General features: G+C 36.4%; 2 protein-coding genes and 1 pseudogene across 7 annotated transcripts; 1 reads left to right on the top strand and 2 right to left on the bottom strand.

The window, feature by feature from the left end:
- Positions 1–23,266: 23,266 nt before the first annotated feature.
- Positions 23,267–24,559, bottom strand: LOC120528765 (annotated as a pseudogene).
- An 8,016-nt stretch (positions 24,560–32,575) lies between these two features.
- On the top strand, positions 32,576–68,844 carry LOC120527789 (von Willebrand factor A domain-containing protein 2-like). Its single transcript, XM_039751612.1, has 14 exons — positions 32,576–32,655; positions 33,632–33,696; positions 36,445–36,514; positions 37,333–37,407; positions 42,507–42,640; positions 45,233–45,342; positions 48,869–49,060; positions 50,605–50,738; positions 52,334–52,472; positions 56,131–56,186; positions 60,469–60,576; positions 61,361–61,378; positions 61,485–62,054; positions 64,883–68,844. Exons 3-14 carry the CDS (start codon positions 36,448–36,450, stop codon positions 65,476–65,478), a joined length of 2,199 nt encoding a protein of 732 aa, XP_039607546.1. The 5' UTR covers positions 32,576–32,655; positions 33,632–33,696; positions 36,445–36,447; the 3' UTR covers positions 65,479–68,844.
- A 5,511-nt stretch (positions 68,845–74,355) lies between these two features.
- LOC120527788 (SH3 domain and tetratricopeptide repeat-containing protein 1) lies at positions 74,356–143,388 on the bottom strand. Of its 6 annotated transcripts, none has more exons than XM_039751605.1 (17): positions 143,031–143,384; positions 122,677–122,745; positions 119,967–120,094; positions 115,240–115,345; positions 112,871–113,014; positions 109,655–109,847; positions 106,758–106,834; positions 105,254–105,449; positions 102,206–102,333; positions 100,548–100,589; positions 96,790–98,463; positions 91,731–91,911; positions 91,448–91,598; positions 91,223–91,345; positions 85,954–86,104; positions 81,614–81,810; positions 74,356–74,926 (listed from the first exon to the last, which is right to left on the bottom strand). In XM_039751605.1, the coding sequence occupies exons 1-17, from the start codon at positions 143,347–143,349 to the stop codon at positions 74,675–74,677; spliced, it is 4,131 nt and encodes a 1,376-aa protein (XP_039607539.1). In that variant the 5' UTR covers positions 143,350–143,384; the 3' UTR covers positions 74,356–74,674. The 6 variants fall into 6 exon arrangements, with proteins under 6 accessions (XP_039607539.1, XP_039607540.1, XP_039607541.1 ...); XM_039751606.1 differs by having other exon boundaries at positions 109,655–109,823; XM_039751607.1 differs by lacking the exon at positions 143,031–143,384 and adding an exon at positions 142,868–142,962.
- Positions 143,389–144,179: the final 791 nt, after the last annotated feature.

The following is a 144,179-nucleotide window of genomic DNA, read 5'->3' as shown; positions in this document are numbered from 1 at the left end:
CAAGTATTCCTTGCTAGCTGACTAGTATGCTATGAGTATGTAACTTGTGCTATCTGTTGATGGGCTTGTGCAGCAAGCAGCTGTTCAAAGCAGTGCATAATGATCATGTCTATACCTATTGAGAGAATATGAGTGTTTAATAAAGCATGTAGTATCAGGACCACAGAAAATACTGCTCACTGCTATAAATGAGAAAGTTCAGTTGCTCTTTACAGATCTTTCTGACTTCAAAAAATAATAGAAAGAGCTATAGAATGCATTACTTTTGTATGTTTATTTATTGCAGGCTACATGTGAATGCAAGAAACACAAAATTAATAAATGGTTGTGAACAAAATTAATAAATATTTTCAGGCTGTATCCAAAAGGCTAACAATGAAGTACTTCTCTTCATTTTCTTTTATCAAGTGGAATTAGAATAGCTGTAAACAGTCTTTACTTGGGTTTTAATGCTTGTGATGCAAACTTCCTTTCACTGACTTATCTTCCTAAAATCATTTCAGTCTACTTGTATGCTTTGTCTTCATGCTTTACCTATTAAAGGAATCTGAAATGTGTGCAGTGCATCACAGTAAAAGTATGAAAACAATTTGCAATTCTATAGATTTCATCTTCTTTAAAAGAAAACATATTTTGCTTATATTAAGGTCCCTATTTATATTATTATGTTATAACTTTAAACATGTTACTGATAAAGCCACAATAATCTCTAAAACAGAGACTATCTGGAATTCACATAAACAATTTTGTGAGAAATGAAAATAAATGAAAACCTTACAGTAATGATTATCTACACACATGTACTGTTAAACATTATGCTTTTACTATGTGCACAGGTTTATTTAGTTTATAATCTGAAGCCACTTAATGGAATTTGATCATTAAAAGAGACATAACAATGATTTGGCCCTAACCTATTGACTAAATTTGCATTTAAAGTAATGTGGTATTAGAATTAAATTTCATAGTTCAATAAAGACTAAGATTTACTTCTGTAATATATTCTAGATAGTAGGTTATATTTTCCACAAATAAAAATATTCTGCACAATATTATTGCTAAAAGCTTGAGTGTAATACATTCATAATCCAGGCTTTACTAAACTGACCTCCTCACCATTTCAGAATCATTTTCAAACCTGTACTGCTGATTCTTTCAAAAGCTCTGGTCATTCCCCTGCTCCTGAACCTTTATGATTCTCTCTTGCACTCCCTCTCCCTCTGTCTTTCTCTGTCTCTCTCTGCATGCTTATGTTCCATTGTTTGTATGCAATGTTTATTTGCTGTATTACATTTAAAAATCATATCACACCTTTGTACATTTTAGCCACTCATACTTGGCCACTATGCTGTTATTGTGCTTTTAACACTAATTTCTTTTCAAAGGATATGTTTCAGAATGTTAGTTGTTTGCTTTTAAATAGAAATATTTAACTTTTTAGATAAAGATTGGAATGAAAGGTGCCATTTAAAATAAATCTAAACTAATAGATCAACAGCACTATTTCCTTATGAAATAATTTAATTATATTCAGTGGTGTCTAATCATTAAATGTTAAGTTTTCATTTACCTCTGCAAAGATTATTTTCACAAATATAGATTTTTTAAAAAGTGAGGGTTTGTGTATTTTTGCATTTATAACAGCAATCACTGAATGCATCAGATTGTATTGTCAATAAGAGTATTTTAGTAAGACACTTATATGAGCTTAAGCTTTTCTTTTCACTATTCTGAATTTGTGTAACATAAATAAATGACTTTGCCCATCATTTATGGAAAGACAACAAATAAAGTATTGTTTGCAAAAGCACCAGCTATTTTAATGCCAATGGAGATTAACAGTAGCGCCACTGAGAACCAACACTTCATTCTGAGCTATTTCTGATTTTTGTTGGCTAACTCAGTGTTTATTTAGCACATTCAGGGCCACGTTCACATACGGTTATTGCATGAGTGAATTTTTCATATTATTACAGTCACTGTAGAGGCTGTGAGTGAAATGACCACAATGAATGGTTTGTGTTATCAATCTGAAATTACATTAAGATAAACTATGAATGACTGAGAACTTGTTTTTGATGTGAGATGAATCCTGTGGAAAAACCAAGTCAACTGTAGCCTTCAATGCGATTATAAATTCTGCAAAAAATCTCACTAAAGTAAACAGAGTATAGCAGTCACACATAATATTGTAGATATCAAACAATGGCTAGCCAATTCACCCTGCTATAATTCCCTTTAGCATTCAATTCATAGCAGGAAACAAGTTGTTTCAGATACATTAACCTTGAAGACAAAGCTTTATTCTATAGAAGAAGATCTTAATATGTGAATATGGCATGCAGACCTAAAGAAACTAACTAATTGTCTAGTCTAGAGTTCTGCAGTACTAAAAGAGTTAAAGGAATCTAAACACAAATCCATGCAACTCTATGTTTTTTGAAATTGCAAATGACTGGATCACTTCAGGCAAATCACCACCTACTCTAAATGCAGCAATAAATCAAAGCATTAAAAACATTTTTTTTTAACTTAATGCTAGCTTAGTACTTTTAACCAATACAAAACCCTTAATATTGGGCTGGCCTAGGCCAGAGAAGGCAGTGTAGGCAGTTGGCATTTAGATGGGTACCAATGTGCAAAACAAAATATCACTTCAAAACAAGTTAAACAATAAAAAATAATAAAACAATAATATAAATGTACAGCATACATAAATACATACATAAATACATAAATAATATGTGATAATAACCAATGGAGCCTATCCTTTTTAATGTCGAAATGCTAAATGTTCATCACCACCATGTCCTCCTTGACCCTGAGACATACTACTAAGTCAATGCTTATGCAAAGATGCACCATGAGAGGTAAAAAGTGAACTGTTAAATTATCTCTTCCTATCTGAGGTTATAATTATGGTGCTTTCCTTTAATTTTTTGTGCCTTCCCTGTGGTGTTTTCTGAAAAAAATATGCAAGTAGTTAGGGTTTTTTAACCTAAGGATTTTGAATTTGATTAGTTTCCATCCAAAAAGTGCTGTTAAAAAGTTCTATTAGTTTACTCTCAATTCCAGGATTCAATTTTGTTTATTCTGGGCATCACCACTTTGTATAGCATTTGACAGGTAAACAACCCAAAATAACAGGTTGTCATTTCATGGAGTTGTGAGTATAAAAGTCATGACAAACATTTCCTATTCATCCAAGTTCGTGGAAAAAAACAAAAACACAATTAGTGAGTGAGTATTTTGTTTCCTTGGTTAACATTTCTAATGCTGCAACTTTTGACTATACTTTAGGGTTCAGTCTTTGGCTTTGACGATTGAGTTACTGACTTCCTTGCTACAAATCCTGCCTGCCCCTCGATCCAGTCTGATCTCCAGGGTATAAACATGCATACGAATGTTTCCGCTTGGTTGTGCAAACTGGGGGCACACAGCGTCAAAGCAGTGCTACAGTTCCAGTGTGGTTTCCCTTTCTTTTATAGTTCCACATCCCTGGCATGGCTTTATAAATACACTGAAATTAACCGCATACTGTTTATTAGTTTAATGCATCTGATTGTAATTAACCTGTAACAATATAATGGTCCACAGAATGGTCAAACTATTCTAAATACCATAGCTGCTTTAGCGTTGTTACTCTCACTGCACCTTTTTTTTCTTCTTCTTTCAGCTGCTTCCGTTAGGGGTTGCCACAGCGGATCATCTTCTTCCATATTACTCTCACTGCATCACTCAGAGTATTTATATCACTGTATCTGAGTAGGGAATCATAGCTCTACAGCAGCTGACTGGAAAGAGAATTATTGGTATACAGCATCTAGCACATACTGCCTCAGCCATTCTGTCTATTGAACTGCTCTCATACGGCAAACGGTTCAGAGCCTTTCCTTGCGGTTCAGAAACAGTTTCATCCCAAGAACTATAAACGCACTCAATCAGTCCATCAAGTGCTCCTTGTACAACGCTTTGTACTTATAAGTACAATTACCTCATTGTAAACTTGTGATACAGTTATAATATTGCACAACCAGAGCCACTTTATAAAGCGTGTATTTACATATGATGACAATATAATTTTTAAGATGAAATGCAACAAAATATGTTTATTATATTATACAGATAAAACTTTAACTTAATTTAAATAATCTATATTGTTAATAATTAAACATGTGAGGACACAGTGCTGTTCACGGATTGTTCCTGCCTCGCGCTGTATTCTTGCTGGGGCTTGCGCGACAAGGGAAGGATAGATGGATGGAATAATTACGCATGTACTACAAAGAAATTTCAATGTTCCTTAAAAGTTTTGAAGAATCAGCGTTCTAAGCTTACAGATGGCTTAACGTCTATTACAGAACTTATTGTGTGGCGATTGGGTATTTGGAGAAAGGGGTTAGTACATTTGAAAGAGACAGTACTGCTGCAATAAATTATTTCATTGAAGTGATCTTGCGTGAGGCATGAACAATCACTGTGCCACCGTGTTCCCATGTTTAATAACATGCTTTAACTCCTATCATCATGAAAATGATATCAAGTATACATCTCAGTATTTTAATTATTCACAGAGCTGTAATATCACAAATGTAATGGATTCTGTGTCCTGTTGGAGGAAGAGAGCCAGTTTAAGAAGCAGTAGTGATTCACACACATAGAGCATATAGAAGATCAAATACAAAACAAAGCATTTAACTTGCTACTTTAATTACGATGTGATTTGAGAAACTAGTAAATTAAATGATTTTAAGATGAAGTTTATGATGTTCTGCTTTAATGACAAAATAAACTACATGATTAAAGTGAAAATTTTGAGATTAAAGTTGACATTTTGTGTTTTTTTCCCCACTTTGTGCCTATTTTTTTTTCTCTGTACCCTAATAAGCTTTCATATGACACTCATACAGTGGGCTACGACTCGCCTTTTCAAGGCGACTTTGATATCTGACAACTTCTTTTTTATTTCAGGCACTGTGTGACTTTGTGAACTTGAGCTTTCAAATTTCTCTGACACTCCATGTCACTCGATCAACTTCCTTCTGTTTTTGGTTTTGTCTTTGTAATTTTGTAATTTGGTGATTTTCTTTTTCTATTGTTTCTGTGTAGTGTTGTTTGTTTTCTGCTCTACCTCTTCTATGTAGAGTCTAAAGGAGCCCGGCCTCTGGCCCCAGCAGTACCTTCGGCATAGTAGTGGTTATTGTGGTTTGTTTTTGTTTCACTTTCTTTTTGTTCAATTGGTTCATTTGCTTTAAGGTGCTGTTTCTGGTTGGTCTTTATTAAATTTATTGAATTTCTGTTTCTTCTTGAATTGCCTACTGTTTTTTGTGATCCTGTGGAATCTCCTTAATACAGCTTTAGATATAAACTATTTTAATATAAATAAAAACTTGCTTTGTTTTTTGTTAGACTAGATATTTCACAGTTTATCTCTTCTCCCTTTTTGTGAGACTTTTATTATTTAAGAGTCTTAGCCCCATTTTATGGTTGTACAGGCTGGAAAGCTGGCCTTTTGATCTTGGGGTCAGGCTGCATGGGATGAGGCCAATCTAGTGGGCCCAAGACCTTTATTAAAGGCAAGCCTGGCTTGGAGTTCTTGGAGGCCTGCTCCCCTTGTTTTGCTTTGGGTGTTAGGATTGCACAATATTGTTTTGCTGAAGACTTTTTGATTAAAGGACACATTACATAACATATGATTGTCTTACAAATGTGGGTGTAAAGTGTGTAATACAGTAGCTGTACTTTTTTTTCTTGCCTATTTAGATAAAGCCATTAGACTTGTAGTATATCAAGGTAATTGCAACACACTTATTTTAAGAAACATAAAAATACAATGTAATGATATAGCCAATGGCTGCACAAATGGAATATTTGTTTACTAATGCTGATAACTGCAGTGTGGCCTGGACAGTCAATGCCAGCAATGGTGAATCTTCTTTTGCCCTGGCCAGAAACTGCAAACAGACTGGAAACAAACTGTGAGCAAAATTGTTTGTTTTACACGCACTTATTTTCCCACTAAGTATATTTTAAAAAATGTTTCATGCCTGAAAGAGAGTATAGGTCTTGGACACGGGGCAATGCAAGTGTGTAACTTTACTTATTTATCCAGTGATGATTTTTCACTTTGACCTCTGCAAGGTTATTAGGCTATTCAAAGGCCAAACATTAGTAATCACTAGAGGGTGGGGCACTGACGCTTTGGTCAGTTATTTTACTGAGCCAGTTTGTTTATTTAAAGTACTTTACAGGAACACAGCCAGACTTGGCACATTTTAACTACACTATAAAACACACCTGAAATCCTACAGAGTGTACTAGGGTGAACAAATGTGAAATGTGCCTAAGGGAAAGTGTAGAAACACTGGTGCAGCTGTAAAAACACAACTTTTACACGGCTTGCTTTTCTTTTTAGTATGTGTAGAAATATATGGACCCTCAATTAGTGGGATGCATTTTAATTTGCCATCAACAGTGGGGGTCAAACACCATACACAAAAGAGTATAATACCATTTTTACTAAGCCAGAATTTTAATGAATGATTAAAATCATTTGGATTCACCAGTTACTGAGGATTTTAACCTTAAACATTCAGTGGCATTCAATTAGACAATAAGTTTAAGACTTGTATCAGTGATTTCACACTCAGTCATGCTATCATAGAACATTGCCTCTCACTGGTTCTGAAACTGTTCATCCATCCATGCACTTTCTAACATGCTTAATCCAGTAATGGGGTTTTAGGGATCTGGAGCTCACCCCACCAACATTAGGTGAAAAGCAGCAATCGGCCATGGATATGGACCCTATTCTGTCATAAGGCACATTCATGCATGCACTTAATATTATTTAGTCAAGAGCAGCTTAGAGTCACCATTTAACTTACCATTCATGTCTTTGTAATGTGTAAAGAAAACCAGGGTATCCAAAGGAACATCTTCACATCTTCTCCAGAATGTGAATATGGAAGGAACATTTGTTGAATCAATCTTTGCACCTTGTTTCTCTAAATATTAAAGGAATAGTATAATGCTATTACCTTTGCCAGAGGTGCATTAGCGAACAGTATGAACCACTCCTTGCGCAACAAACACTATATGACACACAGCTGTTTTTTGTTGCTGTTTTTTTAATTCATTAATGTAAGTGTCTACATAATCTTGTTGTTAAGAACATTTCATCCTTGGCATGGTTAACTAGAAGTGTCCTGTTAACTGTGAACAACAGGTTATTCTGCATTTCTCTCCATTTTTGGAAAAGTGTATCTATCTTCTTTGACTGAAAGGTCTTCTGTGATTTTCAAAAGACAGACCGAACATTGAGGGCACTTATCTCTCAAATATAGTCAGTCATCCTATGGGACTCAGTAGGGTGTATCCTTGTAGTTTACATGAGACGGAAAATTAAATATTTACTAATATGTGTAAAATGCTTATTATTTTAAAAGGATTGTATTTTCAAAAATATCACCTTTACTAACATATACAGATCATCGCTGAAGTAGATGTTATTACTCCCTGTTTTCTCAATTACTTTGCATTAAGTATTTCTTAGTGTTTTCATCCTGAGGTCACAGGGCGATATAGAACATTTGAAATGGTCATCAATCCTTGGAGTAATTCATAAGGTAAATTGCTTCTTAAGCAATAACTCACATGTACTGAACCTAATAAGGGTCATCATTAATCACAATCTTAAGACAACCAACTTAACAACATACATGCTGCTACAAGTACTTGGGGGTCCCCATCAATGGTAGACTTGACTAATTATAACATTAGAACACTCTAGACTAGAACAGGCCATTCAGCCCAACAAAGCTCACCATTCCTATCCATTGAATGTATTCAAAATTATATCGAGTTCTGAAGGGTCCTAAAGTCTTACTGTCTATCAAACTACTTGGTAACTTATTACAAGTGTCTATGGTTGTCTGTTTAAAGAAAAAATTCCTATTGTTTTTGCAGAATTTACCCTTAACAAGTTTCTAACTGTGTCGCCACATTCTTGAAGGACTTACTAGACTGACAGCTGAATTGATTCTTTTTTCTTTAAACGGCACCTAAACATAAATTTGATGTGAAGTGAGCCAACAGATGACCAACTAAGGTGGGGCCTCAAACTCCAACCAACTTCATTCACTTTCTTAATTTGAAGCCAATTCTCATTGCTAATTAAACCCGTTATTTAATTCCATGGCGCTGATTCTGCTATGGCAGACATTTCCAAAACTGTTGATTTTCTTTTTTAAGAGCGCTGTCAAAATGTTTTGTGGACCTGAGCAGATCAATATTACTGAGACCTTCACCTTTCTTTATTTTCAGTTATTGTGTGATGGATGCAGGTTGTTGTTTATGTGTTGGTGCATTTTGTGTCTTAATATTGTTTGGTTGCTAATTAAGGAAAAAAGAAATAATTAAGGGGCCTGAATCTTAAGTTGTGCATCAATTAAAAATAAGGCAAAGAGTTAATTAGCAGCAAAATCTGGTCACTGATTAAGAAAAGGGTTAGAATGAAAACCTGCAGCCACAGTAGCTCTCCAGGACTGGAGTTGGAGACTCCGATATACAGTATATTGTCACATACTTGCGAGTAGGAGTCAACTAAAGGGCCTGAATAATGGCAATTCCACGTCTGACCAGGGGGTGGTGGGGTGCACTAACTGTCCCTCTCAATCTCTTGCAGACCATTCTTGGGAAATCCCACAGGGTTCCAGTGTGTCTGATGACGTCACCTCCGGTTTTGGCACCTCAGATGACGTCATTCTCTGTTCCAGCGCATTTGACAACGTCACTTCCCCTTCAAGGCCCGACAATGTCATTTTCTACCCTGGCCCTTAAAGCCTTCATCTTGACTTCATATAATCAGTTCTGTTTTGGACTCTGTCTTGTAAACATCTCTTGAAAAATACCTTTTTGCTGCCAGTATATATTATACGGGTGGTTGCCCCAAACCTTTATAATGTCTTTTCATCATTCTTGTGACAATATATACATATATATATATATATAATGATTATACTGACACTATGGTCTGAACACACATCAAAATGACTAAAATGGCAGAAACATGTAAAAATAAAGAAAAGAAAATGTCTGACTTAGCAGTCCTGGTCACAGTGAGGTGTTATAGAGGCCTTTGGTATAAAGATGCCCCAGAAGCGTTTCTTGGCACACTTCAGCTGAATTATGCATTAGTAGAAAATGCTCAGTGTTATATTTCACTGACCATCTCTAAAAATCCATATTGTATATTTGTTGTACATGATCTCTTATATTTGATGCGATTCTCTCCAAACCTAACCATGAATGTAGAAATAATAATATCTAATATTTAAATAAATGGAAACAGCATTGCTTGCGCAACCATTCAACTTTATGATAAGTAATGTAAGTCATCTACCTATAAAATACACACCGTATGTAAAGAATGGTCTAATTTGACTTAGATCTGCACATCTTTTTTGACTCTGACAATCCAATGCTTATAAAATGTTAGGTTATATAGCATAATAGGTAGAATACGGGGGAGGTTATTCTAACGTTATATAACACACTAGTGAGACCTCACCTGGAGTACTGTGTACTGTATTCTTGACCTCCATATTAAAAAAAATGTACTAGTGAAAGTCAAGAAGAGAGCTGATTCCAGAAATTACAAGTATGAGCTTCGGGGAAAGACTGAATGAAGGAAATAAACCTTTTAGGGCTGGTTTATACTTCACGTTTAGAATGCATACACACACACATCATGGCTGGCATGTGTTCCCAGCGTTCATTGGACGCATCCTATGAGCACATCCTCAGAAATTAACATGACACATGTGCAAGTTGCAGTACCAGCAAAAAACTGGGGGGCACAGTGTGATCAAATCAGAACGTGATGTCAAAGACTCTGTTTACTATCAAAATGTGACAGAAAGCCACTTTGCGGATCCTACAGAATCGAAATGCATGCTTCGATGTTTGATGAATGGTTCAATGTGGTGAAGCATAATTCAACATAAAAATGCATTTGTGGTGCTTTTATATTCAAACATTGCATATTCCCCAACGTAATGACACGATACATTTTAAAAGTCTCATATACCATTTTCTGTGTCCTCTTTTTTTTCTCGCAACTTCACAAAAGCATCAGAATGTACAGTAGCGTATTTGGGCCACAGAGGAGAAAAATTAGGGACACAGTAAAAAAAGGTCTATTTTTTGATTAAAGTGGAAATTTTGTTCTTAATCCTGAAATTTCCACTTTAATCTCATAGTTTATTTTATAATTACAGTAGACTGTCATAAATGTTATCTTAAAACTGACCCAGTTGTTAATTGCTGTGTGCTTCTGTAGTTTCCTCCTGAACTGACAGCAGCGGCAAGCAGCAATCGCCACACAAAAAACATTACATTCATGATATTTCACCACTCTGCACATTTAGAATCCTTAAATTTATACTGGATTCTTCATAATGAAATGCATTAAAGTATGTATATTACATTTTACAGATAAATCGTTAATTCCATTTAAATAATGAATACCATTAATAATTGCATGTGTGGGGGTGACACAGTGGCAGAGCAGTAGCACTGGTGCCTCACAGGGATTCATGTCCCTGATGGTCTCTGCCTGGAGTTTGCAAGTTTTCCTGATGGGTTCCCACGGTGTGCTCCAGTTTCCTTCCAGACATGCAGGTTTAGGGATTTGGTAATGCTAAAATGACACTAGTGTATGTGTGTGCTTGTATTCATTTCATGAGCTGATGTTCCGGCCAGGGATTGTTTCTGCCTCGTGCCTGATACTTGCTGGAAAGTGCTCATGTAATCATTAAACATCCATCCTTTTCAGAGATATTGTGGCAAGGTGTTCTCAGACAATTCAGGCAATTTCATAACACAGCGAAGCTGAATGTTTTCTCACCATGATGATATCTCTCACTAGCACCTGGTGGAATCTTCCAGATTTACATAAAGTATGCGCGCAAGTATAAACAGTACACCGCTTGTGTAGCTGTACTGTCCACAGGCGCACGCATCACGTGAAGTATAAACCCAGCCTTAGAGGTAATACGATTGAAGCATTCACAGATATGTAAGTAATTAGTGCACGCAATGAATTCTTTATTAAGAACTCAGGAACATATGTGGAAACTTATTAAGAGTAAATTTTGTAATTTTTCTTCACACCAAGAGTCACAAAAATATTGAATTAAGTTTCTTTACTTAAATTTTATTGGAATTACATTTTCATTTATTTTTAAGACATTCTTAGATTTAAACTAATTTCTAATCACCTAACAGCATTATTTGAGTATATTCTTTTGGGACTACCACTTAATAACCAACCTATTGTAGTAATTTACAATACACCGCTAGAACATCACCTTATCCTGAAGTATCCTAAACCTTGCATCAAGTGGAAGAATTCACTTGAAGAGGAATTATCCAAAGCTTCCTGAAAGTTTGACAGAATTGTTTTAATGTTGCCTGTTTTTAATTAAGCCCACTTATCCACTGCTAACCTTCTTGATGCCTCAGTATCACATATTGATTACTTCATAATAAAATCTGCTTTCTTTGCTCTCTAGATATGTAGGAACAGAATATATGATTGGAATACAACATGTATTATTTCATGCCAAACTGATCTGTATCATACTCATCACAATTAATCTAAAAATTCAATTAAACTTAAAATAAAAAGTACAGTAAAATTTCTTCTTCAAATGCTCCACCCAGTTTAGCTCATAAATGACATCTCACTGCAAAAGCTCAAACACACCATCAGTCCAGCCCCTCCCAGTAACCAAATGCTTTCTGTCTTTTAGGTGTGGCCATTTCCATTGGTGTTTTTTTTTTTTTTACAGGTGACATTGTGGAGGTGGTTTGGGTGCTAAGAATTCATCACTGACTTGTGCCGTTAGAAAATTTTATTTCTATTTCCATTACTATATATGCAATTTTCTAGCATATCATCAGGGCAATGCACAGTCCCAAAAGGAAAAAAGTGACATGTTTACATAATAATGGCTGCTTGGTTATGAGAAGCTGTTTCAAATTTAGGCTGAGGCCACTTTTTTAGAGCTTGGATGTTACTGGGTAGGTTGTATTTGTCATCTTCCAATTAACTGACATGATAGCCTTTAGCTCCATGCACACCTTAGGGCATGGCATCCCCTGGAGATGATAACTGATTCCTCGGACTGGTTTTCTGACAATTGATTACTCAGATTCTTCTAACAATGCACATCTGTAGAAACAGACTTATGTCTCTCAGGTACTAGAAAGTAGATCTGAAATTTGACAAGTGAGGATCTACATTTTCCCAATATTCTATATATATACTTTTTAGAGAAAATACATTTTTGTGGAAAACAACTGTTTACAATCAGTAACAAGGCAAGGATTTGAATCCAAAACTCATGATACATGAGGCAGCCTTAACCATTTCACTTTAATAGCTTTCATAATTTTAGCATAAAGTTGTCTTGAACAGTAACATGGACCATTATACCCTCTTCTTCAACAATATTAATATCAAACATGTCTGTTGCAGGCCTTGTTTGGCTGGCCAGCATGGCTGAGCTGCTGGTGTTTTATTTTTTAATCTTTTATTTGCCTTTTGATGTTCTTTATGTTCTTTACTTCAAATCCTCTTTTACTTTCCAAATTCCATACTTGAGGATTTTTTCTTCTGTCATTACACTCTGCAGCCACCCACACCTCAGTATGGTTTGTCTTTCATTTTAGAGTTCCCTGAACTTTTAATCTTCCTTTGCACAAGGTTAATACACCTTCTCATCTGGTAAAACTTAAACTTCCATCTTGCCTAGCCTCTCAATTTGGATTCTCAGTCAGTAATATCCTGCCAGTTTGTGGTATATTGTGAATTAAGTTTTTAAGTAAAGTTGTTATAAACCAGATAACCAATGAATAAATAAATGGGAGTGGTTAATAACAGAGAGTAATGGAGACGGGCGTCTTTGGTAAAGTTCTGTTTCATGTGCTCTAATAAACTAAATGCCTTTTCTGAGTTGACCATCTGCCTCGCACTGAATCATTTACGGAAGCTTCCAGAACGAATAAAGAATATTACACAGTTGATCTCACTTTTTCTAATTACAGTGTTTCTTCCTCTCTGGTTGTCCTTTAGCCTTCTGGTGTGTCTCACACTATTTTTACTTATAGAAAATAATTTCCGCTTGATATTTTTCTGATCTCATATCCTCTTCTCAACCTGGTGAACTGTACAGAATGTGTTTTTCACATCTACAATAAGACTAAAAAACTATATTTGTTTTTAAGTAGTTTTTCGGATACTTAGAGACAAATTACAAAGAAAACAAAAGAGTTAAAAACGAAAAGTATAAAAACTAAATGAGCAATTAATACATTTATTGGAATGTATATTCATCAATGTAAATGTTAAATTCTATGTTGACAAAAAGAGCTTTTATTAGCTCTTTGAAGGTGTAGTAGTTGACAGCTGCTCTTAACTCTTAGGTCCAAAGGGCATAGATTTGGTGTCTAAAGGCTCTGGAAACACAAGTCTCATCCCAAGACCTGAAATTCAGAAGAAAGAGACTGGAGGCAAGCCAAAACTCTACTGTCAAACTTTATGACTGTTAAGATGTGGTTGGACCCAGTAAGTTAAATTTGTATGTGTGAGTGACTTTGCTTTGTGACTAGTGCTTCTTTTCATGACAGTCTCCGATTTTCAACGAAAGACTTCAGGAAAGGCACTGATCCTTTAGAACCTGAATTATTTATGTTCAGAAAGTAGATGAATGGATGCTTTGATAGATGGATGGCTAGATAAGCAGTGAAATTGAAAACATTTAGGATTATAATAAAATGGTCAGGCCTACTTAAAATGCTTATTATGTTTGCAGATGATACCAAGATAGGTGGATTAGCAGATAATTTGGAATCCGTTATATCATTACAGAAGGACTTGGACAGCATACAGGCTTGGGCAGATTTGTGGCAGATGAAATTTAACGTCAATAAAAGTAAAGTATTACATATTGGAAGAAAAAATGTTAGGTTTGAACACACAATGGGCAGTCTGAAAATCAAGAGTACACCTTATGAGAAGGATTTAGGAGTCATAATGGACTCTTAAGAATCAACTTCCCGACAGTGTTCAGAAGCCATTAAGAAGGAAAAGAGAATGTTAGATTATATAACATGATGCATGGAGTAAAGATCCATGGAGGTTCTGCTCAAGCTTTACAATGCACCGGTGAGGCCCCGTTTGGAGTACTGTGTGCAGTTTTAGTCTCCAGGCTACATGAAGGACATGGCAGTGTTAGAAAAAGGTCCAGAGAAGAGCGACTAGGATGATTACAGGGCTACAGGGGATGAATTATGATGAACAATTAAAACAGCTGAGCCTTTTCACTTTAAGCAAAAGAAGATTAAGAGGTGACATGATTGAAGTGTTTAAAATTATGAAGGAAATTAGTACAGTGGCTCGAGGCTGTTATTTTAAAATGAGTTCATCAAAAACACGGGGACACAGTTGGAAACTTGTTAAGGGTAAATTTCGCACAAACATTAGGAAGTTTTTCTTTACACAAAGAACAATAGACACTTGGAATAAGTGATCAGGTAGTGTAGTACACAGTAAGATTTTAGGGTCTTTCAAAACTCGACTTGATGTTTTTTTGGAAGAAATAAGTGGATAAGACTGGTGAGCTTTGTTGTACTGAATGGCCTGTTCTCGTCTAGAGTGTTCTAATATTCTAAAAACTAGAGGCAGTATAACTGATAAAATCCAGAGTGAATCCATAATTACACAAGAAAAAAACATGTTTTGGGTAAAATTACAGCAATTTATTATTATCAGAAAGTTATTAGTTAAGTTAATAAAATCAGTATGGTAGGTATAGTTTGAAATCTATAAGAAGCAATACAAATTTAATTGTAGCATGTCATGAATGTGGCCTTTCCTCTGAGTTTATATGATGTCGGCATACTGACAGTAAGTCATCCTGAAAAGATGGGGATACCACCTTGGTAAACCCTATATAATGGTGGACAGTAGGCAAATGAAAGTATTGAGCATAACAAGGGGTGCAAGCTGACAGTGTCTGCTGTAGAGGAAAAAAGGTGCCAAAAGAATTAGCACTTCTGAGTAGGATGAAGGACTGAACTGAACGCCTACTCCCGGTGAGCTTTGTTTAAGTGAGAGCACTTATCTTCTGGCCGATGTTCTTCTGAACTGCAGATGGTAAATGCGATCGGGTTAGCAGCAGCACCCCCTCTTGGTTCAGGGTGGTATTACTTACCTGGTTAGATCCCTGAAGATGGCCCCTGCACACACATGATTGACAACAGATAGGTTTGAACAAGGTGAATAAGAAGGATGTAGGTGGTACTCAAAGTAAGTCATGTCTATCTATTTCTCCGCAGTCTAATCCAGATGAAATCCTGTGACCTTAACCTTTCTTCACCCAACAGGTCTTTATCAAGGCTTCTGAACCGTCTTGGAAATTGAATGGAAGCGTCTGAAAACTCAATATGACAGCCACGGCCTGAGGTGATGTAAATGTGTACATTAAAGAAAAAGAACCATGTTGTAATAAACAGCGATTTCAAACTGCTTTCTTTTAAAGGCAAATGCTGTTCATAGTGAGTGACAATTTATACAAAGTATCAGCATATTGCAAGGACAGATCAAAGTCAAGGCCAAGATAAAGCAATATTCAAAGTCAGGATTCTAACATTAAAGGAATTTTTGTTTCTTTTATTGGTTTGAGCACTGAGTCTCTTGCTAATGTCTTCTTTTAATGTAGTCTAGGTTCTAATGTTTTCTCAGAGAAAATTGATGCCAAAGACCAATAGGAGGAAACAGATAAGTCTTGAGTAATGTGTTTGTTGTATGTTTATTTCATGTATTATGGCAATGCCACCATCATGGTTTTTTTGATATGGTTCAACCATACACATAGCTATCAGAAGTGAATAAATTCAGGATAGTACAATTCTGTGACTTTAAGTAGTAAAGGAATATTTACTTCAGAAATAATCATTTTTAAATCTGTTAGTCATACCATGTTGATTGTAGTGATGGCTGAGAAATATTTTAACTGCATGTTGTCATTGGAACATGAAGATGAGAATACATTGGGCTTGAGTGGATACCCAGCTTTAAAAAGAATAATCAAATTTCAAAATGTATATAAAACAAAATCTCAAATGACCTGTTTTGTATAATCCAATTGTTGTTATATTTCTGCCAATTCCAAGACTCTAAAAAGGCATCAGGCCTCAAATAGCAAAACCCAGACCTGCACTGCCACATAGGTCTGGACTAAAACAGCAGGCATCGCCTCCTCAGGCAGCCTATTGCCAAACTCTAGTTGCAGGCTTCCATCCTACACAGGTCCAAAATTGGGCAAACGCTTTAAAATGTAAACGATTACAAAAAATGAGAAAAGACAGAACTATAAAAACCTGTGACACACAATACACAGCAAACATTCTTTTACAGTATTTAAAGATGTATTGAGGTTTTAAAAAATAGAAAAAAAGAAAGCAAAGACACAACAAACCAAAATGTGGAAACAAAAAGGTTTGCCTAAAAAGATCAACGTGACAGTAAACATAATCTATCCAAAAGCCAAAAAACAGTATCTAAAGTAAAGATAAAAGTTAAAAAAACAGAAAATCCAAACACAAATGTGAAAATTCACAGAAGAAAAATACAGGTACAATGCCAAAGCTGCCTTTGTAATGGCTGCTTATTTTTAAATAATTCTGGAAGTATATCCCCATTAGGTGGTCCCCATCCCTTGAAACTAAATCTTAAGGGGACAAGGAAGAAAACAAATAACTATAATAAATATATTCTTAAAAACAAAGCAAAATGGAAACAAATATCATATAAGTAAAAAGCATAATATGAGATAAATCCAAACACAAAACAAAACCGAAAACAGAATTATTAACAGAATAAGAAAATTTTATATTTAAATAAAAAACAAAAAGTTAGCCAGGGGAACAATCCTAGCTGTACTAGAATAAATGTCAAGTATCTAGTTGTATGCTCACAATGTCTAAAGTATGTCTATTTTTCTAAAATATTGTTATATAATAATGTTCTCCCTCTCTTTCTTTCTGTCTCCATATCTCTCACAGCCTTAGCCTGTATTTATTCCACACAACAGCCTTCATCCCAAAATCTTTTCCAACCATACACCTAACATTTGTCTGGCCTGAGATGACTTTTAACACCCCAGGGCTGGGGAATGCTACTGGTACAGCAGTATAGTGGTCCCCAACACAGTGTATAGTTTCACAAATTATGTGCTGTCTGGCCTCCGATTAGCCTTTTTTGTCCATATTCTATTTATTGACTCCTAACAGTTTACTCTTGGGGCACCTGTCCTGGAGATAAACTGTCTTTCCATTCTGTTCTGTAAAGGTGCACTGTTGCTGTCAATGTGGTGCTTTTCCTTATATTGCAGTTTCCTTGGTACTGCACTCTGAACTACAGTATGTAGTCACCAATAGCAACACCTTACTTTTGTTTTTTACACTCTAAAATCTTGGAGGACAATTACATACTTCCTATCTGAACATATCCCTGTCTTTTTCCCGAGGTGCTCCTGTCTGTAGCCCTTCACAAGGCATCTGCTGCACTTTAATGCCATGCTCCATGCTCAGTTACTGCTACTGCATGTTTCTACATTTGTCCTTGGGTCTTGTTTCCTTCCTGACATGCTATTGTCCAGTAGGCCACCCATAATTACACACATGAAGTAAATACACACTGAATCCCAAAAATAATGAAAGATCAGCAAAAAGGAATTTAAAAAGCTTTAATGGCATAGCTTAAATTTAAAAATTACCTTAACCCTGAACCTTTAACAAAATACTATTTGAGCAAGTACAACTTGAATTTCCTAAAAGGTAAGTTGAAATGAAGGCAACAAGAAAACAAGGGCAAAGTACTATAAGCACCTATAAAAGTAATAACAAAAAAATCTTGTGTTAATTCTCAAATTGGCATAGTATATAAAACACAGACAATTGAAATGAATGTGCCTCTGCTGCTAATTTCTTGCTTTTTACATTAAAAAGGACTGTGCACAGATTGCTTGTAGGCTTGCATGCTGTTTTAATGCCTGATCTGGACAGGAAACATGCTGTATTTTTTGATACCCCTTGATGATAAGGAAGTGTATGCCAGGCTGGAGTCTGATAATGATTTCTGGTAGGAGTCGAAAGCTTAGGAGCAAAAACTACTTTAAGATACATGATTCATTTTCTCCCCTTCTGGATTTCTAGCCACAAATATATAAACTCCAGACACAACCACACAGGCAGAATTTTTCCACAGAAGAAATCGTTTTATTGTGTAAAACTCTTGCACAATGAAAGGTTTCCCACCACCACAACTGTAATTCTCACCTTCTTCAATTTCTTTCACTTTCCTCCACAACTCCCAGACTAGTTTTGCCTGACTCCACTTTCAGCATGGACTCACCTGCATGTGTCAGGGTGGTTCCTTTTATCTTGGACCCAGGATTTCAGTGCTAGGACATTCGTAAATCTTACAAAGTATGGATTACCTATCCGAACAGCTCCCCCTGATGGCCCCCATGGAACCCAACCAGGCTGCAACACAAGACTACAACTCCCATTATGTCCTGCAGGTATTTGTGTAGTAATCCTATTCTGGGTGGCGGAAGTGCTGGGGGGAAGAAGACAGGGGACACCCGGAGGGTTTCCGGGTGCACAGCGGCCCTTCCGCCACACTGGGGCGTGTCTGCGGAGGAATGCCGGGAAGCAGCTGGAGCCCATCCGGGGTGTGATAAAAGGAGTCGCCTCCCTTCATTCGAGAGCGGAAGTCAGGTGGAAGAGGACGGAGCTGGAGAGAGGACTGGAGGCGGCCAGAAGAAAGGCAAGAAAGACTGTGAGAGGCCCGGATTTTGGGGAAATTGGTGCTGGAGGCACTGGGACGTGCACTGAACTGTTTGTATTGTATATAGTGTGGTGAATAAATGAGTGTGCTGGGTGATAAACCGTTGTCTGTCTTGTCTGTGTCCGGGTCCCGTTCACAATATATATAAATATATATATAAGTATTTGTATTAAAAAGTGAGGAAACACCATCTGGCTGAAGAGCATTGGTTTTCATGACTGGTACGATTCAAAAGACTTCATGATTTACTACGTTATTTAAAATTTTTGCATATATACTAACATCAGAAATCTAGATTGTTAATTTAAAGACTTCTTCCTCTATATTTGAATATGTCCAAACATGTCATACATTTGAAAATTATCATTTGATTGTTCTTCAAGGCATCATGTGAAAAACTTGGAAAAAAGTAAGCAATGACTAATCAAAGTTGACGACCTCTGAAAAAATTGTTTATCTGTTGACTATAAACAAACAAATAAAGAAAGCCAATCCCCAATTCAATTTAGTATTTTTATGTAGCGCTCTTCATTGAGACACTTGAGTGGTGAAATAGGTTAAGTTTAAATATAAAATCCAAATTTAACAAAATGAGAAATGTATGCAATAAAAATATAGATTTGGTTAAACACACAGTAAGACAATGCAATTTTAAACTGGTTAACATAAATGGATCCTAACAGTATATGTCTATTCATATTATAAGTGAAATAGGAAGTCAAAAACTCCAGTTGCAGCAACAGTGCAGAAAGTAAACACAGACAGTTAAAACAGAAAAGGTCAAATACGTAGTTGGCCACATTCTAAGCTCTGAAGGCCTTGACTGTCCATCCTCAGTTGGCCGTTCTATAGCATTACATAAATTTGTGAAGGGATGTCTAGTAAGAAGAGATAAACCATTTGTCCTCAGATTCCAAGGCTGTCAGATATTTTTGATGTTCTTCACATGGGTAGGATAACAACTTGGCAATCCAGTAGTGGGATACCAATAAGAATAACATAGTTGAGAAGGATCAGTAACAGTTTATATTTTTTGTACATAAAAACATAAGCTTGAGGGCAAATGATAAAAATTCTAATATATGGCCAATAGCAAGAAATGAAGCAAGACTTTGCAGGCCTGTGTCTCCATCTTGTGGCAGAAAGTGAGATAGAGGGAATTTTATTTTTTTGCATTTGTGTGACTCTTCCAGCAAGTGCTGTTAACTGCAAGAAAAATGATTCACTTATATAAATGAAGAGAACATTTCTGAAGCTATCTTATTTTGTTTTTAGTAAATCTGTTCTTACAATATATGTTAGACGAGTATATCATTAAGAGGACCAAAGGCTTTTTTAGTATTTACAGAAAAAAAGAAAAGAAAAAACAGAAAAACTCCAAAAGAATTTGTTGTGGCACGATGTTTGCAGTGGTAGCGCAGCTGCCTCACAGTAAAGAGACTAGGATTCGCGTCCCAGGTCCTTCCTGCATGGAGTTTGCATGTTCTCCCTGTGTTAGTTTCCTTCCACAGTCCAAGACATGCAAGTAAGGTGTATTGGCAATACTGAATTAGCCTTAGTGCATGGTTGGTGTGTGTATGTTTGCCCTGTAATGGACTGGCACCCTGTCCAGGTTTTGTTCCTGCCTTGTGATCCATGCTAGCTGGGATGGGCTCCAGCACCCCGCACAATCCTGTTCAGTACTAAACAAATTAGAAAATTCCATGACAAACAAAAAAATGCTTGATTTGCCAAATGGGAAAAAATCCTATTGAGTGGAGAATGAATCGTGTAAGTGCACTAAGACACCACAGTTTGCAAAGTATATAAAGTCAAGTTTGGATGTACATGTGATCATATCACAGAGGCCTCTCTTGAGCCAGGCAGAATACTTTTAAGAGGAACGGGGTGAAAGTGGCAGGTGGAGAGGAAGATTGAGGCTGGCAGTCATAGGTCTTAGTCCACATATTTGTCTTTGAAGCTGTGAAGGTAAAGACAAATATCTGAGTTTCCTGATGTCTCCTACAATAATATGCTTTGATTCTTTTTACTTGGTGCTGTTAGAGAAATGCAAAAAATAAAGTCCTTAGAATAACATACACTCTCTGCAAAGAACAGGCATCCTCTCTCTTCTTGCATTGCACCCAACTACAGCAGAATGGGGCCTGGGCATCAGGCATGGATCTGAAGTAATGGAGATGTGATTTTGGAAAAAACGTATGCTTCTTCTAGAATATATTGTTGTGGTGTGATTACTACTGACTAACTGTTGTGAGCTGTTCTCATTGGCGCCAGCAGCCAGGTTGGCTTAATGCAAATTCATCTTTGCAAACTGACATTCACTTCAGTGCATATACATGTACTGTATAATACATTCACTCAAACAGAGTCAGCTCTACCTGAATACATATGTTGAGGCATGATCGAGATACAATGTGAGCAAGGCACACCAAGCAGTGGTAAGCTAGCACATTGAAAACATGTAGAATCTGACTGATGTGGAGGTACCAGACATACTTACTTACTGAGCTAGTAGAATTCTAGCATAAAGGAATAGATTTTTGAATTTTTTAAATAGCACCCCTGGGGACCACAACTGTTGAATGCTGTTTCTGATATAGAGGTGCCAGATATACTACTTACTTTCCTACCTACCTAGTAAAGCTGTTTTGTAAAGGAATAGATGTGTACACTGGAACGATCACATTTGCACAAGAGCACTGAAAAAACTGAAATACCCGGAAAAAACAGACATCAGGAAGTTATTTAAAGTCCACATTGAAAATGATGGGCATGAGCTTCAAACCTAGCATGATGAATATATGAAGCTATGGCATAATTACTGTGCCACTCTGCCACCCCTTCTGTATTTATTTATTGCTTAATTTATAATAACTTCCAAAAACAAAAATTGATTTACTTTTTCAAAATTTATTGAACTTGTTTTATTAGTTACTAGTCTTGAGTAACACTGGATTTGACCTGGCATTTGTCTTGTTACTGATAATAGTCACTAGACATCTGATAAATGGATTTTGGATGGATTTTAAATTTAACAACTATCTGCAAACCCAGGTGCTGGTTCATCTCAACTGCACTTCAAACAGTCTATAAACTTGGGAGTGGTCACAAAGTGTACCAGGAGGTTACCTTATGTCTACAACACCTGGAAATGTAAGAAAGAAAAGTAACATCATCCTTATTAATATTTATTTCATCCCTCTACAAATTGGAACTCAGCAATGGAATCATTCACTTCATCACCAACACTTTAATGATGACTTACTCCAGTCCTGCAGTTATAATACAGTATGTGGTGTCTTAAACCAAATGACTGGGCATTCTACCTAACATAATTGGTCTAAATCAGTCCACTTGGTTTGCTGGGTTCACATAGAAGAATGTGATGATGATGTGGAAATCTGGGACATCTGACATGCAATCTATAAATGCAGGGTGCAGCATTGTTCCTTGGTAAGGTGGTGATGGCACAGATTGCAACCAAAGAAGAACCAGAAAAGACAGCAGAGAATTGTACAGAATAGTGTGGAATTGCAGAGCCCAGAGGAATAGGTTAATTAAATGCCCATATAGACTAATAGGGATACAATGAAAATATATCTACAAAATAGCCATTTTAAAATAATGGGTGTTTAGCAGTTGTCACACACAAGCGCATAGGAGGCAGTCAATAGACTTGACTAAAAGTGATATGCTGGACTAAGGACTGACTAGGCCCTGTTCACTCAACAATGAGAAAGTAAGTCTCCACATCAACATTTTCTAAAAGTGGCACTAGTAATTTGGGAGGAAGTCTGCATTTGATCCTGCTGAACTGTGAAACAAGTCTTGCTCCGTGCTTCTGACTCTGCTACTTGCACCTACAGGCACTGGAGTTCTGTTTGGTCAAGAGGGTATTTAGGTCCTACTCTTCAAACATCTTGGAAGCTGATCCTGCTGATTGTGCCAATGTAACAAGGACACAAGAAACAAAAAAAAAGATTTGGTGTTCCACCCTGTACATTCAGTTTCCTGGGAAAACAAGTTAAACAAGGTTAGCACGCTAGAGAAGCAGATTAGTCACTAAGGACTGTGTCCAAAACAGGACTGACTGGCAAAGGTGAGGTGGCTGGGACTTAGCCACTCAACAGGAAGGGATGTGTCCATTGGGTGGAACAGGAAGTGAAGCCCGGAATACATTGGGGTCTGGAACTGGAAGTAGAGACTGAATTAAGGCAGGCTTCTGTTCAGAGGACGTGGTGAGAGAGAGAGGAGGTATTAGTGCACCCAGTCAACCCTTAGTGTGGCGTATCACTTTTAGTAAAGCCCATTGACTGCCTCCCATGCACTCGTGTGCTTTTAAAATTACTCTACAGTATTAGTCTGGCGAATTTCTATTGGTGAAGTACAGGTACTCCTCACTTTACGACCGAGTTCCGTTCCTACGACTACGTCGTTAAGCGAATTGGTCGATAAGCGAGGAGGTTGTGCCAGGAATATAGGATCGAAACGTTTTATGCATTTATTCCATATGCTTTGCATGCACTTATCTGTCACTTCATCCCAAGCTGATTTAATGTTTTTAATGCAATCTAAAATACTGTACGATTTCCAAAAATCACGAGGGGTTACTACATCATTTTCTGTTGCTGCTACAGCTTGGGAAAAAGTCGTGCGCAAATAAAACGCTTTGAACGTAGCTATAGCGCCCTGATCCATTGGCTGTAGGACAGCAGTTGTGTTTTTAGGAAGATACACTACATTTACATCTGGGTGTAGATCATCAAGATGCTGGGGGTGGCCTGGAGCATTATCAAGCAGGAGAACAATTTTAAAAGGAACTCTCATTTCCAAACAATAATGCTGGACTGAGGGTATGAAGCAGTTCAAAAACCAACCTTAAAATAAAGTTTGCGTCATCCATGCCTTTTTGTTTGCACGATAGTAAACGGGCAGACTGTTTTTACTAACATTCTTTAATGCACGTAGGTTTTCGGAGCGATAGACCAGGAAAGGCTTTAACTTGAACCCAGAGGCATTCCCTCCCAACAACAACATGATCCTGTCTTTAAAAGCCTTGAAACTGGGCATTGCCTTAGCTTCTTTGTGCATATAGGACCTTTCAGGCATTTTTTTCCACCAAAGCCCAGTTTCATCCACATTGAATATCTGTTTCTGGCAGTAGCTGCCTTTTTTAATTATTCCATCCAATTTGTCAACAAATGTTTCTGCTGCTTCTACATCCGCGCTTGCCTCTTCACCGCTGATTCTCCAATTATGCAGGTTGAATCTCTTCCTAAACCGTTGAAACCATCCATGACTTGCTGTAAATGATTCTGTCGATTTTTTGCATTCATGTGCCTTCAAAGTCTTAAAGATACTGCGTGCCTTAGCTTGAATTATTAAAAGGCTTATCGGCATATTATTTTGCATCTGGTTGTCAAACCAGATCGCCAATAATTTCTCCATCTCTTTAATAAGACGTTTCCACTGCCTAGTTATTATGGCTTTAACTCCTGTTGATGATTTCACCGCCTCTTTCACTCTAACTTTATCCTTTAAAATTGTTGAAATTGTCGAATGTGCCAATTTCAAGTCACATGCTATTTCTTTAACTGTTTTACCAGCTTTGTAATCTTGTACGATTTTTATTTTCATTTCTAGGTCGATAGCTTTCTTTTGTTTCTTAACAATTTGTCCAGATTATGCCATACATTTTCTTTTCATCAACATCTGTACTATTTTGGGGTTATAAATATGTAAAAAAAAAACGAGGTTACACAGTGACTGCTTGTAGGAATGAAACTGACTTAAAAAACGCATAGCAAGCCTATAGTACACTCGGTGCACATGTCACCATTCGCCACTGACTGACACTCAAGCTGAGAAAGGGGATTCCCCGAATTGCAGGTCGAAACTCGATTGGTCGTAAGTGCGAGTGGTCATTAAGCAAACAGGTCATAAAGTGAGGAGTAACTGTATTCAAAATTTTAGATGGATAACAACAAAAGGCACTGCTTCTTTTTAGGCTGGCTTTTTGGAATTATAAACAGACCTTCGTTTGAAGATCTGAGGTTATGACTTGGAGAGAAAGGCGACAGACATTCCAAAAATATATATATATATATATTATTAACTAGCAAAATACCCGCGCTTCGCAGCGGAGAAGTAGTGTGTTAAAGAAGCAATGAAAAGAAAAGGAAACATTTTGAAAATAACGTAACCTGATTGTCAATGTAATTGTTTTGTCACTGTTGTGAGTGATGAGTGTTGTTGTCATATATATATATATATATATATATATATATATATATATATTTACACACACACACATAAACATATATATATATATATACATATCTATACATATACACATATATACATACATATATATATCTACATATATACACACACATACATACATACACACAAATACATATATATATATACATACATACACACACACATATATAAACATATATATACATATACATACATATATACATATCATACACACACAGCTATTTCATATCAGTGCAATACGCTGTTTGTTAAAACGGTTGACTCCCGCTCTTATGTGCAATAACAAATCAAATCATTCAGTTGTCTTTGTTCATATGTCATTTTAGAGCTGGACGCCTGGCATCTTTTTTTGGCCACAAGTTCGTTTCTGTTTGGTGTGAGGTTCTGTGTTGTGGAGATTCTCAGGATGGATTGCAGGTGCTCATCAGTGAGGCGACTTCTGTAGACTTCTGTAAGGTAGACTTGATTAACGCGGTTAGTGTTCGGCAAGGCAGCTGAAGCGCTGCATTATGGGTTCTGTAGTTTATTGTGTTACCAGCGCTTCATATACCCGGGCCATTAATAACAATAATACAGTATATAAAATGATCTCGCGCGGATATAATTACACACCTGGCGGATGTGGCCCGCGCCCTTGAGTTTGACACATATGGACTAAATAGAACTTGAAAAGATATATTTTTTCAAATGTGATCGCGCAATTCAGATAGAGTTGACGCGCACTACAGCCTGCATGCCTCAATGAGTCATCCTCCCCTCGCTCTTACTTTTTTACCGTTCATCTAATGAATACACTGAGTATGGCTTTACCAAAACAATCATTGATGGCGAATAAAGTATCCATTATTCGAGTATGTAGAGATCGGTATATACGGTATATATATATATATATATATATACCGCGTATCGCAGCGAGAAGTAGTGTGTTAAAAAGCTAGAAAAGAAAAGGGAACATTTTAAAAATAACGTAACATGACTGTCAATATACAGTATTTGTTTTGTGAGTGTTACTGAGTGTTGCTGTCATCAAGGATTTGATTATCATTATTTCTTTCAATCAGGTTCGTATTTGTAGGATGTGTTGTGTTCAAGTTACATTCCGTGTTTGTCAATCGTTGTAAAGATGACAGGTTTCATTCATCGATTCGTTTCTTACTGCATCAATAAACAGCTCGTCTTCTTCTTTATCTGAGACCTGACACACTGCATGCACGGGTTTTTTACACTGTCTTCCTTTAGCGGACATTGACTTTTTCCACCGTGTGCTTTGTTTCCGCAGTAGCTGGATTTATGAATATGCTTATCAGACGCTTCATATTTTTTGCTGCCTTTTCAATTGTGTAATTCGGTTTTGTTCAGCTCTTTGGAACTGTTGCTTTTATCTGTGCACTGCGTCAGTTCACGTGAGCCACTCAGTGTACATGCATCGAAGGTTCCCAGCTGTGCTGGTGCCATCTCGTGCTATGTCCATAGCTTTATTTAATGTTACCTTAGTCCTGGCACTTAAAACTTTCTCTCGCAGTTTCGCTGAGTTTGTGTCAAACACCACCCTGACCATCTCATCTTCCTCTGCATAAGCACAGTCCTTCACCCGTGAATATTTACCCGTGGCAGTTTGCTATTGGATTGCCGCTGACGGACAGCCTTATATGGGTGGGCACTAAATTACAAACGCCAGCGGCAGCCTGTCTATGAACTTAATTTAAAGTGTAGGTTTACATCGTGCTTTGTTTCCGAAGTAGCAGAACTCATGAATATGGTTGTATATGTCACTCGCTCGCTTCTTATTGTTTCGCTGCCTTCTCAATTATATAATGCATGCTTTCTTAAGCGCTTTTTTGAGGTCTTCCTGGTTTTCTATGTACTGCGTGATTACGTGGGAGGCGTGATGATGTCACACGAAACTCCGCCCCCACGGCGTTGAAGCTCATCTCCATTACAGTAAATGGAGAAAAACTGCTTCCAGTTATGACCATTACGCGTAGAATTTCGATATAAAACCTGCCCAACTTTTGTAAGGAAGCTGTAAGGAATGAACCTGCCAAATGTCAGCCTTCCACCCACACGGGAAGTTGGAGAATTAGTGATGAGTCAGTGAGTGAGTGAGTGAGTGAGTGAGTGAGTGAATGAGTGAGTGAGTGAGTGAGTGAGTGAGTGAGGGCTTTGCCTTTTATTAGTATAGATATATATATTAAGGCTTTGTAAACCATTAGTAGTATTTTAAAGTCAATGCCTTTAAGGTGTCTTTAAGTGTAAACTACTGCCACCTTTGGGCAGATCTGACCAAAACTTAATTCATCTGATTCCCAGCTACAAGCCTATTATTAGATGTCCGTCTGTTGCCACTAGGATAGTGAGGAAGTGGAGCCTGAAGGCTGAAATGGCTCTGAATGACTGCTTCTAAATTACAGGCTGGAAAATGATATGCAAGTCACATAGAGATGAAATCAAGGGACTCAGGCAGAGTATCATAGACTATATATACTTTTGTATTGACACGTGGCACCCTCAAAGACAAGCCATGTATTACTAAGGAGCTAAAACATTTCCTGAATGATAGAAAGAGAGCATTCAAAACTGGTGACAAAAGGACTCTGAGGGATGCACAGTGTGTGCTAAGAAAAAGCTAAGTGAAGGAGAGGATGCTTACAAAGGTAAAACAGAAGACAAATTCACTTAGCATAACATAAAAGATGTCAGGAATAGATTGGGCATAATTACTGATCTCAACCAATCCAGGGCTAAGGTTCTAGAAGGGATGTGAACAAAGCTAACACCTTGAACCATTTTTAAACAGCTTTTCCCATCCACTAGTAACTTCTTCCAATTACCCCTCCCCCAACACCATTTCTATTACTTTAACAGCTCCTATCACTTCAACTGGAATGGCCAGTGACAAATTCACTCTGATCATCGGCATGAGCCATCCATAACTGAAGACCAAGTTAGGAGACAACTGAGGAAGTTACACACAGGGAAAGATGTGGGACCAGATGGAGTCAGTCCTCAAGTTCTTAAGACCTTTTCTGATCAACTTTGTGGTCTCCTTTGTCATCTGTTCAGTCTGTCCCTAAGGCTTCAGAAGGTACAGCTGCTGTGGCAAACATACCCCATTGTTCCTGTTCTAAAGAAGGTAGGGTCACTCTCCCCCATCATATATCCTTACTAGACATGAGATGGTACACTTAATTCACAAACCATATCTGTTACAGTATAGACTTTATGGTTCAGTACTGCTGCAATGCAGTGAATCATCAGGACAAAATAATATCTAAATTATTGAAAATGATTAATAAACAGTACATTATTTTTGGGGAAAAAAAATCAAGTTTTAAACAATAAACACAGAAAAATTAGTATTAATAATAATAAGTAAATTCTTCACCATTTCTTTTTGACCCCCCACACCTCACAAAAGATATTTTTTTTGAGTTTTGCCATTCTGAAATTGAAACAAAACTCAGATGTTCCTCTCATCTTGCTTTCTTCTCCAAATATATTGTTAATTTTAAAACTTGCCCTTTTAAATTAAATACACGAAGTGCAAAATTTAAGAAACATCTAATAGATATTGTAACTGTGACTTATATCTTAGTAATGTTCCAGGATCTAACAGAATTTTACAAAATGACATAATCAAGTCATACTCCATATGATATATAAAAAGTAGGAAAATGAACACCAATATTATGCACTGACATGTGTCAAACTGTACATGCGCCATTTTGCTTCTCTGAAACTTGTGGTGGGGCAACACATTGCAAACTGCATTATGCAAAATTTGATGCATTAAAATTGAAAGTATCCCTCAATATTTTTAAAAGTTAACATATAAATAAAGCAATGGGTGTGTACATAATTCTCTGGGTTCATACTAAACTCTTATTTTTTATATTATTATTTTGTGATGTTATAAAATAATTGCTACAATTACCAAAGTGAAGGCGGAGGTGATTGCTTTGTCTCCTCAACCCACATGCCGGCATTAACTTTCTGCTCAAGAGTTAAGTCTCCTGCAGAGAATCCTGGGAAGTGTAATATTTAAAGGAATCACTGTAATTGTCGAGTTGACCAAAAAGTGCCTTGGAGAAGCTAGGCTGGCAATGGAAGTGGTCCCATATAGGAACCACCAACTCCTCAGTCAGGTAACTTAGGAGTTAAGATGAAAGACCATCAAGTGTTAAATTCACAGGAGAAAGAGAGGCCAGAGAGAGTGGAAAGAAGGTATTGGAGGGGAAAAGGGAATGTGCTTTAAGGTGTTTGAGATGGGTAAGTGCAACAGTTATCCTATCTGACAGGAAAGCAAAGAGAAATATCTAGAAATGGCAAAGAGGGCCATTAGGCTTATTGTTCTCTTTTGTTGATGCTTTGTCTTGTCCCCAATTTTATTTACCATTATTTAATAAAACATTTTGGTTTGGGCCTGCTTTGGGTGTCCTTGGAGTCATTCTCAGTTCAGGAACGGCTGCTGTATTCCACTATTGACATTTAATTGCAAACTATTGCTGATTCTGAAACACATTACAGGCGGCTATTATGTCCTTTATAACCCAGCTTTTAACTTTTGAAACATTCAGATATTTTCTGATAAAGTTACATTGCATTTCAGGATGCTGAAGAGATGGCATGCTGTCAATGAAATTCAAGAAAGCTTCCTGTTAGAATACTGCTAGACCCCCAACCAAAGAAGCCAAAGAAAGAATGTTAAAATGAGACAAAAAGAGCTCAGAGGCATGCAGGCCATTTTTTTCCATTGTGTTTCTTTGCTTATTTTAGGGATTATTAAAGGGTCACTTCCAATATTCCGTGACATGTAAGTGTTTCTGTCTTTCAAGGTACAGATCTCATTCAGAGCTAGTTAACCTTTGGGTTGACTGATTGCAAATCTTGATTTGCTTCAGTGTTTCTGTTCATGTCAGTCTCTGTTGACAGGCTTCAGTATTGTTATGAAGGCACTCTTTTCACATATGCATACACTTAACAGTTCACTTTGTGGGGCTCCATTATCATGCATTAGAACTCAGTTGATCTCAGATAAGTAAACCTGAATATGTCCTCAGTGCCCATGGGACTCTGTGTGTGTGTGTGTTTCTAGTCTGACAGTGTTGGCTTTGTAAAAAGAAAGGAGAGATAGGAGGTTAAATCAACCAGCTAAATAATTTGTTCCAGTCATTTCAAAGAAAGGAGTGTAAAATAGTACATAGAGTAGATCTTGGAGTGTTAATGATTGGATTCTTCAATTATTTAGTATCTTATGTAAGAACAAAGAAGGAATAAATCAGCGCTAAGAAGAAAGACAAGCAATAAAAATAAGGAAGAAGAATAAAGTTATGTGAGAGACTTTTAGAAGAAAGAAGATAGTCATCCATATCTCATGTGTTAAAAGCATCACCATGGTCACTTAGGAACATTTGCTTACTAAAGTCCTCCAGGCGGTCAATCATATCAAAACTTCAAGCAGAAGGACTAGAAGGACTACCAGTAAAAAACAAGTTCAAGTTTATAGGCTGTCACAAATAAACACACCAGACATCATGTAGGTTTGGGGCAGCCACCCGTATAATGTATTCTGGCTGCAAATGTAGACATTTTTAAAAAGTTGTTGACAAGATCGAGTCCAAAACAGAACTGATCACATATAGTAAAGATGGCGGATTTGAAGGCCCATTCAAGAAGTGACATCATCTTTAGGGCCAAAACCAGAAGCGATGTTATCTCTGGGACCGGAAGTGGCCTCATCAAGAGTGTCAAAACCTGGTGGGATTTCTCGGGAATGTTCTGCAAGTAACTGAGAAAGACAGTCAGTACAGTCTGCCACCCCTTGGTTGGTGGTGGTATTACAACTACTCAAGCCCTTTAGCTGTCTCCTACTCGCACATGTACTCAATATAATGAAATTCTTACTTGCATGTCTTCTCAGAACGTGGCTGACATATCTGCAGGAAATGAGTGATGCTATCAAGTCTTTATAAAGCAACACCTCCAAAAAATCTTTCCAGAAACATGAAGATTTCAGGCTGTTCTGGTAAAAATGGTCCTACCCCAGACTAGGTAGGTATACCTAATAAAATGCCCATGGAGTGTATAAACATCACTTTAAAAAATTTATTTATTTAGGATATTAATAGTTACAATGTAAGTAAGCAGTAATTTAAAGTACATTAAACCAATGTTAAATTAATCATGTCCTGTCTGATTATGTAATTATTAATGATTAAAAATATCTTGTACAGAGATTATCAACAAAAACTCTTGTTTCAACTATGTTACCAGGGGAAAAAGTCTCCTTTGAAAAATAGCAAGCCAATGGTTCAGATTTATTTTAAAAGTGTTTTGACTTAAAGATCAAAATGCCCCCAGGCAGGTTATCAACATGTCTTAATCCCAGCCTTTTTAAATACTCAAATGTCGATTCTGCAGGCTTTGACTTGGTTAAACAGGGGAAAATCCTGCCTGAAGACACACATTTTAAATTAATGTCACTTGGATGCTGAATTATTACTAGTGAACATGCCTTACTTTAAAATAAAAATGCTTGTTGAAATAGCAGGAAAAAGAGGACAGAAATGGGCAGACATTACTAAATACAAGATAGATTGTTATAAACAATGGTTGCTACATTTATGATTTTATTTTGTAAGTTTTATTAGAATGCAGCACACAATGCTAATGCCACAGAGGAATTTAAAAATCATCTGCCACATTGGGCTTATAGATCAGTAACTGGGGATTTGAGAACTGGGCTGAGATGACACCAACATGTCAGATATGAGCAGTTAAATATTTCTCCAGTTATTTAAGTGACATCCTAGGATATACAGTAACCTCGTACTGCACATTGGCAAGATTGACTGGCAGTAGTAAGACAATAAAATGTAAGATAAAATGCGGTAAAGAAAAGACAACAGCAAAGAGTAATCTGATAGTTACACAAATAATAATACAAAAATTCACACATATGCAGCAAGAGCATTAGCAGCATTTTGCATGACAACAGCAATTTTTATCCAATTATAGTTACAGTATAAATACAGCAACTACATCAGTATAACTGATTACCATGACAAGCCTATATTTGAATATTTTCTGTGTATAATCTAATTAACATTTTATACTTCAAACAGACTCTAGCCTAAAACACAAATAATCCAAAATATGTTACTAGGGAATATTTATTTTGAAGTATAATTCTTACAAAATACATGCAAAGAATGTTAAATATTAATGCCTGTATTAAATGCAAGATCTATGCACGTGTGTGTGTGTGCGTGTGTGTGTGTCTTAGAAGGTGCAGTGAGTGACGATGTCAGATCGTCAGTGTCAGGGTGGAGACGATGGCTGAGAGGTGGAAAGTGCTTCAGACTACAATGCGGGAGGCAAAGGAAAATGCCAGGAGCAACTGCTTGAAATTTTTAATGGGTGTGGATTTAAATGAAAAACTTCAAAAAAAGGTAAGATTACATACATTTTTCATTGTATTGTTTTGCATGCTTCTGAAATAAAAAAAGATTGCCCCCCAAAAAAAAGAAATATAGACTTTATGTTTAGATTGCATCTTTTGGATTGCCAACTACTGGCAAAGTACTGAGGCACGTGGTGAAAGAACAACTTGATTTGGAGTGGAGACGGCTAGATAAATAGATGTACATAACAGATAGATAGATGTGAAAGGCACTATATTATAGATAGATAGATAGATAGATAGATAGATAGATAGATAGATAGATGCAGTATATAATAGATGGGTAGGAAATTGATTAAAAACAAAGTTATAATTTTACCATTTACTCACAGTATAATATGAAATTGGTCTTCTCAGTCCATCCACAAAGAAAATAATAAAAAGGCTACGCAAAGACAGTAAGAGGTAAACATATATTTTACAAATACTTTTTTTAACATTTAAAAATTACCTTCAAGAATGAAAAACACAACATAAAAATAGGTACCTGTGACATTTAATAATATAGGTGGGTGTTGTTCAGACATGTGAAAGTCATCAGATATAGTAATAGATGCATTGACTTATTGGAAATTCAAAACTCAACACTCCTCTTAGAATATAATTTAAAATAAATTATTTGCCAATACAAGATTACAATAAGTGCACAGAAAAGCTATATTAAATAGAAGCTCAGTTTACTGCAAGTACACACTGCTGCCATGAGCCACATTCTGACATTCATGAATGCACCTCACCTAAACACATTTTTTTCTTACAGTACTTTAAAGATCTAAATGTGACTAAAGTAATTCAAGCTACATACACTTCTTTCTAAGCAGTAGGTATAACACTTTAGCATTCGTATACATGCTTCCTTTATCTTAGATTTGTATGGTTTACAGGTCTGAAATATGAGCCACACAACCTTGAATATCCTGAGACCCTTCAAAGCACCTCATTTATTTTGTTCTCCCTCTCTACAGTGAGTGAAATTCCTGAAGAGGTTGTTGTCCCCTGCTAATCAGGTCCAAACCTGTACAGCACAAAGGTATGAATAGTTAGTATTATTATTCAAATTACATTTGGTCACTTTCACTAATACACTATAGTTTATAGCAGTGCTTTATGAGTAATGTGCCCTAATCACATCATTTTTTGTGTGTTAATTGAAATTTAAGGCTCTTCTTTCACTTTAATTTTGTATCAGTTTTTTTTTTTTGTTTTTTAAGGTTTGTACTCCCATGCACTGCCAGTGCTAGTTTAGCACTTTGTCTTCAGTGGCCCTAGGTGTTTCAGTTTTTGTGAATATCTCAGTAACATATTATTGTATTAAAAAAATGTAATGACCTCTTGGGCACAGCCATCGCCAGTGTCTGTCTATGGAGAGAGTGTCAACCTTGTTGAGAGGTTTGCTTACCTTGGTAGTGACATTCATGTCTCTGGTGGCTCTTCCTGTGAATTCAGTAGATGGATTGGGAGATAAGGGGGGTTGCTGGAAAGGGGAGTGTGCTGCTCCCAATATCTCTGCAAAAGGATGAAGGTCCAAGTCTTGAGTCCTGGTGCTTCCTGTTTTACTATGTGGTTGCGAGACATGGATGTTATCCAGTGACCTGAGACGAAGACTGGACTCCTTTGTTACTGTGTCTCTTCGGAGAATCCTTGGCTACCGCTGGTTTGACTTTGTGTCGAATGGGCAGTTGCTCTTGAAGTCCCGATTTATTACCTCATATATGAGGCATATTACCTCATTAGCATCAGTTGCAGCACCATGGCCATGTGCCATGATTCCGATTCACAGGATCCTCATTGCTGAGTGCAGTGTATTTTTGACTGCTGAAGAAGAGAAAATGTGCAAACACTAAATTTGTCTTATTTGTTTGGCTTTTGAGGGCAAACTAATGTTATGAGCATAACCTCTAAAATGTCAAGAACATAGTAAAAGCACTTATGTCATATATAATGTATATTTTGGTAAAATATTATAGCAGCATAGCTAAGGCATGTTGATGACCAGAAAACTGTGATGACAAACCAGAGCTGCAATTATCTGACCAAGATCTTTTGGAGTTAATACTTTCTTTTTTTTTTTTATTTATTTTTATTTTTTTTTAAATTAAGTTTATTATAATCCATACAAAGCAATCGAGTTTTTACAAAAAGAAAAATTGAGTTAAGAACAGATCGATTAGTAGTAAATACTTTCTATACGTACTCTTCATTTAATGTTCAATACCTGTGGTTTGGCTCATTAGTGTACAGGTTAGTACAGTAGTTTAGAGGTGCAGTATAATTCTGTGCATATTCATGTGTTAAATGAGACATCCATCTGATTTTGGCCGTAGGACTAATTTATTTTTTAGTTGACTAAAACCAATTTACTTTTTCTCAACTAAAATGAATGTATTTTTTGCTGACTAAAACTAACAACAATTAAAGGACTTAAATGTGTCTTAAGCTAAAATGCAATTTAGTCAGAAGACACTGGTTGGCCACCAGTTTGTTGTAGCGCATATTTACTCACACATCAACACGTGTAATTATTAATGGCATCCAAGCAGTAAAATTTAACAAAGGATAGACAGAGGTCCTTATTGATAGTCAGGGGTGAAGAAAAGCAGCAGCTTCAATGTCATCATACTATCATTAAGACTTGTTGACTCCTGATGTCAACTTTGATTTCTGTTTGTCATGTATTCTGTTTCTTATGTCTTCTATATGACTCAGTATGTACCTACTGGTTGATTTTCTATAGGACTGCGTAGTAATAATATCCAACAGCATAACATTCTCAAACTCCTTGACCTCAATTCTGGGCCATGGAGCTGCAGACTATTACGGCACATGACAGAAGACAGACCTAGTCTGGGTGCAAGTTCATCACAGGGTCCACTCACGCATGTAGTCACACAAGAGTTTGAATCCTCCACTTAATTTAAACAACACAGCTCATGTGAAAAGAAATCCAAAGCACCCAGATGAAAACCCACACAGACATAGTGGGAACATCTGTGTGGCAACAGTTCTACCAAGTTGTCTTCATTGGAGACCACCTAATGTAACCAGAACTGAAGTCAACCCGTGCTAGTTTGAACATAACAGCCCATGATTTGTATTAAACAGTTTTTATGATATTCATTACCTATGCTTTCTCAGGAGGAAGGAAATGTATGGCATGTTCTGTTGCTTCTGAACCACTGCTGGTGTGATTTAGATTTGCTTGAGGTCTATCGACAGATGTTTTTGTATCATTTTAGACACTTTCTTGATCCCAGTTTAAATTTCTTACATTTCATTTTTTTAGACCTTTTTCCTCTTTAAGGATGCCATATATTATCACTGGGTAGTGTGATGTTTAGCAAAGCTGCTTCATGGCTCCAGTGTCATTTAATGAGTTTCCATTCCCGGTCATTTTCTTTCTGGAGTTTATACATTCATCCTTCATCTTTGTGTGTAACTATTAAAAACTGTTCCTGTATATGTATGAGTAAATGGTAATAGCAAAGAAAGAGGACTGGGGGATTAGTGGGGTTGGGAGTCTGTAGTAACGTAAAAAAAATTAAAAATGAAAACTTTTATGTACCATGCCAGAAATAATAAGAAAAAAAATTACAAAGTGTGCTGTTTTTGTTAAAACACTTGGATTTTTTCAGAGGTTTTCAGAGTTCTATTGTGTATTTTAATAAAGTGAACACAGTGGTAAATACCAGCCATAGGTCTGTTCCTCGTATTTCAATTGTATTATACTGTGGAGCGTTCATATGGATTGCTGTGTAAATACCTTTTCACTGACTTTTAGGAGATGATGGACTCAATCATGAAAGCTGGATTAGTAGAATCACTCTTTCTTTTTTGTGTTGCAAATTTAGGTAAGTTTTTTAGTAATTCCACACAATTTATCTATAACGGTTTTTTCCACAGATGAACAAGAAGAACTGCTAGGGTAGAATTTTTCACATTTGATATGTGCTATTTATTTTTATGCCCTTTAACAAGTTAAATTTATATTGATCTTGTTGGTAATTTCCAGTAGAATGTTAGGGGGTGGGATTTTAAAGAAGAAAAAGGAAGTTTTTCAAAAATGTTTTTTTTCCTGTTATATTAAAAGAACACACTGAGAATTTCATATGCTTTTATAGTTATTAAAAAACTAGTTAAGAACCACTTCTCAACGTCTGTCTGTCTTCAATCATTTTTTTTTAATTTGTTAGTCAATTTAGAATTCATATTGTTTTTAACATAACATACAGTTAATAAATCGCAGGACTGCGCTGCATTGTGGCACTGCGTCAAGCATAGAGCGCTCACAAGAGCTCAGAAGTTGTTCACAGTTCACATCATCTTGGTGATCAACATCCACTTCTTGACACTGGATTTTGCCAGTTTCTTTGTAGGCTGGTAACCATAATACTACAAATGTTACTTCAGGTGCATGATGACCAAACACCTTTCTAGTAGGTTGCCATGAAATCATGACGATAAATTTAACAAACTGAGATTTTGCATGAGAGTTGCATGGTAACTTGATTTCATGATATTTTTGGAAAATTTATGTTGCTAGGCAAGCTATGTTGGGTTGAATATCTTCTTTTGGTACATTTTTAGGAATTATCAATAAAATAATTACGTTGTAACAAACAATGGCATACCAAATCATTATGTTTTACCTTCTGTCTCTGTTCTTCAGTTTTCTATGGATATGGATTGCAACAACTTCTGGCTGATAAAGAAACCATTGTGAAGATATCAACTTCTGGAAAATGTATGTATCTTTCTAAAGAGTAATTATAACAAACCTCTTCTGAAATAAACATTTTTAAAGACTCTGTGGATAAAGCTGAATCTAGTTTTATGTTAAACATGCTTAAATGATTTATAGCAAAACAAATCTAATAATCTATATATATAAAATTATTTTCGCATTTGAAACGGAAATTACATATGACCACGCGAAACTGAAATTACATATGACCAGAGAACATATTATAATACAGGAACTAATCACTTCATTTGTGGACGACATTTTTATATCGTCTTTATGAATTGTTAGTAATTTGTGTGAGAGTTATTTTACTGATATTGAAAAGAAGTAAACACAAACATGCCATAGACTTGCACCCCATGTCGCCCTCTCCCAGCCCTTCTCTCTGGACTCCAGCGCTGAGCTGTCCGCCGCCAGGCACATTCTGACAGAGAAGTTTTATTTATTCGTCCACGTGACTATTGCAGAAACTGCCACATTATTTTATTTTTTTTTTAATTGTCAGTATTTGATAGTAGAAGAGAAGAGGAAAACAGCTTTGCGTCTTTCTACTTTTTAACTGCGCCGAGCTGTAAACAATGTGAAGACGACGCCGCCCTCAGAGGTGCAGAATGTTGGGCTGCTCCGCCGGGTCGAGAGCTTCACAGTTTCGGGCAGCGTCCCCTCTTCTCGCACTGTTTCTGGCACTCTGAGTGCCCCGTCGGCTCCTGGGAGAGTGGAAATCTTTGCGAATGAGTGTGATTGGTGCAATCGAAGCAAGACTCTCTTTGTAAATTGTGCTGCATGACTACTTACTGCCCTTAAGGTGAGTTCAGGTCACTAAAACCCCGCAACATTCAAGGTTGCTTTTGTGATTAATTCTTTTAAAGAAGATGGAGGGTTTTGTGATGATGCAGGTTCGTTCCATGCTCCCAACCATCTTCATGGGAGCCTTTAAACCCTACACCGTCAGTAATATTACCGATGAGCTTAGCAGTGAGGCACACCAAAGCAAGGGCATGGTGAAAAAGTGTCAAGTGCTTTTATTTAAAAACAACAACAAAAACAAGGTGTTCAAAATAAGTGCAGTGCATTCAAAAGTCATTAAATAAATAATCCATTAAAATAAGTGTTACTGTGGAGGTTAAAATTAAACAGAACAAATCTTCAAAAAACAACAAGGTTAAAATAATGCAGGAAGCAATCCTTTAAAACAACAAAGCCCAGTGTCTTCTTTACTGCAGCAACTCCCCTACTCCCATCTGGGCTTCTCAACAATGGAGTCGCCCAACCTGCTGCTGGCCCTCTGTCCACTCTCCTGCTGGTTGGTCGCCTTACTGATCCCTGGCTCCAGTAGGCTCTACAAAGAGCGACTTGGGATTCCCCAACAACCAAGGCTCTCACGTAGGGGACACCAAGTCCCAAATCCCGACTCCCGCTGCCTTCCGCAGAGAATCATCCGCTTTCCGGTCACTCCCATCCTTCATAAAAACAAACTCTGCGGGAACAACCACAACTACTATGCCCCGGGTGTCGGCCAAACACCCAGGCTGCCTGCACAGCTGCATGCAAACCTTCACTCGCTCACTCTCCCGCATCGGCTTTCTCTCTCTCCTCACTGCTTCCTGCTTTTTCCTCCTGCAACCTCCCGTTCGTTCTTTCTTTCCTTTCCCTTCCTTCCCCTCTATACGACTCGCGCTTCTGTTTATCAAGACGGCATGGCAGCTGTGGCAAATCTGCGGCCCCAGGAAGGGTGAGAAACGGCCACACCGCGAATCACCCCAAGAACCGCCTCAGCCACACTACCACGCCCCCTCGCTAAGCCGTGAGCGCAGTGATTATTTATTTAAAAATTGACCTTTTGTCGTGCGCTGTGGACACGCTACACCACAGGTTTACATCTAAAAACATGTACCGACCTCTTCATGTTAATGTTTGGACCTTCTGCCATTAAGCATGGAAGGGCGGCGTCCACATTTCTCAGAATCATTTTTCTCTTAAATCACACGCACGTAGTGCAAGGTTGTCAGGCAGAAATTTGCAGGATTAAATAGAAGACGTAATTTCTATAACACTGCGGTCGTGTAGCATCTTTCACAAGGGATCTGCTACCGAGAGATGATCCAAATACATTTAAGCTGCTGATAGTGCAAATTACCTGTTGTGTTATTGCGCCTTTAAAATGTACTTTACCCAAAAGCACTCCAGTATTGCTCAATATATCTTTACTTCTTACATGTTAATGTTTTACTGTTTAATAATTTATATACTACATTTTATTTTTGTCCCTTGCACTCAGTGAGCAATGCCACTGGGTAATCAGCTAGTATAAAAATACAATAATGTAGGCAACCTGAAATTTTAAAATACTGGTATTCTAAGTTTACACATCCTCCTTACTGAAATCAATTTCTGTGTAAGTGTGACACCACTGGTACACACATAATTAACGTAAATAAATTAGATAAAACTGCACTTTTCATGCTGTGGACCATTAAATCATTATTAACTCTGAAACTTTTTAAGAAAAATAATACTTTTGTCAGGGCAAATTTAACAGTTTCTAGGGTGACCTGATAATGTAGAGTGAAAGGGCAGACCATCAGACAAAACTTATGTTAGGCCCACTACAATGAGCATATTTTCAATTGTGTAATTTTTCATAAACATCAACTTGTCATACAATATTCTTAGGTAGAAGGAAAGAAAAGTGTTACATACAACATAATGATAATTCAGTCTGGGTGCAGGCAGTCAGTATCAAAAGATTCAGCAGCAGAGAACTGTGAAAATGAGGTTATTAAATAAATAGTTAAAAACTCATCGATGTGCAGTGGAGCAAAGGTTTTGAACACTTGTTGAAAGTCATTGTAGACTACACTGGGAACTTTTTTTATTGCTTATTCGGAATATTTAAACAAGTTGGAGTAACAACAAGATCAATTGAAATTATTTGCTTAAAACATGTGTTTGCAGTGATTCATTTTTCATAAAACAAAATCTACAGCAACAGTAATAATAATACTCCAGATGGAGTAGGTATAGGAGACACACAGACATAGCAAAATAAAACTAAACGGTCAATGTGGCAACAAGCCTGTAACGCTAGGCTTCAGATGCATTGTTAAAGGATCACTTAATTCAAAGTCAAAATATAAAAGTCACCCAAATGGACTTAAATTAAAACTTAGAAAATATCATCCTCTGTTGCTTACTAGATAAATAAAATGTATTATTATTATTATTGTTATTACTATAATCTTTCAACTGGCTGAGAAAATTGACTCGGTCGCTCATGGCCAGATAAATAGCTGGCTTCCCATTTGAAAAACTCTCTGATATTGTGCATTGAGTGGATGGTGGTTCTGGATTCTTTGCATATGCTGGCACGGACACATTAAACAGGAGCTATGATTTGTGTTTAAAGCTGATTACTTCAATTGCATCAGATGTTTTGATTATATTGGTCTAATCAGTTTATTTTAGGGTCCTAAATCAAAGAAAAAAAAAGGCCTTTTCGAGATTAATCTTGAAACTGACTTTTGTTTCTCACTGTGTCTCTATTTTTTTTTCTTCCCTGTGGCCCATATGTATGCTGTATGTTTTTGATTCTTATTTTCTCTGTGTCAGAGGCTCTTAGCCATAATTGCTCCATGGCCCAGCATGTGTGCCACTTGTGTTAGGGCTGTAATATTTACCCTTGTACGTTTGCTACAGTCTTCACAAAGGTGTTTGATTTTGAATATTTATTAACAAATTTGTATTTGCTGCTAGTGTTATTACAATGCATGCATTTTTAAAGTAATATAAAAAATTAAGAAGCAATTTAAAAAATGGCCTGTGTGCTTTTATTAAATAAAAGCATTTTTTTTCTAGTACCTGAATTTCTTAGTCATACCATAAAACAAGTTTTTATTTTTAGAGATGAATAATAAATAGTAATTGACAAAATACTGAATTTGTCACTGCAGATATTTTTCAGTACTCACTTGGCTTAAGTTTATTACTTTAAACATAAAATGATCACGTAAAAATCATTTTTAAAGTGCAGAATTAGTCGCTGCAGAGATTTTTTTATAACTTAACTACAGAAGCTATTTCAATATTCAGTAATGGAACATATCCATGAGAGATAGCACAAATAACATGAGTGGAAATGTAAAGATGGTATCTCACACTGTACAAAATTCAAGTCAATAAAGGGGAAAAGACAAAAGCATCGTGTAGGGCTATGATAAGAGGGCGGGAAGGTGGCCTGGCCTGACACGTGATCTGCTTTAAAAAATAAGCGGAGTGGCAACAGCGGTGTAAGTCGAGCTGTTCTGCATAATTCTAAAACACAACATGTCTTTATGGATGTGTGGCATGTCATCTTCTTTTCATTTTTTCTTTTTTAGGCCCGTTCCCATACAAGTTAGTAGCTGCGGTGGACTGTGATTAACGTAAGCGGGCACAAGAGACAATTTAATCCCTTGGTGCCACCGTAAGAGTTAATAAAATATCTTGGATATTGCCAAAGCTTGAAAAAATAGATTTAAATTCGCTGCTCTAGTTTTATTTTTAGCAATCCAAGCTTTTAATCTGCTTATTTTGACATAATAATGAATTTGAAGTAACCGGAACACCCCTGGAATATAATTTTAATACTGCAGTAGCCCTGAATATGAACAAATATTTTACTGTTTTCCCATATACTTGACCATACATTCCTAGGCAATATGACTGTATTTTGAAGAAAGGTTGCGAAAAAAAATATTTTGTCAGAACAACATAGTGTATTATCTGATACTACACAGGTAGTCTCTTGCCCCATGACCTTATAACCTGAAATAAAATGACAGGTGATAGAAGAATTATTCTCAACAAAAAAAGGTAAATACATATTTTTTTAATTTACACTCAGATGTTTCTTCCTTTAAAATGTTCAGTTTTAAATTCCAGTTTATTGTGTCTATGATTTGTTATGTCACAACAAAAATTGTTGACAAGACCAGACAGCGTCAAACTTCTTTCTAATTAGTGTTCTTCACTTCTATTTCAATTATGATTTTAAACCACATACTGTATATATTATGACTAATGCAGTATACAGTATATTTTAATGTAATCTTCTCTTACAGTAATTCAGTGTTCTGCAGCAATCGATATACTCCTGGTTATGGATGGCTCCTACAGTATTGGAAAAGGTAGCTTTGAAAGATCAAAGCACTTTGCAGCTAAGCTGTTTGATGTGCTTGACATAAATCCAGATCGGGTGAGTAGCGATACATAAAAAAGGCAAAAATGCACTGAATAATTCAAATATGAAACACCTGTATCTTTCATTTGTTATGTTTGGTTAAATACCGAAAACCAGAATCTATCCAAGTAACACCTGGTGCAAAGAAAGAACCAACCATAGGCAGGGCAAACTTAACAAATACATCCACACATACTCGTGTTGGGGCCCTTCAGAGTTAATAATTTGTGCATCATACACATCTTTGAAGTATGGGAGTAAACTGAGAAACCCAATGAAAAGACACCATAAAAATACAGAGCCAATGTGTCTTGTATAGCAATTCTATTGAATATAAGAAAATGTAGGCTCTCTCTCCTCTGTTTGTTACAGTATTGTAAATTTCTTCATTGTTTGCAAGCAGGCCTGGGTCAGAGTTTCTATGAGGCACACCCCACTGATGGGATTACAGTTGGAGTCAGTTACTGAGCAGTTATCCGAGTATTTCCTTGCTGCTGTAAAATGAAACTGAAATGATCCTGAAGTTGTGAGGAAGCAGTATTGACCACCTTAGTTTTATCACTATAATAAATTCAGATTCTTTACAAATATGCAAAGACCTGTCAACTTTTGAGACACTCAGGAATACAATGGCTTATGTTATATTGTCTTGCTTTCTTTGCTATATCAGACTATGAATGTGGGGCATTTACAAGATCTTTTCCATTCCCTAGTTGGATCAGCTCTTTAGACCACCACAGATTATGTAATTGCCTTATTCAAGCAGCTGTTTCGTCCATTTTGGATCATCTTTTTTATTGCTTTCATATACACTTTAATTTAGAAAACAGATTGATGTTTAGGAGGCATACTCATTAACACATTGTACTATAAGTTCACTTTACTAGAGCTATTTGGTTTTTTTTAAATACAATTACCATCTTTAGAATTTTTTTTCAGAGTATGACGCACAGTTTGAACAATACTAAGTGATTGCTGACCATCAGCAAAGAATTACATAGCCCAGGGATAAAGCTTTTTTTCTTTTTTTTAATTCTACAAGGGTAAGTCAAGAATTATCCACACTTTTGTGAAAATTTTGTTAGGGTTGACTGTACAGCGTTTCCTCTGTACATGTGGAAACACGGTATGTCTGTTGTCACGGTGGTAAACTTTCAACCTTGACCAGTCAGTTTCTCTTGTTGTTTTCTAGAAGTAAATATGGCCACTCCACTCTCTGTTTGCACTAAAGAAGAACAGTGAGCAGTAATCTGTTTTTTTATGGGCTAAAGGTGTACCAGGGGCCAAAATCCATTCAATATAAAGACAGTGTTTACCAACAATGGAGTCTTTACGAATGGATTGAGAAGTTCAGAAATGGTCAGACAAGTGTTAAGCATGATCAAGGAGCAGGATACCCATCTACATCCACAGCCAGTGATAACATTACTCAAGCCCGTACCATGATTTGGATGAACTAACAAGGTTTGGCCCCTGCTACCCCTCAGCCCATAAAAAGTGGATCACTGTTAGCTGCTACTCTTTGGTGCATAGAGAGATTGGAGTGTCCATATTTACTCCAAGAAATCAACAAGAGAAACTAACTGGTGATGGTCAAAGTTTTACCACTGTGATAACAGACATGTCATGTTTCCACATGTGCAGGGAAAAACTTTATAACCAACCCAAACTAAATTATCACAAAAGTGTGGATAATTCTTGACTTACCTTAGTATGACCTGAATGAACCTATCAATAATACCAACCAAGATATCATAGTAGACTAAATGCACTGGTCTGGTCTTTATTTGGCTTCAAAGTGTTTTTAATAGTTTACTCAATTGTCCTAGAATTTGATTATTATACATTAGATTAGGACTAAGTTGCCTTTTTGTTTCTACAGAAACATGTAGAACTAGCCAACTCGCGGCGTACCATACGCCGCATAATCAGGCCGGTTTTTAATAATTTTTAAGCACAGGGAGAAAATTAACATTTAAAAAATTGGTAATGTAATAAATCAGCAAGAAAAGCAAAATTGTAACAATGCACGGAACCAACCAGGTGCGGAGGGTGGAATGGGAGGAGAGGAGAAGGACATCCACTCGCTCCCTCCGTCATGCTAGTCTGCTGATTTCTCGTCCAGTATGCACTGCCTGCTCATGTGCCCATCTCCAACTCGTCACTCGAGTCATTGTCGTCTGTGCACAGTCCAGATGCAGCTGTGACTCACGTAGACCTTGGTCTTGGAGTTGGTGGGCGTGGCTCTGTGAGTGGTCGTCGTATCCAATGGGCTTGGAGTTGGTGGGCGTGGCTCCTTCCTGCGTGCGACATAGGTATCTCACTTGTCGACGGCTTAGTGAATCTACACCCCTTCCGGCGTGCTTTCCATGGTTGTCTTGCCTTAGTGAATTATATATATAGATATTAAAGAAATTGTCCAGATAAGGCTACAAAAACAAGCTGAAAGGATACACAAAAATGTTTCTGCTTATCCAACATGTTTTCTTATTGTCTTATTCAGACCTTTACTAACAATGCATTTGTTGCTTAATTTCTTCACACTATTAACTATCAATGAAAACATTTTTACAGTACTGTAAAAATCAAAAGTCTCTTTTTAAACAGGTACAAGTTGGAGTCATCCAGTACAGTTCAAAATCAAAAGTTGAATTTGCTTTGGATGCTTATCCCACGAGAGAAGAAGCAAAAGATGCCATTAAGAAAATTCGTTTAAGGTAGGGGAGGTCATGACCTGCAAAAAAGTGTGTTGAGGGTAACACAGAGACAAAATAAACTAAATGATCTGAGGGTTGTAGAAGGGTTGTGTCGGTGTGCACCTATGATAGGAAAACTGAGGTAAAAAATGTGGTGAAAATATAAAGAAGATTATATACACAAAGCGGATTCTTTCTTTCATTGTAAGTTATGTAGAAATTTCAAAGTAGACATTACTGAAAACAAGAGACCATACAATTATGAGCAAAATGTACCTTATTAAGTAATTCTTTAGTTTTCTGAGCTGAAGGTTTCAGGAGCATCTGGGGCTGCTAGACGGAGCACTTGAAGGTCCTCCCCAAAGCTTTCAGCGCACACCCCAGGAGCACTTGCAGAAATTGCCCAGGAACTGGCTCAAGGATTAGCCTCAAAGTTGCTTTGAATTTATGATTATTATTTTTTTCCTCGTATTGCTTTATTTTCTAAGTTATTCCTTACTCTTTATGTTTTATTTTATAGAACATTTGTCGCATTTTAACCCCTCTGGCATTATTTTGTCTTTGGAGATTGTTCAAGAGTTCTCCTTCCACACTATATATAGTTATGTTCCATGTCTTATTGCCTATCTCCACTTTCAGGTCCACTTATGTATTATGTTAACTTTAAGACCAGACTCTAACGAAGTGCCTGAGGCTCAAACCGTGGTGTGTTATGATAAAAATATATCTGGATGTGATCAGTTGGTATCATCAAGGCCAGATACAGCAAATACAAAAAATGTTAATTTCATGTGTACTCAGGAAACTCTTTAAAGCCTGCTGCAGAAACTATTGGGTCATTGAAATGATTCCAGTAAAAATAAGTCACATTTTTTCTGCATGACTTGTGGACAAATAAAGTACTGTATAACCTAATCTGCTCTAATCTAAAATGTAATTAACATAATATTTCCAGTCTTAAAATGAGAAAGAGAGTTGTTTTGTTAAAGTTTTAAGAAATCCAAAATGTATTGTAAAAAAAGAAAATGCCATTTTTGGTACTTTTGTTCAACAAGGTATTAACATTGTTTGGAGGTTACTTCAGATACTTAATAATTAAAAAAAGCAATAAAAAATATCTGAAAGTAATTCTGCAACTGTTCATGCATTCGAAAGTGATTCTGTGGTGATAACATGTAAATATTAGAGTTTCTTAAGAGGAATGTCTAGTAGTAGGGTGTTGTAATGTGTTAGCCATTATGGAGGCAATGAGAAGTAAAGCAAAACGACCCCTCTTATTGGCTAACTAAAAAAATTACAATATGCAAGCTTTTAAGGCAACTCAGGCCCCTTCTTCAGGTAAGATGTAATCTTTTTAGCTTGCCAATAAAAGGTGTTATTTTGCTCAACTTCTCATTAGAAGACATTGGTAATCCTGTTGTGAGATTTGTACTCTAATTTCTCCTTTTTAACGAGTAAATGAGGAAGCTAACGAATGGCTTCTCATGGCATAACATATCTGAACTTATTTGCCTGCTAAGTGAGAGTAACTAATAATCTGCTTAGTTTAATTGTCATTTTCACTTTCAGTTTCTAAACTTTGTAGTGTTCTCAAAATTGTTTGTGTCGTCTGTGATGTTGATGTTCCCAGAAATCTGAATCCACTTATTAAACTACTCCACAGGAAGTCACAGACCACAATCCTTAGGAGTATAAAGAAATAGCGGCTGACATTTTGTATAGTGCTAGAGTGTCATGTCACAAATTCAAACTATTATTATAATTATTTTCATATTAAATTATAAGCTTTGTCAAACCTTATTTTTGTGATTTTAAAGGTTATTTTCTATTACACCCACATTTTTCCATCTTTTTTGATTATTTGTTTTTATCATTTTGTGTCTTTCTTAACATCATTGAATCTCTTCTGGAGTGCTGCTATGGCAGTTGCCAGGCATGTGACCTTCGTTTGTGTTATGGGGAGACATCATGATGGCAGTGCCATAAACATGGCAGTACAGGTCAGACAGCATTCACACACGTGGATAAATCCTGATCATTGTGCTCACAATTAGTTTTTGCATTTTTTGTCTTTTGCCAACAATCTCATGCTTTGTTTTTTGATCTTTGGATAGCCTGTGTTTAACTTTTGTTTTTTTGGTTACTGCTTTTGGAACCTCCCTCGGCCATCTACTGGTCTATTTTTGAACTGTCCTCTTTAGGACAAACTGCATTTTCCAAATCGACAGTACATGTGACTTTGTTTCAGATCAGTTCACAATTTTTATACTTTCATGGTTTAACATGAGCTCCTTCACTTTCTCAAATATCTCTAGCTTGGTTTTTTTTCTGTTTTAATTTTATATTTATAGGATATTCATTTTAATTTTTGTCCAGCTTTCAATTAACACTGCAGTCAAAGGAAGCAGGGCCTCCACTTTTGACTCACTTTTAGGTGCTGCTGATAATCAAGTACAGTCACTTGGGCCTTCTTTGAGGTTTTTCGCTTTGTCTTCCCAGTCTCTGTTTTGGATTTTATATATTTGATGTCATGATTTAAGTTTCTGTTAATTTATTAATCATTCTTTTCCTGGAGTGTTTAGAGTCATTATTCATATCATTTGCAGGTGTTTATGCTATAGAATGCATTTCTGAGGCTGTTTTTTATATCTAAAAGTTTGTTTGATTTCGTTATATCACAACATCGTTTTTTTTGCATTGATACGTCCATTTCCTGAATTCAGCGCTTCCAGTGAGCCTCTGGGAGAGTGTGACCTCTGTTGTCAGAATGTAAGACATAAAAATACTTTATCTAAGATTGGATAAACTATACTATTTTTGTGCTGTTACTTTTGTTTCTTTACTTACTAATATTTTGATCCTCTGCTTTGTGTGTTTTGAAGTTTGATTTTTGCTTAGTGATTAGGATTAGTGAAAGGCCAGCTAGATGCTATTCAAACCCGGCTCATTATTTTGATCACATCTCCCGGTTCTTTTTATACGATCTTTCAATCTTGCTGAGATAGAAAATCTGGCTTAAAGATTAATTTATTGATTTCTTGTTCATGGTTGCCAGGATCTGAGAATTTTTGATTCTTTTTCTTCTGACTTACTTTTATTATTTTCTGTCTTTGGCTTTTAATTATCTGATTTTATTTTTTGCTTGTAAGTTTTCTATTCAAGGGGTTTCATCAAATACATAATTTAATTTAATGAAATCAGTGGTTTTCCCCTCCTTTTCGAATGGTAAGTTTTTTCCAATCATTAGTTTTATGTACTATGTATGCATTAGATTTGGTGAGTTGACTGTAAAATAAAATGAAGTTTTTATTCACCCTTTCCTCATTTTCCTAATTAAATCCATCCCCTTATGCTAACTTTTAATGTGGGATTGTCCTTGGTCATTGAGGGGTTGGTTAAGAAGTAAAAAACGCAAAAGGTTGAATATGCTGTATTAACATTGGAAATGCATGCATAAATCATGTGAATGGCAACGTAAGGACTACAGTTATGTTTTTTTTTTTAATTAATTTAAAACAATTCTTTTTCTCTGCTTTTCTAAATTTAGGGGTGGTGGCACTGAAATTGGAAGGGCCATTAAAGACGTCCTGCGAAAAGGTTTCCCAGGTGGGAGAAATGAAGTGCCTAAGATTATGGTTATTCTGACTGATGGGAAGTCTCAAGACAACGTTACTCTCCCAGCAATTTTTGCAAAGAAAAGTGGAATAACACTTTTCGCTGTTGGAATTAAATATCCTAAGTAAGGCAATGTTTCAGTTCTCTTTTTATTTTGTAAAATGTAATTACCAAGTATTAGTGAAGCGTAAAAAAGGTCTGGCATGTTAAATGTTTGATCATCATTTCATGTATTACAAATCCATATAGGTCCAGTCTGTTTGATAAACCTTTTAAGTTTTAACATGTTACTGAATGCTCAGTCCTTTTTTCATTTACTGGTTATAATAAAATATAGCTGGAAAATTTAGATCATGTATTAGATGACAGATTTTTTTTTTTATAAGGTTTGTGACTTGTTTGTCGTAAATACATGATGATAGAGGGCAACATCTGAAAAAGTTACAATTTTCCTTCTTCAAGTTCAATTAAAATTTTAGCAATGCTTCTGGCTTTTTATAAAGAGTCAGCCTAATGGAAATAAACACAACATGCAAATCCTTCAGTTTTCCATAAATACATCACTAGCCCACCGTTCAGGATGCCAAATGACACATTTATTTCCAGTCTATACACTGGCATTAACAAATAAATTAGTAAAATCCAATGCTCCAGAAAATCTGTCCAGCCTGCTTAGAAGACCAGGCTTTCTAATGCCAGTTTTATTTTTAGTTGTTAAGGTGTGAAATGCAACATATTGTATATCTTCATTGGGATTTGAGGTCCTTATATTTGGAAATCTCTTCTTTGTTATTTCATGAGATTCCATCTGTCATAATATTCATACTAAGGCTGGGAACCCCTGCATTCTCTTATTCCTTTATAAACGATTATTGCTACATTTACATTTCTGTTAGCTCACAGTCATTTCCCATTGATGTGTACTGTGCTGTCTATTAACTTGGCCGATCAATCAACCCAGATTCATTTACTTTACTGACTTACAATTCTGTCTGCCAAGTTCTGGAAAAGTATGTCAGTATCTCCATACAGTATCTTTAAATTTTACTTACTTTTTTATGATTCCATTATAAAAAATTCTTAAAAATAACTACATATTATTTAACTGCGGTGGTTTGTTTCCTACCTTGCGCCCTGTGTTGGCTGGGATTGGCTCCGGCAGACCCCCGTGACCCTGTAGTTAGGATATAGTGGGTTGGATAATGGATGGATGGATATATTATTTGATGTATGTGTTACTAAATAGCAAGTCCCAAAACAAAACCAAAGTCAGAATTATATCTATGTAGCCAGGTATCTGGCACATGTATGCAGCAGCACATTGTTCTGAGATTTTTCATGTAAGCAAGACAGAAATGTTGAGGTAAGTTTTTTATACTCAGTGGCAGTGGTGACATATTGCATGTTGATTAGTACATGCAACATAGAGTTTCAATGTAACCTTATAAACCTATTGACCCTATTAACAGTAAAACCATAAGGAACACACTATACAATATGTAACTGTAGGTGGTACTTTTAAGGCAGTACTAATGTAATCATATACTTAATCTCAGCTCTCAGGCAAATTTAGCTATGGAATATTTACTTGATGCTAATTGCATTATGTATTTCTCACCTTGAAGCAATGATAGCCACATCATTTTTTTTTTCTTTACATATTTTCAGGTGGAAAACACTGCACAGTCTTGCAAGTGAACCAAGTGAGATGTATGTTTTTTTTGCAGAGCATTATGATGATGCAGTGAATGGACTTTACACTACTTTAACACAAATTACTGTGTGCAGTGACATACATCCTTGTAGGTATAACTTTTGATAATTCTTAATATTCAACCTTCAGTGGCCATGAAGTGTAAAGAGGCCGCACTCCGCCACTGTACTGATCCCACTTCCAGTATACCAGTCTAAGGGTGTAGGAGACCAGAACCTATTCTATGGCATATCTCTGTTTCAAATCAACCTCACTTTATCTATTTACAGTATAGTTTGGAAGTAGCTATAAACTATTTTTCAACAAATAATGCAAACAAATAAAGTAACAGTTTAGTCATAACTTAAATATAAATATATGGTGGGTTCATGCAAGAGCATACGAACAAAGAACAAAAACCAGCAAAACATACATTTGATTTAGCTTGGTTTGCTATTTTTGTCTTCTATACAAAAGGCTCCTGATTTGTAAATTCTGTTTCTTTAAGCCTTATTTAAAGAATAATCCAAGGAAATATTATTGATTCTTATCAGACTTCTGGTCTTTTCAGCCAGATAGATGGATCAGTCCTTATCTAGTTTCTCAGCATTTTCTCCACAACATGCTTGCTCTCTCTTAACCCCCTGCACACATCTTCTCTGTCTGGTAATGTGTGTATGTATGTATGTATGTGTGTGTGTGTTTGTGTCACACGCTTTTTTAAAAAACAATGCTATTAATTACTGTAAGGTTAGTGTAGCTTTCCTAATGAATCTAATAGGAGAAGCTTCTAACAGTTAAAAGAATTTTCTTTCATACTTTCTGTGTGAGTGATTTACAGTAATGCCAATAACCAGAATATGTTTATTGGCTTTAACCTAACTATAAAGCTGCAAGTAATACAATTCATTAAACCAAAAATATAGTATTTACTTGACTGTTTGATACCTGTGGTCTCAAGTGGAAGTAATAATTTGTCATGATTACTCTTGAGTTCTCAGAATGTTTTAACTGATACATTTGGAAGAACATTAAGGACACTTGGTCTTTGTCCAGATGTTTTTGTCCTTCTTCAATTTAGTCACACTTGAATGCTTGTTGTAATAGTTTCACATGCAGTTGATCTACTTTGCTAGCATAAACTGTGATCAGTGGAGTTCTTTCTCCAGTAAGGTGGATGTGCTGTTCCCATGTGTGGTCTCTTTTGCTTGTGCACCACCCTGTACTTCCCTGTCCTACATTCAGTATTTTACATCTCAGAGTTATTTCTTCTGTCTTCACGATCATGGCATGTACTAATTTTCCACATGAAACTGTAAATTATTCTGTAATACAGCACCCATGTCCAACTCTGTTATAGATGGTCTTGTGCTCTTACAATCCAGCATTAGGCTACCATTTGAAGTAGGACACACCAGTCTTTGTTATGGCAGCAATGCAAAGCAGGAGGCATACCTTGGAGGAATGACAGTATACAAAAGATCTCATGCAGTCATACAGAGTTAATATACAGTAGAGGCATTACAGAGTTAACCTGCTCATGTCTTGGACGTGAGAGGAAATCTGAGTACTCTGAGGAGACCTACACTGAAAAGTTATATTTACTGTATTTTAGTTTGTGAGTATACATACATAGCTAAATTCTGCATAGTCAGTACTTTGGTGGACTCTGTGATTTGCGACTGTTTGCTGTGTCCTTCTCAGATTGTAAAGTTGAGTCCCGGTACTGCCTAAGGACCACTATCGAAGCTGAAAAAGAATTCCAAGGAAATCATATGTGTTGGAAAGGAAAACCTGAGGGACTGTATTCAAAACCAATGGCTACTCTATGTCCTTTTTACAGGTATGTATCTACAGGGTGGTCCAGATCTAATTATGCAACTTTTAATGCAATGCACCTCGGAAACATTGCCCGTTATCGAGAAAAGGCGAACACATCGCACCGCAATTGGAATCCATCACTTTTGGAATGCAGGGCAGGTGCTGCCATCTTTTGGCAACAAAAATAATTTTTTGTGAATTCTCTATGTAATAAAGTTAATAAGTTATAACGTAATGAAAATTGCATAATTAGATTTGGACCACCCTATACAGTATGTATATGTGTATCTATGTGTGTAAAGTATTATTTAGAAAACACCTTTGCTCAACGTGACCTCCAGAAACTGACAATCAAAGTATATTTAATTAATTTAATAACCTACAAATCTTTAAATGGCCTTGTACTTAACTACATCAGTGACCTTCTAAATCAATAGGCTCCTGTTCGCCTACTAAGGTCCTCTAATTCTGGTAATCTTATTGAACCTCACACTAACCTGCACTCTGTGGGTGACAGGGCCTTCAGCTCCATAGCACCCAGACTTTGGAATGACATCCCGAAATTAATTAGATCAGCTGACTCCATTCATTCTTTTAAAAAACAAATTAAAATTCATCTATTTAGGAAGGCTTTTAACTTAACATTCTGCCCTTTCTTTCAGTTTACCTCTCTGTTCAGGTGCTCAGGATAATTTGTGCATCTCTTATATCACAAATTAGGTTATTTGTTAGGTTTTTCTTTTAGTATTGAATTTAGTATTTTACTCTGGTTTATTGTCCTTTATTCTATTTAATGCTTTGTTATCTGTTTCATTGTTCTATTCAGGAAAACATTTGTCTCCAGTTGTTACATATACCCTGCTGTTTTTTTTTCTAAGACTCTATATAAATAAAATGTAGTATTATTATTATTTGGTTTCTCTAGCATGGGTTTTTTTCTTTACAACTGTCTTTCATTTTGTTTACCTGGCACACATGCATTTCTAACAATATTCAAATAATCCAACTAGTTTTCATTATTGCCTCCTCCTATTATCTTTAATCAATAACAGATACAGTATGTCACTATAATAAAATAAGAGATGACCAATGAGGTTTACATAGTAATGCATATTATATTTCTTGTAATTCACTTCCACTTTATCAATGTACAACAAAACCTCAATTATCCGTCAGGGGTCAGGACCAAGGCTGAATTAGAGGAGAGACAGATAACAGAACAGCTACTTTAAAACATGATATACAATAGCTTAGTTTAGAAAGTATTCATATTTATTTACAAAAAAAAATTATATTAACAAAATTAATTAATTCATATAATAGTGTATCGACCAGTGTAGTAAGAAAACACAACTCAGAGGTACTGGAGTTTTCTGTGTTTTACTTGGAGTCTTCCTTATGTAACAAATGGTGTCTTGTTTTATATTCCCATTATCTGGGTTATGGTGTAAACATCCAAAACAATGAAAGAAAGCTTACCCTACCAATCAGTTTATCATCTCTTGCCACTTACATTCCTTTTTTTCTCTATACCACAAACACTCCTGCTTATTGTTTCCTGACTCCCTACTCAAAACATCCTTCGGCTGCACCTTCCTTTCTCCTAACTTCTGCCACTCATGTCCATATCCATCCCTTCCAGAAAAGAAGCCCTTCACCCAGTCCCATCACTTACAGCATTCATCCACCCTTTCTGCTCCCCAACACAGCATCACAAGCTGCCCGCACGTCACAATATATTAACAAACCACTATTTGAAAATAAAAATTACAATGCAGAAGAACATTAACATTAATACAGAATAACATTACCATCAGTGGTTTCCATTTTCAATTTTGTTGGCATTACACTTTATATCGGTCACTGTTGTTTTTCTTCCTCTTTAAATAGAAGCAATACTTGAAATTCTTTCATCATTTTGCAAATATTTTAATAATTTGAAGTTTTTGTGCCAATTCTAACACCACACCCATACATTTATCGGCCATAACAATGTATACCTGTAGTAGTTTAATTATAACAAAAGAGAAAAGCTACAAAATGCAATAAAAACTGAAGGTACATAAGTGACACTGTGATTTTAAAGTGAAGCGTAACATGTGGTACTGGTGAAGAACACTACGTGCTGGCACAAGGGAGAGATGTTCTAATGTACACAGCGCACAGCGTACCGCAAAGCAGTACGGATAGTAGGGATTTTTCACATTTTTGCAGTTTTTGTGTTAATGTGTTAAATGTGTCCCTGCTGAAGTAAATATTAAATGTATAGTGCACTTTATATACATACTATATAAAGTACAGACGCAAACACATAAATCTTAAAAGGGACATTTTTTATATATTACTCTTACCTGAAATATACATGTCTCATATCACAGAAGATATACTAATAAGAGAGCCCTTAACATAGCATAACATATTCAAACACCCTTAATCCAACACAAGGTCACGAAGGTCATGAGGATCCTTATTTCACAGAATTACGAGAGAGAAACTAAATGAGAAGAAACACACAATAGCGCAAATCAATGAGTTCTTTCAGGATTCCTCATTAGCCCTGTGTAATTTGCCCACTTTATAATATACAAGCAGACTTAACATTGTTTCAACATCACCTCTTCTGTCTCTATTATTATTTTCCTTGGTTACCTAACTGCTACCAAGGATATTTTGACCAAGTCTTCCAATTTACACCAATGTCAAGCATTGCCTTTTTTATTCTTACTTCTAAGCTACTCTTAGCCCCACCTGCTAACTGACCAAATTTATGGGATTTCAGGCCATAGTGGTGTCCTGTGTTTCTTTATTCTTTGCACTCCGTGTCCCTTTAAAGATTCACTCATGCAGAACTTCTGCTGAGCTTCTGACACTTTTTTTTTTAAAAAGTGCTTTGCAAGGTCTATCAGCTTCACTTGATTTACATTCCCATCATCTTGAAGTATAATGACTATGACACATTCACCTGTGGTTTCTTTAGACCACATATGTAGATTTATATGATATTTGGCCATTCATGTGGACTTATGGTGTGTCAACACATTGTACTTCTCTTTGCCCCCATCTGTTGAAGATGTCCCCTTTTTTTGGATGCACTGGAGTCCAACTGAACTGGTAAAGTGAGGTCAGTGGAAGAAGCTACCTGGATGTCTGCTCTTTCTTATATGGTAAATGGTTTGTGTCAGTAGGCAGCACCATGTTGGCACCTCAGACAATGGTGCCTGTTTCGAAGGACATAAATGACAGGGGCTTCATGCTATTTGACCAATCAGAGAAGAGGCAGAAGGTAATTTAGTAGAAAGATCATGACAAAAAGTGACAAGGGAGAGTTATTCTGAGAGTGTTCACTTGGCAAAGTAGCCGAGTCACCTTACACAGTTTTCTTTAAATGAGTTACTGGGCATATTTCTAATGTGGCTGTGCGTATATGTGTTAATAAATACTTCTTTGCGTAAATTTGACAATGTTCAGCTACTGCGGTGGGTTGGCACCCTGCCCAGGATTGGTTCCTGCCCTGTGTTGGCTGGGATTGGCTCCGGCAGACCCCCATGACCCTGTATTCAAATTCAGTGGGTTAGTAAATGGATGGATGGATGGATGTTCAGCTATTTTATTAAAGTAAATCACTGGGAAACCTCTAAACCTATTATTACTTACTCCTTGCCATTATTCACTTGTTACAGATGGAAACGGATAAACAGCACAGTGCTGAGTCGATGTCATCGGACCATATGTCCAGGTATCAACTACATTGAAAATGTTGCACTTTATTTAATTTTCTTTATGTAAATGCACATATTGTGTCAGTATTGAATTATTATTTATCTTTTTATTATTAATATTTTATTGTTAAATGTTGTTTATGCAATACTATTTTGTTTCACATGCTTTAACACTAATGAAATTCAATTCCCTGAGTCTCTAGTAGTAGATGCTCTTTGCTGTACCTCTTCTAGAGCTGCTGTGTCTTTTTCTACCCCAATGCATTATCATTAGAGCCCTATACAGTCTTCATCAAAACATTTCTTGATTTATAATCAAGAGTTTATGCAATATTACCTATTACTTATTTGTCCTTACAATTGCTTTTGCACATTGCCTATAGAATATTGAGCCAGTGTAAATCCCTATATCCTTTTCAGAAGCCAAGTCCTGTAAGACTGTGTGGTCCATCTTGTATTTAGACCAAGTGTTCCTTTTCCTACACGTAGTACAGCTTTGCACCACATTAAACTGCATTTTCTCTGTATTTCCCCACTGTTGAAGAATGTCTGTATTTCGTATTGTTTTTCTGCATCTCACTCAGTATTGGACATCCTCCAGTTTTAGTTTACTTTCTATACTAGAATCATTGTCAGTCTGTAATTCATTCTCCAACACACTTAATGTAATTCGTTTAGAGTCTACCCTGGCAGCAACGCAGCATGAACAGGATGCCAGTCTGCCACAGGGCCAGAATTAATGTCATTAATATGCTTTAGAAAAATTAATAGACTTCACGTCATCACGTGGATTTTATTTATATTCACTTTCCTGGGCCCAATAACCAATCTAAATTCATCAGATTTCACCCTAACCTACCTAACATTTGTAATATAAAATTTAAAATGCTAATAGCTCTGCCATTATTTAAGTATACAACAATTAAACCTTAGGAAAAGTATAAAAGTGTGTATTGAGAGGATGGCTACTATCTGATGTGATTGAATTAACCTCATTGTTAGCCAGTCAGACATTAAGTGTGGTGTGCTGTGCAATATTATAACTAAGTTTAAACAGTTTTCTTAATACTAAGATTGTCAAATCAAAATATATAAGTAAGTCCATCCATCCATTATCCAACCCGCTATATGCTAACACAGGTTCACAGGGGTTCTTCTGGAGCCAATCCCAGCCAGCACAGGGCGCAAGGCAGGACACAAGCCCACACACACCCACAAGTTAGGATCGCCAATGTACCTAACCTGTATATCTTTGAATTGTGGGAGGAAACACATGCAGACACGGGGAGAACATGCAAACTCCACACAGAGAGGACCCGGGATACGAACCCAGGTCTCCTAACTGTGAGGCAGTAGCACTACCCACTGCACCACCGTGCCGCCGATGACAGAGATATCGACAATTTTAACAAATGCCTGTCTTTGTTTGAAATCCAGGGGTCATTTGTGCACATACAAGAGCAGATTTGAAACTCTATGTCGATTAGCACTTAGAATCAAAATGGAACCTTTCACACTTTTCAATCAAAGTCTAAACACCTCAGCTGCAGAATTTCAAAAGTAATACCTAAGAGACAAAAACAAAACTAAAAATAGCTGAATCACAAATATACTCACACACATAGAATTCATATGTGTTGGAATTACTTATGTTATGTCTTTATGGACACTTTGCTATTGAAGCAGCTACCGCAGCTTTTTTTCCACCACTACATTAGATAAAAATATCCTTTTTTGTCTCTGTTCCTACCACTTGAATACCTCTGCTTATCATCTCAGTTCTTGAGTTAAACTTTTCTTGATTACTTTTCCAAATCTTTGCAGAAAATCCAATCATATATCATTGCTTCATAAAAACATCACTTTCACTTAAAATTGCATAATAGGCACTAAGCTAATGGGCAAGGCCATTCAAGGACTAAACAGACACCAGCATTGACTGTGACTTCCAAAGAACCAGCATGTGGGCTAAGGTCAGTATCAAAATGTTTCAGTCAGCCCTCATGCACCGACGAGGACATATACAGCAGCCCTGAAATGATCTCAGAGGTAAAAAGCTACGTACGATTAATAAGAGACTTTCTTAGCCATTAAAATATCTATTTTGTCTATATTTAAAACAGGAACAGTGTCAGCCTGGGCAATCTATTAATAAGCAAAATTCCAGACCTACACATGTTGATTTAATACAAAGTTCCTAATAAATAAAAAAAAAACAAAAAAAAAAACTATAAGGCTTTTAGTGTCAATATCCAATAACTCATTTCTGCCTAATTTAGTTTTATAAGAAATGTACACCTTAGAGAGAGCAGGCCACTGTGCCCATTGTCGCGGCGAAAAATTGTCACCAAGAGGCTTTTTACCTGAAAATGAAGGCTATTAGGACTCAGGATAGGCAGACAGAGTTTTAAAGCTTTATTGCAATAAAACAACAATAATAACAACACAGACTCAACCCGATTCGGCCAAATGAGATTGAGCCCCAAACAGTTCAAAACTCAAAACTTATATAGTAATTTCTTATCACTCAAACCTTGTTCAATTAGCTCATTCTGCACCTGTCCCCACTGTCCATTATTCACCTCTAGTTTCTGTTTTTGCTTATTTCTTTCACTGGCCAAGGCCACTACAGACATTCTCTGTCTTCCATTTATGGGCTTTCCTCTCGTCACTTCCTCTTTCTCAGACTATTAAGCTGGTTTGTCTGATGCCCAAAGCTAAGCTTTAATTAAAAGGAAATATGGCATATGCCTTTATTTAATCATTTGCTCGGCATGCTTGACTTGCCTTAATTTCTGCGCTAAAGTTAATTTCTAATATATTCTTCTATATTTATTTATGCTAGTGACTGAATATACTAATTTTGCTTTCATGCATTACATCATCCTGACCTCGTTTGTAGCAACACCCTTCGCTGTTTTTCTGCTGATTCACCATTCTAGCTGGCCTCTTGCATGCCCACCAAGGCCATTTTCTACTGATAACATTTCTTAGCTCCTAACTTGCTGAACACAGGTGCACACACACGCCTCCTTCTTCTGTCCTTGGCAGTTTCTATGCGTCATCCTTTTCCTGTCCTGTTTTTTCCTTTCACACACTAGCAATTCTGCTTCAAGCCTAAAAAATAATGCAATATGACTGATTTTTTAGTTAACCATTTGCTTGACTTATCTTATTTGCTTAACATTCTAATTTATGCTAAATCTAATGTTTCAGAAGCTTTTAATTACTTTTATGGCTATTTATGCTAATATGCTATTTATGCTAATATATAAATTTTCCTCTTCCATACCATCAAGCCCTATCATGACCTTAGCTTCACTAGGCCAACGTTTTTAACCTCTCTACGATATTCTACTTTGTCATCTACTCTTTGTCTTTTATTTCTGGCCCCGGTCGTGGTACAAAGTTTCATCTTGCGGGACATGAAAGTATCTTTCTGAAAAGGTCACTTCTTGTCCCAGGTTTTTTTTTTTTTTTTTTACATACAGTAATAGAGAGAAATGTATCTGATAAAATTCCATATATATGAAAGCTAGAGAAAGCTTCCTTTCACTATGTTTGCTGGACCACTATGACATATATTATGGGAATGCATAAAATTGAACTTAATTTTGACAAAAATTTTTGCATACTTTTCAGACAACATTGATATCACAAATACTACTAATTCATGAATGGCAATATTACGTATACTCCTGGATAGCATTAAAGTGCATGGGGATTAATCAATTGTAATAACCAATACCGTACTACTAGAACTAGACTTAACTTCCTGAACTGGAAGAATCCCAACCCACCTTCTATAACTCGGTGGGTAAGCAACATTCTAGATTATCTCAAATTAGAGAAAATCAAATCCTGTGTTGTTCCCCATCCACAGAAGGTTGGCACACTCTCCTTGTGCTTGTGAAGATGATTCTCAAAAGTACATCGGATTGGCCCAACAACCCAAACATGTGCTGACTCGGTCGATTTACATCTCTGACACTGGCCTCAGAATGTGCCTTGTGTTTAACTGGTGTCTTTCAATGACAGCTCCTGTCATGTACCTGACACTGCCAAAAGAAAGAAGAAGGGAATTCCTGCCTCATGGGGGATTTGAGACATATGGAAATTTTATTCACTACTTTTCTTCTTTGTCACACTATTATCATACCCTACCGACAGTCACCTCTATGCATGCAACAATATTACATCAACTACTACTGTGTAACGTTGAAAATAATAATTAATTGATGCGAGTTTCCACATAATATATCCTTCCAGTAATTGTTTTTATGTCTAATTTGTCTTTAGATCCATGCGAATCCACTCCCTGTCAGAATGGAGGGACTTGCCTTACTGAAAGTGTTGAAGAGTACAGCTGTCTTTGTCCTCTGGGTTATGGAGGGGACAAGCATTGTGGTAAGACTTTAAAGCTTATGGAAGGCGATTATTGTAATTAGACTCCGCAAAACAAATATTTGTTTAAGAGTATAAACTCTATTTCCAGTATAGTCACTATCTGTGTGGCTTTTTTGGATGTTCTACTGGAATCTTCATGTCATTTCTTTGGAGGCTCTAGTTGTTCCCTACGCCTCAAACACTGCTGATTAAGTTCATTAGTAGCTTACTACATATTAGTGGGAGCAAGGCAAAAACAGACTCTTGTCATATTTATATCAATCATTTTTACCAGCATGCAATAAAACATTTATAATAACAGGCTCTCAAATTTATCACATAAAGAAGTGGTCTCAAAACTTCATGTTTACTGGTCGAACTTCCTCTGCGAATTGTTTAATTTTGTGGTATTTAAATAATTTTAACTGTCTTGTGCTGAAGCACATTTTGGATGGGTGATAAAAAGGCAGATTAACCAATGTACTTGTATTTGTGAATTTCCTTAAAGATGCATTTTATACAAGCATGGCACAACATCATCAAGCCTGCTTAATCCAATTCAGGGAAACAGGGAGCCATAGTTATCATGGCAGCATTGGCAGGAACCAGCAGTAGACATGGCGCTGGCCCATCACAGAAACAAATGAGCACTATCTCTTTATTTGGTAGCAAATTAAAATATTTTTTCCAGTTTTATTCATATGTTATTTTTTTCTAAATTATCATTAAGATGACATTTAAACAATAAAACAAATCAAAATAGTTTGTAATAGCTTAGACTAATTATTGTTTCCTTCTCTTTCAGGTGGAGACAGATATCTCAGTAAGTACTTCAGCCTGTTGCATTAAATCAAAAGTACCTAAAAGCAGAGAGATTTCATGTCATTTCATTTCACTTCACTAATCCCCAATCCCCTTTGCCCTCTAAGTACCTGCAGGGCTATCAGCTTGTGCAGTGGACCTCGTTTTCCTGATAGATGGATCTTGGCACATGGGCTTACATGGATTTCTTATGGCAAAAGATTTTATGAAAAGACTTGCTCATTCAGTCTTTGTTTCATCACATAAAGTTCAGATTGGAGTTGTTCAGTATGGTGATAAGGTTCATATGGAGATCAACCTGCAATTTTACCAAAGTATTTCTGAATTAAACAGACAAATTGATGGAATTTCCTTTAGGGGAGGGAACACATTCACAGGAAAAGCTCTGGATTATATGGCTCAACATGGCTTCAAAGTTTCTCAAGGAAGTCGAATGGAAGTTCCCCATGTGTTGATCCTATTGTCTAACTCCAAATCACATGATCTGGTGACTTTGCCTGCTGAACGAGCGAAAGAGAAGGAGATATTCATTCTAACTGTTGGTGGCCACAGGCTCTTTAATGACATGAACCTCATTACCGGAGATTCAAGAATGGTGTTTTCTTTCCACGATGAGCAGGAATTGTTCAACAAGGTCCTGGAAATGAGAACCAAATTATGTGGATTAAATTCCCCAGGTATGTAAAACATATTGAACCAGGTTTATTGTTGTGTGTGGCTTGACAAAATAAAACATGTGATGCATGTAACTGAATATTGTTTTTCCACTTACACATTTCTCAGAGAAGAATGCAAAATGTTCGTTTGTATAACATAATTTATAACGAACCCTAATGTGTACTCTTGCTGCATCTCCCCACACCGAGAACAATGGCACAGACACATTGTTTTTAAACATAAGGGAAGGAAAAACAATATAAACTAATTAAATGGGGAAAAACTCCCCACTGGCCTACCTGAAGATATGCTTAAAACATGTCCACGAGTTAGGGTAGCTCTTTGAAAGCACCATCACAACATTCCCATTCTTGCTTCTGTCTGTTTCTCTCTTTCTTGCAAACTTTCTTCAGACTGCAACAGAGATTTTGCCCAGAATTACCTCCCATTCAAGTGTCAATCTGCCTTTAAAGTTGAAATGGCTTTAGAACTCCTTTTGGAGCCATTCCCAGCCAGCCTATGGAATCACTTTCAGGGTGTGGAAAGTCTATAATTTTTCATAAAAGACATCTGGCTACATCTCCCTTTGTAGACTGCCACTGTCATTGACCTCAAGAGCTTCCAATAGTACACAAAATGCTATGTGTCTAATGCAGGCCCTCAATTGTCCACTACCTTAAAAAAAATAACTTAATGTTGCCCCCTGGTGCATGGTAGGGATAAAACATGTCAAATCCTCTACTCCTGATCTTCATTAAGCAAGCTAATCTAAGTTTCTACAACTATGGATATGGTGCTACCACTTGCCAGCTTTTTTCACCACACATCAAACTACTAACATCTTGTTCCATCTCATCCCAAAGTAGCTCCATTGGATTGAAATCTTTTAACTGAGCAGGCCATTGGTGTAAACTGAAGACACTGTTATGGTCATTGAACCAGGTACACTGATACAGCAAACACTGGCATGCTGTGCTCAGAGAACATTTAATTGCTATTAAGAGGGCTAATGTGCATCAAGAAAATAGTCCCCAGACAACTGCACTACCATCACCACCACCACTTGACTGTGCAATTGATATATGACAGAATTGAAAAATGGATTGATGGTACAGTATTTACAATAAATTCTGATCCTACCATTTGCACACTACAGCAAAAACTGAGATTAAGAAAACCAGGCGACATTTTTCCAATCTTCAACAGTCCAATTATGACGACCACTTGACTTGACTACTACCTTTCCCAACCACAGTTCATAATGTGCTTGATGCATCTACAGTCTTCCATGTGACTACTCCCTAATGTTTCCGCTAAGGCTGCCATCAATCTGCTTCCACCTTATTGTTGAAAAATTAACCTTAATGTATTAGCTGGCATCAGTTTCAGTAATTATCTCAATCCTATCATTTCACTACTTCAATTTGCTAAAACTGAAAAGATCCAGTTTCATCATTCTTTCCTTATAGCTCATACTCCAAAGTCTAGGACAAAGTGTAAAATATACAATACTAGGGGGCTTTGCTCACCAACCCCTGTGCTTGCGCTATGCGTCAGCCACTTTGCGTCTCTGCCGCTCATGTATGTGGATTTCACGTTCACCAAACAACTCATTTTTTAATTCTTGCGGATACGCCTCTTTAATTGAAAAGAAACACTACTTTTCCCTGATGGCAACACGAATTAGATGATCTACAAGTCTCCAACTTAAAGTTTAACTCCAAACAATATATTCGATCTCTTTTCTCTGTTCCATTATTTCACTTGGTAATAATTTCCTTTTGTTATCGCTAATGCAATCTTTACTATAATTCTTTGGAGACTTTCGTATTTTAGTACTTTCATTATCTCTAACCTGCTCTGCATGTGGATCGCGCCAACGTTTTTTTAACCTCTTTACGATGTTCTACTTTGTCATCTACTCTCTGTCTTTTATTTTCAGCCCCGGGCGTGGTACAAAGTTTCACCTCGCAGGACTTGTATCTTTCTGAAAAAGTCACTTCTTGTCCCAGGTTTTTTTTTTTTTTTTAATATACAGTAATAGAGAGAAATGTATCTGATAAAATTCCATATATCTGAAAAGTTAGAGAAAGCTTCCTTTCACTATTTTTGCTATGCCACTTCGACATTCGATCAGCTTTCGCCTTTTTAATGCTGCGGAGGTTTAAAGAGTGTATTACACCTTTTTTCCAATTGATGTTCTTCCATAAAGGGTGACGATATTCCCACATAGTGGACACAGAATAATTTCTTTCCATGATCCTTGTTGTGTTGCTCATCTATATGTATTTAAATTGGATTTTGTACAGTTTGAATGCTGCCTACATGCACAAAGGGCAAATAATTTACTGGTTGCCACAGTTCTGTAATAAATCCTGTGGCCGACGACATTATAATCCTCTCATGGATTTTTCTGCTGATAAGTGCATGCCCAGTGTAGGTGAAAGTTTATGTCATATGCATTGTTGGTCATTGTAATGTGGAAGAAGTTATTTTAGTAAATGACATGAAAACACTAATGTGGACGGAGATCACTTTAGTTTAAAAAGGCTGTTTTTAAATGAAAATGTAGCAGGGTCAACATTTCCTAAGCATACGGAAGCCATACTTGGTCACACAATAACCAGTTATGTACACAGAAATTCTGCATTCATAATCTGTTCAATCCAATGGAGTGTCTGTTCTAGAAGGTGTTTCCAGTAAATGCTGTAGTTATACATTCCTAATTTAATGCATGACTTTAAATGATGCCAGTGTTTTTGTAAAAATGCAGGTGCTGGGTGTTTATTTAATAATTTTAAATTAAATACAAGCACTGATAACTTAGAACACTTACTTATTTTTACAGGTTGTTTTTCAAAGTCCCTGGATCTAGTGTTTGTTTTGGATGCATCCAATAATGTTGGAAGAAATGATTTCCGGCTTATAAAAACCTTCATTAAAAATATAATTTCCCAATTTGATATCGACTCTGACCTCACTCAGATTGCACTGGTAATTTATAACAAGAAGCCACGAATGATTTTCAGTCTGGACACATTTGACAGTGAAGGGGCCATGAAAAAAAGTATAAGCCTTGCGCCATATTTGGGTGGTCATGCACAAACTGGAAAAGCTTTACGATTTGTATTAGAAGATGCAACAAGTACTAAGAAGGGAGCGAGACCTGGAGTTACAAAAGTTGTGCTTGTGGTAACAAATGGCCAAAGTGCAGATGATGTAAGTTCTACTGTGGATCAGCTATGGCAAGATGGCATTACTTTGCTTGTTATTGGAACTGGAGAAGCGCAGTCACCAGCTCTACTGAAAATTGCCAGAAGCCCCAAGTTTATGATTCCTGTGCCATCATATGAACATTTAAAGCATTATGAAGCTAACTTAGTACGGAAAATATGCAATGGTAAGAACAACAAAATGGTCAACGGGCATTCTGATTTCTTGTAGCACACCTAAAACTATACAACACATAGCTGTGTATGTGGATATCCACATCATGGCATTTCCACTGGAGAGGAATCATAAGCAACAAAGTGAAGTGCCTCGGAATTTAAAACCACAAGGCTGCTGGTTCATTACACTTGTGCCCTTTCCATTGTAATGAAAGGTTTGGTTTGGTTCGAGACTGTTCCTGTCTTGTACCTAGGAGTCCCAGAATAACCTTCAGTATTCTGTAACTGTGGACTGGATAGATTAGTTAAATGATACAAAAAAAGTAGTTGTAGGAGTCAAAATAATGCAAAATTACAAAAAAAAACTAACCTTAAAATTTAGTATGGATTCTCAATAAAAAAATGTATCATCCCCTCCCTCCATTAATGGGATGCCAAAACTAGATGACATATCTATCCACAACCAAATCTAAAATGAAATGTACAGTATCAAAGTCTAAGTGAAACTTTCTCTTTTTTTAATTAACATTTAGTAAAATACGGTGGTTTGCTGCCTCAAACAGAAAACAAGTTTCCTCTGAAAGACTGGCAAGATTTGTGAATTTCAATCTGTTGAGTTTAATCATACCATAGACACAACATTTCTAAAACTTCTCAAAGAAAGTTAAGGCTGTGTCTGCACTGTACCTTAATCATTTGCTGTCATTTGTTTCTGACAACACCTTTCATCTAACATTTGATTAAAACAGTTTGAGTAGGTATGGCAACATTTTGGTGGTAGTTAAGGGTCATTCATTGGATACTGAATGGAGTTGCTTGAAGAATATCGGAGTTGATTGTTTTTTGTCTTGACAGCATTAGCCAGGATATAACAAATGAAAAATATAGCACACAATTTTGGCATAGCATACACCACTATAAAGAAATGTAAATTCTATTGGGGGTACTGACTGACATCACAGCTGCAAAATATATTAAAATAATTAATGAACAAATGTTTACAGTAGAAGGTAGCACAGGTGAAAAATGATATTGATAGTCACGGTCACCTGCTTGTGCTCAAATTGTTTACAAAAATACAAACATAACACAGGCTTGCCATGTTAAAAATAAAAGTTCCATATTTTTCAAGTTAAAGTTTTTTTTTCACAAACATGCTGCAAACACGCATTTGCCATATCAAATTGTGTTCTAAAGTTAATCACTTTAAATACATTTTAAAAAATATTGTGCTTGCACTGGCGCTTTTCATTGTTTGCTATTGGGTAAAGAGTTAAAGTTTAAAAACTTAACAAACACGTCCATTTTACAAGTTGTTGAGTGTTGAACATTGTCTTGTGATTACACACATACAGTATACAATATTTAATACTTGTCACTTTTAGACAAAAAAAAAAAAAAAAATTCACACTTAAAAGAAATCATGGCCATGCACAATGGCTTAGCACTTCGCTTTCCTGGATAAGAACCTTTCACTCTGCTCCAGGGTGTGGTTTCCTCTGAAAAGACCAAATCACAGTATACTTTTCGTGCCACGTGGTTGGTTTTATTTTTATGTACTTCTGTACTTATGTGAGAATTTGCACAAGCAAATAAAAAACATATCCTTATCATGAGAAAAACATACCAGAAATATGCAATAAAATTATTTCCTGATCACTTTTGTTGTCACAAACGTGCGCCGTAAACATGGAAGGCGTGGATCAATACTTGACAGCTGTGTTGGCTGGAAAAAATGAACGTATTTATAAGTTTATAACCTCTTCCTCCATGCCCCATAAACTCCATTGTAAAGCGCCACAGTGGGCAAGATATATACATTTTTAATATATAAAGTGCTTAACTTTAGAGCACCATTTCACATGGCAAATTCATATTGTCAAACTTGGGTCGTAGGGTTGCACAAGAGACTGGAAGACAACACCAGATTTCCTAGGAAAAATAAACTTATTGTTGAGCACACCAGAACAGTTTCAAAGCTTTTCTCCAAATAAGAGCTTTTATTTCAGCACATAAGATACAGGCAGTGATAAGGGCTTTAGTTCCCTTCTTCAGTTTAAAAGAACACAAAGACTTCTTTCTCGAGCGGATTGAGTGGCTTGAGAGCAGAAAGGCAGGTGAGAGCTCAGCTTCAAATGTTCTAAACATCGTGCAACAAGCACATTAGGCGGTGATTGTGCAGCTGATCCTATGGAGGGCAAGTTAAGTGTACTTGTTTCCTATTGAAATACTGTTATAAAGGACTTTTTGAAGAGCAGCTGTGTTAAGTTTGCTTATCTGCCACCATCAGAGGTGACGATTAGGTGGTGTCGGCAGTCACAATATATACGGTGTTTATGAAGAAATTACTTGGACGTGAAAAATACCACACGTTTATGTGCTTTGAGCATAGCAAAAGGGGTTTTACCATAACATATTGTGATTCAGCACTTCTTTATTCTTTAACTAAACCTGGACATCTTTTTGAGGTTGATTTTAAACACAAATCTAATCTGTCTTCTTTCAAATAAATATATTAAAACTAGCCGTGTAAGCCCGTGCTGTAAAACGCCCGGGCTTCTTGAAACTATTGAAATAGTCAGAAAAAAACTGAAATGCAGAGTTGGTAGTTTCGTTTTGCGGACATGCTCACCCCCCTTGTCTATCAGCAGCTAAGCGAGTTTCTCTCTCGTTGGTCTTACCTCTGCAGTTTCACTTTAGTGACGGAGTCGCCTTCATGCTGTAGCCTCGTACTTCTTTCTTCTTCTGACTCATTAATTTGCGGCAGCCTTGCTGGCTGTTTGAGCTTCACGCTGTAGCCGTGCACTTCCGGGCCAGACAGTCCATGCGTAGACGTCTATATGTAAGACTTAAATTTAATTCACTTCACTTTTATTCCACCTATCCTACTGAATGTTGCCGTAGTAACATGCCAAGCTGGGCATGCTAACTCGAGCAGTTTCTTAGAGATCGACCTGAGGAAATCGCAGACATTTCTATGCTATTTCATTTCTAGAAAACTGCACAGAAACAGGGATTCCAGGACACAATATTAGAGCTAGGATTTAGTAGTAGTTGCCAGCAAGCCTTCAGGGGGTTTGATGTGGGTTGGGTTTTGGTGGGTGGTTGACTGGTGAGCGCCAGACTGGATCTTGTGGTCTATAATCTACTTTCAGGTCTCCAAGATTTGAAAAAATTAAAATAAATTCATTTTGGATGAATATAATAAACTTGCCACAGCAATCATTATTTTTGTAAATACTTCTAAACAGAACAGTTTTTTATATATGTACCTTATCTCTGAAATAAATGAGCAAAAAAATATGATCAAAATTCTGTTAAAGTTCTCAGTGTGAAATGTCAATGAATTCCACAAGATTTTTGAATAAAGTTATGAAAACCTCTAAAGATATTTCCTGTCACAATAAATGAATAAAACACAGTTTCTCTTTTCAAATGATTTTACCGACTTCAAAGTTTTAATAGAATCCCAACACTACATGTCATTAGGATACACAGTATTCCTGGAAATTCTATTCAGTTCAGATACTCCCTTTCATTCCTTACTTGAAATACCACGTCAGAAAAAGATTTAATATGAAGTAACCTCTCAAAGATAATAAAAATCCAAATGATTCAACACATTCAAATGAGTAAAGACAACTTTGATAAACACTGATACAAACATCTGCCAAAAAAATCAATTGTTCTTTATAAAGCAAATGAAATTTTCTGTCATTTTAAATAAAATGGCACATCCTCTTTTCATTGTCTTAAGGTAGATGGGTCTTGATACATCAAACAGCAAAATATGACCACACTTATGCCAGCAGTGTAGTGTACATTAATAAAACAGACTTTTCTCTATGCAGTAGTGTCTTAAGCATTGGAACAAACAGAAATTTTACAACACCACCATCGTGAACCTGCTTTGCTGGCACATGACAGAATGGATCCATTCACATTTTGCCTCAACTTCATCTTCCTATTAACATTAATCAACAGGGGAAAAGATTATTAATCAGTTCAGTAGCTGTATTTATCAAGCGTCTCATAATAGGAAAATGGTCCTAATTGGCTGAAAAAATCTCACAGTGACACAAATTTGGTCCTCATCTTAGGAGAGTAAAAACATTTTATTAATTCTCCCAAGTTAGGAAACTACTAACTTCACTAGGGTATATGATAACTCATGAGCTGTCCTAACTAGCTAGGAGATGCCATTCAAAGTTTGGCTCACACATTCGGGGAAAGGCTGAATGGTTTAAAAAAGCTGGACAACCATGAACTTGTAAAAAGTTGCTGATTTGACAAAATTTGAATGTTATTCATAACAAATTACATGATGTGGGGTGAATCCATGTGCTGTCAATGAAAATTAAATTGTAACGTTACACAATAAAATACAGCTTTGCAATAGTGATCATTTTGGGTATGTGACAACCAAGCATTTCTCGAATTTTGCACCAATTTTTAAAAAGCCCTTACAGCACGTGAGGTAATACACAGATTAATAACATTCCCCCACCACTCCTTATGAGTTACTATTAAAGCAAGCTACATTCATGCAAATTGATACACTCATAAAAATCATTGCCCCAAGTGTGGATGACCGCATATAATGTGAAATGCAATGCATTAAATAGAGCGTCGCAGAAGATCAGTATTATTCTAGATGTCACAGTGAATTGGCAACAATAATGTGCAACTTAGTGCAATATCCTAGTTTATTAGGTTTTCCCTCTTCTTCTACTACTACTACTTTGATTATTATTATCATCATCTGTGGAGCACAGCCTTAGTGTTAGTATTGGACAACTACAAAACATCATCAGGAATTCCAGCTTGCACCTTGGAGTATCATGAAATCGTGACATCATTCATTCTTAAACGTGAACTTGAACCCCATGCTGAGAGTAGGTGTGGTATTTATAAATACTTCTTATGTCCTACTCTGAGACAAGACAAATTCTTATCCTATGTGACTTTTGGGGCAGCTCATAGGAGTTATTCTGAGACACTTGATAAATACAGGCCCAGGTGATGGTTTTATCTAATTTTCCACTGTCCAGTGGTCCTTACCTCGCAGCAACTGAACTTCTTTATTAAGTTCCTTCACATAAAATGTGAAAAGCAACTAATGCTATCATCATGTCTATCTATATGAAACAAATCAGCTCCCAGTGGACTGATATGGTTGAAATATGTTATACTCATTCTTCATGGAAATTTGTCACAAAAGTTCCATTTTCACTTAGATATCTAGAACAGAGTACATTGCACAAATTAAAGCCTGAAAATCTCACATTTAAAATTATTGACAAATGATAATATCGGAAATCAGCCGCAGCAAGTGTGTAGTACCACTTAAGCATAACCTCCGTTGACTTATATTCAAGCTCACCGTAGATTCTGTGTTGCTTTGTTTGTATTTGTATAAGTAAATATTATTAGGTGAGCTTCAGTTTAAGGAGACAAAATTATACAATAAATTAATCTGATCAAATCCTATATACAGTATCTGGAATTATTGACTATAATTATTGATTGTATCATTACTCCTTTCATGTTCTGATTCAGTATAAATTCAGCTTTCTAGCTAGTGTCAGTTATAAATGCCACTATTTAATATAAAATAGTGGAACTGTGTTCAAACAGACAAAAAGTTGTAATTTTTTTTTCTTAAAGTTCAATGTAAAAAGAAACCTAACACACAGACTAAACTGAATAAAAAAATGATGAACTGAGAAAAGATACTGTAAGTCTGTGACATCTTATTTACAGGTGTATGCCCACCTTTGTGGACCCCTCCCTTGAACCTGTGATTTTTATCATTTTTCCCTACCCATGGCATATCTTTGTATTTTACTGTAAATCAACAATTACATTATAGTTTTATGAACTGCTTTATATCCTCTGATTTACTGCAAATTCAGCTTTCCACTCATTTCAGGAACTGTGAATAACATTAGGCTGTATTTATATTAATATTAAATACAATAAAGAAAATAGAGTGCAAAGACAAAATGAACAAAAATCTGCATATTTTAATTTTTAAAACAATGCAAAACAGTTAGAATGAATGAAATAATAAAAACAAAAGAGTCTGTGCTGTCTTTATTAACCAGGATAAGTAGTATATGTCCACTTTCTGTAGCATAGCACTCTTAGATCAGTGTTTGACATTAAATATTACATGTATGTCTAACTTCATTCTACATCACAGCATTCTGTTTGCACACACACTCAACAAAAGAATGATGACTTGCCAGGCAGAATTCAATAGCAGCCCCAGGACTGGAATAGCCATAATGAATTTGTGGTACACATTCTTAACTCTTTTAGGGCTGATTTTTGTTTTCCTTTTCTCTCAGGGCTGAATATTTTTTCCCAAAAACTCAATTTTCTGAAAAGCATGTAAAGCAATAGTTTTTCACATCTATTAATGTAAAATGTCGGTTGCTGCATGCAGCGCCTTATTTCAGCATTTTAGCCATGTCTGGCTGCTGCGACAATGTCAGCAGCTGCATGAGGGTGGCGTCGCCAGAACAGAGCACAGCTGATGCCGGTACGTCACTTTCGTTTTAGTTCTCGATCTCCAGACCACCTGCACCAAAACTGAAGTCCGACAAGTCAGAGTCCAATTCAAAATAATAAAATATATGCAAAATGTCACCCACTGAGTATTTTGCTTTGCACATTCACTTTGCTTTCTCGCCAGACGTTGATGCCATTCTAGGGATTGTTTATGCTACTCACACACATGCAGGGATTTAACATTCCTCCCACCAAGGACAGTCTACCTATACAGCAATGGTGAGTTTTGTCATCGTTTATAGCTGATTATCACCCTCTACCCATGGATGTTGACTTTAGTTATCATCTGCTCTCAACCCTGTTGTCGACAAAAGTCAACATCCGCCCTAAAATAGTTAATGCACAAAAAAGAAAATGAAAGAATACATGAAAATGGCAACAACTAAGTAAGACAGATAAACTTACATACAAATAACCTGCATATTATTTGCACTGTAGATTACAGCTATAGAAAAAGAAACCGTGTTGGCACAGATGATATTTTCTGGTTTTCTTTGGCTGGCAAAATTATTTCTGGGTCTGCTACTGCTGTAAACATTTTCCTGCAGCAACTTTGTTATGAAATAAAAACAAATTACTAACAATAAATTATTCTGTACAAAAGTATAGGCAAAACTTGGTGTTGACACAATGACAATGTTCAAGATGGCTCAAGAGATGTTGATGCCATCTTAGATAATTTCCTAAATGTTTTACTTGCATCTGTGGACCTGAGGAATATCCATCTTGTTTAAAAAAAAAAAAAAAGTTTAAAAAAGCCTTTGAATGGCTGATAAAATAAAAAAAATATAAAGACTTCATCAGTGTAAGTGCCATACCAACAAAGTGGTAGTATCGCAGTTGGACTGGTCATAACTGTACATGCAAGTGTCATACTATATATTGTTGAAAAACTCAGAATGTTTGTTTCTACATGAAATTTGAATATTTTTATATTCAACATTAACATTATATATAGCTTATCTATAATAAATAAAGCAGAACACTGTAAACTTCCTGCCAGGCAAATCGACAGAGGTTTCATATCTGTGAAATGGCACAAAGACAAGTGTTACATGTTTGGAAATGGCAGGATCACAAATTTTACTTGACATGTTTTGATTTTTATAGCTGATCTAAAATAAATAAAGCAATAAAAAAAAGATATGGATCTATAAAGCAATCCACTGTCAAGGAAACAGGGGATGTAGTGAATATCAAAGGTTTCTTGATAGTTAAAAGGCACATTGACTATTGTGATGCTGTATGTTGTTGGATTCTGTCCTCTTCAGTAAGAGCTGATTTGATACCTACAAGCGATCTATAATTTAAAAAAATTATAATGAGGGTGTTGCAAACATGGCAGCAATGTCAGCGCTGACACACTCTTTCATTATCTTTGTAACTGTAAAAGTAATAAATATAAGTAAGTAAAGCAAAAACTCACTTATCTCAATAATTATCTCCCTTAGCTTTTCATAAGATTTGTTTTTGGTACAAGATGCCTGAATCTGAAAGAGATTGGAATCTTAAACTGTTTTAGATTTGTACCAGGGCACTGAAAGCTATTTTAAGAAAAAGAGAGACAGACACAGTCAGACGACAGGCTATATGTTTGAATACTACAGAAGAGGACTTAAGAAAAATGAGGCACCAAAACAAGAAAACTCGCCAAAAATGAAGGTCTTAAACAATGATGATAGAAACTAAAGAATCTAAAATAACTGTGACTATTCTACCACAAAGAAGCAGTATGCTGATACATTTTGTAGATGGAACATGAAGACTTGTACTATCATATGGAAATTGGTCGCAAATGGAAGTTTACTACAATACTACAATAGGATATTGAGGTGACACCACATTGCATTACACCAAAAACAACCTTAAGGCTGTGTTTTGTGCATATTACAATATTTCTCTGATACTATAAATTATCTGCAAAGTGCCACAATGACCTACTACCCATCAAAGCTCAATACATAAAATAAATTTTAGCATGGGTAGATTTTACCTGCCCACATCGGGTCTTTCTTAAAAAAAAATATGAAGTAAAATTAATAATGAGCTCTCCACAACCAACAACTAATAACTGTACAAGCCATGTAATTTTTACATCACTTGAATTGGAAGCTGGTGTCTATGAAAGTTATCTTAGCCATGACAAATTTATTTTGGCACAAATTTAAATGGCACAAGTTGCAAATTCTGACTAGTTCTATTTTTGATGCCACTGTTACATGTGCAGAGGAGAGATGCTGGGTATATTGGAAGAAGGATGTTAAGGATAGAACTGCCAGGTAAGAGGAAAAGAGGAAGATCTAAGAGAAGGTTTATGGATGTGGTGAAAGAAGACATGCAGGTGATGAGTGTAACAGAACAAGATTCAGAGGACAGGACGATATGGAAGAAAATGATCTACTGTGGCAACTCCTAACTGGAGCAGCCGAAAGAAGAAGTTAAACCAAGCTGAAAGCTGAAGGAGTGTGACATTCAATAACACCTTTCATTAATATTCTTTTATAATGTTTGTGGTTCAATTTGTTTTTAACTTAAACTACACTGTAAATGCTTATCAAGGAAAAATAAAAAATCATAAAAAATAATCCTTTATCGATTTAGTGTCATCAGGTTTATTTCCATGTCTATACTTAACATACTGGATTGACATATTCTAAATTCTGCCCTCTGAAAACCTAAGCTCTGAACTGTTTATTAGCTATGGTTTGGAATAAATGATCAGGGGAAAGATTAATTCTGCGTATATTAAGGTCTGTTGCAAAGCCCCTGGCCTTTTGATAAAAGAAAAGTGAGAGTTCTCTGTTGATTACAAAGTTGTGATAGATAGTAGCAAGCCGTGTACATAACTTTAACTGAGACCTTTTATTTCCTAGATCCATTGCTGCTGCAAGAGCAAGGTGATAATAACCAGCTGCATCATAAGGGTCCTATAAAACAAAAAAGCAAGAAAGAACAAAGATGTTTTAAATATAAATTACCCTGCTGAAGCATATTACCACTATACAACTGCCATTAAAAATATCAGTAAAGAATGTTTATTAGTAACTGAATATATATATATATATATATATATATATATATATATATATATATATATATATATAAGCACTTTGGTAAATTATGTTAAGCATTTTTAACAGATCAAAAAGAACATTTACTATCATAACTAATATGAAGACATTCAATGTATCCAGTTTACCGTATATGCCTATGCCCACAATTTTTTTTTCTGTACCTCTAAATTGCACACATTCTAACTACATAATACAGTGATTTTCAGCATTCAGTCCTCAGGGCCCACTGGCAGTGCAGTTTTTTGTCCCAACCCATTTCTTCTCTTAATTGGGCTCCTACCTTAATTAAGCTAACAGTTATTTCTCAGTTTCTATGATTTTTACAACCATGCAGAAATTACATTTACATTACAAAAACTGGCTTGCTGTATTTTTACTTAATGAAGCAGGACTTTGTGTATGTGTTACATGGTTATGAATTGATTCTTTTTCCATTTTTTTTAATGTTCTGGTTATTTAGACAACTGGGTAATACTGAAATTGTTGCTCTTTTCAGAGTCATTTACACCAGTGTCTGCTTTGCTCAGCAATAATTGTCTCTATTCAGATAATTAATAAAACATACTCCCAAGTAAAAAATGAAAAGAAAAAAAAAACATCTAAAGAGCCAGAAAAAAATACAAACATGTCTTAATTTTCTATAAATGTCAATCTGACACTACTACACTTCCCCAAATGTAAAATAAAAGGAAAAAACTGGTCAGCTAATTAAACAATGAGATCAATGAAAGATAACGATGACTGTCTGACTGAGAAACTGTTTGGAAATTGGACCTCGAGGACTGCACGCTGAGAACCACTCAAATAATACACGCTATAACAAAAAATATCTTTAGACAAAATAGAAAAAAAAAATCAATAACTATTAACATTGATAGGACTTTAATATTTATACACATACAGTATTTTGAAATTGTTTAAGAACTGATAAAATAAGAGAAGGGGGTGCAAGAAGGGTATATATAGTATATAGGATATGTAAAACATACACAAAATGCATTTGCACACATATATCTTTCATCTTTCTATCTTTTTTTTCCCACTAAACACCTGACCATTTTGAATGTAGGAGGTAATTGAAGATGCAGAGAGAGAGATATTACACCGAGGTACAAAATAAAACAAAAATAAAAAATAAAGTTCCACATGTTATAGTTAGAGAAATATCACTTAAGTACTTTATTTGACAATGTTTTGTTTGAGAATTTTTTGATATCTCTGAATTTTTACAAATTAAAAATAAAGAAACTACAAGCAGTGAGTAAACACATTCATTGATGAAAGCTGTATTTTCATGTTATTTACTTTTATACATTGTAATATGAACAAAATTTTCTAGGTTTCATTTTGAACTTTTATGTTTTAATGTCTAGATATTAATTTGTAATTAGCATAATCAATAATACAGTATTCTTTGCACATTTGCTGGTTTTTTACTTTTTTCCCCCCCAGAGGTTCCTACTTTGACTTTGTTTTTTAATAGCTTCATGATGAACTGAAGCACACAAAAAAAGAAATAAAGTACAGTTTGTCAACTTTGATGATTCTGGGCACAGGCATTAGCTGTGTGGTATTGTGAAATCTTAGGATTTTCCCAGTTATTCCAGTTCTCTTTCACTCCATAAATGTGTTGGTAGATTAAGTATGAATGAGTGAGTTTGCAACTTGGCCCTGTGATGGCTTAACACCCCATCCAGCATTGTTTCCTGCCTTGTAACCAGTACATCTGGGACAAGCGTCTGCCCCTGTAGAACTGTACTGAAAAAAGTGTTTTTGGGAAATGATCAGAAAGATAACTGACAAATGCACGGTATATGTACTCATTATTTTAGTTCTACCACACAGCCAACTCTGATAACTATAGCATGGCTTCCTATTGTTTGGAAAGATCATAATTTGTTTCTTCTTTTGAATTTTTTAAAAATATGCTTTTCTATACATGAAGTACAGTGACCACGTCTCAGCCAATATGGTAGATATGGGAAAAATAATATTGAGTTAATAGTAATGTTTTGATTTTATATATTTGCCTGTATCAAGCTGACAAGCTTTTAATTCTGACAGTGTCACTGGATGTATATTTATAGGTTTGGATACAAATAAAGGTGTTTTCAAATTGATTGCATTAGGATGCAAATAGCATAATAATCTGCACTAAAAACAAACTAATCTTTTCTTGTTCTGAGAACAGTGCAGTATACTATGATGACTTAATTCTACACATGTTATAAGGCAAAAATGTATTGACTAGAACGGCTTCATGCCCATGTACATTCTCTATCAAGTTATACGATTTACCCTTCAAGTTACTCTAGCTATAAACATACCGATTACTGCACTGTGATTATACTGTACAAAGTACAGTCTCTATCATATAAGTTCTTTGATGTGAGCAGATGAAGGAGGTTGCGCGTTTTCTTATTAATTTGAAGAGATGTGAATATTTCTACAATAAATGTTTTAGAAAAATTAATAAAACCCACAGTTCTCACAATGTTTCCATTTTCTTAATTTAAATGATAATTCAACATCCATCCATCCATCCATTTTCTAACCCGCTGAATCCGAATACAGGGTCACGGGGTTCTGCTGGAGCCAATCCCAGCCAACACAGGGCACAAGGCAGGAACCAATCCTGGGCAGGGTGCCAACCCACCGCAGTAATTCAACATTAGATTTCCTAAAAAAAATAAAATCCTCAAAACTTTTCTCTGAGGTTCTGCTTCTCTTCAAATGGGAATTTCATGAGCTCTCAATCCGCAACACTCTGCTACGCTTCATCTTAAGCCTGGAACAGAGCAGGCTAAGGGATACTATGTACTTTTTTAAAACCTGGTGGGACCTAATCAATTATATTTTAAAATAAGCATTTATTGTCAATAGTTTTACTCTGGCTGTTGGCCTTCCTCTCTTTCTCAGAGGTGGGGAATGATTTGAATTTAGTTTTGTAAAGTTTTGACTTGATTGTATGGAATAAGTTTTTAATAAATTCAATAAAAGATCAAAAAAAGATGCCATGTACTTTTTTTTGTTCTTTATTTTGCCTTATACAATTTCTCGTATTAGGAATTTGTTAGTTTTCGCATACCCCTTGGGGTCAGAGCGCAGGGTCAGCCATTGTACAGCGCCCCTAGAGCAATTGTATGGCGTTATTTCAGTGCCACTATTCTGAGCACACGTAAAAAAATATTGCAAGTGCAAGTGTTGCATTTTGAGGAGAAATTTATTTTGAGCGTACAAAAGCTGAATTTGAGTGAACAAAATTCATTGCTGCGTGCAAAAAATGTATTTCAGTGTTTGCACTTATCCATATACACACACACACAATAGCACCCCCTCTCGCTCAGTTTTTTCATTTGCGCTTGCTCGCAATGTGTTGCTTGCGCTCACAACATTCTCTGCTGCAAGCGCTCAACTCTCTGTACACCGTTATAAGTGTGCCACAAAACCAACCAATCACAGACTTGGTTTCAAAAATTCTGATTGGCTCTTACGGTCTCCAATCAGCTCGCTAGCTGCTGCATTCCGGAAACAGTCCGAAATGTAGCTAAATCCAGCTAAACTCAATTAAACCCCAATTTGCGGATAATATCTTTAATTATTTTATTTTAAAATATATTATTTGTTAAGACTATCGTTGGTGTAGTACTCTCCCAGTCAATGCCTGGATCCTGAAGCTCCTTCAAATCCACAAACATATATAATAGTCATTATTCCAGAATAGGTACTTTTGGGAGTAATGTTATTTTGTGTAAGCGTTTTTTCCAATAAATACAACAATTTAAAAAGAATGCCTTTGTTTTCATGTTCTTCTTACTGTGATTTACATTAGTGGTAATTGATAGGCAAGAATGTATAAAATCACCAGAAGCATCTCGCAGATGTGCCACAATGAATGCAGCAGCTAGCGAGCTGATTGGAGACCGTAAGAGCCAATCAGAATTTTTGAAACCAAGTCTGTGATTGGTTGGTTTTGTGGCACACTTATAACGGTGTACAGAGAGTTGAGCGCTTGCAGCAGAGAATGTTGTGAGCGCAAGCAACACATTGCGAGCAAGCGCAAATGAAAAACTGAGCGAGAGGGGGTGCTATTGTGTGTGTGTATATGGATAAGTGCAAACACTGAAATACATTTTTTGCACGCAGCAATGAATTTTGTTCACTCAAATTCAGCTTTTGTACGCTCAAAATAAATTTCTCCTCAAAATGCAACACTTGCACTTGCAATATTTTTTTACGTGCGCTCAGAATAGTGGCACTGAAATAACGCCATACAATTGCAGGTTAAGGGTCTTGCTCAAGGGCCCAGCAGAGTAGGATCTCTTTTGGCAGTGACAGTGATTCGAACCGGCAACCTTTGGGGTACTTGCCCTAATCTCTTTTTGGTAGAACTGAAACCATCTAAAATAAGCCTGGCCTTAAGTGAGGCTTACTTGCGAAGCACACTTCATAAAATACCCTGACCCTGATATCAATAACATATCTGATATGAAGTAGCCCCACCCACCAAAAAATGGTCATTTCATGCTGGATTTGCTTTAGATTAGATCATCTGTCAGTGAACTTATTTTCAGCTGTCAGGAAAATACTTAATATCAAATATCTAAATAATGTATAAAAACACCAGCAGGCTCATATTTATGAATACATTCATTAACTTAAACCATATGAAGAAAAATAAAAAGATGCACTGAAACAGTCCAATCTACAGTATGTAAGTCTGTGCAAACCGCTGAATCTAATCTTAAAACCCATATAGAATATTCTGTGTATGCATGACATTGATGATCTCATCACTGACATAGAATTCTCTTAAGGTGATTTGATATCCATGTAAATATCTTAGACCATCATGCTATTCTTCCTTAATGTTTCGATTTCTATCCTAGTCACAAAATAAACTATTACTTGTTTTTAACCTTTATTATTCATAAAAGCATTTTTGATTTTGTACAACTCATTATTTACATTTCTCCAACTAAACGTTTGATTGCTATAACTAAACTTTGCCATCATGTCTAGATTATACCACACCTGCAAAAATCAGAATGATTCTTTTGTACAGATTGCTCTCTGAGAATCAGTTTAGAGTCTTGTTAAAATACTGCATGCACGTTCTTTAAAAGACTTGTTCTTTAATTATACTGACTTAATCCATAGACTATGTAAAAGAATTATATTTTTATAATAAATCAACTGCTAAAGTCACTAAATCATGCTGAATTTCTTTATTTTTCAAACATTCAATATTTTCTTAATTTTTTTTTTTTTGTAGGGTGTAACAAAACATGAGGAAATCCACAAACAGCTCACCTGCATTTGAACCTGCTCCTGAAGGCATTCTGTTAATTTCCTCTCAGATCACAACAGTAATCTAAGGCCATAAAACATACCAAACCACTAGAGATCTTTAAACAAGGGTAAATAAGACACAAATGCAATGTAGAAATGACATATCACAAAGCTCTTATTATCTCCACTTAATCTTCTATGTAAAAGTTCCTGAACTCAGCTGTTACTAGTACTGTAGAACAATGACATTTAATTAAACTGCATTACATAAACTGTTAACCTACACTAGTATGTAAAAGAACTGCCTTTCACATGGACAACAAAATCAGCAGAGATACCAACCTGCTTAAACAAATAAGACATTCTAATCACTGGCACTAAGTTGCTCCTGACTTTACATTTTACAATGATGTCTGCAGTATTTCAACCTTCCACTCAGACTTAAAATCGTGGTGTTATTTTAAAACTTCTTCCTTTGAAAATCATTGTACAATTGCCAGCCAATTAGCTTTCTGTTGCTCAAGGCATGATGCAAACTATAACAGTAATATTAAAACTCTAAATAATATTCACTGTAATCCACAATCACATTTAAATCTCTGCAGTAAAAAAATGAAATTAATACATAGGAATTGGAGAACCACATTTGCTTCATCAAACTCTGTCTCCCTCCTTTGTAAATAAACGCCATTAAAGTTGCCTCTGCCGACTTAACCACTTACTTCCCAATTCCAGGTTCACATACAAGCCTTGGTGTCATACAGCGTTTAATTCCTTTAACCTTTAGGCCTTCATAGGAATATTAAACTGTTGTTTGGCATTCTTACCCTCGTCATAAATTAGTTTAAAGTGATGTCATACTAAAGCCAATATACTAATAAGATTGATTAGAAAATGAAATTTACCTCGAATTATCAGAATACTTTAATAAAATCCAGCAGTCACAGTGAGAGATTAGAACCAGTTTTGAGGATATTTGCAATATGCATTACTGTGTGTACCTCTTAAAATAGCATGTTACTAAAGGCAAAAAATATACCACATATAAATATATATTTTCCATCCACAAAATACACCCGTTGCTCATGGAATACCACTTTAAAAACTTTAATTCAAAATAAATTCAAGTATTTCCCTCTGTAAATACAGAAGGATCATAGCTCTAATAGTAGCACTTATAAAAGGTATTTTTAAAGAAAATTCACCACTTCTTAGATTAACATAATGAATAACATTTTTAATCATTACCTTTAATTTATAAAAAGTTATATCTCCCAGTATTTGATAAACTTTCACATAATATAGAGCTTCCTCGTCAAACTGCAGAGGAGAGGAGCAAAGGGACAATGCTTTGAGATAGTAGTGTTCGGTGAGCTCAAACTGATCAAGTAGATAGTAGACAGAAGCCAGCCGGTGATAAGAAACTCTTTCATTCAAATGATCACCTGTTGGTAACAACAACCAATAAACACTCAAAGAGCATCAACATTCTACATAAAAACATCATTTATTTTAGTACAAATTTCTTCATTAGAATAAAAACAAAACTTTTTTTTGGCTGAACAAAAGGATTAAACATAGCCTACCTTGTTATTATTTAGCACTCAAACAAAAAAAAAATCACTGAATTCACCTACACTACTTCAATATCAGTTCCATGCATTTACAGTTTTCTGAATAAATAAATGCTAATATTTATATGTGATTATGCACAATCCGCTTCATTCTATGTTAAGAGTTCTTGCTGACATAATGAGTTTAAAACATCTAGCACGGATATGACTGCTTAATCTCTCCACCTGGCTTGAAGTGAAAATATTTAACTCATTTAAAACCTTTTCACAGCTCATACTCCAGTGCATAATATGGGGGTCAAAACTACACACAACAGTGTAGATGTGGACAGCTGAGGTATAATCTTATTAAACTAACAACTTCATTAATTTACATGTGTCATTTTATTATTTTAATTTTATATGTGTTCCATTTTATATTAAACTTCTTTTAACATCCATCCATTTCTCACTCACTTATCTAGTTTAAGATCATGGCAAGTAATTAGTATAAGTCAGGAACCCACCCTGCTTGAGGTGTTAATCTATTGCAGGTTTCCTTTACTGCATTATCTAAATTTTGTTCAGCTATTTCTGATGATTTTGTTGCTGTATATCTCAATAATTTAGTATAAAAGGCAAATGTGTGAAACATGACATTCAAACTTGCCTTTCTAAGTCTTGGTTGTTGGATGAACCTATGCGTCAAATACCATCTGGCTGTACTCTGACACCCAGGAATGTGATTTTTACCACCAGGACTTCTATGCAAACAAAACGTTGTACGCTTTCCTACTCCGCCATTTTGTTGTCTCATGAAAACATCCTATTACCTAGATAATACCCTCAACAAAGGTTGAGCATTTCAAAGGAGAATTATAGTACAGCATCTGCACTTCTAGCATAAGACAGACCAAAATGAATTGGGTGTGGCTATACATTCAAGCTTCACCAAAGCGTGGTATACAAGGCATGTAAGACTGCACATAAAATGCACCTGATATGTTAAATCAAAAGTTTTCACTGATTACAAACACTCAGCAGATTATGCTAGTAAAAGAGAATACAGTAAACCCTTGCTTATCGCGGTTATTCCGTTCCAGACTCTGCCGCGATAAATGAATTTCCACGAAGTAGGACTCTTTATTTATAAATCAAATATTTTCGCAGTTAGAGCATAGAAAACAGTTTACGACCTTCTAAATACATTTTCTAACATTATTAGAGTCCTCTAGACATGAAATAACACCCTTTAGTCAAAAGTTTAAACTGTGCTCCATGACAAGACAGAGATGACAGTTCTTTCTCACAATTAAAAGAATAGGCTGCGTCAGGAGCAGAGAATGTCAGAGAGAGAGAGCGCGAGAAAAGCAAACAATCAAAAATCAATAGGGCTGTTTGGGCTTTTAAGTATGCGAGGCACCGCCGGACAAACAGCTGCAAGGAAGGCAGAAATGTGAAGGTAGTCTTTCAGCATTTTTTAGAGAAGCGTCCGTATCCTCTAGGCCAGTGTGCAAACAGCTCCTCTGCTCACACCCCTCCGTCAGGAGCAGAGAATGTCGAGAGATAGAGACAGAGGCAAGCAAACAAACAAAAATCAATATGTGCTGTTTGGGCTTTCAAGTATGCGAAGCACCGCACGGGAAGCATATCATATATCATTGAGGAGTTTTATTTAATATGTAATACGTGCTCTGATTGGGTAGCTTCTCAGCCATCTGCCAATAGCATCCCTAATAGCGTCAAAAGCGAGGGATGACTGTAACCATGTGAGGGTGAAAGTCAATAATCTTTACATCGGCAAAAGATACACATTCAATGTTGAAAATGAAGCCTGTTTCACTGGTATGTTACAAGCTTGGACATGCCACACAATATTATACCTTATTATTGGCCACATAATGCAGCACTAAATAGCCACTAAGGAAAACCATAGGGTTTAAAATGTTCCTGAAAATCAGACAATTTCTTCCTACTGTCCCTTAGAGTGTCACAACTGACTTTGTCTGTAAGCAATGACCCCTGAGGCCTTGTTTAACAGAGCAAATCGAGTCAGTGAACTAATCTGAAAAAAAAGAGTAAAATATAGTTAATTTTTCTCTTATTTTTTATGTTCTAACCAGACAAAAAGTTAGAGTACTTATTGAAAAAACCATGCAGAGAGTATGAAAACTACTTAAATTGGTTGTGATCCACGATTTTTCAGTTTTTTCCTCAATAACTCTTATGGCGCTTTTCCACTGCACAGTACGGCACAGCACGGTTCAGTACAGCTCACCTTGGCTCGGCTCAGTTCGGCTCGGTTTGCGTTTTGACTGCAGTTTAGTACCGCTTTAGAGTGGGCGGGATTATTCACGTGTCGTTATAGTTGCGCCGACCTCCTGAAAAACTTTTTCATTCCGCGTCGCCCCATCCAGCTCTCGCTGGATCTGCTCCTCGGCTACCAACGAGAGGAACGTCTGTACTTCCTCAACAGTCCACGAAACAGCCATTTTTGGTTAAAGGTGCGTCCGAACCTTCGCTGGCTGTGCTAAAAATCTAGCGGGTCTGTTGTGTCTCGTGTCGCAAGTTCAGTGACACAGTAATGACGATTTTCTCCGGCCAATCAGTGACCAGCAGAGTTTACACGTCACGTTTTGGTAACGGTTCGGCGCGCTTGGAACCTCGGCTGAGGTGGTACTAAAAAAAGGACCAGGTACCAGGTACTGTTCCCAGTGGAAAACCCCCCAAAAGTGAGCTGAACTGAGCCGTGTCGTGCCATACTATGCAGTGGAAAAGCGCCATATCTATATATCAAATGGATAGTTTAGTAAGGCTATTAGACCGATCGTGTTGGCAACAGAAGCTTTGAAGAGTTATCAAGGAAATGGGGGAATAAAAAAAGAGTTGTCTCACTATAGCAAGCAATATTTGGAACCATTTTTCTCAAGATGAATATCATGCTCATTAATCATCAGACACTATGGTATCCAAGTCTGGTATTTAAACAAAATTCTTAATTATTTAATGCATACCAGTTGTAATACTGGAAGCTTAAAAAAAAAGGTGACATTTCTTTAGTAGAAATTATACAAAACTGCATTCCTTGTGTACTTTAGAAATTAATTGTAAACTACTTGACAGCAATGTGATATGTCAACAGAGTTAATTTTTAACTCTTGGTGGAATATAATCATTATCATGTGAACAATTTTACATCTAAATACAATATTACTATTATTGTGCTTCCTTTGAAGCCACATGTTTTTGTATGGTTAACCATACTAGAAACCCTGAACACAGGACAGAATTAAAACAAACATATCCTGTTTATCTGTGTCCCTGCTTCTGTTTAAAGTAGAGTAGCTATCTCAAAAAAAAAAAGGAACAGAAGCCCAAGATGTTAAAATGTCCCAGAAGACCAAATGCAAAGTGTGGGACATTACAAACCTATCCATAAATACATTAATACCAAAAAGAAAACAAGCTGTTTTTTTACTGCAATGCTCAGTATGACAAATGCATTGATGAAAAAAGGAATAGTTAATAATTGAGGAGAATTTAATTCAATTTATTCTCATCGTACATTTCACAGAAGACCACCTTAGAGCACATTCACAGAGGCAAAACTAATAAAAAAAGCTTGCTGAACCTCATTTGATTCCCAGTTAAGGTGTGTGTTGCAATCGTACCTACAGGTAGAATGTTCTAATCTAGCAAACTGCCTTACACATTTAGTGTGAAACTATTACTACTACTTTTAGTTTTTAGTCTGCCTTTTAAATTTTCAACAAAAACATTAACTAACAATATTTAGATTTTTTTTTAAATTAAGAAAACAGAAACTTTAAGTATTATTGTTACTACCTTATGTTTTACTTAAAAATGAAAAAATTCCCTTTAGGATATACAGATATGAAACATTATTTTGACAGACTGCTCTTAATAGTGTAGTAGGACAGCTATTTCAAGAGACATGTTCAGATGAGAATATTCCTATGTGATAACCCCAAATTATTTTCAGACAGTTCCCTTTTAACAAACAAAGTTCTTTACCTATCTTGATGCTAATGGAAAGCGCAATCTGAACAAACTCCACAGCTTCTCTGAAGGTTTTCAGGATCAGTAACAACTCTGCAATCTTGTTGGAGAGTCTCATTTGTGCCTTTAAGTCCTTCAGCTCAATGGCAAGTGGGAGAGCTTGGTCCTAAAATGAGCATTCGTCCTTAGTAACAAACATAAGACAATTAATATTCAAAGATATCTTTTATGCTGCAGTGAAACTTGGGCCTGAAAGTAAATACGTAATCTGGCATTACTGAGAAGGTAAATTTTGTGCGCTTAAGATACCATTTTTACAGTATCATAAAAGACTTACAGTATATCTTGTACTAATCTTTGATGGTTTACTACATAAGATAATAAAGTATTGGAACAAAAAAAAGTTATAATTAAAAAATTCTGTTTACAATTTGCTTGCCCACCACTGCCTCCTCATTTTGTACTCTTTGGTGCTGTTTTGCGTGTGATAGCAGTGATTCTGGCTGCGCTAAATCCACCACAGTCTCTTATGGCTGCCTTCCTCACGAGTTGTTCATTTGTAAACTCATGTAAAACATGCTGCAATTAAAAACTACACATAATCACAAATCATAAGCAATGAAGCGAATCATGCAGTATAGGTCTACAAGGATTCCAACTAAACTCGGATCTGTAAGCTCAATTAAATTTTACGGACCTTGTTCTCCGAAGACATAGCTGCTATGGAAACCAAGCTCAAAACTAAACAGCGAAGAGTGGTTGAAAGCTGAAAATTAATGAGACTGATGGATTGGCTGTGTGGGGGCTGGTACAGGACAAAGCTCCTTAATCAAAGTCGAACACAAATCAGTAGCCAATTTATAAAAACAAGCTATTACAAAGAACAGAAAAATATGTACTGAATATACACAAGCATTCCATGTGCTTTTAAATGCTTCAATTAGCTGCTAGACTCTTGTAAGATTTATAGCTAGGTCAGAAGAAACCACTATAAAGGGAATGGAAACCCTAGAAACCTCAGGGCTTTTTTAAATAAGGTGCAGGAAGGGTGCATGCACAGAGTAACTGAAAGCAGAGGTAGCCTAAAATCCCATAACTAGGTCATGGGAGAAGTTGGAGTACCATCCGTTCCAGTTATAGAGTGTGCTGAATGTGCATCTACTTCAAATGGGTGCGTGACGATACCTGGATTCAACCTGAAAGCATCAGTGATAGAGGCCCGACATAGGGAGTGTGTTCAATACTCCTCCAGTGAAAATACACACACACACACACATACATACATAACTTTATATTTATATATAAACAAACACTTACACACAAACGTTTATATGAGGGGGTATTATAGTTACAGGGAACTTCAATGAAAATATTAACATAAATAACCTTTAGTAAAGCACAACAATAGATTTTAGATGTGATCAGTGACTATTTTATCACAGTTTGCTAAAATAGCGAATGAGAGGAGAAGCCTATTCAGATTTAGTATTTTGTAATAATCAGGATAGAAGTCTTGGATAGAGGTGATTAAATCACTAGGTTCTAATGACAACAATCTAATATTTTTCCAGAGTGCTTACTCAAAAATTAAAACTGCTAAATTTTGATATGCCAAATTATAAAAGAAATAAAAAGGGGGTGACATTTTCAGTATGGAGTCAGATTTAATCATATCATTTTAAAAGCTTTTTATTTACAATGCAGGATGAATTCATCCTGAAATTTAGAAGCAGAAGAATTTAAAGGGGACTCTATTGTAAAAGATCAGTCAAACAGAAATTGACGTATATTACAAATTAGGAGGGCAGACTAGAACATACTGATAGTGAAATAAGAAAAAGATTTAAATTCACATTTTCTGAAGTTTGAACATGTGATGAACTGGAGAACTTCCTGTCAGTTAAATGGACAACAAAGGTGCCACTTAGTGATTTGAAATTGTAGAAAAACAAGTGCTACTTAGATTAAAAATGCCGAAATCAAACAAATTGTTGGTATCAGTTAACTATGCACACAGTATAAAACCCCCGACACATACTGTATTTTGCAGAGATCATTATACGCTACACACATTACACTATGAAAATTCCTAAAGACTAAAATGTAGAAATTGTTATCCCATTATTTAAAAAGGGTGATTGGGCTGATCCAAGTAACTACTGTATAGGCCAATTAGGTTAATGTGCATCAAGGGTAATGGAAACAATTATTAAGAAAAAAAAAAAAATCAAGCATCTCATATTAAGAGCAGGTGTATTAGTGAGCAGTCAGCACAGGTCTTGTTGGGGAAGACTGCTCTCTAATATGAAATTTGCCAAATGAGTGGAGACCATTCAGTCCATTAAACTCATTTGTTTAGCGAAGTGGTCCCAACATTGCACCAAATACTTCTTAAAATTTGTCTAGGTTTTTGCTCCAACTACATGCCTCGGTATTTTGTTACAGATTCCCACAATTCGTTACATAAAGAAGTGCTTCTTGGTTTCAGTTCTAATGCATGTCCCATTAATTTCTGCTGGTGTCCTCAACTACGTGGTCGCCATGCAGTTTCCTCTGCTCAAGACTAACAGATTTAATTTGTTGAGTCTATCAGAGTACAATATGTCCTCAAGTCCTGAGATACACTTGGTTGGTCTCCTCTGCAACAGCTTCAATTGCTGCTATATTTTTCTTATAGCATGGAGACTAAAGCTGCACAGAGTACTCCAGGCGTGGTCTCACTAGTGCACTATATTGTTTGAGCATACCATTTCTTAATTTATATTCAACTTGCCCTAAGATTTTGTCTTTTTAATTGATTCTGCACATTTTCTAGATTATGAAAATGTTCGGTCAACATAAACTCCTATATCATTTTCAGAGGTTGCTTACATTAGGACAGTGTCTCCCAATGTTTAGTAAAAATTGACATTCCTACAATTTCCAAATCTTTTTTTTTTTTTGTTCTTTATTTCGCCTTATACAATTTCACGTATTAGGAATTTGTTACTTTTCGCATACCCCTTGGGGTCAGATCGCAGGGTCAGCCATTGTACAGTGCCCCTGGAGCAATTGAAGGTTAAGGGCCTTGCTCAAGGGCTCAGTAGAGTAGGATCTCTTTTTGGCAGTGACAGGGATTCAAACCGGCAACCTTCGGGATACCAGCGCAGATCCTTAGCCTCAGAGCCACCACTCCGCCCTTGTCCGTCTTTGTCCAGTTCTGAAGTGTGTCCATATCTACTGTATTGTTTTTGTTGTCCTCACAGTGTCTGCCCTTCCACAAATGTTCATCTTTGAATATCACAAGTTTATTAACTATACCAAAATCTATGTCATTAACATAAATCAAAAAGTAATGGTCAAAGGACAGACCCCTTCAGTGAAGGCCTCATTCCATGTGTAGCATTCTCCATTTATCTGTACTCTTTGTCAAATGCCGGTTAACCCATTTGAGATTCAGTTTTCATCTGAATTTCAGGTTACATCTGATACAAACAGCTTCTAGCTTCAGAATTAATCTTCAATGTGGGAAGATCAAAGGCTTATTGGAATTCTAACTAAATTATTTTATATGCTTTGCTATAATTATGTAATGTTACACTAGAATTGCATGAGGAAACAACAAAAGCATACAGTTAGGAGAGGTGTGTATATTATGTAGATTGATTTTAAGCAGGCTTTTGATAGGTCCCACAGGCTAGTGATCATTAACAGAAGCACAAATTTTGTCAGCAGAGTGTAGTCGGATACAAAATTGGTAAACACTGGAAGCAAAGGGTTATAGTACAATGAACATTTTTCAGAATTAGGTCAATTTAAAAGTTGTGTTCCTCAAGGAACAGTGCTAGGGCCACTGCTTTTTATACAGTATAATTTCTAAAGAATTTTGACAAGAATATAAATGACAAGCTGACTAACTTTACAGATGATACTAGGTGGAATGGCAGATAATGTAAAGTCAGCTGAATTATTACAATGAGACCTGGAGAAAATATAGACTTGGGCTGATGAAATTTAATGCAAACAAATGTAAAGTACTATATGTTGAAAATAAAAATATTAGATACAGTATGAATGCATAATGGGATTTTTGCAGATCTTGCATGTTATGAAATGGGCCTGGGAGATATAGGAGACTGTTAATTTGATTCCTCATAAAGGTATGTTGACACAATTAAGAAGGCTAATTGGGCTATACGTTAATCCTAACATTCTATGTGTACTGTAAAACTCAAGGGAGGTTAACTTAAGCCTTTTAATGCAATTGTGAGATCTCATCTTGAGTACTATATATAGTTTTGGTGTAAATATTATAAAATAAAATAAAAAAATACACTGCACTGCACTGCACTAGAGAAGGTACAGAGAAAAGTAACTAAAATTATTCTAGGACTGCAATGTATTAAGTACGAAGAAAGCTTGAAGAGGATAAACATTTTTAGTGTAAGTAAACAGAGAGTAAGAGATGACATTACTGAATTATAAATTATGAAGGAAATTAGTGCAATCTCTCCCAGGTGATACTTTAAAACAAATTCTACAACAAGAACAAGATCAGTCAATCGTTAGAAAGTTATTTTTCACAAAGTGAATCACAGTCACAGTTAACAAGAAATGTCCTAGATAGTAGGTGTTGGAGGACCTTAAAAAACTTGATGTTATTTTGCACAAATTAGGGGAATAGGATTCTTATGTTTTGTTAAGCTGAATGGCCTCTTCACGTCAAAATTGCTCTTGTGTTCTAATAAAAGAGGAAAAAAGGTCTTTTTTTGTTCACTATTAGGACAAGAATTCTGCCTGAGAAGCTACTCAAGGTACCCTGCAAGGTCAAAATACAAGTCCAAACAAACATACCTGGACACCAGTTTTTAAAAAACATTTATGTTATGGTTTATCGGGTATCTCCTAACAGTTACCAATAACTTTAATTCCAATGCTCTTTGATTGCCATCATATCTAAGAGACTGTCCAAGTAAATAATTTTACATTTAGATAAACTCTCTGGCAAAATAATGTGAAATCTACTCTGTTATGACCATAGCATTTCAAATACATCTACACATTGCTAACTACAAAATGTGAAAGTATGGCATGATGCTACTTAATGCAAGTTAATTCTTCTCGTTGTTGCTTTATCATTGTAACTTGATATGGATATTTGTTAAACTGATTAGGATATAGCAGATTGGACAATGACTGACTGACTTATACTGCATTATTGCTGTACCTGGTCAATATGACATGTCTTATATAAATATAAGCAAAACTGACCTACAATCTAAAATTCATAGGCTCTTAGACATACTCTGTAAAATGTAATTGCTCGGTCTCTGTCCCAGGATCCATTAAAAAACACATCTCCTGCAGCTTCATAAAGTTCCAACATAAATTTTACATTTCCTGTACTGGAACCTGCATCTTGAGCTACCTACAAACAAAAAAAGTTTGTTAAAGCACTACCTAAAAATAAATAAATAAATAAATACATGTTAAAAAAATAAATAAATAAATTGGTGTAATACAAATGTACCTGCATGTAAAGGTCAACAAGTTCATTTTGCCTCAGTATGTAATAAATCTTTCCTGCCTGAAGCCAACCAAATGCTTCTTTTTCTTTTTTCTTCAAGTCAATAAAAATACCAAGACTCCTTTTAGTGTATTCAAGTGAAGATCTGTAAGCTCTAAAACATGTTAAAAAAATAAAAGCAACAAAACATTAAGCATTTATGTCAGGTATTTATGTCTTAAATTAACAACCCCCCTGCAATATTTAATATCAATTGTGCAGCCACACTCTTTAAAAATCAACCAACCTTTCAGTTCCTAAACCAAAATAAAGCTGGCTAATGGTTTCCAAGGTTTCTCCCTCCAGTACCTTGTCTCCAGTCTTCTGTGCCAACAGAAGCAGGTACTCACTGTAAATAATACACTGAGCTTCATTTGGACACACTTCTCTGTAGAAGTAACATAATAGCTGGGCAGCCTGGAGTTGGGCTAAACATCACGGGCAGAAAAAAGTAACAGGATAAGTAACTAAGCACTTCTCAATATGAAATATTTTTTTCTAAACTGGACATAGAAATGTAATGTCATGCCAATACCAAAAGATTTTAAATATTTTCTAAAACATACAATAACTTTTACCAAAACCTAACATTTATTCACAGGAAAAATTGTAGTTTTGTTAAGGTTTGCAGTGTAAAACAATGCTATTTTAACTTCTTTTTTTTTTAATTATTTAAGGAACATCGTTTTCTGGCGACCTGATTAACCTTACTGACACAGAATGGAATACTAGGGTGTTGTACCATGTTAGCCATTATGGATGCAAACAGAAGTCAAGTAAAATGACACGTTTTATTAGCTAACTAAAAAGATTACAATATGAAAACTCAAGGCAGCTCAGGCCCATTCTTCAGGCAAGATGTAGAAGAAGGGGCCTGAGTTGCCATGAAAGCTTGCATATTATAATCTTTTTAGGTAGCTAATAAAAGGTATTATTTTGCTTGACTTGTCATTGACACAGATTGGATAAGTGGTCTGCATTTTGACAATGTAAATACGGAATCACTTTATATGATATTCCTGTTGTAGTGAGCACAGATTTACATTTAAAGTGAATTAATATTTTTAACAGTAATATTATTGACTTTGATAGCATCTGTATCAAAATGGTAGTTCTTACATCAAAAAAATATATCGTAGCAAATAGCAAATGCATATATTACAATGAACAATAAAAACGTGTTGACACGACATTCTCAAACCTGCATAAGAAAAGTTAGGGTCAATGGGGACAGAGGCCAATTATGGTATTATTAGGCACAAAATAGGAACCAACTCTACACAGGACAAGAATCCTTTAAAGGTCTCGCACATTCATACTCCCATGCGGTGCAATTTTAGAGTCAAGAATAACGTATATGGCTTTGTGCATTACGAAAGAGAAAAAATAACCAAAAGAAACCTACAAGGACATAGGTACAATTTGCACTTTCCATAAAGACAGTGATTAGATTCAAACCCCCAACTTTTTTTTTTGTTCTTTATTTCGCCTTATACAATTTCTTGTATTAGGGAATTGTTAGTATTCGTATACCATTGTACAGCACCCCTGGAGAAATTGAAGGTTAAGGGCCTTGCTCAAGGGCCCAGCAAAGTAGGATCTCTTTTGGCAGTGATGGGGATTCAAACTGGCAACTTTCGGGATACCAGCGCAGATCCTTAGCCTCAGAGCTACCACTCCACCCTTAACTTTGGTTAAGATAAAACAGCTGTGACTCTACATTAAAAACATTTTGAAAGTATATCCATTAAATTTTATTTAATTAATGCTAAACATCCCTAATTTTTTGGGTTGCCATCAATGGCTGTAGGATGATATGGAAGATTTCAAACGCCTTTGGAATATGACACACAAAAATATTGCTATATCCTCAATACAATCGTATCAACCAAGTAAACATACAATTTTTTTTTTTTTTTTACAAGAGAATATAAAATGTTTTCAATGCTGAAAACTGTAGAAGCTGGTATTAGTTGGCAAAAATGTGATTAAGAGATGTCTGTCATAAAAGGGGGGCACTGGGGACTGGTGAAATGTGGAGACCCTGGGAAAGATCAACAAAATGTTAAAAGAAAACTAAAGGAAAAACTGACTATATGAACAAATGTGGGTGAGGGGATTGTGCAATAGAAGGTAAGGTCTTCCCAGTATTCCAATTTTTCTTCTTTCTTTCTTTTTAAATTAACTTTGATTCTAATTAAAATGCCCACAGCTGGACAAGGTATAAGGTAAAACTGGCTCATACAGTAGATGTTAATCACTTCTACTTCAGGATTCTCTTTTTAATTTGTACATTTGTCTAGAATTGCTGTTTGGAATTTCAGAGTTCAGTTGTCTCTAAACACTTTTAGGAGTGACCTGAAGTTTCAGAAAGAGATTTAATATCTACAACAATCCACAGTTCGCAATATGAATAATAATCTTCCTATTAAACTCAACTATTATGGAAACTTAACATTTATATTGCAAGCAGGAGACTATCTTAATTTACAGTTGTAATTCCCTAGAAATTAGGCTGACAATGAAGGCTAGGTTTGTGAAATGGATACAGGCAGAACAAACTTTTATGAATATTGTCCCAGGTGTACCGTGGTTATCTGTAGGCAGAAGCTACAGTATATAATATTTATCCTGACAAAAACTATTACATAACCCTCTTCATTTTCTTAATCTTTTACTTGAAATCCTTTTTTTAAAAATTGGCAAACTTCTTATCAAAATAATGCATAGAATTCTACAAGAATAGTGCATGTGAATACTGTATACTGTAAAAATCAGTAGCTTCAGGCTCCAAAATATTCAGCCTTTCTGAAATGTAGCACTTAGGTGAAGTAGAGTTTTTGTTCATTTGCTATATGCTCCCTATATAAAGTATTAAGGGCAAGTCTGTTGTGATATTATGTGGTTTTCTTACTACACCGTTGGGAACTGCATATCAGAAGAAAAGTGCCACTGAATGGTGAAACTTGAAAAAACAATCAAAGCAAAGCAATTACTCTAACTCAAACAAAATAAATACAAATAATCTATGCCAATTTCAATTTTATTCCAGAATTACTGGGGGTCAGCCTTCATTACTAATAGGTAGATTTGTAACGTTACTCTTCCAAACATGTTCTAAAAAACATTCAAATTTTATGCAAAATTTAGGGTTTTAACATATATACCTTTTACTACAAATTGGAAACTATAAAAATGTTTTCAGAACATAATTTCAAGTCAGATTTCCAAATTTTAGACTGGGATTGACCTTTATTAAATTATTGCTATTTTTGACAAATTTTATATCCATTAGTCTGTATGCAGTATTTGATGGTTAACCAAATACTTAATAAATAATAAACAAATAAATATTACACATTTCTGAAACATTTAAAATGTACAAAATCACTGCTGTCAGGTATTTACTGGACTGCAGCAAGGGACTGACGCACTCTCCATCACAGGCCTCCAGAGCATATCCTGGTTACAACAATTGCAACTGAAGCAATGCACTCTAGCATATGAAACTGACTACAGAAACAATTTCTACTTCAGTTCTATGTTCTGACTATGCACAATGCACAGGGCAAAGAATGGATTTGAAAATTGTGGGGAAAACCTTAAATATACTAGATTTGCTGCTGTAATGTCATCCATCGATCCATTATCCAACTTGCTATATCCTAACTACAAGGTCACGGAGGTCTGCTGGAGCCAATCCCAGCCAACATAGGGCGCAAGGCAGGAAACAAACCCCGGGCAGGGCACACACACACACTAGGGACAATTTAGAATCGCCAATGCACCTAACCTGCATGTCTTTGGACTGTGAGAGGAAACCAGAGCACCCGGAGGAAACCCACGCAGACACGGGGAGAACATGCAAACTCCATGCAGGGAGGACTCGGGAAGTGAACCCGGGTCTCCAACTGCGAGGCAGCAGGGCTACCCACTGCGCCACCGTGCCGCCTATGCTTTAATGTCAGAAGAGTTTAATTCATTAAGACATAACATCAGTTTGCTACTTTGTACTACGTAATCTGTCATTTAGTATCACAGGTCATTTTTTTCTACTTGTCTATCAACAGGTCATATGGTCATTTTAAAATCTACACTGGCAGTAAAAATAGGAATGAAAGAGTTCTTTAGAACTGCCACCAAACATCCATCCATCCATTATCCAACCCGCTATATCCTAACTACAGGGTCACGGGGGTCTGCCGGAGCCAATCCCAGCCAACACAGGGTGCAAGGCAGGAAACAAACCCCAGGCAGGGCGCACACACACACACACACACCAAGCACACACTAGGGACAATTTAGAATCGCCAATGCACATAGCCTTCATGTCTTTTGACTGTGGGAGGAAACTGGAGCACCCAGAGGAAACCCACGTAGACACGGAGAGAACATGCAAACTCCACGCAGGGAGGACCTGGGTTCACTCCTAACTGCAATGCAGCAGTGCTACCCACTGCGCCACGGTGTCGCCACCACCAAAAAAGTGTGGTGAATTGGATTTTTTTTTATTTGAAAAATGTAGAAAATTTTCATTTTATATATGTTTTATGATTAGATATTCCAAGGGAGGATAATATTTTAGCCACCACTACCAAGATTTGCTAAGAGAGTCAAAAATTTAAAATAGACATTTGTTGAAGAATACAATGTACCACAAATTAGAAGGGATCCTAATCCGTTGGGCCCTTGAGAAAGGCCCTTCACCTGACAATTGCTTCATGGGCGCTGTACAGTGGCTGCCCTTGCATTGTGACCTCCAAGGTCATACAAAAAGGCAATTTCCCCTCCAGAATGAATAAAGTATATCAACAAAAAGAGTGCTTCATTTGCTATGCTGCATTCATTAAAAAGACAACTGTGACATTTGATTGTGTGCTGTCAAGTCAGCAGCTAATAATTCCTAATATTGTATTGCCCCTTTCAAAGAGCATGAAGTCTGTTAATCTAACAGATTTTTTTTTTTTTTTTACCATAAATGATTTATTATTTGGATACATTTTTCTGTAGAATAAACAGTATAAAAGTGACTATAACACTGCATTCCCAATTCTCTAAATTATGCTTAGGAGGATCCTCTTTATCATAGGAGTACCTTTATTTACTGTAAGTTTCAATGTTTTTTCATAAGTTACATTACAGAGCAAAACTATATTTGATTATTATTGTTTTGTACTGTAGCTGTGAACATAATTTTTCAAAGAGAGCAAATATGTAAATGCACAATATGCTGTTATGAAAACAAGTTTAAAAAATTAAAGTTACAAAAGATATGCTCCAATTGTTAATACATTTTACATACTTACATTCATTATGATTGCCCATTATAGCTATAAGCAATGCCCACTCATAAAAGAACTTTGCTTTATCTTTCAGATTCTGGCCAACATAGTAGAGTCCAACTTCAAGCAAAACTTTAATGAAATGAATTTCAAAGATGTTGTTCTGCTGTTCAGAAAAAAGTTTCACTGACTTTGTTAGATAGAGCTCTGCTAGTCCCATGAATTTGGCAGTAATACACAGAAAGCCTAAATTGGCCTGTACTACAGCATGGTTCTGCCTGGATCCCAACAATTCACAAATCTGCTGGGCTTTATGGTAACTGTCCATAGCATGCTTTATGCTGCCAATGTGTCTCAGTGCAATAGCATGCAAATTATATATAGCTCCTTCTTGTAGAGTACCTTTCTTCATACCTGGACATTGCAGAAGTTCATCCAAAATATTTAAAGCTTCCCCAAACTGCCCATTTAAAATGTGTAGCCATGCAAGGCAAAGTAAATTATCTATTCCAAGAACAGAATTGTTGTTAAAAGTACTATCTGTAAATTGTTGCAAGTAATGTATTGCTTTGTTAAACAACTTATAATATTGAAACAACTGTGATAAACACAAGCGGACAGCTCTAACCAGCTTTAGTTCACCAGCTTTTTCAGCCAAAGAAATGATTCGCTTTAGGCAACTAATCATCTGTACTGGAATCCATATGACGTCTTTTCCCACATTACTTTGCTGTGGTGTATTTTTCACTATAAGGCTAGCAGCTACTAAACATTCAGTGAGTTTGCTACTGGGGTGTAAAGAAACTTGTTTAAAGCAGCTTACGGATAAATTTGGAAGACATTTTTGATCATACATTAAACCTAAATTTAAAAAATAGCTGCGAGGAAGTGAATTATGCCTTGAGTTCTCTGCCAGTAGTTGCAGTCTTTCAATAAATGGTAGAGCTCTGTCTTCCTGGTTAATTGAGATATAATGCTTTGCTAACAGGAAGCAAGCTCTTGCTTCAGCAAATGTATTCTCAGACAAAATTGCCTTCTTCAAAATATGTTTGAGTATCTCGGATTCCATTGTTGTACTACAAATGTAGTTACAAACTCCAAAGCATAAGGCGGAGATTCGTTCAAAAATTGCAGAACATTTCTCTTTGTTCTTCTGCTTTAAATATATGACAGATAAGTTTGCATAGATAGCAATTAAAAAAAACATATCTGTAAAATATCCTTTAGCCACACTAATGGCCTCCTCAAAGTAGACTCTTGCTTGGGAGAATTTACATTTTTTTGCACACAGTTTGCCAAGAAGGAAACATATCCTTGACTGAGCCCAGAGCTTTTTTGTCTTTCTCGCTGTTTCTCTTGCTTTTCCAAGGTAGTTTACTAGCTCCTCCTCAGTTCCATATCCAGAAAATAATGAACTGAGAAAGGAAAAAGAGAAGTCATAAAGGTTCCGATAATCATTCTTGTAATTGGCGCTATTTAAAAACATTATCAAGTCCTGGAATTCATCACCAGAATCTTCGTCTGTGTTAGCAATTACAAAATGCTGATCTGATGTCTGTTCCAACAGCTGAGAGCTAAGAGATGAACCTAAATGTTGGTCTTCACATAATCTTTTTTTGGTTAATTCCATGTACCAGTAATTGCTTCTTGTTTTCTGTAATTCCAGTTCTATTTTTTTGCTGCACATCTGTCCATTCTCTGTAAATATTAAATACAAGGACAGTAAATCAGCATATAATTTTACTGCTTAAAGGTGTTCTTTTTAAAATGTAACATAATGCTTCATGTTAACTGTTCTTTAACTATGTCAAAAATAATCCTACCATTTAAAGTTTTTCATATAATTGACTATTTTACATATATATATACACATACATACATATATATATATATACATATATATACATGTATATGTATATATATATGTATATATGTATACATATATATACACATATATACACATATATACACATACATACATACATACATATATATACATATACATACATACATATACATACATATATATATATACATATATATATATACATATATACATATACATATATACATATATATATATATATATATATATATATATATATATATATATATATATATATATATATATATATATATATATATATATTAATATTATATAAAACGCTGTTTTATTAAAGCACAAAAAACAAAAACATGAATAACAAATAGAATAATAAATTGTTAACCGGAAAATAAGTATTCATACTGTATAAGCAAGCTTGACAATCATAGACTTACAGCCTATAAATAGACTTATAACTTGTAAAATCTATAAAATATTATACAATGAACCAAATTCTGTTAAGAGCCGACTGTATTGGCAATGTTTTATAGCAGGGGTGTCACTTTTATCCCAGCAGTGTCAGAAATGACAAAAACGACCCCAACTGTTTTCACTCCCATAAGCCTTCCTTTTGTCTTTGACATTTCACATGTTCAACACAAATACACAAATTAAGAAATAACAAAAAAAAAAGCAAAAATTTAAAGTATGAACAAAATTAATCTGTTATTTGCAGGAAATGCTCTCTTTTAGCAGTTCTATTAACTGTGCATCTCTGTGATTATGTACTTCCACTGCCACATTAGATACTACATAGCCCTAACAGCTGAACCGCAATTGGGATAGGTTACCTCCATTGGGGTGACCATCCCTAATCCAGATAGGGGAATGGCCTCCAGGTATGGAGATTATCTGAGAAATCAGACAGGCTCACTGGGACAAATATACAGTCCCAAAGACATAACTGGCGCTATTTCTAATAGGGATTGACAGGTGGCACCGTCACCCTCAGAAAAAATACCGCAGAAGCATCAAGCAATCAACAGGTGCACCATAACCTCCAGGGAAGGAAATCCTTGGCAATTAAACTGGGATAGAGGCAAAAAGTAAACTAAAAGGATCTTTAATTAAGAAAGGCATCCTTGAAGGTGTTAGCAAAAATAAAGCCAAACAAATTTTACCAAGATTAATAAGTTGGAAAAAATAGGTCATAGTAGTAAAGGATTTTATATCAACAAATGAGAAACCAGAATCACAAGGTTTAAATTATATAGGAAATTAACACATTTAAACTGGGTGAAAAATCTATATATATATATATATATAATTCACTAAGGCAAGACACCCAAGGAAAACACGCCGGAAGGGGCGTGGATTCACTAAGCCGCCGACAAGTAAGTCACCTATGGCGCACGCAAGAAGGAGTGACGCCCACCAACTCCAAGAAGTAAGCAGTCTTTAAAAACCGAGTTTTCGGTTACGACGCACGACCGCGTGCACCATAGCAAACTGTTTTACACGCTACATACAGCAATTCACATCCGCGACAAACATGCATCTTCTTAGATGCTCCTGCAGGAACACGGAAAGTCTACGTGAGTCACAGGTGCATCTGGACTGTGCAAAGACGACAACGACTCAAGTGACGAGTTGGAGGTGAGCACAAGAGCGATGGCGGTCCGCCAGTTTTCAGTTACGGACGATTGTGTGTTGGTTTGTTCCGTGCATTGTTACAATGTTGCTTTTCTTGCTGATTTATTACATTACTGATTTTTCAAATGTTAATTTTCTTCCTGTGCTTAAAAATCATTAAAAAAACTGGCCTGATTATGCGGCGTATGGTACGCAACGGTTTGGCTAGTATTAAATAATACAAGATATTTTGTTTAATTCACAAAGATCCAACAGTCTAACCAATTTTATCTCCAACAAAATGTAAAAATGTACGCATTCTTACTTTGGCAAAGCATTCCAGATGGTTGTGTTCCCACTAGATTATCTGCAAAATATAACAGAAGTTGTAAAAAATATAGCAGGGAATATTACACTTTATACAGCCAGCTAAACAAAACAGCTAAACATTTTAATTTAATATATCTTTACTGCTAGTTTTCATTATTTCAATATTTTAAAAGAAAACAGATGGAAATTTTGAAATTAGAAATATTTGTTAAACTTTAGTAAAATGTTTTTTCACCTCTAGAAAGTTTAAAATGAAAATTAATAACATAGGCTGTATTTTCTACAACCTCTGTTGCAGTTTCTTTCTTCTATCTTCTCATGTGATATCTCTTTAACTCCTCAACTCTTTCTTCTCTTGGATTTCTCTGCTCTTTCTCTTTCCACTTTTCAGCAGAGACTGTTTAATTTCTGCACAATTTGATTCACTTTCACCCAATATTTGGAAATCTTGCTTTTTAGCTGGATGTTTAGCTTTTTGTGTTTTTTAGCTTCATATGCTGTTGAACTATCTATAATTAATGATAAGCCCGGCTCCAGTATTTTTAATTATCAGTCATATATGAAACGGTCTGAAACAGCACGGATAGGAGTCGTAACTTGATGTCAACACAATATGTTTATTAAGCAGCTGTATGTCATCCCTTCCCTGACTTTATTTCCTGGCTACATGATCCTGTGGGGTGGGGTGGGGGGTGTTGTGTAGTACAGGGTCGGCTTTCTTAACTAATGATGTTTGTTTATGGATCTAGATTTAGTTTTCGCTAATCTTCATTTCCATATATATTTAAAAAAAATGTGATAACAAAAAAGGTAATGACAGTGTTTTACTGTATCTTGTCCTTCAAATGTTATAATGTTACCATGAATATCTCTCTATGGTAGGCAAAATGCAAGAAGCAAGAAGTACAGAGTCTAAATGTAACTGAGCTTTTTTCAAAAAAGCTACAGTTACTATAATCTTTTCCAGCAGTTTCAAGTGTAAAGCAGGCATCAACAACCAACCCTGTATATCTAGGGTGGGACATATAGGAGAGAAAACTGTAAATAAAACGTTTTAGATCTTCATTTTCAAAGAATGTAGCTAAAAGTGATTTGCGAAATGCCAAAGAGAAAGTTACAGGAAAAGATATAACAAGATTATGTGACAGCTACACTTTATCACCCGATGGTGAGATGGTTGTTGTTTGAAATGTCACCTGCATCAAACTATATTGGTTCAAGTCCTGTTTCCCTGCTCATACCAATCCCAAAACTATGACAGCGAAACATTAAATCAGAAAAAATGTGTATATTTTTAACATTTGCTATACAGTACTTACACAAACAATAATGATTACTTATGGATTACCAAAAAGGTGACGGTGTGCACTATCGGTGAACCATTTTCCCCACAAACATCGACCTGAACTATATAATAAATCCTGTCCTGTTCGGAATATACACATAACATTAACACGTATAAATGTATACTTCACAAATATTCAATGGACCCTAGTGATAAATGGAATTAACATGAGGGATTTAATTTAAGCTCAATATGCAGATAAGTCTCCAAAAACATAATATTTCCTACACTATATGCAGATAAACAGAAATGCAAAATGTCTTTGATGCTTCTTTTATCCATATACAACTACTAGAACATTAACTTACCCATTTTGAAAACTGTGCTACTCTCTGTCTCCAATATTTTATCCAAGAAAGTGATGAAATTTGCTTCTTTATGCCCTTGTAATTTAAGCAGAGAATTCAGTTCTTCATCAAGGACAACATCAGCCGGCCTGGAAAATACACAGAAGGCTATCAGAGCTGGTCTCACTGTTATCAAGGAAAATTGAACAGAAAGCAATGTCAGGTAAGTCATTATAAACAGCCAATAAATCAGAACTAGGTTTTAATAAAATATAATGCAATATTCAAATAATACAGTAACAATCTAAAAAATTAAATATTGACTAATAATATACATCTCTGCAGTGGTTTAAACATTACATTTTACAGAAATATTTAAAAAAATAATTTTTTGCTTTGCACCCTCACCCACCATAACCTAGCATCTATAAAGGAGAAGCAAAAGGTTTAAATTTGCCACAAATTTTGATATCCAGTTTTTAACTGATCTTGACGTTTTAGGTTCCCATGATACCGAAAATATCGATATCTCGATGATGGGTGTGCGTGTGTGTGTGTGTGTGTGTGTGTGTGTGTGTGTGTGTGTGATGATTTCCTGAGGACGGTGTAAGGTTAAAATGGCTGGACAGAAAAATACCGAACTCGAAACTTAAGACTGTTAAGAGATAAGAATTTGCTGATTAGTCAAATACTGTAATTCTGCAATAAATTATTAATTCTTATCATTAATTGCTATCACAATTACCTATTTTATGATCAAAAAAATCAGCATCAGAGCAGTAAATAATTACTGAAATGTTATAGAATAGTTTGGGTAATTTGGTTCCTAGGGCGCAAAGCCTACTGACGCTCATGTCCAAATTTTTCCCCACTAATACTGACATCCAAACCTAGAAAAAACTGTTAAAATTTCAGTGTTCAGTTTGATTTTATTAGTAATTGCAAATGGTCTCAATTTACAGAATGTGCTATGAATAACACAACACAACTAATGAATTGGTAGAGCATGCCACCACTTTAACTCTTCACAGCAGCAAAGATACAGATACATACATTGGCTGACAGGAAATGCATGGGTAAAGCACCTCTGACACGGTTGAAGCACAGCATAGTGGCATGCATAGTGTGACATAGTTGACATGAAAACAGCTAAGCAAGCATACTGCATGTTTGGCATGAAAACAACCTCATCAACAGAGCGGCATTACAGTCTGGCAAAATGACAAGGTCTGCTGTGCTTGAGAGTTTCATGCACCACACTATCCGCCATGTGTTTGTACGTATCTCATAGGAAAACAGCTCACGACAACCTGTGTTGCACAGATCAGCTGATCAAATTCATCACACATGCAAGTCAGACACTCTCAAACCAAAGGTAAGTTCTGGACGCTGTTACTTCATAAAAACGATGGTGGCACCCTCGACAGACTTACCTGGGTTGCTGTGTCTCCCGACTACAACAATTCTATGTGCTCGCTGTGAACTGCATTGCACAAGCTAATCAATGACAAGAAGGACAGCAGCACCATCTGCTGACCATAATATGAGATACACACTTCATCACAAAATAATGTGGTTTACACCAGAATACGAAAAAAAAAAATCAAGACGCATGACCACTGCTTGCCATCAAGCCAAATGCATTAAACATTTCAGTGATGAAAAGCAAGAAACCATAAGACAAGACACTACTGTGCATGCCCAGGTGAGAGGTAGGCCTGAACATATAGGCCTGCAATTGCACAGTGTTGTGACACTTGGTCCACCAGAATGCTATAGTCATCCTGCAATACAGACAGAGCAGCATAAACCACTTTTTCACAGAGGCTCGCTTAAGATACTTTTGGTGTCTGCTACTTTAACCTAGGCCAACATTTCTTTATTATTTTCTACAAGTACACAGTTTTTGATCACAATTATTTACCTAATTTTGACCCCTCTTGTAAAATGTTACATAAAGTAGTTAATGACACCTTTTTAAACAAAAGCCAGATTGTAACCCAGCATCTCTCAACAAGAGGTATAACTTCATTCAGTGTAAACACATCAAAAAAAAGTTACTCCAAGTTAAATCGGATTCATTTTTGGATATGGGTTAATATGGTTAGTGCAATATAATATAAAATGATTGCAATTTATATCTGTTAACACATGTAATTAAAAGTGACTATGCATGCATAGTAATATGAAAAAGATAGTTAACACTTCATTATTTGCATCTGAAAATGAAAACAGACAAATGAAGATGAATATTTTTTAACAATAATGAATAAGGCAAATCAACAATAAAATACTGTATAAGCAAAACAGATGTTCCACAATCAGAGGTCTGAGCATTAAGCATACAAATTATTATTTAAAAAAAAAAAAAAAAACTTAAGATGATTGTTGAAATTGATTGTTTGAAGAAAAACAAAGTGTATATAGATATATATATGATTATAAAAGATTCAAGGAAAAAGTTTAGTAACAAATGCCAACAGTAGGAAAAAATTCTTATGAAATGTTGCCCCGCAAACATCCTGATTCACTATTGCACCTTCTGTATGTGTAGTGGTGACCTACAGAACACTACAACTAACTTAAAAGAATAAGCATTATTTCATGCTTTACAAGCATAAATTAGTCTTTTAGAGAAGAAAGTCTGATGCAATTGAAAAATAAATGTGTTTATGAAATGATCTGAGGGGCATGACATTTATATATTTAATATAACCTTTTCAGCCTTAATTAAGTCTAAGAAAACACTACTCATTTCTATTATCCAAGGTAAAATATTTTGCAGTGTAAAACATATCATACCCCATTGACATAACTGAAAAAGCTTACAGCATACTATATACACACACACACAGTGTCTATCAGAGTGTGTGCACGCACTTTACAGACTGTATAATATTTGTGTTTAAAATTACTTGGTTACAGCTACACTAAATTTGCTACCTATTCTTTTAAAAATGCCTGGATAGAAAAAAAATGATTAAATAATACTAAATAATTCCCTTGAACAAGGTGCCATATACATAAGAAGTATCATTATTAACACAGTATACAGTAAAGAATATTTACTTGTAGGTAGAGTTACATGGTGCTACATGACAAGTCTTTACTAGTCCAGTTTGACCTGTATCTTCATGTTTTGCAACAAACCATTCCAAACATGAAACAAGATAGCCAACAATTTCAAAAGAATCTCCAGTCTGGAAGCTAAGTTCATCTGGTCCATTGGCTTCATAATCTGAAGTAGCCAAGCAAAAACCTGTAGCTAGAATAAAAAATAAATAAATAAATAAATAAATTATAATAAAAAAAATACACACACATTTAAACTTCATTTTCTTAGAATGTATATTTATGCTGATTTGACATCTTGTAAAGCACTTTGAGCTACATCCTTTGTATAAAAATGTGCGTTAGAAATACAGCAAATGCTGTGGCTTTAAGAAAAGGCATCTTCAATTAAAAAAAAATACCCTATAATCCAATATTACAGACAAAAAACATCTTCTGTAGCATTGGAGTGGTTTTAATAATTTAAATGACACTGTGCTGATAGCTGAACAGAACAAGAATTATAGGATAATTTAAATGAAGTGGAGAAGTCATTTGGTATGAAGAGAAATATGAAAAAGACAATGATCATTCTGGTGCCAAGGATCAAGATCAAAACTGATGGAAAAGACATTGAACATTTACATACCTGAGTCACAAAATAACAGATGTTGGGGAATGCAATGAAGAAACTAACAATGGAATTGAGATAGCTTGATGTGCATTACACAGCATGCAAAAGATTATTACAGCAATTAGTATTAATTTAAAAATATGAAAAAGATACATCAAATGATACGTTAACTTTATTATATAGATAGGACACTTGAGACATTTGGACACTAGTTCAAGCAGGCATGAGGATAACAGAAGCATTTGAAATCTGGTAGTATAAAAAGAACATGATTCCTTGTATAGTAAAAATGAAGTGAGGAAGTTCTAAATCTGGTGAATGAAAAGAAATATGTAATGTCCATAATCAAGAAGAAGGTGTGTATTTTGACCATCTTATAAGGCAGGACAACATGCAGAGGCAACTGCATGAAAGACACATACAAAGAAAATGAAGTACAGGAAGACCAATAAAAAATAAAATAAAAATAATGACATCAGTGAACATCAGGGAATGGACTGGTACCAGCATGAAGCATCTGGAAGGCAATGTCAAGACTGTTAACAGTGGAGAACTAGAACATGGAGCATGTAACTAAATGATGTGGTTAAGATGATAACACAAAGCTGATTTTGCATAATAAATATAAACTTGACACTATCCTTCTATCTATTCTCCCCTCTCATTGTGGCAAGAGGAAAATCAACAATACATTCTTTAGTAAAATATCTACCAAGACTAAGCATCTGACACAGTTTGATGCATCATTGTAAAAAGGGGCTATGATTAACGTAAAAAAACTAAAAACTTTCTCCAACTGGCAAATTGTACAAGGTTTAAAAATTAAAGTGACAGACATGAAACTCCATAACCATATAAATTCAAGCACTTGACTATAAAAATCTTTACCTGCTTGGTATGGAAAATCAAACTGATCATTCCTGCAGCATATCCATAGATTTTCTGCAAAGTTTTTGAATAGGACCCTAAGTAAACAAAAACAAAACCCATAAAAAGACAACTATATTAGACAGAAATAAAATAGTCCAAAATAAAATTGTGTTACAGTAAGTCTTACACAATATTATTTAAGATCATTTGTCATTTGAATAATCCAAAAGGAAACCTCTGCAATCACAATATTGGCTTCATGTTTTTTTTTTTGTTTTTTTTTTTCTTTTACACAAAACTGGTACTAAACTATATGAAGATCAATTTTTTTAAATATTTAACCAATTGCAGTAATGTGAAAAACTGCAGCCATTTCAGCAGCACTGGAAGAAGGACTAGAACTGAAAATGGAGAAAATAACCAGTGTCCCAAGATGTGACAGAACTGAACAAAGGAAAGGATGGGAGTCTCACACAAAGTAGGTACCCCAGCTAGGAACTGTGCCAGAATCCAACCTTTGTTTGTTTGTAGATACTTTATTTGTTGGTGAACAGTGGGATACCAAACTCTGTAATCTCTGGTACTTTATCCACAACTTGACACTTTATCCGTGGTTACTGATCACCCTGTGTATCACATTTATTGCATATAATGCATGTGTGAGCATGAGCAAGTCACTTGACCTGCCTGTGCTCCAATAGGAAAAACAAAAAGAAATGCAACCAATTGTATCATAAATGTTTTATGTCACCTTGGATAAAGGTATTAGCCAAAAAGGTAAATGCAACGTAAACATTAAGTTTGCACTGTGAGTGCTGTGCTATTGCCAACCTATGGCAGTTCAACTTGTCTTGACTGTGTTATATAGCTGAATGTGTACATGCTGTGTACAATTGTGTGTTTTTAAACAGGCTCCTTCTAAGCAAATGCCTATTCTCATATTTAACTAAAATTACTGAATAAGTTGGCCAAATAAAAACTCTTAATTTGCATGTCTGGCCACCAATTACTGTAGATTGCATTTATATTTATGTTTTTGCATGGAAGGCAGCATAACATTTATCATACAACAATGCTTTTAAAAGTGTTCTTAGGCACATTAGTAATTGGTCAGCTACACTTTAATCTACATCTTGGTTACATTACCTTTACAATTATGTTAACAGAAATAATTAAACAATAAAATCAAACAATAAGGGTTTATTTCAATTCAAATTGTGTTATCTGAAGTTGGTAATTTTCTTTACTAGGAGGAGGTTAGGAGCATGTGCTGATAAAGCACATTGCCGCACCCACCACATGACAAATCAACTCAGGATCCCAGATTGGCACCCAAGTGCAGCCATGCAATGGGTGACACCTCAGCACCACACTAGTTTAGATGGAATGGAACAGTTTGAGGTTTTTTATGGTGGCTGGAGTGCTAATTCTGCCACCAAGCCCCAGATTTTTCCCTGTAGTTTGGAGGGCCTACATGCAGGGCTGGATGCAAATTAACATCATACCCAGGATGGAGCAATTGCAGGCCGGTTTAGTAAAAATAATAAAAAAAAAAGTTGACAATAAAGAAAATGCAATAACAATAAGCTACAAAAACATTTGCCCAATGTCCACACAACACTTTAACACGTAACACCTAAAGTAAGTTAGATGTATAAAATAAAAACTTTGTAGTTCCTTGCATGTACATGTTTTTGAACTAGTGAACTGTGTAGGTGATATGCCATTGTGCTACACTTCAATGCAAAAACTGGAAGAGAACTAATCAAGAGAAAAAAAAGCGTAATCAAGAAGAGCAAGTAAACACAGATGGTATAACTAGGACTTACTAAAGTTTAAATGACCTTGCACCAAACAGCATCAAGAACCTCCTGCAACATATTCTTTATTGTCTTCCAGCACTATGTACTTTATATCAGCTTACTGTTTACTTGTAATAACCATACTTTTATGCTTCATAAATGTATCTTTTACTTGGTCTTTGCCTTGATACTTGGTTCTGTCTTTTGTTATTAATTGAGCTTTTTCTGTGATTCTGTTCCTGATGTACTAGTCTGAATACCCGTGAACTGCTTTAAGCATCAGAAAGTCACCATATAAATAAAATGTACAGTTATAAAGCTCTACTACTTTTTGTTAATTTAGCAGTTTGCAGCTGAATTATGTTCCTACTAAAAATTAGTGGAGGTATAAGAGAAGGAGGCATGGAAGAGGTGGGTTCTTTGCCTTGAGTCATGTGTGGTAAACATATTGGGAGAAAAAAATTTAATCAATGGAAGTGGATGCATAAATTATGTAGTGGTGTTAAGGTTAGTGTGCAGGTGGTAAGTACTGTTTGCAAAAAATGAAGGATGCAAAAAGCCAATGTAGTTATTATAAATTTAGATCTCAGCAAATGAGTTCTTTTTGAGGAAAATAGGGAAGTTCTACTACTTAAGTGTGTCAGATGGAGGTGTAAGCAAAGCAAGTATAGTGAGGGTGAGAGGTGCGCGGAGGAAATTCTCACTTCTAAGGAGTCTCTCTGGCATTAAACAGAAAAGTTTATGAAAGCTGTTTAAGGAATAGTATGCTCAATGGAAGTGAGACATGGCCAAGTTAAATTTTTAAACACCAGTCCTAATAAGGAAAAGTAAAAAAATGAAGAGAAAACTTAGTAATGCAAAACATGAAACACAAATAGACTTAATCATGTAATGAATAAGATTCAACTGTTTATGTAAAATTAAAAAAACTTAAAGTATGCATTTGTCTTCAGCTGAGGAGTAACAGGTGTGGCCAAATGTGAAGCCAATCTATACCTCATGATGTCCTAATGAAAAGCAAGTATACAACAGTAACTCAACCACCCAATTATTAACAAATACTTGATAACTAGACAAAAAATTACTGTATGTCAAAAATATATATCTACTTACTGACTGAATGGTATTAACGGCTCCAAGGAAGACTTAGCTACTTGAGCCTTTGAAGCATTGGACAATGACTGTACTATCCAATGAGATCCAGTTGTCGGAGTATCAACAATCACCACATCATTGTACTTCAAGTGAGGTTCACCATCTGTCAAATCTTGAAGTAGTTTTCCTGTGAACCGTGCAAACAGTGTACCTAGAATGAAATTTACATATGGAATATACAATACACCTATAAATGCTGTAAAGCAGAATAATTTCCCATAGTTGCTGTTCATGTACTGCAGAATAAAAGGGCTTAAAAAAAAAATTAATAAAAAAAAAAGCTGCTTCAAAAAGTAACTACTGAAGTCAATGCATTAAATACTCTTGACAAATTTAAAGTAACTTAACTGTAAAGGGACCAAATTTAAATCCTTCTGTAATCTACTATTTTTACTAATATCATATTACTTACAGTGCCCTTTACTATTATTGGCACCCCTTAGTTCACTAGTAAGAAGGGATTGAGAAAAAAAATACTGTTTGCTTTAGAACCGTCATCTTGCACTGAAAAAATGAGAGACGTCTGACTTTTAATTGAAACAAGTTCATTCCAAAAAAAAAAAAAATATATATATATTTTTAACAAAAACAAATGTGCCACAATTGTTGGCACACCTGCATTTAATACTTTATACAACCTCCCTTTGCCAATATAACAGCAATATAAGGTTGGAGGATACACAGCATGGCACCTGAGGCCATTCCTCTTTACAGAATCTCTCCAGATCATTTAGGGTCCTAGGCCCTCTCCAGTGTATTCTGCCACTTTGTTTAGTCTGTGACACTTCATCTTTAATGATGGTTAATGACAGAGACATAGAGAGAAATTATATTGTAACTGTTTGCTAGGATCGCAAGAACTTGTAAAAAGTCTTGTGTTTTGATCTAGGCAAACAAAACTAAAAAAAATCTTTGACTATAATACCTCAAACTCCCAAGAATTAAAAGAAGGTGGATAAACAGATCTGATTGTGGACTCTATATTAGAACACTAGGGAACAAACTTCAAGGTTTTATGTTACTCAAATACTTATCATATACAGTATGTTTACTGCTATGTTTTACTTTTTTTATAAATACTCCTTACTGTTTTCTTTTTTTTCACATTGTCTTTTTTAAACAGCATATTTCAATAGTTTTCCGAGGCCTAGAGGACACTGGGGGATGCGACCATTTGACTATTCATGCAATATCATAACAGCCAGTATCCCCTATAAAAAAGGAGCCTAGAAGCATACTGTGATCTCCAGATTTCCCTTAGAATAGCCCTGGCTGTTGGTAATAATGTTGTAGTGAGTGGAATTTTCTTAGGCATCATGCCCTTTTTCCATCTCAGCATGTACAAATTGGGCTTGCAGTTCATGCAAATGAATGCTGAAAGCACAAAGAGGCTGAGGATATAATCATGCAGAGGCACGGAGCTGCCACTTTACAGAAATGAACGCTGCTACCAGAAGTGAAGTGAAAGAAAGTTCAGCAAAGTTCTTGGAAGGCATGATTAGTAAGTTGCGTCATTGAGTGCAGTGATGTCACAATACCAGAATTTCACGATACTCGATACCATTGCAAAAACAGAAATCCCATTGAGTTTTTTTTTTTTTTTTTTAAAATGTACAGAATATAAACACAATAATACTGTATATTAGTTCAAGCACTTTAAAATTATTTCCCACCTTACTGTCAATGGCTGGAATAAAGACGCTGATACATCTACAAGTATATATTTTGTGTTTATTTATGTAATGTGCCCTTGAATATCTTGATAGGCACAATTAAATAAATTAGTATAACAGTTTTTATTTTCTGCCATAAAAATTTACTTTGAATTGTCTCTGTGTTGATAAAAGCTTGAAAAACAAACACCCAATTTCAAACTATACAATAATAACAACATTGAAAAAAATCAATAAAATCTAAACAGTGTGCAACTTAAAATTATATCATTTAAAAAAGGTTGTTGCTGAGCCTTAACTATGGCGTTATTTCAGTGCCACTATTCTGAGCACACGTAAAAAAATATTGAGCGCACGTAAAAAAAGATTGCAAGTGCAAGTGTTGCATTTTGAAGAGAAATTTATTTTGAGCGTACAAAAGCTGAATTTGAGTGAACAAAATTCATTGCTGCGTGCCAAAAATGTATTTCAGTGTTTGCGCTTATCCATATACACACACACACAATAGCACCCCTCTCGCTCAGTTTTTTCATTTGCGCTTGCTCGCAATGTGTTGCTTGCGCTCACAACATTCTCTGCTGCGAGAGCTCAACTCTCTGTACACCGTTATAAGTGTGCCACAAAACCAACCAATCACAGACTTGGTTTTAAAAATTCTGATTGGCTCTTACGGTCTCCAATCAGCTCGCTAGCTGCTGCATTCCGGAAACAGTCAGTTGGCATGGTTGTATAATGCAACTACATTATACTACACCAACGATAGTCTTAACAAATAATATATTTTAAAATAAAATAATTAAATATATTATCCGCAAATTGGGATTTAATTGAGTTTAGCTGGATTTAGCTACATTTCGGACTGTTTCCGGAATGCAGCAGCTAGCGAGCTGATTGGAGACCGTAAGAGCCAATCAGAATTTTTGAAACCAAGTCTGTGATTGGTTGGTTTTGTGGCACACTTATAACGGTGTACAGAGAGTTGAGCGCTTGCAGCAGAGAATGTTGTGAGCGCAAGCAACACATTGCGAGCAAGCGCAAATGAAAAAACTGAGCGAGAGGGGGTGCTATTGTGTGTGTGTATATGGATAAGCGCAAACACTGAAATACATTTTTTGCACGCAGCAATGAATTTTGTTCACTCAAATTCAGGTTTTGTACGCTCAAAATAAATTTCTCCTCAAAATGCAACACTTGCACTTGCAATATTTTTTTACGTACGCTCAGAATAGTGGCACTGAAATAACGCCATACTTAACCAGGAATCAAACCTAAGTACTGGAACCAGTGCTCCACAAGCCATTTGAAAATTTTAATGCTCTACCTAGTGGTTCTTCCATGTAATGGTAAATCACAACCAAAAATGCAAACACCAACACTATTAGAACAACATAAAATATGTAGTTAGTTATCTCTCCATTTATTCCTAACTTAATGAATGCTATTAGCTAAGCCTTTAAAGATGGACTGGAAAACGAAAAAAAGTACCAAATTTATATTTTACCTTCTTGTTGTAGGATACCACAGTACATTAAATGTAAACCTTCCTCATTTACTTGGACTGTAATACCAGCATCATCTTCATCTAAATGATTAAGCAAAAAGACTTGTTCCAAGAATAAATTCTCTATGCAGTGGTTAACAAGGCCTGAAACAAAATGTAAATCAGAAAATTAAAAGCAAAACAAAAATTTTATCTAATAAAGTGTACTATTATATTCTTAAGATTTGCTTACAGTAATGGAAAATGAACCAGACCCCCTGGACAGGTACAGCATGCTAATACAGCATTTTCAACAGACATTGTTATTTACATTTTAATAGCAAACCAGGAGTGGAAATATCTATGGAACACCAATGATGAACATATTATAACATTCTATCACACTTTTTTCTTATTCAGTTCTGCAGTATTTTGTAATGTATTTTCTTGTTCCATTTGAGTGAATTTAAAATGTAATTAATATCCATATAGACAAGATATAGTTTATTACAGCTAACAGAAGAAACTCTTCACTTAAGTAAGGAAAGGGACTTCACAGACTTATTTTGAAACTGCTTAGATACTTGAACACTCAGTTATGATGCTAAACACACAATGTAACTTCTTCTAACCTAGGTTCTAAATAATTCCTTATGAGATGATTGCTTATGATTGTAGTAAGTCTGTCAGGCAAAAAACAGAGAAAAAAAACATTTCTCATGTAAAATACTGTAAATTATTTGTATTGTTATAAAATCCGCATTTAACATTCATGTAGGCGACAAATATACCAACTCATATGTAGTAAACATTAGTATCCTATTAATATGCTATTTCGACAATAAATTGATAAATGTTTAATACACAAGCAAGGAGTTTTAATAACTTTTTCATTCTCAGATGCTGATACAATATTGATAAGGGCTCATTAAAATCCTCTAATGCTTCACATCCCCTTCTTTTCATTTTCTTTTTTGCTACTTAAAATTAACTTTATGTTTACTCTTCCTGTGTGTCTCAGGCCAAATATGTGTTTCAGTCAGTCAGTCAGTCATTGTCCAACCTGCTATATACTAACACAGGGTCACGGGGGGTCTGCTGGAGCCAATTCCAGCCAACACAGGGCACAAGGCAGGAACAAATCCCAAGCAGGTTGCCAACCCACCGCAGTACACACACACACACACACACACACACACACACACACACACACACACCCGGGACAATTTAGGATCGGCAATGCACCTAACCTGCATGTCTTTGGACTGTGGAAGGAAACTGGAGCACCCAGAGGAAACCCACACGGGGAGAACATGCAAACTACACGCAGGGAGGACCTGGGAAGTGAACCCAGGTCTCCTTACTGCAAGGCAGCAGCGCTACCACTTTACCACCGTGCCACCCATATGTGTTTCACTCTCAATTTAATCATCTCATTAACATTATGAAAACCATACTGAACATTTAAGGATTATTTCTTAGCAGCAGAGATGCAAACAAGTTTTAAGGGTTGACTAACTTGAGGATAGTCAAATTAAGAGATTGTCAGGACACAGAACAATGATAAGACCAAAGTCAAAAGAAAAAAGAGACATACCCTCTAAATAAAAATTCAAAGGCTCATAAACCCTAATTTTTTTTATTAGACTATTTGCTATGAAATGAATTAGGGTATTTCCTTTAATGCATAAAGTTTAGGGACCTGGTTATGCATACTGCCCATCTTTTATTGGGAAAGTAAGAGGACAACACAGGTTATGAACCAAAAGACTAACAATGAGGGTCACTCTTACAGTGCAAACAATACGGTGGCATCCATGCAACCAGCATACAAAAACGTCAGTGCTCATGTTAAAACAGAATAACAAAAATAACATTTAAAAAACACAGAAAAAACAATTATTCGCAACAAATTATTCCAAATGAATAAAAATGGTTATAAAGAGCTGCTAACAGAACGCAAACACTGAACTTAAACGTGGAAAGAGCATTTTTTACAGTAGTTTCTGCCACAGTTATAGCATTAGTGCTGTTCATTTATTAAGAATGTAAAAGTAGTACATTTTGTTATCAATAAAAACAAGCACAAAGAAGAAAAAAAACCATACATTTATATAGACACATGCACAAAATGTTCTACACGTGGCAATTATTTTTTCCAATGAAAAAGGTTGCAGTGTCCTACTGTATCAATTTTGTTCGATAACCTCAGCATCAAACATGACCATATGGGTAATTTTAAGAGATATACAATTTATGTTGATATTTTTTCATTATTGAATGGAAGAACATATAATCACAGCAACATTTTATACAATTATTTCTTGAAAAAGCCACTTAAATTGTCAAAATACCAGCAGTAAGCCAATAAGAAATAAAAAAAAAATTACCAAGTGAATAATATGTAGAAAACTTCCATATCTCTTCAACAGTTCGAAAAGTGATTATAATCAGATCTTCATCACTAATAATAGCCAACAGTCTAGCGGACAGCTCCTAAAAACATATTATAAATCACGATGAGCTGAAATTAGTAAGCAAGTAATGTAAAACAGTAATTAAATTTTTTATAATTACGTAAAATCTCCCTCGATATAAAAGAATGGCTTTTTACGTTTTATTTTTGTACATTTTCAATACTATGATACAGTACCTCTGAAACTATACAAAGGATTTAAGCAAGAAAACTGAGAAAACAGTCTAAAAACTTAAAATTGTTTAAGTTGCAATTATAAACAATGTCATTCTTCATTTTAGTAAAATACGTAACTAAATCCAGAGACATAATATAATGTTAATCCATCCATCCATTATCCAGCCCACTATATCCTAACTACAGGGTCATGCTGGTGCCAATCCCAGCCAACACAGGGCACAAGGCAGGAAACAAACCCCGGGAAGGGCACCAGCCCACCGCAGTTGTTAACATCTTAATTTTTAAAATACACTTTTTTTGAATTGAAAATTTGAATTTTGAGTCATTGAAGTAGAATTTTTCATGAGGCTTTAAAAGAGCCATTATCACAAGTTAACATAACGTAAACAGTTTGGACTTTGGATATGCAGCATCATATACAGGTTGCATCGAACACTGCTGAAGCGAAAAAGTCACTTCCCAGAACAAATTTTCACAAGTATTTAAAATGTTAACATAGTAGAATGTATTATGTTGAATGGATAATAAAATTAATTTATCATAAAGAGGATGTTCACTACTTATGAAATATGATTTCAATACTGTGCTCAAAATTGTAATAGTCTACTTGTTCAAGGTGTAAACTACAGTGGGTAGTGACAATAGTTGTGACCAGTAGGTGGCACTACAAGCAAGGAATTAGGTCTAAAGAAATGAATTAAAATCAGGAATATCAAGTGATTTAGGCTTACTTGGCATTCCCCAAAACCACTGGCCAATTTTATGAAATCCCAAAAAAATTTTTATAGTTTAAGTACAGTTTTACAGTTAAGGGACTGGGGTTTTATCTGGTCCTCCCTAGGAAAAGATGTATAGTGCTATAGGAATTTAGGAGTTATTTGGGGTTCTTGGATGGGTTCTACTCATATGACCTCAGAGCACTGTGACATTATCCAAGATTTAAGAAGAGGTTTCTGTGACATTTCCAGAGATGATTATGGACCAGTGAGCTTGGCGTCAGCAGTGGAGAAAGGCTCAAATGGCAAAGGAAGAAGGAAAGAGAAGTGAAACAGTATGGTATCATGGAAGGTGAGCAGGGTGGGATATATTTTGTAAATGAAAAGGCAACCCCTGGAGAAATTAATATTGAGATAAGCCCTGAGGGCATCGGTGTCTTATTTTCCCTTTAATGCGTCTCCTGTTGCAATTATTGCTTTCTTGTTAAATAAACTTGTTTTTTTTATTTTATTTATTCTCCTGATTTGGTCTTTGGGTTTGAGGACAGCTGAAGAACACCCCCTAAATTTCACAAAGGCTCAAAGTAATTTTGGCAGGGTGCAATGGATACTAATGTTTTTCATTGTAGAAACATTGTAGAATCTTTCAAAGAAAAAAGTGTTGCTGAAACCCCTTGTGCTGTATTTGATGCCCTTTGTAGAATTCTCCTGCAAGAGCTAGATCTCTCTCCCTATCTTGTATAAGACAGAAGATGAGGCCATGACTCTACAGTGGTTTATCTGACAATTTGGTGACAAGCTGCTCTCTCAGCTTTTCTTTAATATTCCACTTCTATCAATGGTTCCATTTTAATTAATGAAAAAGCTTTGTCTTTAATACAGCTCTGATGTGGCACCAGCATTCTATTTCTGAGTGTTTCTGAAAGGGTTAGTTTTTACCAACAAGCTGTAATACAGTTACAAATTATTAAGTAACAATCACTGAACAATGTTGAAATGTATTGCTGTCTCATTGTTTTTTCCAGGAGTATTTTGATTATATTTTTTAATTTTGATTGGTTTCATTCACATTAGACTGGGATTGGCTAACTACAGAAGTTCACTCTATAACTACATATATACACTCATTTGTACACTATGGTCATCAACTATTTTCTTTTCTTTTCTTTTCTTTTGATGCTGGCAATTACATTTTTTTTTACCCGTTCCTCTAACTAAGAAAAAGTTTCTAAGGTGGTAAATTTTAACATTTAATACCCTCCACTGACATTAGTATATCCACAATGTATTTTTTACTATTCATGACAATTACAGTTTGATTTAAAAAAAAATGCACACATTTCAGATATCTAAAATTGAAGATATTTGAACTGTTTAAATTAACCTCCTAACAGAGTGAGATATCTATACCGGTTTGATCCCAAAAGTGATGGACTACTGGAGTTTCATTATAAGTAGCTGTGCTCATTAGACTTAGAAAGATTTTTATCCAGATATTATTATATTCCACATTATATCTGGAAAAATTTATATTTTTCTATAAGACCAGAACTTTGACTCATGAATAGCCGAGCAGGGCTTTGGGAAAAGAGAGTTTTTACTGAATCCATATAGAATTGCAACCTTTAAGGGAAAATACAGATAAATAGATATGTATGTATATGTGTATTAAATGTATTTGCTTAAATGAAAGGACAATTACAATTTCAAATAATTTAACTGAAACATCCTCAAGCAGGACATTAAACAATTTCTAGCCAGAGGGGATGACAAATTCAACACAGCAGTTGCTGGATCTTATCACCGTGAGTATGTCATACTACAGTGGTGTGAAAAACTATTTGCCCCCTTCCTGATTTCTTATTCTTTTGCATGTTTGTCACACAAAATGTTTCTGATCATCAAACACATTTAACCATTAACACAAAATGCAGTTTTTAAAAGATGGTTTTTATTATTTAGGGAGAAAAAAAAAAATCCAAACCTACATGGCCCTGTGTGAAAAAGTAATTGCCCCCTGAACCTAATAACTGGTTGGGCCACCCTTAGCAGCAATAACTGCAATCAAGCGTTTGCGATAACTTGCAATGAGTCTTTTACAGCGCTCTGGAGGAATTTTGGCCCACTCATCTTTGCAGAATTGTTGTAATTCAGCTTTATTTGAGGGTTTTCTAGCATGAACCGCCTTTTTAAGGTCATGCCATAGCATCTCAAATGGATTCAGGTCAGAACTTTGACTAGGCCACTCCAAAGTCTTCATTTTATTTTTCTTCAGCCATTCAGAGGTGGATTTGCTGGTGTGTTTTGGGTCATTGTCCTGTTGCAGCACCCAAGATCGCTTCAGCTTGAGTTGACGAACAGATGGCTGGACATTCTCCTTCAGGATTTTTGGTAGACAGTAGAATTCATGGTTCCATCTATCACAGCAAGCCTTCCAGGTCCTGAAGCAGCAAAACAACCCCAGACCATCACACTACCACCACCATATTTTACTGTTGGTATGATGTTCTTTTTCTGAAATGCAGTGTTCCTTTTACGCCAGATGTAACGGGACATTTGCCTTCCAAAAAGTTCAACTTTTGTCTCATCAGTCCACAAGGTATTTTCCCAAAAGTCTTGGCAATCATTGAGATGTTTCTTAGCAAAATTGAGACGAGCCCTAATGTTCTTTTGCTTAACAGTGGTTTGCGTCTTGGAAATCTGCCATGCAGGCCGTTTTGCCCAGTCTCTTTCTTATGGTGGAGTCGTGAACACTGACCTTAATTGAGGCAAGTGAGGCCTGCAGTTCTTTAGACGTTGTCCTGGGGTCTTTTGTGACCTCTCGGATGAGTCGTCTCTGCGCTCTTGGAGTAATTTTGGTCGGCCGGCCACTCCTGCGAAGGTTCACCACTGCTCCATGTTTTTGTCATTTGTGGATAATGGCTCTCACTGTGGTTCGCTGGAGTCCCAAAGCTTTAGAAATGGCTTTATAACCTTTACCAGACTGATAGATCTCAATTACTTCTGTTCTCATTTGTTCCTGAATTTCTTTGGATCTTGGCATGATGTCTAGCTTTTGAGGTGCTTTTGGTCTACTTCTCTGTGTCAGGCAGCTCCTATTTAAGTAATTTCTTGATTGAAACAGGTGTGGCAGTAATCAGGCCTGGGGGTGGCTACGGAAATTGAACTCAGGTGCGATACACCACAGTTAGGTTATTTTTTAACAAGGGGCAATTACTTTTTCACACAGGGCCATGTATGTTTGGATTTTTTTCCCTAAATAATAAAAACCATCATTTAAAAACTGCATTTTGTGTTTACTTGTGTTATATTTGACTAATGGTTAAATGTGTTTGATGATCAGAAACATTTTGTGTGACAAACATGAAAAAGAATAAGAAATCAGGAAGGGGGCAAATAGTTTTTCACACCACTGTATATGACTAAGAATCACAGGGCATGAATAATTACAGGACTCTGTGCAGACGTTTTAGCACAGCTTCATGTTTCCAAAGCATCACCAGCTTCCTGCATTCTGACAACCAATGAAAACTGCTGCTTGACAGTGCTGGTGCCTGTATGAAGACTTTCCAGGTACGCAACGTTCTAGCGCAATTTCTGCTCTTGTTTTCCTTTCTCAGTTCTCTCAAGGTACAACAAACAAGTGGCTGCATTGTATGCAGCATTATATATCATTAAAGCGAACTCATACATTTATAGTCATGTAATATGGAAAGCATGAAAGAAAAAGTTTACATTGTCTTACACTAAAAACTGCTGTGACCTCTCCGCTTTCATGTTCCAAAATCCTCATCTTTTCTCTTAGTATTTCCTGTAGATCACTGTCAGGAAGACCATTCTTCTTTCTCACCATTACTAGTTTAATGGAAATGGCTAAATGAAAAACAACAGATTTCAGACAACCCTTTGAACCTTGTGAAGAATATAATTTTATTCTTAAATTTTCTTTTTGGTACAGTCCAATAATACACTTTTGGAGGCTTATTTGGTTACTTACAAGGATGAAATTGCTATTTTGCCATGAAATAAGAAAAAAAAACCTAAACGCTTGTATTAAACATGTTCTTGCATAAACAGCTAGAAAAAAAATGCTTTACTTCTTTACACTGGCTTTCATTGAGCAAAATTAATTTAAAATATTTAAAATAATTAACAAATTTAGCATAAGTAAAATAAACATATTTTTCATACCAATTTACAAATAGAATTGAAGAAGCTTTTGAACACATGTATTTGTGACGTATTTCAACTACATATGCAATTATACAAAAAACAGGAAAAATAAATAAATTTAAAAAAAACACACTTTTGAACTGTTACCATTATAATAATTTAAACGGCAATGCAAATTGTGGACCAGATTATAAAAATAAGCAGTTATTTAAAATATTATGGTATGCAAATAACAATATAGAGACAAGATAATGAGAAAAAAAGAATTATGAATGAAATCAAGATCTATTCATTCCCTGCATAAATTTTGATTCATGTTACAGAACTATCAGGACTACATAATTAGATTTTAAACAGGAAGTTTACATTTAAAGCAGTTAAACAATTTTCCTTCTCTGGTACTAATAAAAGTTCTCTAAAAATATATTAAACACTAGAATTACCAGAGCCTACGAAAAAACTTGTAGATCCCGCCCACTTTAAATCCCATCACACCTCTCGGTCAGCATCTTTTGTCCTGTAAATGTGCAGATAAAGACAAGCAGCAAGCAGCCTGCTATTCCATCCCCCCCACTGCCGCAGAATGTGCACAAAGTTCTCTCAGCTCATGCCTTGATTATCTGGGAGTGAAGTGCTGGAGTTTTAGAGTGGAAATAATAGATCGTTATTTAGAACACATGCTATTTCATGTGTGTTCCGTTTCTACAATAATCTGTGTAAAAACATTGTTAAAACAGAAACATTTTTTATATTTTACTAGTAAATGACAAAATGTGGGCATAAACTATATACTGTGTGAAGCCTGAAGTCCAAAGACCAAATAAACAGTTTCACAAAAGGTTCAAGGACAAGGCAACAGCTTCCATGGCATAGCGGTAAGATTTGCTGACTTGTAATCAAGAGTCCCCGGTTCAATCCCGACTGCCTCCTGTATTTCCTGTTTTCAGTAGTGAGCTGATCTTATTGTTAATATTATAGAGTAAACATATATGTTTGGTTTGCGTCTGTAACAGCCGATGTACATTTATAGGACTTGTAAGTGTTACCTTTTTTTTTTCCCCACTTTTATTCTCTCAGTCACAATCACGATGCATACTACCCCACTCAGGGATCTGACGCTGTTACTTTTTATCTGAAACTGGGAATAACTGTAGATATGAGTGGTGTTTTGAGGCAATGGAAATGGACATTCTCTGATCTGGATGGATTAAAGACATAGATATATGAAATTTGGAATAACTAAATTGTATGACCTGTATAGTACATTTCGAAAAAAATTGTGACACGGATGCAACATCATTCATATTCATTTGCATAAAATATAGCGCTTGTAATCACTGACCGCATGTTTGTTATACTACATTTTTCTTTAATATTTATGTCACTGTCTCTGGACAACACTGTCAAAGGATCCATTCACATGTGCATGCTAAGTTTGGCACACAGGGGCTCAGCATTTAGAATTGCCAAGCAAGCATTGGATTAGATAGCCAAAGACAACTAGAGGATTGTATAGTCAGCCTAAACACAGAATAGTATATTTCTGTCCTCTGTCAGCACAAAATCTTCTTTCCTTGTTGGGACACTTGATTACAAGTCAGCAAATCTTACCGCTACACCACAGAAGCGGTTGTCTTGTCCTTGAACCTTTTGTGAAAGTGTTCATTTGATCTTTGGACTTCAGGCTTCACACATTATATACTTTATGCCTACATTTTGTCATTTACTACCAAAATATGAAAAACTTTTCTGTTTTAACAATATGTTTACACAGATTATTGTAGAAACGGAACACACATGAAATGCATGTGTTCCAAATAACGATCTATTATTTCCACTCTAAAACTCCAGCACATTACTCCCAGATAATCAAGGCATGAGCTGGGAGAACTTTGTGCATGTTCTGCGGTGGTGGGGGGATGGAATAGTAGCCTGCTTGTCTTTATCTGCACATTTACAGGACAAAAGACGCTGACGGAAAGGTGCGATGGGATTTAAGGTGGTTCCGGATCAACGAGTTTTTTTCGTAGACTCTGGTAATTCTAGTGTTAAAGGATCATTATAATCATTAATTATAAACAATAAATTAAGCAAAACATTTTCCCAGGATTATTAAAATACTCCTGAAATGAACATAATAATTAACAAAAACATATTTGCGAATAAAATTCCATTCAGCATGATCAACATTTTTACCTATAAATTCAAGTTACATATTTAAGATATTCAGAAAACATCCGCTGTAGGCTTACCATATAAGGATAATGAACAATAACTTTTACCTGTTGGACAAGTGTCATCTGAAAGAGCTGCTGGCTCCAGATCTTCTTGCAGGGATACATAGAAGCTCTCTGAAAGAAACAACAATTACAATACATTAAAATTTTGAAAAGAAAGAAGATTCCATCCATCCATCCATTATCCAACCCGCTATATTCTAACTACAGGGTCATGGGAGCCTGCTGGAGCCAATCCCAGCCTACACAGGGCGCAAGGCAGGAGACAAACCCCGGGCAGGGTGCCAGCCCACCGTAGGAAAGAAGATTCCGAGAGCCAAAGACTAAAAAAACTCCTTTACTGCTCTTTCAGAAAGAACCGGCTGATGTACTAATGCTTCCAGGCTTTTTTCAATCATAAAAAACATTAAAAGACTACATCAAACTTTAACAATGAATATTTGTAACGAATATGGAAAAAAGTGCAATTTTGTCCTGACTTTTCAGTTTTATTTATCTTGTACCTTTGTACGTTTGTATAAAAGCATTCTTCCATATTTTCTCTTTGGCTTTTAAAGTGTTACCCTGCATTTTTTAGTTTCTGCATGTCCTACAATTCCAGGTGTCACTATCTTATTGCATACTATTAACTTGATCTGATACACCTATTGTGCAGTTATTGTTGAGTTACTTGTTTGTCACTATTACTGTTGTCTTAGAGTACATGTATTGGCTGGTTTCTGGCCAAGATGGATGGTTCCTTTCTCAGCATGGGAGGCATTTATAAAGAAAGGATGGAAGGAGACTGCCTCCGGAGCCATGTACTTTCTTAATATTTTAGGTAGCAGCATTCCTTTGATGGATTTTCCATGTGCACACCTGCAGGGCTGCATGGGAATGTAGTCTCAAAGCAGCCTTTCTGGGTTTCTTGAAATCCACCGGGGGAGCTGGGTCCCAACTGTATGATGGTTCCTCCTGACACAGAAGTGCTTCCTGGATGCAATATTGAGGCACCAGGAGCACTCCCAAGACATACTTAAAGGAAACCGTTCTGCCTTCCACAGGAAAGTTGGGAGAGGAGAAAGACAACATTCGCTTGAGAGCCTGTGAGAAGGTAGTTTGCTAAATAAAAATAAGCCTTTTGAACCAGTTAATTGTGTCTGTGGTTTGGGGGTCTGAAATACCTTTTCTCGGTCACATTATATAACCTGTTTTGTACCAAAGATATTCTTGATGTAGGGAGCTCTTTTTAATACTTGTCTAAAATGTTAAGGTATACATTCAGGAATTTTTTCCTTGTATTTGCTATGTTTTTTTTACTTTACTCTGAAACTGTTCAGTCTAATAATATATTGATTAATTAATTACCTGACTAAATCTTGCCACTTGCTTGACAGACTGAATTGGGTCAAGTCACCAAGTCACCATAGCTTTTTTGTCCTCAGGTTAGCACAACTTTCACATATTCAGCAGAAATCAAGCAAGCTGCACTGGACTATGGGTTATTCCAAGAACTTTAAAAATGGGCTTTGATCCATCTGGTTCAAGGATGTGGAGAAAAATCAACATTGACCAAGAATCATGTCATAAACTAAACAATGACCTTGAAAATAAACTGCTGGTGTAAAGCAGAGGAAAGGTCAAGGTATCTAATATATTTAAAAACTTAAAATGATCTCTAAGTAGAGAATACAAGAGCTTTTTCATAAAAATGTAGTTTTCCTTAATGAAAAATCCTGCAAAGTTTAAACAGGGATCTGTATGGCTCCATTTATTTTTCAATGATGTTTTTACCTAAGTGAACAGAGTTCTCCCAATAAAATGCACAGAAACCAAAGTTTTCTTTTCCAAATGTTACATAGATGCAACATGCACTACAATGCACCTAATGAAATCAGTAATAAGTATTTGAATTTGACTGTATATTCTATGCAGAGTTACAACAAAAAAGCTCCAAAAGTATATAAGAAGCACTAAGGTTATACTTGCACTGGTATAATAGATGCAATATATGTTAAGCCATTAAAACATATTTAGAATTACTTAGTTTATTTATCAATAAGCACAAATAACTTATGCTTTAAATATTAGCACAACAGTGTTTTTGTCACCTTGACATTAAAATTTTAAACAAAGAGAAATGTCATACTTAATATAAAAAGCTGTTAAGTATATAATATTAGACACCCTACCTTTTATCATTGAAGAACAGTTTAAATACCTAGGGGTAAACATCACAAGTAAACATAAAGCTCTTTATCAATAAAAATTTGCCGTTTGCATGGAAAAAATTAAGCATAGATGGTCAACCCTTCATCTCACTCTGGCTGGAAGAAGTAACATTGTTAAGATGAATATTCTTCCTAAGCTTCTTTTTTTATTTCAAAACATTCTAATATACATCAATAAATCATTTTTAAGCAATTAGATTCAACAATGACCTCATTTATTTGGAACTCAAAACATCCATGTATCCAAAGAGCGACCCTACAAAGGCCAAACGCAGAAGGTGGCATGGCTCTATCTAACTTTCAGTTTTATTACTGGGCAGCACACATACAAGCTATAAAAACCTGGACACAAACAGATGAAAATACACAGACCTGGTCCGCAACAGAAGTAAAATCCTGCAGTACTTCTTTATATTCCCTGCTTTGTGCCCCAATAAATGCAGGTTATCAGCAATATATTGATAACCCAATTGTGCTTCACTCACTCAGAATATGGAACCAATGTAGAAAGCATTTTAAGATGGAGAACCTTTTATCTGCGGCACCTCTGCAAGACAACCACCTCTTTCAACCCTCGCAAACAGCACTTTTTAATATCTGGAAAAAATTTGGGATTAACTTGCTTAGAGATCTTTATATAGACAACATCTTTGCATCCTATGAACAATTACATTCCAAATTTAACATTCCAGCTACACATTTCTTTCACTATCTTCAAATTAGGAACTTCGTTAAACAGAACCTGCCCGACTTTCCTCATCTTGCATCCTCATTCATGCTGGAAAAAATATTGCTCAATTTCAAGGACTTGGACAACATCTCTGCAATATATAAAATTAATTTTACAGTCCCTCCCTTTCAGAGATCGAAGAGGACACCGGGAAAAAGATCTCTTAATCAATATATCAGAAAAGGAGTGGAAAATAGCAATGCAGAGAATTCACTTGAGCTCCATATGTGTCACCTCTGGGACATTATGTTTTAGTCCATCCAATGCCACCAGGTTGCACCTCAGACTGTCCAGGAGCTAAGTGATGCCCTGGTCCAGATCTGGGAGGAGATCCCCCACAACACCATCTGTCATCTCATTAGAAGCATGCACCGATGTTGTCAGGCATGTATACAAGAACACAGGGGCCATACAAAGTGCCGCGTACAATTTTGAGTTGCTGCAATTAAATTTTGGTAAAATGGACATACCTGCCACATAATTTTTTCACTCTGATTTTTGGGGCGTCTTTGAATTCAGGGCTCTGTAGGTTGATCATTTTCATTTCCATCAAACGATGTGGCATCCTTTCGTTCCTAACACATTACCCAGTCTATATCAGTATAGATATCCAGGAGGATTTCTTTTTCCCATTGAGATCTGATGTGTTTTCAAAGTGTTCCTTTAATTTTTTTGAGCATATACATACAGTGATCCCTCGCTGTATCACGCTTCGACTTTCGCGGCTTCACTCTATCGCGATTTTTTTTCATACACGCTTACGTCACTACGCATGCGCTTTATGAGAACTTTTATCTAAGCCCCACAATGGCTCCTAAACGTGCTGCTTTTTCTAAGCCTTCTGAAAATAAAACTAAGCGCCGGAGGAAGATGCTTACCATCCAGGAGAAGGTGAAACTCTTGGATATGATCAGAGATGGCAAGAAAATCATGGAGGTTGCCCGGCATTACAACTTGAATGAATCTACTGTTCGCTACATCCGTAAAGATGAAAAGAACATCCGTGAAACGGCTACTGTCTCTTTCAACAAAGAAGCAAAGCGCATTGTGACAAGTCGTAATAAGTTCATTGTGAAAATGGAGCCTGTCCTAGCAATTTGGATCAGCGACAGCCGCAAGAAAAACATTCCGTTGGATTCGCTGGTCATCCGGAAGAAGGCAAGGCAGCTCTATCAGTGCTTTACGATGGACGATCCCCAACCAGGACCCTCTTCTGCAACGTTTATGGATTTCACGGCGAGCAAGGGTTGGTTTGAAAAGTTCCAGAAGAGGTATCATCTGAAGAGTGTCGTTCTCCACGGAGAAGCTGCCGCTGCTGATCAGCCTGCAGCAGAGGACTACGTGAACAACACGTTCAAAAAAATCCTTGAGGAGGGCAAGTATCATCCAGAACAGGTGTTCAATATGGACAAAACAGGAGTTTTCTGGAAAAAAATGCCTTCCCGGACATTCATTTTCAAGGATGAGGCCAAGGTCCGTGGCTTCAAGGCGTATAAAGATCGCGTGACTATTGTTATGTGTGGAAATGCTGAGGGATTTTTGCTCAGGCCTACCCTTATCTATAAAGCCAATAACCCTAGAGCCCTGAAGAATAAAAACAAGAACCAGCTGCCAGTGCATTGGATGCACAACAACAAGGGCTGGATCACAAAGCAGCTGTCATCGGACTGGTTCCACGAGTGCTTCATCCCCCAAGTCAAGCTGTATCTCGCGGAGAAGGGACTCGAGTTTAATGTCCTTCTCCTCATGGACAATGCTGGAGGTCATGCGCAAGACCTATCCTACGGCGGTGTGCGGATCGAGTTCCTTCCTCCCAACACCACTTCGCTGATCCAGCCCATGGATCAAGGTGTTATTCGCGCGTTCAAAGACATCTACACGCAAAACACCCTGCAACACCTCGTCGAAGGCATGAACCTTGAGGAGAACTTCTTGCTGAAGGAGTACTGGCGGCAGTATACCATCGCAACCTGTCTGAAGAACATCCAGGCTGCATTGAAGGACATAAAGACGGAGACCGTGAAGGCTAGCTGGAAGGTGTTGTGGCCTGAAATTGTCCACGCCTACAGAGGACTCACCCCAGAGGATATAAGCGACTCGGCAGTGGATAAGGCAGCTAGGCTAGCCCACATGCTACACAAGTACAGGACATGATTGGATGGGACCCACAAATGATGCGTGCATTGCAGTTCCAGAATGCGCTTGATGGAGCGATCGAACCATACAAAAGCCTCCTCGCGCAAATGAAAAGACAGCGCCAGCAACTGCCTATCACAATGTTTTTCAGCCGCGCACCCAGACACCCACTGCCTACTCCTAGTTCTGCTTCAGCGGAAGAAGGCAACGATGCACCTGCTGAAGATACTGAATCACATTAAGACTCTCCTACTGAGGTCGTGCCTTCATAGGTTAGTGATTGTGTGTAAGAACGTACTTAAAAGGTCGTAAACAGGTTTTCTATACTCTAACTGCGAAAATGTTTGATTTATTCATTTATCGCGGTAGAGTCTGGAACGGATTAACCGCGATAAACGAGGGCAAAGCCCTCACTGACTGACTGACTCACTCACTCACTGACTCATCATTAATTCTCCAACTTCCCATGTAGGTAGAAAGCTGAAATTTGGCAGGCTTATTCCTTACAGTTTACTTACAAAAGTTAAGCAGTTTTCATTTTGAAATTCTACACGTAATGGTCATAACAGTCGATAACGGTCGACAACGTCCGCCATGTTAAACTTTCTTATTTATGGCCCCATCTTCACGAAATTTGGTAGGCGGCTTCCCTGCGCTAACCGAAACCGATGTACGCACTTATTTCGATGGTATGACGCCACTGTCGGCCGCCATATTGAACTTTCCAACGTCACCAATTTTCCAACTTCCCGTGTAGGTAGAAGGCTGACCCCGTCTTCACGAAATTTGGTAGGCGGCTTCCCTGCGCTAACCAAAACCAATTTACATACTTATTTTGGTGGTATGATGCCACTGTCAGCCACCATATTGAACTTTTAACGGAAACCGATGTACGTACTTATTTTGTTGGTATGACACCACTGTCGGCCGCCATATTGAACTTTCCAACATCACTAATTCTCCAACTTCCCGTGTAGGTAGAAGGCTGAAATTTGGCAGGCTCACTCCTTACAGCTTACTTACAAATGTTTAGCAGGTTTCATTTCAAAATTCTACGCGTAACGGTCATAACGGTCAACAACGTCTACCATGTTGAACTTTCTTATTTATGGCCCCATCTTCTCAAAATTTGGTAGGCGGCTTCCCTGCATTAACCAAAACCAATGTACGTACTTATTTCGGTGGTATGATGCCACTGTCAGCTGCCATATTGAACTTTCCAACGTCACTAATTCTCCAACTTCCCGTGTAGGTAGAAGGCTGAAATTTCGCAGGCTCATTCCTTACAGCTTACTTACAAAAGTTAAGCAGGTTTCATTTCGAAATTCTACACGTAATGGTCATAACGGTCAACAACTTTCGACATGTTGAACTTTCTTATTTATGGCCCCATCTTCTCAAAATTTGGTAGGCGGCTTCCCTGCACTAACCGAAACCAATGTATGTACTTATTTCGGTGGTATGATGCCACTGTTGGCCGCCATATTGAACTTTTCAACAATCTTTGTTACTTATGGGCCCATCTTCAAGAAATTTGGTACACGGGTTCCCAACGCTAACTGAATCCTACTTACGTACATATATATACGTCCATAGCTTGCAGCTCGGCCACCGTGTGAGGTGGCATTGGGTCCCCCATCCCAACGCCTCCCACGTTGTTGGCTGCCTGCCTATATAAGACCGTGCGTCGCTCCGGTCTCTACATTCCCTTCCTTGCTTCGCCACAGGATTCACGTCTCCCTACTGATAACTACAGCCTTTTTATTTAATCCACGGCTTCCCCGCTTTTTTATTGTTTGTTTATTACAATTATAGTTATTGTATAGGTATTTTAGACTTACTTTACATTTCTCAGGTACCCATTTCCTTTATCATTCCAACACCCTTTACCTTGTCTATCGAGGTGATCACTATCGATCAAAGAACTGTCACTTACCGAGTGGTTTCCATGCTCGGAGATGGCACCTACCTTTTCCATTCTCTTTGTTACATATTGCACAGCCATACCAGGCTCACTCTTGATATCCGGAGGAACATTGTGTCTTATGTGTTAATTGACTGGGACAGGTTCAAGGTGTGGACTGATGACGGTACAGGAGATAATTATACTACACAGGAGCACTAGAAGAGTGAAATGCTTAAGCCCTTCACCTATGGTTCTGCATGTGAGTTGATGGCTGCCGCTGAATTGTTCAGTTGTCGCTTTCAAGTGTACCGAAATGGCCAAATATTTTACACCTTTCGACAACCGCCAATGCCTCTTAAACATCTTAGATTCACAGGTGACGATTTCAGTAGTGGAGACTTTGATGTTTATGAATGTTTAAACTCTCAAAAGCTGGATGTGACTTTATCGATGAAACCGGTTGTGTGCTTACAACACTTGACAGATACCGAATGTCACTTCAACACAACAAATCCTGCAAATACTGTCGTAATTGAAACAAACTATGAAACTGAAACCGATTAAAAAGAGTAAGCTCAGCGCACAGCTTGGTCATGTTACATCCGGAGGGCCGAACTGAAAACATGGTATACAAAGAGATCCTTAACAAATAATTATTGGCATATTTTCCCTCAGTTTAAAGAGGTTTAATTTTCTTCTTAATAAAAATTTTAATGCAGTACTTCGCATCTGCGAAGCGCGGGTATTTTGCTACTTTTAGGTATAACAGAGTTTTAGCTTAATGTATAAAATGTTTTATCATTTTTGTTTTCAGTGACTTATCTCAATTAGCATCTATATATAATTCACTAAGGCAAGACAACCATGGAAAGCACGGCGGAAGGGGCGTGGATTCACTAAGCCACCGACAAGTGAGACACCTATGGCGCACGCAGGAAGGAGCCACGCCCACTAACTCCAAGACCATTGAATACGACGACAACTCGCAGGGCCCACCAACTCGGACGCGACGACACAGAAAAAATGCCGTAATTTATATTCGTCTGTCATAGAGGCCACATGCAGTGCAGGTCAGGTTAATGTCATGTGCATGTCATGCACCTCCGAGCTACGTTGACTGTTCATAGAGGCAAGTTTCTCGCGGAGGTGAATCGCCATATGCAGCGTGTGAAACGGTTTGCGAGGGGTTCCTATGGGATTCTTAAAAAAAACTGAGATTAAAGCACAATGAAGTAAGCAGTCTTTAAAAAATTACTTTTCGGTTACGACGCACGACCGCATGCACCATAGCAAACTGTTTTACACGCTACATACAGCTATTCGCATCCATGACAAACGTGGCGTCTTCTTAGATGCTCCTGCAGGAACACGGAAGACGTTTTCCTGCCCACCAACACTCCTTTTTCACCGGCCGGTGTCTAGCCTCGCTCTCAAGGCATTCACACTGCCTGCCCATTTGCCCAGACGCAAAAACTCACCGACCACCCAGTTAGTCCCTTTCGTCTGTGGTAAAAGTCCACATGCACGTCTGAGCCATGCGGCGTTAATTATGCCGCTTGTTCACTATTGTGTTGTATTTTGCTCTCTCCAGAGTTCCATCTTTTCATTCACTTACTGTTGTATTCTCATACCAACCCGTTTTAGACATCCGTGTCTTTCCAGAAGTGTTTAGCATTCAATAAATAATTATGCATGAGATTGACTGTGTGTCTACCCAGCGCAGAGAGGAGTGAATAAGCCGTTGAACCCCATTCGGGCTGCAAGCTGTGGAATTTCCACTAAGTGTGACTCATATGCTCCCACTCATTATGTCCCTACCCTTTGTACACACCCCCCTTATACCGTGGTCGGGTATCTTGGTTGATTATATATAGAAAAGCAGCCAAAACCAAGGGATATCCCATGGTGTCCTTAAAACATTCCTTTACAACTGAGGTTAAAACACAATGAAGTAAGCAGTCTTTAAAAACCGAATTTTCGGTTACGACGCACGACCATGTGCACCACAGCAAACATTTTTACACGCTACATGCAGCAATTCGCATCCGCAACAAACATGCGTCTTCTTAGATGCTCCTGCACTTTTTTCACACCCCCCTCCCAACCTCGCTACTACCGTGGTCGGGTGTCTTGGTGGATTATATATAGAAAGGCAGCCAAAACCGCACAGAGCAATTAAAGTCTAGAGTTCTATCTTTTCATTCACTTTCTGTTGTATCTTCAAACCCTCCCTTTTTAGACAACTGTGTCTTTCCAGAAGTGTTCAACCATCAATAAATAATTATGCGGCGTCTGTTATGCCGCAGGTTCACTATTGTGTTGTATTTTGCTCTCTCCAGAGTTCCATCTTTTCATTCGCTCACTGTTGTATTCTCACACCAACCCGTTTTAGACAACTGTGTCTTTCCAGAAGTGTTTAGCATTCAATAAATAACTATGCATGACATTGAGCGTGTGTCTACCCGACGCAGAGAGGCGTGGGTAAGTCGTTGAACCCCATTCGGGCTGCAAACCGTGGAATTCCCACTAAGTGCGACTCATACGCTCCCACTGGTTGCGTCCCAACCCTTTGTACACACCCCCCTCCCACCTCGCTACTACCGTGGTCGGGTGTCTTGGTGGATTACATATAGAAAAGCAGCCAAAACCGCACAGAGCAATGAAACGTCTACATCAGTCACAGGTACATCTGGACTGTGTAAAGACGACGACTCAAGTGACGAGTTGGAGGTGGGCACATGAGCGGGCAGTGCATACTGAACGAGAAATCAGCAGACTAGCATGATGGACAGAGCTAAATGGATGTCCTTCTCCTCTCCTCCCGTTCCACACTCCACGCCGTGCACCCCCATCCCTCCGTCTGGCAGGAGAAGGCGCGAGGACGGTCCACCAGTTTTCAGTCACGGACGATTGTGTGTTGGTTCATTCCATGCATTGTTGCAATGTTGCTTTTCTTGCTGATTTATTACATTACCGATTTTTCAAATGTTCATTTTCTCCCTGTGCTTAAAAATCATTAAAAAACCGACCTGATTATGCGGCGTATGGTACGCGAGATGGCTAGTTTGTTTAGTTTTTGTTTCATTTTCTAACTTATTTAAGTCTGCTGTGTTATCAGTTGCACATTTGCTTTTGGTACTGTACATACTCAAAGTACATTTCATCATTTCAGTTAATGTTATATGCAAGCAAGAAGCTGTGTGCCTAGAATGTATTTATTTTTACACATACTCAAGGTGTTGATGCCTAGTATTAGGCCACCTATGGTTTGTATGGTAGGGCAGTAAGAATGTGCTAACAGGATGCTGAGCTGAAGGGCCAATAGTATGAACAAAAGGATTCAGACACCACATGGCATATTGTCAGCAGCTATAGTACCTCAAAAATCCACAGCAGTTCTAGTATTACTTAAATATCCCATACCCTGCGGTGGGCTGGTGCCCTGCACGGGGTTTGTTTCCTGCCTTGCGCCCTGTGTTGGCTGGGATTGGCTCCAGCAGACCCCCGTTACCCTGTAGTTAGGATATAGCGGGTTGGATAATGGATGGGATCAAAAAACCTACTGAAAGTATTTGTGTTTTGTTGGCTTCAGTGCCCTATGATTCACAATATGTGTTATGAGTGGGAAGTGTGGTCAAATATCAGTATAATAATTTATTTAAAATTCTGACTTTTCTAGTAGATACTGGCATAATGTATTTGAATACATTTTTTTTTTACATTTTTTTGTTTTACATATAGCAATTTTATTACTGATAAATTATGCACACAGTGTGCTTCTTGTATGTCAGAATGCTTGTTAACACTCTGCTACTACTAACTGATTTGATTGCAGGTGTTCAGCTCTTTTGAACAGATAAAAGTGCAGCTTCTTTTTCACTCCCTCACATGGCTATTGCCAAGCAACTGTAGCGCAAGACACAGCTTTTTCTGGATCTCTTCTCTTTTTTGAATCGGTTCACCAATCAGACAGAACTGCACACCACTTTGGGTAAATCTTTAAAATGGGTAGGCTCACTCATTACACACTTATTTACATGGAAGTCCATACAAAAACACATTACCTTTAAACCACTAATACACATACAGCAATCCACAATTCAAGTTAGTTTTTGCATGCACAATTTTGCATGTTTTGTTAAAGAACATTTTTTATATTTAAATGCTTTTGCAAGTGTTCTAGTAATTTTTAGCAAACCAGCAGTTATACAGCATTCACTGTGGTGATATAAATTAAAGCTCCACAAAAGGAATTGTGAACTTCATAGTTAAAAAGTGTCCTCTGTAAGTATTTAGATAATGAAGTCTAAAATTTTTTTTTTTTTTGGCTAAAAATTTATTTTGGAAGTGAAAAGCTAAACAAATGCAATGAAAGTAAAGTATTTTTAGAATGATATCACATTTGTTACAACTTCATCCCTTTTACTTAATATACGTAAAAATACTGGAAGAATGTGGTTATTTTAATTTTTGTAAATATAGTAGCATTTGGCTTCAGGTATTCTGTATTGGTTTGGTGTTTTCCTGTCGGACTGACTGTGAATGCAAACAGCAGTACTAGATTAGACTTTCCTCTTTCATTTGGTTTCAGGGATTGCCAGACTTTGTCGATTTTTGTAAAGTGTTCGATGCCCTGTGGAACATTCTGAGACTTCATGGGATCCCCCTGAAGTTGTGGGATATCATGGCTGGCATCTACACTGGTAATGCGAGTACCTTGCAGAGTGGAGGCAGAACCACTGCATTTTTCCCCAGTTGATTCTGGGGTTTGTTAGGGGTGCATTCTTGCTCTGTTCAATGTATACATGGACAGCTACGAGGCATCTGTTGGTGAAGAGGGGTTCACTGATCTTGACTTTGCTGACAATGCTGTGATCTTCAGGGAGTCAATGGAGACTCTGATCGGGGTTCTCAGGAGATTGAGTGATGAGTCTGCATGTCTGGACTTGCAAGTGGTCTGGATAAAAACCAAGATGCAGGAGAATGTCGACCTCGTTGAATGGTTTACTTTTCTCAGCAGGGACATTCATGTTGCTGGTGACTCTCCCTAAGAAGTTAGTAGACAGACTGGGAGAGCATGGGGAGTTATGAGGTCGCTAGAATGGGATGTGTGGAGCTCCCATCTTTGCAAAAGGATGAAGGTCCAAGTCTTTAGAGTCATGGTCCTTCCTGCTTTGCTATATGGTTGAGAGGTATGCACTATATCCAGTAACCAGAAGCGGAGACTGGACTGCTTCATTACTATGTCTCTTCGGAGAATCCTTGGGTACTGCTGGCTAGACTTTGCCTCGAACAAGCAGCTGCTCATGAAGTCCTGCATTAGGTGTCAGTTTTGGCACTGCAGCCATGTGGTGCGATTCCACTAGATTGATCCGGCTCACAGGATCCACATTGCCGAGGACCTGAGTGGCTGGACCAGGCCAAAGAGACGCCCATGTAACACCTGGCTGCAGCAGATAGATGGTAATTTCCAGAGGATGGGACTGGACTGCATGTCTTCCTGGGGGGTTGCCAACTGGGAAAACAAACAAACAGAAGCTTGTATGGCCCAGAGTACTCTACAAGTATGTCATCAAGAGGCCACATAACTAAAACAAGGCCTTGAACCAAGCCTGAATTTGATTTTCATTGGTAAACACAAAATGTCATCAGGCTCTGTTTCTAAAACAGCTATGTAAAACCTGAAATGAGGGGAACTGCCATTTGGACTCGCCTCCTACAATGCAAATAGATTTCATTCAGATGAAAGACATTAACAGTACAGGATTATATGAACTTGGCTCTGGATGCAGGTTTATGAAATGTTATTTAACTTTTCGGCCAAATTTTTCTTTAGCTCAGAGGTAAATGCAAATTTACAAAGCTGTATTGAAAAGTAGCATTTAAAAAATGCTCTCAGTCTGCTAATGACTGTCACAATCCAATTTGTTACAATTATCACTGTTAATTATAACAAACAAACTGGTCATCATTGAATTTAATTAATAAGGTCTCATTTGTGCTTCATGATGAAATATACACTTATGCTTTTGCATTTTTACTTTATCCTATTACTAAACATTTACTCAGTAACTGTTAAAAGGTCTAAAAGTTTGACTGCCTTCGACCTTTGCTCATTTCCATAGTCCACTCATGCCTGTAGAGACTGTTCCAGGCTATCCATAATGACACCCTGGAAATAATTTTACTGATAAAATTGCACAAGTCTTGGCAGGTTAAACTGTTCACTCGTCCTTCTGTCTTGAAAATAATAAAGAACCCCCATCAACAGATTTTTAGAGTAGGGTATTCCCGTAAATACTCAAAGTATGAGATGATATTTAAAGACAGTATCAATTATCAGAGTAGTCATTTGTAATTTGGTAGTTTGTGGAAAATAATTATCATAACATAGCCATACATGACATATTTAAAGGCATGTGTATGGTAATGGACAATGAAGTTATTTTTTCATATCATATCCGCCTCCACATTGGAGGAAAAGGGCTATGAAAATGTAGTACCTCTCTGCCTCTCCAATAGCATGTAAACTAAGGCAGCTTAGCAAGTTTGCTGAATCATAAACTTTAGAAAAGTATAAACTTCCCTGCACAATAACAGTTTACCTAAGATACATTTGATATTTACATAAGCTTCACACATATGCAACATAAACAGTAATAGCCTTAACTCCATAATACTTGGCCTGCTATAGTTTAATCCTTATATAGGTAGCTAAATAATCTTCATTGCTGAATTAAGCATTGCTCGGACAGAGAAAATGTTCAAAGAAGTACTCCATCAAATAAGAAACTTATGACACTCTTTTATGTCATGTTCTGTTCAATCTCCATTCCCCACAACTTAGCTTTCATGAACTACGCACTGCAAATTCAGTCATCTTCAATTCTGCTTGAAATATAATTCACTAGCATTAGCCTTGCTCCATTTTTTGTAAACAATTTTTAATTTTTTAAAGACAAATGGAGGAGAAAAAAAAGTGTTAGCCACAGACCCTACACATCCCGATTATAATAAGTGATTTTTAGTAAGTGCGACTATTTTTTCTAAAGATGACATAGGGGATGGAGATGATAAATTAATATGCGCTGCAGAAAGTTCTAAAAAAAATAAGTTGCAAAATAAGCTCCTCCTTGAATCTACTAAACATTGGTCTTGCTTTTTTCCCCCAAGCCAAATGCCAGGAGGTTCTTACCAGTTAAGGAACACAGTGAAATCAACTTATTATTAGAGGATGGAAAGAAGTATAATGAAAAATCAAGTACTAAAAAAAGCTGTGAAGAACATGGAATAAACACATATAAAATGAGCAAAATAATGGTGGAAACACTGGTTCACAAAGATGTGGCAGGACAGCAGGACCAAAAACATATGAAAAAGGAACCAGGCACTTTAGTGGATTTAGCCCCGGACCCAGTTTGTAATTTTTGTTGTCTTAAACACGGTTTTAAAGGAGATGTATAAAACATATGGACACGCCTTACTCCATGATAAGATTGTGTACCTGTGTTTATGATTTTCATGGTCGGCTAATGTATCTCTCAAATAAAAATACTGCTTTCAAAAAACCTTTCCCAGATTCTACAGAATTTTCCATATCTTCAGCTCAGGTAAGAGGTCAGCTCAAAAATAACTTCTTAGCCCTTTCAAAATACTTCACTGTTTTTCTGTGCTTTGCACCTCTTCCTTAACTCCACTTTTTCTCACATTGCATCAAAACTACTTCACCATCACTTTCCATGTATTTTCCTAACCTTTTTCTGACTTATATACACTTCTCGACTCGCCAATAGACTTCCAACTTTATTTGGAAATACCTTTTCATTTTTTTTTTGACATCTATCTTGTTTTTTACTTATTTCAAACTGCAAAAAACAGAATATTACCAGACTGTTAAAAATGTTAGACTGTACACTGCTTGATTGGCCCGGATGGGTTTTCTGCGATCATCTGACATACTATTAAAGACAAGCACTAAACTGACATTAGAAATTTTGGTACAACCCCACTTCCAAAAAAGGTGGGACGTTGTGTAAAATGTAAATAAAAACAGAAAGCAATGATTTGCAAATCTCGTAAACCCATATTTTATTCAACATAGAAAACATAACAAATGTGAGACAATTTACTATTTCATGAAAAATATTAGCTCATTTTGAATTTCATGGCAGCAACACATCTCAAAAAAGTTGGGAGGAGGGCAACAAAAGGCTGGAAAAGTAAGTGGTACTAAAAAAAAACAGGTAGATGAACATTTTGCACTAATTAGGTTAATTGGCAACAGATCAATAACATGATTGGATATAAAAAGAGCATCTTAGAGAGTTAGAGTTTCTCAGAAGTAAAGACAGGCAGAGGTTCACCAATCTTTAAAAAACTGCATCTACAAATTGTGGAACAATTTCAGAATAATGTCCCTCAATGTAAAACTGCAAAGGCTTTGAATATCTCATCATCTACTATACATAATACAATCAAAAGATTCCAAGAATCTGCAGAAATCTCTGTGTGCAAGGGACAAGTCCGAAAATCAGTGTTGGATGCCCGTGATCTTCGGGCCCTCAGTCGGCATTGTATTAAAACAGGCAATATTCCATCATGGAAATCACTGCATGGGCTCAGGAACACTTCCAGAAATCACTGTTTGTGAACACAGTTTACTGTGCCTTCCACAAATGCTGGTTAAATCTCTGTCATACAAAGAAGAAGCCATATATAAGCATGATCCAGAAACGCAGCTGTCTTCTCTGGGCCAAAGCTAATTTAAAATGGACTCGTGCAAATGTGGAAAACTGTTCTGTGGTCAGACAAATTGAAACTTGAAATTCTTTTTGGAAAACATGGACCCACATCCTCTAGACAAAACAGGAGAGGGACCATCTAGCTTGTTATCAGTGTTCAGTTCAAAAGCCTCCAACTCTGATGGTATGAGTGTGCATTAGTGCCTTATGGAATGGGCAGCCTCTCTGGAAATGCACCATAAATGCTGAAAGATATATACAGGTTTTGGAGCAAAATATGCTCCCACCCATGAATCTTTTTCAGGGAAAGCCTTGCATATTTCAGAAAGACAATGCTAAACAGCATACTGTATCTATTACAACAGAATGGCTTTGTAGTAGATGAATAGTCTGGGTGCTGAACTAGCCTGCCTGTAGTCCAGACCACAAGCTGAAAACATTTGGCGCATCATAAAATGAAAAATAAAAAAGACCCAGAACTGTTGAGCAGCTAGAATCATATATTAGACAACAATGGGGCAAATTCCTCTCCCAAAAGTCCAGCAGCTGGTCTCATCAGTTCCCAAACATTTACGGACTGTTGTTAAAAGAAGAGGGGATGGTACCCAGTGGTAAATGTGATCCTGTCCCAGCTTTTTTGAGACATGTTGCTGCCATCAAATTCAAAATGACCTTATTCTTTCCTTTAAATGGTACATTTTCTCAGTTTAAACATATCCTATGTTTTCTATGTTCTACTGTAAATAAAATAGACTAAAACAAATTGACACAATTTTATTCAAAAATGCACTAAAAAAAACTACACATTTTTTTCTTGTACTAAGCTTTTGTTGGTCATATGTGGCGAAAAATAAACCCATGGGGCACCCATAAAAGAATTAATTTAATTAAATTAAAATACAAGCATTAAAGTGAAAGTTCTAACCAGCTTAACTATGAGAAGAAAATGATACATCATATAAAAGCTGATTAAAGTATGTAGAATAATGGTTATAAATGGCGACATTTTCAAATTGTAAGAGTTATCTTTTGAAATAATTTATTCATGTTCATTTCTTCATTGTCTCCACACACTGAGGAGAGGTAAGACACATGACAGCCCGCATGGAGTTTGCTAAAAGACACCTGAAGGACTCTGAGATGGTGAGAAATAAGATTCTCTGGTCTGATGAGACCAAGATAGAACTTTTTGGCCTTACTTCTAAGCGGTATGTGTGGAGACAACCAGGCACTGCTCATCACTTGTTCAATACAGTCCCCACAGTGAAGCATGGTGGTGGCAGCATCATGCTGTGGGGGTGTTTTTCAGCTGCAGGGACAGGACGACTGGTTGCAATCGAGGGAAAGAAGAATGCGGCCAAGTACAGGGATATCCTGGACAAAAACCTTCTCCAGAGTGCTAAGGACATCTGACTGGGCCGAAGGTTTACCTTCCAACAAGACAATGACCCTAAGCACACAGCTAAAATAACGAAGGAGTGGCTTCACAACAACTCTGTGACTGTTCTTGAATGGCCCAGCCAGAGCCCTGACTTAAACCCAACTGAGCATCTCTGGAGAGACCTAAAAATGGCTGTCCACCAACGTGTACCATCCAACCTGACAGAACTGGAGAGGATCTGCAAGGAGGAATGGCAAAGGATCCCCAAATCCAGGTGTGAAAAACTTGTTGCATCTTTCCCAAGAAGACTCATAGCTGTATTAGCTCAAATTTTGATAGATGCACCCGAATTAAATTTCTATTAAAATTACAAAGTAAAATTGTTGGATGCTTCAGACCATAACAGAAAGCAGTTATGCAGCTTGATCAATTATAGCATTACAGAAATAATGAATTGTTAATGCAAATATTTAATCAGCCAATCACATGGCAGCAACTCAAAGAATTTAGGCATGTTTACATTATCAAGACGACCTGCTGAAGTTCAAACTGAACATTACAATAAAGGTGATTTAACGTGGCATTGTTGTTGATGCCAGACGAGTTGGTCTGATTAAGAGTTTCAGAAACTTGCTGATATACTGGGATTTTTACACACAATCATCTCTAGGAATTACAGAGAATGGTCTGGAAAAAGAAAAATATCCAGTGAGCGACAGTTTTCTGGGTGAAAATGCCTTGTTGATGTCATGCATTATTATAGTTTGTGCTCTTCTATGACGTTTGTGAAGCAATGAGAACTAATTTACAAACTGTGTCAAGACTAAGTGTTTCATATGCTTTTGTTGGATTAATTTGGTTATTAGGAAAAATGAAAGATGCGTATCAACCCTTGTGAATTATCTACAAAATTTGGGAAAGGAGTCACAGAGAGACAATTATTCTTCAGATACAGTTCTACTAACATGTTAACTCACCTTCGTTACTTTCTATAGATTTCAGGGCCTTTTCATACACTCAAAGTGAATAATATTTACAATAACAAATATAACACTGATTTTGAGCTAATGTTTCTTAACAAGTACAATTTTTATTAACTTAAAAGAGATAGAACACTGGGGAAAAAAGCCCATCATCATGAAACTTAACAGCAATGTGTAGCAACAGGTCATTAATTAAAGGAGGGAGAGATGTTAACTGCTGGTGCACCGCCGTAAAGGGGAAACCACATGGCAGACTGAACAAACCAAAGACAAACATGACAAAACAAGACTAGCTTTGGATTACTTAAACTTTGTACTGATCGTGTTGTGCTGTTCACTGTGACCGCACTTACATCCGAGGATCAAATTCTCTTAGTATCATACTACATAGTACCATATTAGCAAATCAAGACCAGTCTCTGGTACACTGCTACTGATCCATGGAGACTCTCCCTTATATGCTTTACCGTCACAATCCAGTTATTAAATTCATCCTTTTTATAACACAATACAGAAAGTGGGCCTACAAAATAAAGCAAAATATGTTAATACAATGTGTTTGTTTATATTTCATCCAATACCATCAGAGAAGCTTACTTTTTGAGGTATTGAAGCCAGGACAGCACTGTAGGATAAACAATTATCTTAGCATTAAAGATATAATCCCTTTCTAATCTTGGATTAGCTGACATTTGTGTGCCTCCAGGGTAGCAATAATCAACTTAACCAATATGTTGTTTTCATTTTCTTACTCTGCAAATCCTAGCGCATGAAAGATATGCTGGTACAACAGCCTACTGTAGTTATTTATTACTGGGACCTTCAGCCACGTTGCCTTTCTACTCCACCTTCAGTGGAATACAAAAGTATGCTGCACCAACTTATTCGAACTTGTGACATGTAAGCGATACAGTAAAGTTAACACTTCAACACATTTCATTTTATCTCATTATCCAAATTATGTGCTGTAGTGGGTGGTCCAAACCTACTCATAGACTTACTTGTAAGTCAGTCACTGGGCACACATGCTCACACACTCACATTTGCTCATAGAGAGTCAAAAAACACCAGCTACTTGCCACCTTGAAAAGCAAGACACCAGCATTAATAGAAAGATAAGTGTTTGTGTGCCTGTCTGTGTGTCATAAAACAGTATGCTACCTATCTGTCATTCCAAAAAATGGTGCAGCACAAGCATTTTCAGTAACAAAAATGTACTTCATTTTCCATTCCAACAGATGGCACATCACAAACATTTATAGCAATCAAATGCCTTGCATTTGTTATTCATACATTCATTCTGCTTTTACAAATCAAATTCCAAATGGCAACAGAGACAAATTCACTGCTTGGTGCATTTTCAAACATTACCACTGAGGTCTTCTTTGATAACTTAGATTTCAGCTCTTCCTAGCACATCTAAGGAGGTCATAAAATGGATGGATGGAAAAACAGATGGATTCATCAAGTACTATTATGACCTTTGGACTACAATATTTTGCTTTCTTTTAATTTTGTGTTAACTTTGCCTGAAGAGGGGGCCTGAGCCATCTCAAAATCTTGCATGGTGTAATTTACACAGCTAATAAAATGTGTCATCTTGCTTCTCGTCTTATTGCGTTCACAAATGGTTAACATCAATATTGCTACTGTAATTTACAGACCATGATGTTTATAATGAATCCTAACTGCTGAAACAATATTTTAATATAGTACCTTTCACATCCCACAAAGATTTACAAAGAACTAAACTTTAAAGAAACATGTACATCAGAATAATGCCACTTCTGTAAACTCGATCGGGATTAAAGGGAATGGATCGACCCCTAACTACTTACTGTACATGTATGACATCTGCAGTTTTATTCTGAAGATGTATGTAATTCTTTCAAAACATGAACAAAGCAAAAAAAAAATCGTATTTACAATTTCTGGTGGTGGTTTTCCCCAATGTTGCAAGCAGACACGAAAAACAATGGATTGTACAAAACATCCTGTGAAAACAGATAACCAAAAAAGTCCCGATAAGCAGGACACGGTCACGACATTTTTGCTGCTTTTCTACCTCAAACTTTTTGATGAAACACAAACTGAACTCGCTCAGTACATAATGTAATCAAAGCTTGAACTGTAACCCTGAAAGTCCTACCTGCGATCTGTCGTTTTTTGAAAAACATGCTTGAAAACAACGACCGTAACTGAGAAGAGTGGCGCTGGGTGCTGCGTGACTTCCTTTACACAACAACCCCCACTCCCATTTTTCACCTTTGCTCGGACTCTCCAGGCACCTGTTATTAATTGATAAATCTCACCCTGGCCGTCATGCGCCGCTTCCGCTTCACCACCTGCTGCTGCAGCAGCGGCTTCACTCGCCACTTCGCTCACTGACGGAACGGGACATTCGCTGCCTTCTATGCGGGGCTTTCCGCCGGTACCAACTAGGGAAGATCGCTGTCGTGCCGTCTCCGTTTCCATTTCGGAGCTCTGTTTTTGTGTCGCCGTGCTTTGTCTTTTTTTCCTACTGGTCTTTCTTTTTAAGTGGTGAACCCCGCCCCCTTGTGTGTTATGAATACTGCGCGGGACAAACGGGAAACAGTAAAAGGATACGCCAGCCGCGCTTTTTGGCTTCATGTTCTTTCCGCAAAGGCTTCTCAGAACTCCCCTCTGTTGGCCCCGGGCGTCCCTGCCAGCCTAAGCCATTTTTTATATATATATGACCTTGTCAAGATTATACGGACATGGATACGTAGTGAGCAGGAAGGTAAAACAATGGTAGTCTACTCGGTTTTATCATCTTAGGGAACCTGAATCCTTTCACGCATTATATCGGAGAGTGACGATGTGTTATACATGCACATAAACATTTCACTCCACTCTACACACATACCAATATTAGGTTTGTCCCAGTACCTTTCCTTTTAGGGATCAGTCCCATCACAGGAGACCTTCAGACTGGTCCAAGCCATTACCCTATCAGTCCTCGGAGGAAACCAAAGGCAGAGGAAGAAACTGTTCTTCCTGATATAAAAGTTCAGTTTTTAAAAATCATATAAAGCGTTCTGTATGTAGTGATAACGCTAATGGTATTTGCTAGTATTGTTAAGTGGCACAGACTTGTGCCTCTTTTCTTGTGTGTAAATCAGACTTGACATTTATAAGTTGTCACTGCTGAACCCTGACTGGAAAGTGAAAGGGTGCAGAGAGGGGTATCTGGCATGGATTCGGACTCCAAATTATTCTTTCCTGCAGCAAAAACTGAGGAAGACTGAAGGAAAATTCTAATCGGGGACAGGGAACTTGTCACATATCTCGATAAAGAGTGGACAGCCAATGTTAGTGGAAAACTTGGCTGCTCAAAGAGGTATAAGAAGGCTTCTAATTTGCAACTTCTGAATGAGCAAGAATTTTGCATAGTATGTATATTATTATGCTTTTATTGTTGTTCTACCTATTTTCTGTTA

This window comes from Polypterus senegalus, chromosome 4 (genome assembly GCF_016835505.1).
Source record: "Polypterus senegalus isolate Bchr_013 chromosome 4, ASM1683550v1, whole genome shotgun sequence".
Classification (NCBI taxonomy): Eukaryota; Metazoa; Chordata; class Cladistia; order Polypteriformes; family Polypteridae; genus Polypterus; species Polypterus senegalus.
The sequence above is the reverse complement of the archived record's forward strand: the minus strand, read 5'-3'. Positions and strand labels throughout refer to the sequence as shown.

Bases quoted from the DNA above. Each gene is read 5' to 3' on its own strand.
- LOC120527789 (XM_039751612.1), top strand. From the start codon at position 36,448: ATGATGGACTCAATCATGAAAGCTGGATTAGTAGAATCACTCTTTCTT. The intron at 36,515-37,332 runs GTAAGTTTTTTA...TCTGTTCTTCAG, and splicing joins TTTTTGTGTTGCAAATTTAG to TTTTCTATGGATATGGATTG. The intron at 45,343-48,868 runs GTAGGGGAGGTC...TTCTAAATTTAG, and splicing joins ATTAAGAAAATTCGTTTAAG to GGGTGGTGGCACTGAAATTG.
- LOC120527788 (XM_039751605.1), bottom strand. From the start codon at position 143,349: ATGAAGCCAAAAAGCGCGGCTGGCGTATCCTTTTACTGTTTCCCGTTT. The intron at 109,848-112,870 runs GTAAAATATAAA...ATTTCATTCTAG, and splicing joins TGGTATCCTACAACAAGAAG to GTACACTGTTTGCACGGTTC. The intron at 86,105-91,222 runs GTATGTCTAAGA...TGCTCATTTTAG, and splicing joins GAGCAATTACATTTTACAGA to GACCAAGCTCTCCCACTTGC.